Source organism: Mustela nivalis (assembly GCF_964662115.1).
Source record: "Mustela nivalis genome assembly, chromosome: 4".
NCBI classification, from domain to species: domain Eukaryota; kingdom Metazoa; phylum Chordata; class Mammalia; order Carnivora; family Mustelidae; genus Mustela; species Mustela nivalis.
In genome coordinates this window covers 13146967-13291145 of record NC_139023.1, presented here as the reverse complement: position 1 = coordinate 13291145, position 144179 = coordinate 13146967, and the positions used below count along the sequence as shown (strand labels likewise).

Here is a 144179-nt window from a genome sequence, read left to right as displayed (position 1 = left end):
ACTAGATCAGGAATAAGGCAAAAATGTCTACTCTCACTACTCTTTTTCAACACCATACTGGAAGTTCTAACTAATGTAATAAAACAATAAAAGGAAATTAAAGATATACAAATTGGCAAGGAAGAAATAAAACTGTCTTTGCAGAGGATGTGATCATATACATGTAAAAGATAAAGGAATCACAAGAAAACCATTGAAACTAATCAGTGATTTAGCAAGAATTAAGGAAACAAGTTATACACACACACACAAAAAAATCACTTCCCATTTACCAGCAATGTCAAATGAAATTTGAAATTGAAAACACAGTACCAAAGTAAGAGGCAAGATGGCAGAGGAGTTGCAGAATGAAATGAAACCAGATCCCAGGAGTTAAGCTAGATAGGTATCAAGCCATTCCAAACACCTACAAAATCAACAGGAGATAGAAGAGATGAAAAGCAGCAATTATAGGAACAGAAAACCTTTCTGAAAGGTAGGATGTGTGAGAATTATTGTAGACAATTTCCTTACTAAGGCAAAAGGAACAAGCATCAAAATCCAGGAGACAAAGAGAAACCCCCTCAAAATCAGTAAGGTCCACACCCTGTCATTTAATAGTAAAATTATAAGTCTTAGCGACAAAGAGAAAATCCTGAAAGCAGCCCAGGACAAGTCTATAACATACAATGATAAAAATATTAGATTAGAAGCAGACTTATCCACAGAGACCTGGCAGGCCAGAAAGAACTAGCATGATATATTCAGAGCACTAACTGAGAAAAACATGCAGCCAAGAATAATATTTCCAGCTAGGCCATCATTGAAAATAGAAGGAGAGACAAAAAGCTTCCAGAACAAACAAACACTAAAATATTTATAAACACCAAACCAGCTCTACAGGAAATACTGAAAGGGGTCCTCTAAGCAAAGAGAGAGCCTAAAAGTAGTAGACCAGAAAGGAACAGAGACAATATACAGTAACAGTCACCTTACAGGCAATACAATGGCACTAAATTCATACCTCTCAATAGTTACCCTGAATGTAAATGGGCTAAATGTCCCAATCAAAAGATACAGGGTATCAGAATTGATAAAAAAAAAAAAAAAATCATTATGCTGTCTACAAGAAACTCATTTTAGACCCAAAGACACCTCCAGATTTAAAGTGAGGGAGTGGAAAACAACTCACCATACTAATGGACATCAAAAGAAAGCTGAGGTCGCAATCCTTATAACAGATGAATAAGATTTTAAGCCAAAGACTATAGTAAGAGATGAGGAAGGACACTATATCATACTTAAACAGTCTGTCCAACAAGAAGATCTAATAATTTTAAATATCTATGCCCCTAACATGGGAGCAGCCAACTACATAAACCAATTAATAACAAAATCAAAGAAACACAAAGACAATAATACAATCATAGTAGGGGCCTTTAACACTCCCCTCACTGAAACGGACAGATCATCCAAGCAAAAGATCAACTAGGAAATAAAGCCCTTAAATGACACACGGGACAGATGGACATCACAGATATATTTAGAATATTCCATCCCAAAGCAATAGAATACACATTCTTCTCTAGTTAGTGTACATGGAACATTCTCCAGAATAGATCACGTTCTGGGTCACAAATCAGGTCTCAACCAATAAAAACAGACTGGGATCATTCCCTGCATATTTTCAGACCACAATGCTCTGAAGCTAGAACTCAATCACAAGAGGACATTTGGAAAGAATCCAAATACATAGAGACTATAAGGCATCCTTCTAAAGAATGAATGGGTCAACCAGGAAATTAAAGAAGAATTGAAAAAATTCATGGAAAGAAATGAAAATAAAAACACAACTGTTCAAAATCTTTCTGACACAGCAAAGGCAGTTCTGAAAGGAAAATATATAGCGATACAAGCATTTCTCAAGAAACAAGAAAGGTCTCAAGAACACAACCTAACCCTACACTTAAAGGAGCTGGAGAAAGAACAGCAAAGAAAGTCTAAACCCAGCAGAAGAAGAGAAATCATAAAGATCAGAGCAGAAATCAATGAAATAGAAACAAAAAAAAAAAAAAAAAAAAAAAAAAACACCAGTAGAACAGATCAATAAAACTAGGACTTGGTTCTTTAAGAGAATTAATAAGATGGATAAACTCCTGGCCAGACTTATCAAAAAGGAAAGAGAAAGGACCCAAATAAATAAAATCATGAATGAAAGAGGAGAGATCACAACCAACGCCAAAGAAATAAAAAAATTATATGAACTTATTATGAGCAATTAAATGCCAGCAAATTTGACAATCTGGAAGAAATGGATGCATTCCTAGAGACATATAAACTACCACAGCTGTACCAGGAAGAAATAGAAAACCTGAACAGAACCATAACCAGTAAGGAGATTGAAGCAGCCATCAAAAATCTCCCAACAAACAAGAGCCCAAGACCAGATGGCTTCCCAGGGGAATTCTATCAAACATTTAAAGAAGAATTAATACCTATTCTCCTGCAACTGTTCCAAAACGTAGAAATGAAAGGAAAACGTGCAAACTCATTTTACAAGGCCAAACTCATTTTACAAATACCCTGATCCCAAAACTAAAGACCCCATCAAAGAAGAGAATTACAGACCAATATCCTTGATGAACACAGATGCAAAAATTCTCACCAAAACACTAGCCCATAGGATCCAACAGTACATTAAAAGGATTATTCACCACAGCCAAGTGGAATTTATTCCTGGGCTGCAAGGTTGGTTCAGCACCTGCAAATCAATCAATGTGATACAATACATTAGTAAAAGAAAGAACAAGAACCATATGATACTCCTAATAGATGCTGAAAAAGCATTCGACAGAGTACAGCAACCCTTCCTGATCAATACTCTTCAAAGTGTCAGGATAGAGGGTACATACCTCAATATCATCAAAGCCATCTATAAAAAACCCACTAGAAATATCATTCCCAGTGGAGAAAAACTGAGATCTTTTCCGCTAAGGTCAGGAACATGGCAGGGCTGTCCATTATCACCACTGCTATTCAACATAGTACTAGAAATCCTAGCCTCAGCCATCAGACAACAAAAGGAAATTAAAGGCATCCAAATCGGCAAAGAAGAAGTCAAACTATCACTCTTTGCAGATGATATGATACTATATGTGGAAAACCCAAAGGACTCCACTCCAAATCTGCTAGAACTTGTACAGGAATTCGGTAAAGTGTCAGGATATGAAATCAATGCACAGAAATTAGTTGCATTTCTTTGCACCAAAACAAGACAGAGGAAAGAGAAATTAAGGAGTCAATCCTGTTTATAATTGCACCCAAAACCATAAGATACCTAGAATAGATCTAACCGGAGAGGCAAAGAATCTGTACTCAGAAAATTATAAAGTACCTGATAAATTGAGGAAGACACAAAGAAATGGAAAAAAAAAATTTCCATGTTCATGGATTGGAAGAATAAATACTGTGAAAATGTCTATGCTACCTAAAGCAATCTACACACTTAATACAATCCTTATCAAAATACCATCAATTTTCTTCAAAGAATTGGAACAAATAACTATGGAAAGAACCTAGATGTCTATCAACAAACAAATGGATAAAGAAGATGTGGTGTGTGTGTGTGTGCACATGCATGCGTGTAAAGGAATACTATGCGGCCATCAAAAACACTGAAATCTTGCCATTTGCAATGGATGGAACTAGAGGGTATTATGCTAAGCAAAATAAGTCAGTCAGATAAAGAGAATTATCATATGATCTCTCTGACATGAGAAATTTGAGAGGCAGGGCAGGGGATCATGGGGAATAGGGAGGGAAAAAATGAAATAAGATGGGATCAGGAGGGAGACAAACCATAAGGATTCTTAATCTCATGAAAAAAACTGAGGGTTGCTGGGGAGTGAGGGAGTAGGGATAGGTGGCTGGGTTATGGACACTGGGAAGGGTATGGGCTATGGTGAGTGCTATGAAATGTGTCAGCCCAATGATTCACAGACCTGTACCCCTGGGGAAAATAATACATTATATGTTAATAATAAATAAACAAACAAATGAAAGACACTGTAAAAAAAAAAATGAAAAGAAAAGCCAGGGACAAGCAGAAAATATTTACAAAAGACACATACAAAGAACTCATAAAACTCAATAAGCAAACAAATAACCCAATTAAATATGAGCCAAAGACCTTAATAGACATCTCACTAAAGAAGATATACAGATGATGGAGTATATGAAAAGACCCTCCATATCATATGTCATCATAGAAACCTAAATTAAAACAAGATACCACTGGGGCACCTGGGTGGCTCAGTGGGTTAAAGGCTCTGCCTTCGGCTCAGGTCATGATCTCAGGGTTCTGGGATTGAGCCCCGCATCGGGCTCTCTGTGAGGCAGGGAGCCTGCTTCCTCCTCTCTCTCTGCCTGCCTCTCTGCCTAGTTGTGATCTCTCTGTCTCTGTCAAGTAAATAAATAAAATTAAAAAACAAAGAAAAAAAAAAAAAAGCTACCACTACACACCCATTAGAATGGCCAAAATCTGGAATACTGACAACACCAAATGTTGGTGAGAATATGGGATGACAAAAATTCTCATTCATTGCTGGTGGAAATACAAAATGATATGGCTTTTTGGAAGGCAGGCTGTTTCTAAGAAAACTGAATATCCTTTTACTGTGATATGGCAATTTTGCTTCTTATATTCACGCAAAAAAGTTGAAAATTTATGTCTACACAAAAACATGCTCATGCATGCCTGTAGCAACTTATTAATATTTGCTAACACTTAGAAGCAACCAAGATGTCCTTCAGTAGGTGAATGGATAAATTAATTGTGGTACATCCAAAAAATGGAATATTACTTGGCACTAAAGGGAAAAGAGCTACCATTTGGGGGAACACATGGAGGAATCAATAAAAGACTATGTGAACAGACTACATACTATATGATTCCAGTTTCTAGAAAAGGCAAAACTATGGACAGAGTAAAAACATTATTATTTGCCAAGAGTGAAGTGTGGAAGGGAAGAACAGGCAAGCCATAGAGAATTTTCAGGGTAGTGAAAACATTCTTTATTATACCACAGTGATGGATACATGCCATTGCAAATTATCCACACCCACAGAAGGTACAACACTGAAAGTGTACCCTAATATAAACTATGGACCTTAGGTGATAATGATGTATCAACGCAGGTACATTAACTCTAACAAACATTCCACAGTAGTGACTCCTGGAACCCCAATTCTACAAATGCCAAGATCCAAGGCTGCTGAAACCTAAATGTGCAGTTCCATTCTCAAATCATTAAATAAGGTGTGTCCAGCCAGCAGAGAACCCAAATGAGAGCTGACCTGAAAATACCAAGGGCTATCAACTTCCCCCACCTTCCAAGATTAGTCACCAGCCATTTTCCTCTTTCTTCTCTTCCTGCAGACCTGAGTATGGCCTCCTCCAAGTTCCCCTTGTTCTATATCCACACAAACCACAGACAATGGAAGGAGGTTGGGCTGGAGCCCTGGTCCTGATGAGTGGAGTATGAAGTTTCCCAGGAAAGCAAACAGAATGCAGTTGGGAGCCTACAAGGTGCGCTTTGTGGCTCTGGTTGTGTGAGGGAGAGTAAATACGATTCCAGATAGAGGGACAGGAAGAGGATAAACTAGGATGAGCTGAACAACGGATCCAGCTGAGCCAACGGCAGGAGTAGACCCCAGTCACTGCTGCTGAGACAACTCTTCCCAGAGGAAGCCCAGTCTCCCGAGATCTCAGATCTATGGGAACTGGCAAGGGAGTCCTGAATAAGAAACAGTTGAGTGCCACAAGTGGCCTCTCCTCAAAAACTTAGGGTTGAGGAGTCTGGCATATGCCACCAATCAAGCAATCCCCAATCCTCACAGACGCCTCCGTCAATGCCCTAGTGAGAGTCACAATGTAGTGCTGTCTCGCTCCAGGGTCCCAACCAAATATAGGAGACCAAATTCTAGCCCCAAAGGCAGTGCAGGGGCAGGACCTTATGAAGTCTCAGTGCTGGAGTGAGCTGTGTACACTTACAGCACAGTCTCTCACCTTCAGAGACCAAAGACACGGAAGAAATAACTCATGTCTCTGGCAAGGAAACTTGGGGCCCCAGTCCCATGTCTGTGAGGGTCCGAGGCCACAGAAACCTGAATGCACAGTTCAATATGAAATCAGGGATGTCAGGCCAGCAGATGACCTGAATGAGAGCTCACTTGCTAATACCCGAGCTGTCACTGCTTCAACCACCTTCTGCCCTCAGTCTCCAAAGATCCTCCTCTTTCTTCCTGAGAATTGTGCCCTCCAAATAGCATTGTCCCTATGCCCAAACCATAGACTGTGTCACCCTCACTTGCTAATGCCTCCAAGAGCTGCCACAGTATAAAACAATTAGAAATCAAAGGGACAGCATGAGAGGAAGGAAGAGAGGAAAGGAAGGATGGAGGGAGGAGGAAGGGAGAGGAAGAAAAGAGCCACATAACGGAAAACTCATTATCCCACGTCCCAGAATCAATGGGTCCAAGAGTAAATAGCTCACATGATAAAATACTTAACAGTTGAAACAGCATGAAAGCACTGCACGCCACAATTTTGAAAGCAAAGTTATATATATAAATTCAAGTTTACAGATGTAAAAAAAAATGTCTAAAGATAGTTGAGCATTCAACTCAAAAATTAGAAACTGCGATGGAATATTTTTTGCAGAAACACGTTTTAAAGCTATGTGAGAAGCCAATAATGAAGAGCAACAATCAATGAAACAGAAAAGGAAGAGGAAGGATTAACAAAACTAAAGTTATTTTTAAAAGACAATTCATATAGGCAATTCTTTAGTAAGATTCATGAAAACACTGATAAATAAGATTCAGAATGAAAGGGGGAAACCCACTACTTATAAAGCAGAGATTTTTTTTTTTTAATTATGAGTTGAAGATTGGCCAGAAAATATTTCCTAAGAAAAAGGACTGGACTATCTCAAAAACCATTAAAAGTGATCGGATGATGGATGAAAACATGTTTCTAAAAGTCACCACCCAGATAGTTTTTCCAGGCAGATTTTACTAACCATCCATATTAACGTGTAATAACCTACAGCTCCTACAATTTTTTCTAGAATACAGAAATAAGGCAAAGCGGCCTATAATTTTTATAAGACCAATATAACAGATATGACAAAATTAGATAGACATTAAAAAATTAACATTCTAGATCATCTGCATTTGTGAACATATTCACAAAAATTCTATGTAAGGATTACCAAAAAGAATCCAACAATATTTTATAGAAACACACCATAAGATCTGTTGTTTTTACAAATTACACTGATTTTACAAATTGAAAGATTCTTCAAAATTAGATAATTTATTAAATTAACTACATTAAGTGATTAAAGGGGAATATGTAATTTCAAATCATGTAAAAATAAAAACATTCAATAAAATATAACTTTTACTTATTTTTAAAAAACCTTAGCAAAGCAGACAGAGACATAATCTTATTTAACTGTGTAACAGGTGACAAGCAAAAACATACTGCAAACATCATGCCTACTTCATAGAGGTCCTGGCCAATACAATTAGACAAGATAAAAAGATAAATATTTTTAAAAAGAATCAAAATATCATTTGAAAATGATATGATCATGAATATAGAGAAAAAGGAGAGTCAAAAAACAAACTTTTATAATTAATGACTATGTAACAATGAGATACATGAACATTTCAAAAAACAAAAGTAATTTTTCTATACCAATAATTATTTAAAGAGTAATATGCCAGTCATAATAACAATAAAACTTTAAGAGGAGGATTTAAGGACACCTGGGTGGCTCAGTCATTAAGCATCTGCCTTCAGCTCAGGTCATGGGATCAAGTCCTGAGAATGAGTCCCACATCAGGCTCCTGCTCAGAAGGGAGCCTGCCTCTCCTTCTCCTCTCTCCCCTGTTTGTGTGCATTCTCTCCCCCTCTCTCTCTCAAATAAATAAATAACATGTTTTTTAAAAGAGTAGGATTTAACCTGACAAAAGCTTTACAAAACCATTCTGAAAAACAGGTAAACAGCATTAAATGGCATTTAATAGACATCCAAATATACCACAATAGGTGGAGAAATATCTCAGACACATGAATGAATGAATGAATGAACGAGTGAAGAGATAGGTAGAAAACTTTATTCATTCAGCTATTATTTTTAGAGTTCTTGCTATATCAGACTCTCATCCAGGTTGGAGCAGTAAAAAAGAACACAAAGAAATTTGTATCCATTTAGAGTATCTATAAGTATATAACTACATGAAGCCTATAATGAAATAAATATATTTCTGCCAAATTAGCGTGCACATTCAGTGGCAAAAGCAGTCAGAATATTTAAAGGGTTGCTGGGGGCAGGGGTTTGGGAGAGGGGGTGGGGTTATGGACATTGGGGAGGGTATGTGCTATGGTGAGTGCTGTGAAGTGTGTAAACTTGGCGACTCACAGACCTGTACCCCTGGGGCTAAAAATACGTTATATGTTTATAAAAATTAAAAAATAAATAAATAATTATTTTAAAAAAATATTTAAAGAGTTTAAAAGAATTTACCACAGGACCATATTGTTGCAGTTTGTATTCTCTATGAATGGTGACATTTGGAAGTTGTGCAATGTGGCAGTCATAATTCGCAAATTTTAAAATTAATAAAAAATAAAATTCTAAAATAACTAATTTCAAAAAACAAAACAAATAGCAGAGCTTAAATCAACAAGTTATTAAGATTTTCATAAGGCCATAGTAATCAAGGCAGTGTTATAATAATTGAAAAGAAAGCCAGATCTAGAAACATATCCATGGATGTGCAGAGCTCCATGTGTATATCCACTTCATACTAATGTGACTAACAAATATAATAATTCATACAGCATGAAATGCTAGAAAAGGCTGTGGATTATGAATTATTAGAATCCTTTTAGGGTACAATTTGGTAGACTAGTGAAACCAAGAATATACATACCTTGTGCCATACTCCACTCTTGGCTGTAAGCCACCAGAGAAATTTTATACATGAATACAGAAAGAGGTATAAACACACTCTTTATTGTTTATAATAGCAAAATATTAGAAGCATCTCTTTTTAAGTTTTTACTTAAATTCTAGTTCATTAATATACAGTGTAAAATTAGTTTTAAGTGTACAGGGCTGTGATTCACACTTCCCTCCAACACCCGGTGCTCACCACAGGAGCACTCCTTAGTCCATCACCTTTTCAACCCATCTCCCCTGACTTGCCTTTGGTAGCCATCAGTTTGTTGTCTGTCATTCAGAGTCTGTTTCTTAGTTTGCCTCTCCTTCTTTTTTTCCCTTTGCTTGTCTCTTTTGTTTCTTAAATGGAAGCATCTTTAAATATTGAAATTAAAAGATAAAGTGTTATATTAGGTATGACTGCTAAAATTATATCTATATCAACATAGATCTTAGAAACTAAAGTTTTGTGAAAGGCATCAGAAGTAGAATAAGAAATACAGCAAAACGCCACTGTATAAATGTTTTAAATACAAAATATATATATTAAATGTATTACGAACATAAAACATAATACATATTACTATACCTTTACCTAGAAAGTAGATGTGAGTGGAGAATTTCATTGGAAAAGAGTGTTTTAATTTAAAGAAGAAATACAAATAAAGTCTATTAAATTCATGAATGCTTGCTTGAGTGATATTTTGGCACTGAAAATCAATTAAAAAGCTAGATTTCAGGGGCGTCTGGGTGGTTCAGTGGGTTAAGCCACTGCCTTTGGCTCAGGTCATGATCTCAGGGTCCTGGGATCGAGTCCCGCATCGGACTCTCTGGTCAGCAGAGAGCCTGCTTCCCTTCCTCTCTCTCGGCCTGCCTCTCTGCCTACTTGTGATCTCTCTCTGTCAAATAAATAAATAAAATCATTAAAAAAAAAAAAAAGGTAGATTTCACCTTGGAGTGATATACCACAGAACAAAAACAATATAAGGGGGGGAATTAAAGAATTCTGGCCTACCTAAATTTTCCATTACCCTCCTACACAAAGAATAAACAGAAATATTGACAGAGGCTCTGGAGTTCTACAGACCATCAAGTGAAGATTTTAAGTGGCCATTCTCATTTAGATAACACAAAGCTGACTCCCAAGTGTCATCTCACATTTATAACAATCAACCTTTTATTGAGGGCAGGGTCTGTGTGTTAATTTAGTTCATCTCATCATCATATGTTTCTTATGCATAAGATACTGTGTTAGAAGTTGATAGAAAAGACAGAAAAGATGTCTTTTTAATTGAATCTGTAATTTGTAGAATGTTCAGAATCACCTCACATGCTAGGTATCCACCACACTCAGAGAAGTTAAATGATTTGCCCAATATCCTACAGTTAATAAAGGGAATGAAAATGAGAAGCTGAAATACCCAAAGTTCTGGGCAATTCAGATAAATATTAAGGATAGGATAGGAAGAATCAATTCACAGTCTACTAAAACAACAAGAACAAAATACATGGTAGTTATGGAAGTGGATATATTGAATGATGTGAAAACTGGAAAAATATGCTATTGTATGAGGGAAAAATATGGACCACTCTAAAATTTACCAAAAAAGACTAAAAATATGGTGTAACATAGCTACCCTGGGGGACCTTTTTTTTTTTTTTTCCTATCTCTAATGTAAATGGTTTGACTTCACTGGGATGTCCAGCTCATACTCAGCCTGTCGTCAGGCTAAATATGATATATCACAGAACATTCTACAAATTACAGATTCAATTAAAAAGACATCTTTTCTATCTTTTCTGAGCACTTTTTCTGCACAGGGCCTGGATCAGTGGCATCTTTTCTAAGTCAGAGAATGCCACAATTCTTGTATCATGATCACAGTTGTGAGGTCACTGTGGTGACTTCACTGGGGCAATAATAATTACATTATCAGCGCCAGCAATAATTACTCAATTAATCATCTAATTGTTAAGTGAGCCAAACTTGGGATAGACAGTAAGATGTAACATTATCTCTCAACGTTCCACCAGGAGTGTGGAAACTATGGATTTATCGGTGAGGAAGTGAGCATCATTGGAGAATGAATAGTAGTTTCAGCTTTCAGCATGGGCAGACTCTGGGGCAGTATTTTCATCCTTTGGATGGGAAAGAGAAAATTTTATTCTCATTTCTAGCTCTGCCCAGGGCCACAAGCAGAAATGTGAAGATTATTGTTCTCCAAAAAGAGACATGAATATAACCACAGGCCAACAACATCATTAGCCACCCATTCGATACTCCAGTAATGATTGATGGGGAAAGGGAAGCTTTAGTCTTCTGGGATGGCCCAGAGTGGCTCAGGACAGTAACAGTGTTAGGGCAACCAGCCATAAATCACCAGTGTTACCACACTTCTCTCCATAGCCATGGTCTCAAGGGTTTGCACAGTGAGTCTGCCTTGCATATTTCACATTGGCATTTTTTATTCAAAATCTCTGCAAAATAGAATACATAGGAACTACTCTGCAAAGATTCAAAATCTCTACAAAATAGAAATACGTAGCAACTGAATTAGAGTACCAGGTACTTTTCTTAACTGAAGTAACTTTTTTTAAATGTCCAAAAAAAGAAGCAAATAACAAATCTTATATAACATCAGAGGTGAAAAGTATAATCTGTGAACAGTAAACACATTTTTTTTTCTCACTAAGATGCTACAAAAAAAGTGATACGAAAATTGATCGCCTCATGGATGGTAATTTTGGGGTTGTTCTGAAAAACAAGAAAAATATGATGGCTTGGTGGAGCCCCTTAAGTTGGCAATTAACTAAATGGGGGAGGGACCATGTAAGAAAGAAAGACATCTAGTTCAAGAAGGAGGAAAGAATAAATGTGCTCACTTCTTTTCCTTCCAAAAATCCCATTGAAATGACATTAATTCATATGGTCTTTCAAAAATAATTACCCAGGCAAGAAATTGTGAGTACTTTCTGGAAGCGAGAGAGCATCTAGCATCAACTAGATGGAGAAATAGAAGCCCAGAAAAACTGTAGGCCAAAGACAGAAAAGATCTAAAAAACCTAAGGACCATTCTTTCCAACAAAATTCTGGATTAACTTCTCACAGAGTCAGCAAGTACAGAAGCTGGTAACAAATTGCGGATAATTAATAATAGTACCAGTGGAAATTTTGATCTAGTAATCCCACTTCTAATGTGTGGGGGAGATGTGAATTGCAGTTTGGCCCTGAACAAATACAAAAGAAAAGGTCTATAAAGAAAGAAAGTTCATGGAGCGATTATATCTCAGTATGAATGGATGTTAACACACAAAAACATGTATACTCACACACCTGTAAAAGAGAGTTTGTCGTTCTCTGTTTTATCAAATGGAACAATATTGTGCAAAATTTTCTCAAGCACTGAAATAAAAATTGGTTTTATTTTAGGACATATAGGACCCATAAGATGTCTGTCCAGCACCAAACTCAGAAAATGTGGAAGAATTTCTAGTGAAAACAAGATTTGACTGTGATTAGTTCACATGAAATGAAGAACCATTACTCTAACCATTAACTAACTGAGCCACCCAGGCGCCCCCATTACTTCTATTTAACAAGACTCACTGGTTGATTTTTAAGAGAACTATTTTAACTGTGGCATGCAATTCAATTAAGAAAAAATTAAAACTACAAGTTTAACCAAATAAAAAACCTTGAGATTACTAAATGTGAACATTATACAATTTTAAGCAAGTTAGAGGATCAAGATTGTAATTTTGAGCTAAATAAAAAACTCTAGGTCCCCATGAGGGCATAACTGTGAATGGATCAGTCTTTCATTGCAATGGTTGAATATACAGCTGAAATTATATGGCTAAATCCATGATGTATCATTTAGTCTTCAACTAGGTCCAAGTGTAGGCTAAGTGATAAAGACATTTAATTATGTCACACAAGGTGTCTTCAAGTAGGCAGTTCAAGGGTAAATGCAGAAGCTCAATGACTTTAAATGACAACATTTTATACAACTTTAAGTGACAACTTTTTATGACACTATTACAAAAAAGTAGCAGAGGCGATAATCAAATCAATAACTACAACACACAGCCAAGGTCTACATCAACTTGGATGTATATCATAACTTACTCTTCTGACTCCTGTTTAGCCATTTATGAGGTTCTGTTAATGATTAAATTTTACATGCCAATTTCTGGAATTTTAAAATCTGAACAAATTTGATCTTATGTATTAAAAAAGAAAAAGCAGTGGATATAGTACCTCTATATCTTAGTTCAAAATACTATTTTCAGATATTCAAGGATCCAGAACGTTTACCATCCATATCCTCTTTCTAAAAAAGTTTATCACTGGACAAACTCCAGTAAAATAAAAACTCAATCCAAAAAACAAACATGGGATCCAAGATACAGTGAAATCACCTCATGTATCAGTCAGCTTCAACTGCCATAACAAAATACTACAGACTGGGTGGTTTAAACAACAGAATTTTATTTTCTCCCAGTTCTGGAGGCTGGAAATCTGAGATCAGGGTGCCAGTATGGTCAGTTTCTGGTGAGAACTCTTTTCCTAACTTGCAGATGGCCACATCTCCCTGTGTGTTCCCATAACTTCTCTGAATGTGAAGAGAAGGAGCTTTCTATGGTTGCTTCTTGTAATGACACTAATACTATCTGATTAGAGCCCCACCCTTAAGACCTCATTTAGCCCTAATTACCTCCTAAGGTTCTATATCAAATACAGTCCTGTTGGGAATTAGTGTTTCTTTTTCTTTCTTTTTTTTTTTTTTTACTATTTTTTTTAAGATTTTTATTTATTTATTTGACAGACAGACATCACAAGTAGGCAGAGAGAGAGAGAGAGAGGAGGAAGCAGCCTCCCTGCTGAGCAGAGAGCCCAATGTGGGATTCGATCCCAGGACTCTGAGATCATGACCTGAGCTGAAGGCAGAGGCTTTAACCCACTGAGCCAACCAGGCGCCCCGGGAATTAGTGTTTCACATATGAATGTGGAGGGGGACAAAATTCATCCCTTAGCACCTAACATATGTGATTTTTTTAAAAAATCTCTGTATGAACACTGTGTCAATGCAAAAAATGGTTCAGATCAGAGCAGGAAGTCTGGAACATTGAGAAACCACCTTCAAAATCAGACTAGATACTATGCACAAATTTTTTAGTAAAAAATGTATAAATTAAAACATGCTCTTAATGAGAAAGTATTCTCCTTCTTCATCAAGAAAAGAAGTTTTTAATTATAAACAAATAAACAATATGATCCAGACAAAGTAAGATGTGCTATGATTTTGAGCAGCTGAGAAGACTATTAGAAATAATACTTTCTGAAATAATGAAGCCAAAACACCTAGTCATGTACTCAGAAAGACTAACAGAACTAAACGAGTCCTCTGAATTTATAGTTCCTTGTGTTTCCTAAAAGCTATTTGTCATTTTACCATACATTCTGCTTACAGATCACTCTTTTCTCTTAAAGAGTGATCCTAAAAGCAGTGGCTTAATTTTAAAAACTTGTATTTAAATTAATGAAAGGTGAACTGATTTTTATTAATGACTGAGAGTACATTAAGTTTTATTATCTGGAAACTTCAGTCCATGCTAAGGAATGTGTAGTTTCAAGTTACAATAATCACCACCACCACAATAATAATTAATTATCTAAAATCTTTTAATTTTTTTTCTTAATCTTTTATTTTAACTTTGGTGAAACTTCTGGCAACTGAAAATACATATATTTTCAAGTACTTAAAGTTTAATAGTATCTTTTTTCTTCTGTCAAATTTAAGTAAAGTTAAACTTACTGTTTTTGTTTTAAAATGTCAGCTATCATTCTTTACATAGAATATGAATGATTTCAACTTTGTACTTTTTTCTTTTCTTTATTAATGAAGAAGAGTTGGAAGAAAGCCAGGCAGAGAAAAGGGGCCCCACCCTTAAAGGAAACCATACTTAAAGGGATTTTACACCACTCTGGAAGGAGCCCTCTACTCTCTCCCACTTGATAGGTGACAAAAACCTGGTTGGGTGATAGTTTCTAGGAGGGTTAATCAGATTAAAACAGCCTGCCAACAAGCCCATAAAAATCCCTAGGCTCAGAAATTCCCTCGGTAACCCTCTTGGGTCTCCTCCTTCTTGGGGAACTTTGTACTATCACTCAATAACCTTACTGTCCCTCCACAAACTTTGCTTTGCTGCCCACCACTCAACGTCTGGTCTACCTCTTCATTCTTCAAAGCAGAGTGACCAAGAACCGTAGACACAGACGGAAAAATCCTGTAACATTATTTTCCAAAATTCCCACTATAAACATATTACTCTTTAAATCAGAATGTCTGAGACATGCAGTTTTTACTTCATGTGTCAAAAAATACTTCTTAAAAATGGAGTATCTGAGGGGGGCTATGATGTGGTCATCGGTCTAAATTATCTCTGGAGTCAAGAAAAACAGAATTAAAAGAAACAAGAAAGGGAGCTTGCTAGACTAAATGTTTTTCACTAGTCTAGTAGACTAGAATGTAGACAAAATGTGTGAATGTTGGTCATTTTGGTAAATAAAACATATCTGCCTTAGATGCTTTCATACTTTGGAAGATATCTGGACCATTTCCTCATCAAGTTTATCTTTTTTGTTGTTGTTTTCTTTGGTATTTCCTAAAAAACAATTTGGATTATTTATAGCAAAAGTATAAGTAAAGAGAATGGCCAAAGTCAGTTCCTGAGGTTTATCCTAATAAAGGAATAATAGTAACAGTCACAATTGACATTTGCTGAGCACTAACTAGGTGATGGGGACTATTCTCAGCACTTAAAATTCTTTAGCTAATTTAATCCTCCCAGGTCGGTCCTAAGGTCAATAAGACTACCTTCACTTTACAGATGAGAGAACTGAGATGTAAAAATTTGTCACTTGCCCCAGGTCACTCAGATCAAGTGGGAGTTCAACACTTTTCCAGACAGTCTGACTCCTGAGGCCAGCTCTAAACAACTACATTAAACTGTCGCTTTTAGGACAAAGAACACTGATCAATACTTGTTCCAAGATGAATGGAGAACCACCTGAGAGTAAAAAGGAGGCTCAGTTTTCAATTTCCAACTTGGTTTATTAGAAAGGCACAAAGTTTCTCTGTGTGAATAAACTTGCTACAAGGAAAATGAAATTGGTTAACATTGGAAAAGCATTTTACAGTTTACAAAGAAGTATTACATGTTAGAACTCACTTAATGGGACTCAAAATTGGGAAGCTTCAGGAGGATCGTTATTTTATAGCTGAGGAATAGGAGCATCCAAAATCAGAGATGACTCTAGTGATTATAACAGAGCCAGAACAAAAGCATGCTTTCTAACCTGGATCTTATACTCCCTCCATCATTATTTCCAAGATGAATGCCAGTTTTTAAAAAAATGAAACAATTCAAAGTCCATTTTTGTTTGAGAAATGGCAGGAAGAAGCATGAAATTCTTCTTACTCATTATTGTGACATGTTTTCCCCTTCATCCTTGCTCTCCATTCCAGTCCCTACCACCCACAGCCTCACCCTTCAGACACCCATTGTACTGTGTTCAATATTAGTCCTTAAACTAGCATGTTTCCTTACAAAATAATGTATGGAAAACACTCCCATATTTCTCTTCTACTACTCACAACACTTCTGACCACCAAATCTGTGGGGGTTCGCCCCACCCCATCTAACTCTGACACCAGATGAGTGCCCTACGATTCAGTTAAGTTCTGACACTTTATCTACCTGGACTTGACATCAGATCCCACAAGGATCCTACAAGGCCACTTCCACTTCAGATGCCAGTCACAAGTCACAGGTTGTCACCTGTACTTCTGACCAACTGGCAATAAATTGGAGTTCGCAACACCTCCTCTTCCAATAATTTGCTAGGATGTCTCACAGAACTCATTTATGTTTGCTAGTTTGTTAAGTAATAAAGGATGTCATTAAGATACAGATGAACAACCAGATGAAGTGATACATCCTGCAAGAGCCAGTAGGTTTCTGAGCAGAAGAGCTTCTTCTGTTCCTGTGGAGTTGGGGTACACTGCCCTCCCAGCATGTAGGGTTCACCAATCCAGAAGCTCTCCAAACCCCATAGTTCAGGGATGTTTTCAAATTATTTATTTTGGAGAGAGAGAGCACTATCAGGTGGGACAAAGGGAAAGGGAGAGTGAGACTCTCAAGCAGACTTCATACCGAGCAAGGAGCTAGATGCAGGGCTCAATCTCATGACCCTAAGATCATGACCTGAGCCGAAACCAAGAGCCAGATGCTTACCTGACTGAGACACCCATGCACTGCCTGCCTCCCGCCATAGTTTAGGAGTTTTTATGGAGGCTTCATCACATAGGCCTAGGCATGACTAATTCTTAACTCAATATCCGGCCCTTCTTTTCTCTTTTCCCTTTAGAGGATGAGGGGTGGGGTTCCTCATAGAAGTTCCAAGCTTCTAATCATGACTTGGTCTTCCTGATGATCAGCCCCAACCCTGAAGCTATCCAGGAGTCCACCAAGTGTAGCTTCACAGAAAAAAAGACATCCCCAATATCTATGAAATTCCAAGAGATTTAGAAACTTTGCCTTAGGAACCAGGGCAAAAACCAAATATTAGAACAAAAGTTGCTCCCAGCATTTTTATCACTTAGCAAACTACAAAGGTTTTACAAACTCTGGCCAGGAGTCAAAAACAAAGATCAAATATATATTTCTTATTATAAATCACGATATCATGAATGGGTTTGTATGCCATACATTGATTTTCTTAATTTTTATTTACATTCCAATTAGTTAATATACAGTGTAATATTAGTTTCAGGTGTACAGTTTAGTCATCGAACACTTACATAAAATACCCAGTGCTTATCACAAGTCATGTATTAATTTATAAAAATGTACTATGCTGTGACTCTTATTTGCTTCCTTATCTTTGCTTTGTCCGTATCATATCTGAGATTTGTATTCACATCTAGTTCATTGTTTCCGACTATGTGATTTTTTCCTTACTGTGCAGCCAACACAATTTGCTTATTTACTCTCCTAGTAATAGACACCTACTCTGCCTTTATCGCCTCACTACCACAAACAATAGCCAAATAAAAACCCCTAAAGATGTTTTTTTAAATGACCTCTGAAAAAAAATTTCAGGGGGGTGCAAGTAGTGCCTGGGTGGCTCAGTGGGTTAAGCATCCAACTCATGATTCAGCTCAAGTCATAATCTCAAAGTTGTGGGATCAAGCCCCACATCAGGCTCTATGCTGAGCAAGGAGCCTGCTTAAGATTCTCTCTCTTCCTCTTCCTCTGCTCCTTCCTCTGCCTTTCTGTGTTCACTCACACTCTCTCTCTCAAAAAAAAAAAAAAAAGAGGAAGAAGAAAAGAAAACCTTTCTGGCATTTATCCATTGGGGACAAAGGGATCATAAGGCATATATATTCTTTTTTTATTAGTATTAATAATTTATTAAGATTTATTTACTTTTTTTAAATGTTATTTAAATTCAATTTAGTTAATATAATGTGTTATTAGTTTAGAGGTAAAATTGAGGGATTCATCAGTTGCCTATAATATCCACCACTCATTTTATCATGCCCTCCAAATCTCATCACCCAATTATCCCATCCCCCCCCATGTATCTCCCCTCCAGCAACCCTCAGTTTGTTTCCTAGCATTAAGAGTCTCTTCAGATTTGCCTCTCTCTCTGTTTTCGTCTTATTTTATTTTTCCTTCCCTTTGCCTATGCCCATCTGTTTTGTTTCTTAAATTCCACATATCAATGAAATCAAATAGTATTTGTCTTTCTCTGACTGACCTATATTTTACATATCATAATACTTTATAATTTCAGCCATTTTTATCCTTTGGATAAAAACCTAGGTTATAAGGTAACTCTATTTTTAACTTTCTGAGGAACCTCCATACTGTTTTCCAGAGTGGTTGCACCAGCTTACATTCCCACCAACAGCTTGCATTCCCACCAAGAGAGAGTTCCCCTTTCTCTGCATCCTCACAAACATGTCATTTTCTTACTTGTTAATTTTAGCCATTCTGACTGGAATGAGGTGGTATTTCATTGTGGTTTTGATTTGTATTTCCCTAAGGTTGCGTGGTATTGAGCATTTTTTCAAGGGTCTATTGGCCATTGGATGTCTTCTTTGGAGAAATGTCTGTTCATGTATTCTATCCATTTCTTGACTAGATTTTTTTTTTTGGATGTTGAGTTTGATAATTTTTTATAGATTTTGGATACTAGCCCTTTATCTGATAAGACATTTGCAAATATCTTCTCCCATTCTGTCAGTTGCCTTTTGGTTTTATCAACTGTTTCCTTTCCTGTGCAAAAGATTTTTATCTTTATGAAGTCCCACTAGTTCATTTTTGTTTTGTTTCTCTTGCCTTTGGAGATGTGTCTGGCAAGAAGTCACTGCAGCTGAGGTTGAAGAGGTTGCTGCCTGTGTTCTCTACTAGGATTTTGATGGATCCCTGTCTTACACTGAAGTGTTTCATCCATTTTGAGTTTATTTTCATGCATGGCGTAAGAAGGTAGTCCAATTTCATTCCTCTGATGTGGTTGTCCAATTTTCCTCACACATTTTGTTGAAGAGACTGTCTTTTTTTCCATTGAATATTCTTTCCTGCTTTGTCGAAGATTAGTTGACCATACAGTTAAGGGTCCATTTCTGGGTTCTCTGCTCTGTTCCATTGATCTATGTGACTGTTTTTGTGCCAGTACCATACTGTCTTGATGATGACAGCTTTGTAATATACTGTGAAGTCCAGAATTCTGATGCCACAGCTTTGGTTTTCTTTTTCAATATTCCTTTGGTTATTGCGGGTCTTTTTCTGGTTCCATATAAATTTTACAATTATTTTTTCCAGCTCTGTGGTATTTTGGTAGGGATTGCATTGAATGTGTAGATTGCTTTGGGTAGCATAGACATTTAACAATATTTTTTCTTCTAATCCATGAGCATGGAATGTTTTTCCATTTCTTTGTCTTCCTCAATTTTTTTCATAAGTGTTCTAGAGTTTTCAGAGTACAGTTCCTTTACCTTTTTGGTGAGGCTTATTCCTAGATATCTTATTGTTTGGGGTGCAGTTGTAAATGGGATCAATTCCTTGATCTTTCTTCTGCTTCATTGTTAGTATATAGAAATCCAACTGACTTCTGTGCATTGAATTTATATCCTACAACTTAATGCATACATTTTCTTAATCTCACCAAGGACTGGAACTCTGCTTCCAGGAAAAAAGAAATGAACCACTTACATTCTCAAACACAGCATAAAAATAATAGACTTCCACATCCTCTCCAACCTTGGTAGAATGCTTCTTTCTAATTGCAAATAAACTGATATATGTAAAATTATATCTCAGTGTGTTAATTTCCATTTGTTGGATTACTACTTTATATACTCATTGGCAAATCAGGCTTTTTCTTATCTATATTGCCATCTCCTACCTTTTGCCTATTTTTCCATTTAATTCCCTGCCTTTTTCTCATTGCTTTTTAAAGAATTCATTTCACATTCTAGAAACTGAGCCCTTCCTGATCTTACAAAATTCAGATGTTGTCTCCTGAGGAGTCATTCATCACTTTATTTAGTCAATGGCATCCTTTATTGAGCAAAAATCTTTCATTGCAATGTAACTAAAGCTGACCATTTCCTATCTTAGAATTTAAGTTTTGAGAGTCTCATTTAAAGGTCTTTCTCCTTCCCTAAATTACGATATATTCATTATGTTTTCTCCTATGAGTGAAATTTATGCGTTCATAATAGTATTTAACCCATCTAATCTATTGTTGAATTAGTAAAATGGGGATCAGCTTTATTTTTTTTCCATATGGGAAGTCAGAGTTATCTAATACCACATACAAATTGTCCCTTCTCCTTGCTTTCTGATAATTTTTTTATTTTTCATCATGTTCCCAAAATATAAACAGGTTTCACAGCAGAGGGGAGAGGTAGCAGCTCATGCTGGTAGAAGGTTTTTGCCAAGACACTAGCCATGGTTATTGAATCATAGGTAAAGGAAATTAATTATCCAATGTTCTGCTTTCATTGTTTGGGACCCAACCTTCATTTAAATCAAGAACTAAATTTTATCCTGTGGTGTTCGTTTCATAGCTACCTGCTCCGCTTCTCAAATTCACTCATCTTTTCAAATCTCCTAATGTCTTCTTTGTAACTTTAGAAAACACTGGTCTGCCCAGCCTCTACTTCAGGCCTTCCTAAAATCCTATGGATTTCTTGGCCAGAGCTTACCACTAATGTGCTCTGCCTGTGCAAAATATTGGTCTTCTACAGCTAAATTGTTGAGAGTCTTTTTTTTTAAGAAGAGCTGAATGAAGTGACAGTCGAAAACATTACACAGCATGCATAATAATAATAAGTGGGTAATCAAATCTCATGCTTCAAGAAATAAAGTAATTACTGCAGGATTTAGGAACCAAAGCCTACCTCTTCCATAAATAGCACTGTGCAAATCACTGGCAGCTTTGTGTATAAATGTGTGTGTGTCTGTGTTTAAATATGAGTGTTAATGTGTGTTTATGTGAAGAAGACAGACAAGTCATGAGTGAGACTTTCCCCCTTCTTCCTCCTAAACTTCTGGTATTAGCCAGTAGAAGAAATCAGAGTCTAGAACATGTAAGGTTATATTTCACATGACTGTAATAAATCTCAGATTTTCACTGTTCATCCCTGCTGCATTGCTCACTAGAGAATAATCTCTCCTGAGACAGTGCCCAGGTATGAAATACCAACCAGCATTCACAAAAGAGATTGCTTCTAGAATTCCTTTTGCAAAACAGTTATTTCTCCCTCTTGTGGTTTGGGTACCTTTGACAGGTTGGGAGCAAAGCTAACTTTTTCAACTGTATCACCCCTGCATAAAATATTGTAAAAAGCAAACAAAAGCCCCTTTGCCGCTATTTTTCCCATAATGCAAACCTACTTCATTTTTTTTTAAGATTTTATTTATTTATTTGACAGAGAGAGATGACAAGCAGGCAGAGAGGCAGGTAGAGAGAGAGGCAGGCAGAAAGGCAGGCAGAGAGAGAGAGGAGGAAGCAGACTCCCTGCTGAGCAGAGAGCCCGATGCGGGGCTCGATCCCAGGACCCTGAGATCATGACCTGAGCTGAAGGCAGCGGCTTAACCCACTGAGCCACCCAGGCGCCCCAAACCTACTTCATTTAAGGCTAAATCAGCTATACACAAGAACCACTTCAATGACAAAAGCCCTTTCTGGTAGTCCCTATTCTGAATTATAATCCTAACACTGTCAGCCTCTTTCACCATCATAACTTGGCTAGGAATAACCCATCCAAAAACAGATAAGAAAAGCTTTGACCTCATTTCAAAAAATTTAATGAAAATCAAATTTATCTAATAAAAGGTTATAGAACAGCTTAAAACAAATTAGTTTGCTTTGGGATTATAAGAACTCAGTCTCCATTGATATAAATGTTTCCCACTAGTTTATAAACTCCTTGAAGGAAGGAATATGCTTTTTTCACCTCCACATATTCAGTGCCTGACATGTTACAGAAAAATAATAAACTTTTATTCAATCTGGCTATTAATATTGGTAAGAAGCTCTGATTGGCAGTTGGCTATTTTATTAATGATAAAAATATGGGACTACAAGTTAACCACTATTTTATAAAGACAGTCTATCTGAGAAATAGAGACCACATAAGGGGAGGTTTTTCTCTATTTTTTTAATTGGAAATCATGCAATTATACTAATAACCGCACCACCCCAACTTTGGATTTCTCCAGTGTGAGAGTGAATGTTGAATAGCACCAGAACATCAAATTGATTTAAGAATAAGACTATCATAAACATGGCTTAGAATATAGTCCAATATATAGGTGGGCTTATATTCTTGGTAATTCATCTCTAATATAGTTATGAGGATGTGGGTAGAAATTGTGAGGTTACAATACAATAAAAATATAATATGCAATCCTGTGCAGAACTAATTGCACCCAGAAATACTTCACCAAGAATTAAGTCTCTTTTCTACCATCACCAATTATGCTGCTAGACTTTTTAATTGCTATCAAAAAGCCAGAAATACTCAGGGAAATGTGAATGCACATGGCAACCCAGGTGAGATAGAAATTACAGAGAATATGCTAGGATCGATTTCATAAATAATTCAGGAAGGAGGGGCACCTGGGTGGTTCAGTCGTTAAGCGTCTGCCTTCAGCTCAGGTCATGATCCCAGGGTCCTGGGATCGAGCCCCACATTGGGCTCTCTGCTTAGTGGGAAACCTGCTTCTCCTTCTCCTACTCCCCCTGCTTGTGTTTCCTCTCTCGCTGTGTCTCTCTGTGTCAAACAATAAATTTAAAAAAAAAAAAAAAAAAACTTAAAAAAAGGAAGAAAGAATTCAGGAAGGAATGTGGCATAATATATAGAAAAATCACTCCATTTCATGGAAAACAATCTCATAGATACGAATCCAGGCTAATTTAATTAGCTAGCATTCTCAGATGATAATAGGTGATAGATAGATGATAGATAGATAGATAGATAGATAGACAAATATAGATAGATAATCATGTCCTTAAAGATATTATATTCTTGAATATTTTTCCTCATTCCTGTTCTAAAGTTCCAGTTCAGTCAAGATTAGGAGAATAGTATCTATGTGGGAAAAAACAATATTAATTTACCAGTCTATTTCCAGGCACTAAAAAATGTCAAAAGCAGTAACCAAATGGCGAGAACATGATTATTTTGGAAGATTTCTTCACAAATTCTCCAAAAAAGGAACACAATAATTGGCATATGGTGGGGCGTCTGCTTTTGGCTTGGGTCGTGGTCCCAGGGTCCTGGGATCAAGCCCTACATGGGGCCCCTGCTCAGCAGAGTCTGCTTCTCCCTCTCCCTCTGCTGCTCCCCCTGCTTGTGCTCGCTCACCCTCTCTGTCAAATAAATAAATAAACTTTTTTTTAAGATTTTATTTATTTACTTGACAGACAGATCACAAGTAGGCAGAGAGGCACACAGAGAGAGAGGAGGAAGCAGGCTCCCCGCTGACCAGAGAGCCTGATGCGGGGCTCGATCCCAGGACCCTGGGATCATGACCTGAGCCGAAGGCAGAGGCTTTAACCCACTGAGCCACCCAGGTGCCCCAATAAAATTTTTTTTTTTGAATAAGCTCAAAGTAGGGCACCTGGGTGGCTCAGTGGGTTAAGCCTCTGCCTTCGGCTCAGGTCATGATCCCAGGGTCCTGGGATCGAGCCCCGCATCGGACTCTGTGCTCCGCGGGGAGCCTGCTTCCTCCTCTCTCTCTGTGTGCCTCTCTGACTACTTGTGATCTCTCTCTGTCAAATAAATAAATAAAATCTTTAAAAAAGTAAAAATAAAAATAAAAATAAATAAATAAGCTCAAAGTTGGTGAAAGCTCTTATGTGTTATCGGTGTGTCCTCCCTTTACCTGGACTTCTAAAACTTACAGCTTGTTTGCCAAATAGAAAACAAAGCCAGGCGGGGGCACACGTAAGAGGATGGGGACCCCTGTCCCCAAACCATCACTACTTTCTACCTTTTCCTACCTTCTCTCAGCAAATTCCATCTTGAAAGAGTTTCCTCCAGGCTCAGACTTTCTGATACTTAGACTTCATCAGGTACATGATGGCATTTACTCTCCTTCAAGTTTTTCTTACCTGTATTTTTAGGGGAAAAGAGTCATCTTTGAGATGACTATTTTAAGACAAAGACCATTCAGTCCACATCTTGTTCTCTTTATTCTAGGAACTCAGAACTGAATCTGTGGCCAAGAAAGGAAAGAGAACCTGCCCTGAAGGCCTAACTGAAGACAGGGCTATACAAACAGATTCTTATGTTGGTGAATTAGTGAAGCATCCACAACCATTGAGTGGGCGGATCCACTTAAGTTTTCAAACTCGTGCCCTACAAGGGGACAGAGACTGTATTTTCCTCATAAGTGGAACCAGAACACTCCTGACTCGGGAATTTTGTACAGTTTCCTGATGGGATAGGCAGTATAGCCAACATTATTTGGATGCTCAAGACATTGCAGTGATTTGTGAAACTGCAGGGAGAAATTGGGACAGTTTTTGAAATTCTGGGATATATGATCTTTATAACTACGGAAAATTGCAAAGTTAGAGTCTGTGGCAGGGAGAAGCAAAAGGAAAAAGGAAATTCAAGAGTCAGACAAACTGACTGGGAAAATGATATTATTTTAATTCAAAAGTTTTGGAATATCGGTATTTAGATACAGAAAGTCTTCTAAGGTACTGAAAACGTGTTACCTTGGGAAACCTGCAATTAACCAAATCAATTACTGAAATATCTCATGTGCCACGAATGGGCAGAGGGATTTTTATCGAGGCACACGAACATAATTTTATGAACGAAGCATTTGTCTAACTAATCCACTAAAGCAAGGCTGTGTCACCTAGAGAAGAAAAAAAAAATTGGCTAATGACAGAAAATGTAAACTAGCTAAGACAAGGCTTAAAACGGAGTTTGCTCGTTCTCAAACCAAATACACCTTTTCTCCCTGCCCTTTCACCCTTGCAAAAAAATGAACAGATAGAAAAAATAGATTCTTTAAGAAGGCACGCTAGCAGGCTTGCTTGTGTGTGCGCGGCCAGAGAGCTACTGGTCGTCAATGTCATTTCAGTCATGCCACCAATACGTGCTTCCTCTACCTTGCACTGATTGGAAGGGTTTTCTAATTTCAGTCACCACTTAGTCTGCTCATTCAGGCATCCTCATTCCATACGCGAATTCTTCCTTATTACAAGGTCACTTTCACCTTACATTTCTGCCTTCTCTTTGGATGTGAAATATCCAGGTGTTCTGGATTATTAAAACATACATACTGCTTACCCTGCTTCGGAAAGATTAGATTCATTTTTCATGGAGTTTAACATCTCATAATAAGCTACTTGTGTGATGATCCATTTTCGTTTTTAATTAGGATGTCCTCTGAATTCCCTTTTTGCTTCTGCAGACAAAAAAAAAAAAAATTAATCAAGAAATATCTGTGAGCTCAGAAACAATTCAAATGCAATTCTTGTAGGGAAGTTATCAAATCAAAAGCATCTGGAATTAGTTGTTTGGTGTTATCATAATCAAAGCCAAACTTTCACTCTAAATGTAAAACATGTCTAGATAAGCCTTATTACATAGTTAAAATAGTGTTGTTAAAAAAGAAAATGGATCTCTGAATCTGGTTATAGGTATCCAGTATCAACATAACAGTGTGTCTATTATCAATGAGTGATTATGATAAGTGCTGTCTTGGAAGGGAGCAAATCCTGAAAAGTAATTGGATTTGCTAAATCCAGACTTGCTTTGGCTTTGGTTCTTGCACCTGCAACAAAAGAGGACAGCTGTTCTGGACACCCACCAAGTAAATACTATTAAGCTCATTAACACAAACCTTTTGGCTATGATCAAGCGAAGTATCAGTTTAATCCATAATATGTCTTCTGTCAAGGGACTCACTCGGGCTTGCCCTGCTACTCTGAGAGGTTGCAGGGTGGGACCTGGCAAGCCAACAAAATCTTTCCAGTCTTCATCAGCTATGGGTTTTATTTATGAACGAAGGGAAATAACATGATAATGATAATGATAATAATACCTCGGATGGATAAACACCTCAATCCTAAGGAGCTCAGAAGGCTCTGCTGATATTCATCTAATTAATCCTCACCACATGCTTGTAAATCGGCATGCAGCATTATCCCTGGTTTACAAATAAGGAAAAGAGGGTAAAAATGACTAGCCTGGCCTCACTAAGTGAACTACGTTAGAGAAAATAATATAGCTGGGACTTCTTATCACTCAATGCAATCCCGTGATTAAAACAGTGATTGTTAAAATTTTTAGATTTCTGGTAATAACTATATTTGTAACTGTGAAATATTACTACTCGGTAATTGCATGAGATTGCTCAGGGAGCATTAATCAGTTAGAATCAACTAATAGACAAGATAATGGGGAATGTGGATATATTATAGCCTCCGATGATCTATAAATCCCTCTTTATCCACATAGGTTGCCCATTGTTTCTCCATGAAATTCCAACTGAATTCAAAGGGGAAAAAAATGCAGCAATAAGCTAAGAAGGCTTTTGAGGATTATTCTAAAAGATTTGAGAGACAACAAATAAACCAATACAAGTAACCCCCGTGCTTTTCAAAAGTTCACATTATGCCCTTCACTTTTATGAAAGACCTAATATTAGTACATTTTCTCTGACTGAAAGATATCCAAAGAGGATTTTCACTTTTAGGAAAAAAGGTAGAAAGCAAGATAGCATTATTTGTTTTGGAGAAACCCTTTACAGAGGCAGTGCACACTCCCTGAGCTCCTTCCCTGGGAACTACACTCAGGATCTCAACATCCAGCTACCACTACTTTGAACTGTGTCTCTAAGCATCTGGTCTTTCTCTTGTTTTATTCCGTGCATCCACTAGCAAGATGTGTCGTAAAGTATCAGAAAAGCCTAAAAGAAGTTTTTATTTTGGGGAGAGGGGTCTGAGAAGGCTCAAAAGAATTGCCGTGTAAATTAATGTTAATTCTTTCCTCCCTTTATGTCACATTAACTTATAAAATTCTTCAAATAAATTCTATGTTCAGATAGCAGGGGAAACCTGTATATTCTATGATCTGTTTTATGTTTATTGCTTAAGCCTCAGAAATTTACCACTTTATGTAAAGTAAAATAATGATTTTGTCCTCATTACCAAAACATCATCATAAATAATCTGGCATGTGCTGAGTCTGAGATTTTTTCAAATCTCAACTTAAAGAAAAGTGACCATATAGACTGAGCTCTGAAAATCAGATACAAAGAGATTCAGATCCTCTCTTCTAGGAACCAACCTTTCCTCTTCTTTATAGGGTTAACCAGGATTCAGTAACAGCCCCCGGAGCTCATCATCTGGATGGTCAACATGATACTGACAGCCCATTAAACAACTGAAATTTGACCAACTGCAAACTATACGAAACCTATGCATAACTTTCTGAAGCTATTTTTCCTCTTTTTGTAGCAATGAGGAGATTTCAGTTTTTACCCTCTTGCAGCCAGCATCTCTGTCTAACAATACCATAAATAAGCAGAAAGAGCAGAATTGGGTTGAACTTCAGAAAGAGGATTTTCTTCACAGTGGTCTACAACCATATGGTCTACAACTTAACTTTATTGGAGGCCTCTGTTCCTGAAAGAGATAGTGAATAAAATACAGTATGAACAGAAAGTAGACATATTTTTGTAACGGAAGATGTCATGTCTACCAAAGTTCTAGTAGCTGTTAGAAGAGTATTTTTTAGTTTTGGTACTCAGAACTCTGGGAGTCCAAACTATCTGCTCCAGGTGTCTTTTAATAACAGAATAAGACTCTAAAAAATACAATTATTAGTTAAATGTTGGTCCTTTTTCAATTCTAATACTATGAAAATTTGTATCACTTTTCATATGCAAGGCATTACATTAGGCACTTACACAATTATGCGATTGTCTCCCCAAACAGGCAACTCCTTTTTAAAAACTACCTTTACTTCAGGGAATCTGGGGATGCTACCTGAGTTTCATTCATGAGCCCTAATGACTATAAATGGGAGACAAGTGACATGCAATCTCATAAAGTCATAACTAAGTTCCAGAAAAGGGGTTCAAATAATAGCTTAATTCCTGTCTCCTTTATTCCTTTTAAAATAGAACTTTTGTTCAATAAGTCTGGGGTTAGCTTAACTATAGGGAACAAATTGAGGGTTGCCAGAGGGGAGGTGGGTGGGGGGGATGGGGTAAATGGGTGACGGGCATTAAGGAGGGCACTTGATGGAGTGAGCACAGGGTGTTATATGCAACTAATGAATCACTAAATTCTACCCCTGAGACTAATAATACACTATATGTTAACTAATTTGAATTTAAATAAAATCTAAAAAAATAAGTAAGTGTGGCATTAGGAGAACAAAGATAATGACATTTATCCCCAGATCCAGCTCCATGGCCATTAGAATACCACTGAAGCTCCTTGCTGCCTCCTGTCCCTAGTAAGTATCCAGAAAATGTAACTGCTTCCTACATAGGACCTCCAGGGGAGGCTGGCAAATTGGAAAACCAAAAAAAAAAAAAAAAAAGGTCACTACAATAAAAGAAAAGAGCTACAAATGAAGGAAGGAAAAAGAAGACCAGAGAAAGCAGTGAGCAATGTTGATGTTCTGCTTCATTTTAAACCACCATTAATGGACAACCCTTTCAGAAACTGTCTTTGAAAAACCCAAGGCAAAAATGTTTGAATGGCAGAAAATTGAAGTTCTATATTTAAATTCAACACACAATGTTCAAAGTTTTGTGTACATGCTTATATTATTAATACACAAGCAATACAAGCAAATTCAAATGTAAACTTTGAAACATTTTACATTCTACTAATGAAATACTTGAAAAACATATGGATCTCACAATCACATTGAACTTAAAAAGATAAACGTGGCATTTAATTAGAACTATGATGATCTGCTTTTATATAATTATGAAACTACTATATAGAACTACTATAAATATTGCCATTATAATTCACACAGAAATATTAACAACTGAACAAATTCTGCGTTTAAAATCAAATTTATGCTCTAAAATCATTTTATGTCTTGATCTATTTTGGGGAGATTCACAGCTGACATTATAGGATTTTATGTGGCATTTAAAATCTCTACAAACTAACTAATTGTGCAGCCCTAGAGCATAGTCAACCCTCCATAGCATGTCTAATGTAAAACCCTAAGGTAAAAAAGGCTTCAGTTTTAATAGATACCAAAGTGCTAATAATGGTCCCAACAGAAATATTAGAACTAATATAAGATTTTTTAATGTGACCTTGATAATAGATTATCAGTCTATGCATTTTTTAAACATCATCCAAACAATATGCCAACAAAATACCACAGACTACATAATTTAAACAACAGAAATTCATTTTCTCATAATTTGGAGGCGAGATACCCAATTAGAGTACAAACATGGTCATTTTCTGGTGAGAACCCTCTTCCTAACTTCTGGAAGTCCACCTTCTTACTGTGTCCTAATACAGTAAGGAGAGAGAGAGAGAGAAAGAGAGAGAGCAAGCTCTCTGGTATTTCTTCCTATAAGGGCACTAATCCTATCATATGGGTCTACCTTCATGACTTCGTCTAAACCTACTTACCTTCCAAAAGTCCCATCTCTATATACCACCACACTGAGGATTAGAGCTTTAACATCTGAATTTGAAGGGGACACAATTCAGTCCATAGTTGAGACTTAAATGATAGCAATGAGTGAAACTCAGGTGGAGCAAAAATATTGCAGGTAGAAGGTACAGTAAGTGCTTATGCTATAAAGCAAGAACCAACTTAGAGTGTTTGGGGAATGAGAAGGCCAGTATGGCCAAAACAGAAAGAAGCAGTGAGAGAGGGTAGAAATGAGATTGGAAAGACAGATAGGAGCCAGATCATATAAGACATTATTAGAGCAATAAGGAATTTAGAGAACATTCTGAATATAATGTTAAGACATAGAAGGGCTTTGAGAGACAATTACCTGATCTAATTTATGTTTAAAAGAAAAATCACTCTGTCTGCTCTGTGGAGACTGCACTGAAGGGACTAAAACAAAAACATCCTGGATTGGAGGCTCTTGGAGAAAGTCTAAATGGGAATTAATGGTTTTAGTGTAAAGAGTGGTGGAAATGTGAAAAGATGGCTGGCAGTCAGCATGAAGCCTGAAGGTAGAGCCAACAGGACTTGCTGACTACATATCTGAAGTAAAATGGAAAAAAAAAAAAGGCAGGGGGATGAAAGTCTTCTAAGTTTTGACTTCAGCAACAATGGGGACGGTGGTAACATTTACCAAGATTCAAGCAAACATTAGATATAGAGAAAGCCAAAGGAAAAGCTGAAGATGGACATGTACTTTGGAACTCTTGAGCAGAGACACAGTATTTAAAGCTACAGAACTGAATGAGATGACCTAGGAGAGAGTCTAGGAAAAGCCCTATATCTGAATTCTGGCACTGCACATTTAGGGACTGGTGACAGGGGGAGAAATCACCAAGGAAGCTGAGAAAAGACTGGCAGAACTGTAAAAAGAAAATATGGAGAGTGTGGTTCCATGCCTTCCATAGAAGAACTGTCTTTGACCGTGTCATATTATGCAGAAGGCTTAAGTAGTAGAGGACAGAGAATAGGTCACTGGACTTGACAAGATGGAGGTCAATAGTTATGTCTGGTTTTAGTGGACTTTTAGTGAAGACAAAAGACTAACTGGAAGGGGGTAGAGAGATGACTAGAAATTGGGAAGTGAAGGAAGCAAGTATAGACAATTCCATCAGGACTTTTGCTTGAAAAGAGATCAGAGACATGTAGCAGCCACTGAAGAACACTGGGTCAAGGAAGGATTTCCTTAATGGAGATAGCAGCCAGTGTATGTACTGATGAGAATTACTCAGGAAAGGAGACATTGATTAAGGCAGGAAAGGAAAAGGAAGAATAACTACCGAAGCAGAGGCCTTAATTAGACAAGGGTGATGAAATCCTGTAACTAAGAAGAGAGGTGGGCCCATCCAATAAGAAAGAGAATTCATTGACTTTGATATGAGGAAACTCAAGGTGTGGGTTCATAACCAGGTATATTTTGGAAATTTTTTGGAGAAAATATCGGGTAGTTCTGAGTAAAGAGAGAGGGGATTGGAGGTTTGAAGAGAGAACAAGTATGAGGTAATTATCACAGTGAATGAGAAAGTAAATTTTTATTTTATGATACAATAAAAGTGAGTTTCTCTTGGAACCAATTCTCATCTGCAACATTGTTTGCATGGATAATTATTTCAAATAATGTCATTTATAATAAAGCCTAAAATTTCCAGGAAATATAACCCTAGTATTACTCAAGTAAGTGGAGTATTCCCTTATCACAAAACTAATAATACTATGCTAATGAAACTTTGCTAACAAAGGCCAAGTTGCTCATTACATCCTATTAAGAAAGACATTTTTATATCTAATACTCTCTCTTTTTGTTGAGGAACTAAAACTAAAACCCTTTTAAGCCATGGTAACTTTTTATTTTGGATGATGATATTTCTGATTTTTCAAGCAAGAGGCAATTCCATAGAAAATAAGATTCGTAATGAAAGATCTCAAAAAGTTGAAAACAACTTTTCACTGTATCCTAATATGATCACATGAAAGATCTTGTATGGAAAGTGACAGATGCCACCTTTATCTGAGGACAAGCATTTTTTTTATTAATCTTTTATTTTTTATAAACATATATTTTTATCCCCAGGGGTACAGGTCTGTGAATCACCAGGTTTACACACTTCATAGCACTCACCAAAGCACATACCCTCCCCAATGTCCATAATCCCACCCCCTTCTCCCAAACCCCCTCCCCCCAGCAACCCTCAGTTTGTTTTGTGAGATTAAGAGTCACTTATGGTTTGTCTCCCTCCCAATCCCATCTTGTTTCATTGATTCTTCTCCTACCCACTTAAGCCTGCATGTTGCATCACCACTTCCTCATATCAGGGAGATCATATGATAGTTGTCTTTCTCTGCTTGACTTATTTCGCTAAGCATGATACGCTCTAGTTCCATCCATGTTGTCGCAAATGGCAAGATTTCATTTCTTTTGATGGCTGCATAGTATTCCATTGTGTATATATACCACATCTTCTTGATCCATTCATCTGTTGATGGACATCGAGGACAAGCATTTAAAGATCAGCACAGGGCATCAACTAAAAGTTTGAGGATGACCAGGCCACCACCTCTGCTGTACCCAGTAAGAATCACTAACCTGGTGCTTTTCCTTTCCCTACAAACAGAAAACACTGGGGATTATCAGAGTAGCACTCCTCTGAGTATCTAGAGAATGTGACTCTAATAGTACTAGTGATGGTAACAGTAGCAGTAACAGTAATTGTAGTAGCAGGTAGCAAAACCATTTACCAAATAATAAATACTTTCTATGTGCCAAACATTGTATTAGGGACCTTGTCTGGATTATAAAAATACAATCACTTCCAAGCGTCCCACTAATAAAGAGCAAGATCTAGATTTGGATACCCATCAACCTCCAAAATATTCTTTGGACTACGTAAATAATGGTCTAGAGAAAATGTTACAATTTCACATATTTAAGAAAGTCACAGAAATAATAGTAAGTGTGACAGACTGCACTTAATTTGTAATTTATGTATTATATGAGTAATGGAAGCTCTGATAAATCAAAGGGGGTGGTTATTACTCAATTCCGCTCAGTTATCATTTGAAGATGTGAACCCAATGTGGTCAAACATACCAATTTTTCAAGAAAAAAAAATTCATAGTATTATGGAATTTGTCTAATGTCTGTAGTGTTGGATTAATTTTTTAATGAATACATAATGCCTGTGAGTCAAACAAAACATGTCTGGAACAAGATTCTTCTGAATCAAAAGACTTTGTTCTTCTAACTGTGAGTCTATTCTTGATTAGCTTGATAGAATTATAAGCCTAAAGCAAGAACCTTGCAAATCTACTTGTATGCACACCAATGGAATAAAAGTAAGAGGGAGCGGGGACAGGCAGGAAGCATCTGTGTTAAACCTGAAGTAAAAGCAAAATCACCAATTAGACCTCAGCAGGTGGCCAACATTATAGTCAACCAGCATCAGCATCGACAAACTTAGCTGAAAAACAGACAGTATCAGTTCAGCCCTAATGCGACTGGGGCCTAGTGAACCCTGGAACAGTAATTTTGGGAGTTGGAAGACTTTTAATATCTATCATTAAAGGATATTGCTCATGAGAAGGGAAAAAGTTTCAAGAGTAGATCAGATCACATGAGGATTTGGCAACTTTGAATATGGCCCCAGAAATTAGTAGTAAGAACTGACAGCTGGGTTGTTGCCTTTTGAGTTAAAACAATCAGGCGAAGATCCTGGAGCAGCTGCCATTTGGAAACTTCATTAAGCGACCCTAACATAGGCAGAAAGCCTGGGCTTTGAAAATATCAGCTGATCAGAGCTAACTTAGAGGGTTAGGAACAAATGTGTGTAAAACTTCTTGAGCGGAGCTTGAACGGGTTAGCACTCGGCCAGAATTCAGTAAGTGGTGTAAGACGGGGCACACACAAAAAAGAAAGGAGACCACCCTGAGAAAGAAGAGAGATAAAATTATTTCTTCTGACTCACAGCTCAAGACCTGAAATGATAAAGTCCTAATTATAATCATTAAAAAAGTCTAAGCATTATTATAAGGGAAAGCAACAAATTAGCTGATTAAAATATTAACAGAAGTTAATACAAATTGCCTGTTAACTACCCTCAACTACAAAATGTTGGGCACTTCCAGAAAAAAAAAAAAAGAAGAAGAAGACAAGAGAGGAGATGCATTTTAAGTGGGCAAGATGGTCAAGAGGCAAGTTTTTCCCTCCAAGAGTAGAAGATCTTAACCATTCTAGTTACACTGTGACAACATTGGAATTTGGGCTCAGTAAAAGGATAGAGAGAGGTTGTAAAAATGAAAGAAAACTCATGGCCAATTTTTCATATGGATAATATTGTGCAAGGATAGTCCAACTAATGGCTTTCAATAGCCATAGTTGGTAGATCAAAGAGTATAGGAATTACCCAGAAATATTTCATTGTTTTTAAGACTCTACGTCTAACAGACATACTGACACAAAATGGAGATAGCCCTAGACTAAATATTAGGATACCTGGTTCTTGTCCTTAGTGACCACTCTCTGGTCATGTCCTCAGGCAACAGGCTTTTTTTTTTTTTTTTTTTTTTTTTCTTAAAAACGGAGTATTCTCAGTATTTTTTCTTAAAAACGGAGATAATTATACCTGCTAACCTTTCTCATTCAGTTATTAATGAGGATTTTGTTAAATAATCAATTCAATAATTCAGAAAACATAAAATCCTATACCACCAGTACAAATTCTGTTATATTCCTTTACAATCAATTTTCCTTGATACGATCACTCACACTTCATACATTCAAGGATTGCTCACAGTCTAGAGAAAAAGTATCTTGAACAGACCTATTCACATTTTCAGCTCCAACTATTCACTTCTGAATTCTTCCTGCCAGCAAATAAAGTGTTTTGACTAGTGCTTTTGCTTACCCCGACTTCAGAGAAAAAAAAACAAATCCTTTAAGAGTCAACTCAGGTTTGTCTGCCTTTTCAGATCAAGCCAGCCCATAATGATGTCCTTTCCTGTGAACTCCAACATCCTTTACTTTTTGATATCAACTTAGTCATTAATGGTATTCAGGCTTTTTACCATTGTTTTAATGCTGTTGCGCACTTTCATCTCATATGAAACTAAAATCTTGCCCTGCTTGTGTATGATCTCCCCAACTCTACCCATAAACGGAGGCTAGCAGGAACTATGGCTTTGGCATATTAGCATTTCCCTCATCACTGGGTGGTAAAAGACTCTGTTAAACAACTGAATCGATTTTCCGGCTGCTGCTGTGATCACTACACCGCGTAAATCTGCCCCGCACTGCAAGGCTCCCAGCTTTACAGTCACAACCCACAGCAGCTCAGCTTGGCCTTCTGAGTGCAAAAAAAAATCGGTCACAGTAATATTGTGGCTTACTCCAGGACTCACTTCACTCTTCATGGCCCTACCTGTGTTATGGCCACAGTTCATAAGGTAGGGTTATCTGTGATCACTGAGCTTGCTTGCACTACTAACGCCCCTAGTTCCACCCTCCAGGGAGGAGCTCTCAAGGCAGAAAGTCTGCCCTTAGCAACAAATACTGCCATGAAATTCAACTTTTCTTGCCATCTCTCCCAATATCTGGTTGACACAGATGGTTGTCAAGAAGGAATCATTTAGGGCTCCTGGGTGGCTCAGTTGTTGCGTGTCTGCCTTCTGCTTGGGTCATGACCCCAGAGTCCTGGGATCAAGCCCTGCATCGGGCTCCTTGCTCTGCGGGAGGCCTGCTTCTCCCTCTCCCACTCTCCCTGTTTGTGTTCCCTCTCTCATTGTGTGTGTCTCTGTCAAATAAATACATAAAATCTTTAAAAAAAAAAAAAAAAAGAAGAAGAAGAAGAAGGAATCACTTATTGTCTTCTCTTTTCTGCTCCATGAGTAGGAAAAGTAGAGCAGAGACAAGTGTGAAGCTAAGATATTTAATGAGATTAGGCAGGTAAAGGCTACTAAAGTCCACAGACTCTGGCCACTTACTTCCTAGCCCTGAGATTTCCAATACCATTACCCACCAGTCACATGGAGCTATTAAGCACTGGAAACTTTAGTGGCTAGTGCAACCAAAAACAACTTTCAATTTTAATTCACTTAAATGTATAAACTGAAGCAGAGTAAAACAGTTTTTCAGAAAGCATGACTTTATTATTTTGCCAGGACTGCTTTTCACTCTGTTGAAAATTTAGCATTCAGATTGAGATGTGCAACACATATGGGACCTTAAAGATGGTAATGGGGGGGCAAAACATAAGATAGCACTTTAATAAGTCCCTTATCAATTCCATGTTAACATCATATTTGGACATAGTGGAATACATAAAATATATAACTAAAATTAATTTCATCTTTTTCTTTTTCACTTTTTCAATGTGGTGACTGGAAAATTTAAAATGTGTGCCTTGCATTCCATTTCTATTGGACACAGCTGTTCTAGCCCGTCACCTAGTATTTTATAAACATTATTTCATTTCATGTTCACCACAGATTCTTGAGGTATCATCCCTATTTTATAGATGAGGAAACTGAGGTATAGCAAGAGTGAATGGCTTGTCCAATACCTAGTAAGTGATAGAGCTGAGATTCATACTCAGATCAGACTCCCACCACAGCCCACACTGAACTGATTGGGATACTTACCTTCCTTGAATTACAAAAATATTGATTAAATATGGTCATAAATTTATTTTTTGAATACAGTCTCAATCATCTAGCCAACTATAAGTATTGAAAAAACTCAGGGAGAAGAGAAGCAAAATCCAGTCTCATTTGTTTCCAAAACAGAATCCAAACTGGGCCAGCCACGTAATAAAAGAGCAAAATGGTGAGAAATGGCTGTTAGGGTCACAGAGGAACCAAAACTCAAATGAGGCTTAGGTTTAAATATTCCCGGGGTACCTGGGTGACTCAGTTGGTTAAAAATCTGCCTTTGGCTCAGGTCATGATCCCAGGGTCGTGGGATCGAGCCCTGTCAGGCTCCTTACTCCATGGGGAGCCCGCTTCTCCCTCTCCCTCTACCTGCGGCTCCCCCTGCTTGTGTACTCTCTCTCTCTCTCTCCCCCTCTCTGGCAAACCAACAAACAAATAAATAACTATTTCCCAAAGTACTATGTCATGAACAAGTACCAAAACAATGACTACAAATTACTCATTTCTCACAGTCTCTTCATTTCATTCCTGAAGGAATTCTTCCAAGTAATTCAAAGTCTTGGTCAATTGGCCTTCATCAAAATAACAGGCAGAATACAGGGATACTTTTTGAAGGTGAAGAATTGCTCCACAGGAGGCTAATTATTTGAAGCTTGAATTTACACTCGCTGCACATTAATTTCTGCACCTTATCAGACTCTCAAATTGCCTTTAGAAAATAATAGTGACAGTGACATCCAACCAGATTCCCTGATGCTGCTCTAGAGACCCGTTAACATCACGAAGGGGAATATGATTCTGTCACCCATTTTGTGAATCTAAATATTTTCTACAACTATTAAAAGGTAAGAGTAAGACTAACAGATGAGACTGGCTGTATAAGTCATCATGTTATTAGAGGTGCTGATTCTCTAGGTTTATTTCCTGAGTAAATAATATGCTTTATTAGTATAATAGTATCTGACACTCTATACCTGGGCTCTATGAATTATTGGTCAGACTAATAAACTCAAAGAAACCCCATCTGAACTTTTTTCCCCAACTACACACACACACACACACACACACACACACACACGTTCATTTTCTGTATATCTTTGCATATATGTGTGTGTTTGCTTGTATAGGTTGCACTTTGCGTTAGGACAAAAATACCTTTAGGGAATGAATGAGATGTACTGTTTGAAATCAGGTTAGATGTCACTTTAGAGAGTGACAGCAGGTGAGACCAGAACTTTCTTGTCTGTGCAAGCTCTATCCAGATTGTAAAACAGAAGAAGCTGCTCTCTTTCGAGTAGATAGAAATGAGCTCTCCTCTTGAAATCGGAAGTATACCTACCCAGATGCCTGGTCTGTGTCCCTTCACCAAACCGGCCCTGCAGCTGATGAGCCGTCAGTTAAAGTGTAAGTCAAACATATAGTAAAGGTGCATTCTCTCACAAGAGTTATTTGCATTTTTATAAGAAACCCTTCAAGTCTGAAAAGATTTATGCCACTCAGGAATAAATAGGTTACAGGGTAAGTTTCCCAGGCAGGTATTGCGGAGAAAATAAAAAGCAGTCCACGTCCTCCGATGTTGCCATTTTGCCCGCACTACACCAATCTCGGTCTTACAAGTACTTCTTTGCTGGAAATTCACATCTAAGTTCGACCCTTCAACCAGCTTTCCCTCCTGTTTTCCTTCTTTCGCTCCTTCAACAAATATTTATGGAGAATGCCAAATATTTAGTACCTACACCAGGCCCATGTAAATACGGATCTTTTAGATATGGGCTTAGATGGGGGATGTAAGCATAAGGAATAGTCAGTCGGCAAACGTGAAGCCCTTCAGAAATAATGGCAGAGACAGAAAACCGGATGCCCGCACAAGTCCTGTCGGAGAAGGGACGTAACAGTAGAATCTTTCAGCTCTCTTTGAAGCCGCTGCTGCTTGTTTTGCTCCTAGAGCTTTCTCCAGCTGCTGTCACATCTGTCTGAGCTCACAGCAAGCTTGGCTGGTATCTGCTATGTCAACTCCTGCTGGAACCTGGCACCTCTACTCTTCTATCAGCCCAGATCATCATCATGACCACCCAGGCTGACCTCGGTCCCAGCCAGCGGCTCTCATTGTAGACTCCCTGTGAGAGGCACACCTCGCGCGACAGACAGTCACAAACGACTCCCCGCGGCTCTGGGAAGAGCTGCTAAGCGCAGTCATATTTTATCAAAGCCTTTGATCTCGGGTTTGATCTTTGCCGAGATCTGTGACACAAACAGATCTCGACTCACATAGCAACTGGTGCTTACTAACTCAGTTCCCCCTTTTTATTTTGAGCACCCTACCGCCTATATATGAATGTTGTCTAACAGGATCCAGGGTTAAAGGAAGTAAGGTAAAAATAGGCGCTCTGTAATAAAGAACATTTTTTTCATTCACCGTATTGGCTCATTTCAGAGCCCCATGCTTGTGCAAGGCTTTTTATTTGTTCTTGCCTGGAGGGCATCAGAAGGTCATTTTCTGTCTGTTTCTTTTTTGGCTAGAAATAGGTGAGTTCTAGAAGAGCCATGAGGTTAAAATCTTTCTAACTGCTCTGCATATTAATTCTATTATGTAAATGCGTAACATGTTAAACATGGATCATGAGTAACTGAATTACACTTCAGCAAGAAATGGCAAAAAATAGTCCTGTTTTTCTTGTAATTTCAACAGCTCTTTTAAAAAAAAAAAAAAGTCATGATTTGGGGCTCAGTGGGTTAAAGCTTCTGCCTTGGGCTCAGGTCATGATCTCAGGGTCCTGGGATCAAGCCCCGCATTGGGCTCTCTGCTCAGCAGGGAGCCTGCTTCCTCCTCTCTCTCTGCCTGCCTCTCTGCCTCCTTGTGATCTCTCTCTGTCAAATAAATAAAATCTTTTAAAAAATAAATAAATGAGGCATGATTAAAGGAAAATTTGAACTAATTGTAGACAAAAGAATTCTGAAAACCCAGGAAAAGTGAAAGAAGTCAGGCATATTGAACGGGATGACAAAAAGGAAATCATTTAGAGCTTGAACACCTGACAGGGCAAGGACTGTGAACTGGATTCTTTAGGGAACAGGAAGCCCCTGTGGGATTTAAGAGTAAGAATGGAAATGCCAGACCCTCAGAAAGAATCATTGGAACAGTGGCAGCGGTCAGAAACAGTACAGATGCACTGCTTACAAGTGAAGCGGTTCTGGGAAGAAAGTCATTCAGGTAAAGGCTAGGGCAGCAGTGGAGGGAGAGAGAAAAAAGCTACAAATAAAAAGTGAAGCGGCGAGATTTGGCAATCGATGCAACAAGGAAAGGGCAAAGACGTATAAAGCTATCGCTGAGGTTGGGGGTTTGGATGTCAGAAAGACTAAAACTCGAAGCTGCTGCCGCCTGTGAAATACTATTAAGGAGATAATGACAGGGGGAAAGACAAGAACAAGGAAAAAAAAAAAAATAACATCTTATCCTCGCTCCTTCCCGACATCACCAGATTGACCATCCCCAGGACTTCAGAGGCACATCAAAAACAGACCAGAAAGCATTCTGAATTCAAGAAATGTAGTTTCAGATACATGAGAAAAATGCCACCCCACCATGATGAGAACAAAAACAAGCACATTGCCCAATGAGCCGGGGCAGGAGATCGTAAGTTAAAGATTTAGCCACCGATGGACTCAGCGTATCCGTTTTTTTATTTTGCAGTAAAATATGAGCCATAAAGAAGAATTAGGAAGAGGAGGAACATGGCGTTAAAGACAGCTCTGGTCTAAAAATTCGGTAACTTGGGATTTAATGTCCACCTGTGGATCCCCTTGACAATACCTCCCCTGGTTTTCTTCCTGCCTCTGTGTCTGTTCCTACTCAGTCTTTATTCCTGGCTGTTCTCTCTGCCCCAAATCCGAATTTTGGAGGGGCCCAGAACCTAGCTTGCAGTTCTCTTTTCTATCTGTTCTCCTTCCCTGAGAGACTCTACCTTGTTCCAGGGCTTCCAATACCCTCAGTACATAGACGATTCCCAAATTTCTCTCTATAGTCCTGACCTCCTCATTCAGCTCCAGACATATAAGCTAACAGCACGACAGCCCACTGAAAATCCCTATGGAGATATGCCACACGCATCGTTTCAATTTCTTTCCCAATCCATGTGTTCCTTCCCCAGTGTACCCATCTCAGCATACCAGCATCCCCAGCAGCCCAGACAACCAAGCAAAAAACTGAGCGACAACCTCATTCTTCTCTTTGCCTCACGTTGATATTCAAAATAAATCACAACCCTGCTCTTCTTTCAAACCCACATCTTCCACTCTTATCACCACCATTCACTTGACCATAGACTTGAGCAACACAGGGGCGAGAGGCACCAGCCCCCACCCCCACAGCTGGAAATTCACGTATAATTTTCAACTCCACCCCAAAATGTAACTCCTAATAGCCTACTACTGACTGGAAGCCTTACTGAGAACATAAACAGTTGACCGACACATATTTAGTTTGTCATTGTACTCTTACAGTAAACTAAGCTAGAGTAAAGAACATGTTAAGAAAATCATAAGAAAAAATACATTTGCAGTATTGTAGTGTATTTATTTTTTTTTAAATCTGTCCATCAGTAGACTCATGGGGTTCAAACCCATGTTGTTCAAAGGTCAATTGTGATAACCTACTAGGTGATCCTCCCTCTGCCGGGATGGTATTTCAGAAATATATGTCAGCTCTTACTCTCATGCCTTGTGTATGTGTACACAGACTTGCTCTGTGTAACAGGCAATAAATATAAGTATAAATATAAATATATTCCCACAGTGAAAAACAAACCAGTCATCAAAACCTGAAAAGCCTCAGTGATCTGGCCCTTGCCACCACTCCTACTTCACCTGGTTACTCACTACCCTCCAGAGACACAGGCTTTATCTCTGTTTCTCCTGCTTGGCCAACCTCAGTCTTTACACTGGCGGTTCCTCTGTTTAAACAGTGTTCTCCCTTACATATCTTGGTAAGCCTGGCTTCTCCTTTTCATTCAGATCTCAATTTGTCACCACCTCAAGTAGAATTCCTTGAACACCAACTCTCAAGGGGCCCACAGTCACTCTGTCAGATTCTACTGTTTCCTCATCTTTTTGGCTCTCACAACTCTGAAATCTTGCTCTTTTTTTTTCCTCTCTTAACTCTTAAACGTGCTCCCGTGAGAAGATGGTTCTTTTTGTGTTTCATGTGTTCACCAGTCCATCCCCAGCTCCTAAAAAAGTGCTGAGAACATAGTAGATACCCAATAAATATTTGTTACTTAATCAGTCTGGGCCTGTTTCTTCATTGGTAATATAAAAGGGCTTTATTGGATGACCTTCGAATTTCTTTCCAGCGCCATCATTTATTTTAAATTCAAAGGAGGATGTAATAGGAAAAGTTTAATAGATAGACTCTGAGATTAATACAATGTAGATATTTAATAGGTGTTTGCTAAACAAATAAAATTATTCCCAAGCTGTTCCTTTATATGTATGCAAAGATAAAATTGCCAGAGACTCTGACATACTGCTTCTCTGTGTGCAAAGGGACGGTTTGATTTGCTTCCCATTAATCTAATCTCTTCTAATTCTCCTGAGTAAATGCCACCATGGGCAAAACCTCACAAACACCAGACGATGGGCGCTGACCCCCAGCTGGTACGCAACAGCGTTGCTACGTTCCTGTTCTGATTGGTCCTTATCCATGCCATATGGCTATGGAATATATTGACTCTTCTCCAGTCCAAGGCTTTATGTAAGCATGTCAATGCCCAGCACTTTCAAACAAGGGTCTTGGTTAAGGACTCCCAGTTAATATTGTAGGCAACAATGAACTCTAAGCCAATTTGCTATTCTAAACCAAGGACCAGAAAGAGTGCACGCAGAATGTTGGTCATATTTGTTTACAGCATACTCAACAGTAGAATCAATAAAGAGCCTTCCCAAAAGTTTTTGTGTGATTCCTCATAGATTGTTTTGGAGTTTGTGTGCTTTGTTTTATTTTTTTGTTTTGTTTTGTTTTGCATTCTTCTGAATTGAATTTTGATGAGTCTTTTTTTTTTCTCCTAGAAATACTTTTCCCAGTTATTACACATTCAGTGTTGTAACGTGTATTTGTCAGAGCCGCAGTGGAGAAGCACTTGAGAAAGTGATTTAAAGATGTTATTGCTGCCATTTGTTTATGAGTTTCCTGAGGAAAGCCTGTGCGTCATATGGATTTCTGCCATATCAAGAATTACTTTGTCTTTAAAAAGTTCAAATGCTGTAGCTGCATCATGGACCACTTTTTGTGATCTGTTCTCAGTCTCCTTGAAAGATATTGGAAATAAATAAAATCTAATTAGAACAACAAAAAAAAAAAACAGAGCAATACTTAGGCTCAGCTTTTTCAGTACAGCAATGAATCAGCTTTATAATTATTTTAAAGTGTCAGAACAATTTGTCTTCATTTTATTACAATAACTTCACAATTAGTGCTCATTGGCCACTCTTCACCTCTTTAAAATTTCATCATAAGTAAAAACTCTGTTTCATAATGAAATTTCTACTTAAATATCTGGATTTATTAAAGTTAAATAGAAAATGGATATTTAAAATAATAGAAGCTGTTCAATTTTTTTTAAGGAAGCTTAACATTTTTAAGTTTTCAATATTCTCTTTCTTTTCAACCCTGAAAAATACTGAAAATATTTTCAAAATCACTTATAATTCATAAGGTTGGTTTTTTTTTTAATGTTATTTCCTGATGAACACAAATGACACAATAAAGACTAAACCATAATACAATAACAGGTTGTGAGTTTTTTGGAAAAAGAACTTGTGGTCTGTATTCCCCAGAGTACAGGGTAACTTACAAAGGATAGGCACTCAATTTAAATGAAAGTATGAAATTCACAATACTCTTTATTTTTGCGTGGGCAAGCAAAAATCAATGAGACTGTTTTGATTAGCTTTTTCCAGCCATGACCATTCAAGAGACATTGGCCAGACAAATCTACTTCCCTAATGGGTATTCATATTCAAGTCGCTAGAAATGTTTCTGTTTCTAGGCAGCAACAACTTCAGAAACATCAGAAACAAATCATGGTGAGACCAAAAACTCAGAGGCAGATGAGATTCATTGATTCACAGTTCGATCTTAAAAAAAAAAAAAAAAAAAACTTTCCTTAGTTTAGAAAAGTAACCTATCAGGGGCACCTGGGTAGCTCAGACAGTTAAGCAACCACCTTCGCACAAGTCATGATGTCCAGGTCCTGGGATCAAGCCCCGTATCCAGCTTCAGCAGGAAGTCTGCTTCTCTCTCTCTCTCTCTCTTTCTCTCTCTCTTTCTCTCAAATAAATAAAAACCTAAACAAAAATTAAAAAGTAACTTATCAGGAACCCCCTGAATTGGCCAGTTTCCCCAGGATCTTCTGTAGTTTAAGTTAGCATCAAACTAGACTTCTCAGACCTCTTCAGACAAATATTGACTCCCTGCCCAATAATGGCTCCTCTGTCATGAAACATCAGCAAAAGCTATACAAAGTTCTTGTTTTCTGCTTCAAATTAAAAAACAAAAAAACAAAAACAAAAACAAAAACAAAAAAACACATGTCTCTGATGATAATGAAGTGTTGTTTGTTTTGGTTTGGTTTTTTACTAGTTTTGCTATTGCTTCCTCATATAAAGTCTGTTTCGAGCAAATGAAAAAGTACTTTGTCACCCTTGAATCATTTTTATTAAGCTCACCAATCAAATAGGCATCTCTAAAGCACATAAAAAGAAATCTTTGGTCTCATGTTTTATTATTTTTTTGTCTCATATTTTAATGTTATTAAGGTGATAAAGATAGGAGATATTAATTGTTCCCAACAAGAACGTTCTGGAATACTCTTTGTTCAATTTCAAGCACCTCATTACTAGATATTTGCAGACTTCTATAAATAGAAGTCAGAAGGGCTGAAGGCTAACGTGATTTATGCACATGAAAAGGTCAAAAGAACATCAGGGAAGGCATACAATTAATCCTCATTAATCTGGCCACAGATTATTCAAAATCAGGGCTTTGTGGAAATCAGGTAAAACCTGGATTTTTACATAGTCTAGGCATGAATGATTATACATTAAATGATGATCAAGGGTTACTGAGTATGGTTAAGATGGATAATTTTTAAAAGGCGAGATAGTCTATTCTGGATAATTTGGGGACAGAATAATAAATTAGTTGTGTCTTGGAACATTTATTCCTCAATTTTGCACACACAAAAACAAAACAAACAAACAAACAAATAAACCCAAGAACCTATATTGTAATCACTTTACTCAGGGATGATCTGATGTCTGAAAAATTGATTAATGCTAAGCACATTCAAAATTGGCCAATGCAAAAAACATAACACTAAGGTTTACGCTTACAATTAAGAAGATTTTCAAAATAATTGAAATAGATCATACGCACACACATAATAACAGGTTAATATCCAAAATACATAAAGAATTCACACAACTCAATAGCAAAAAAAAAAAAAAAAAAAAAAAAAAAACTAACAAACCACAAATAATATAAAAAAAGGCAAAGGACCTGAATAGACATTTCTCCAAAGACATGCAAATAGTCAATAGGACTATGAAAAGGTGCTCAAAGTCACTAATCATCAGAGAAATGCAAATCAAAACCACAATGAAATATCATCTCACATCTGTTAAGAAAACTTTAAAAAACAAAGGTTAGCAAATGTTACAAGGATATGGAGAAAAGGAAACCTTTGTATACTATTGGTGGGAATGTAAATCAGTGGAGCTACTATAAAAAACGGTATGGAAGTTCCTTAAAAACTTAAAAATTGAATTACCAGTATATATCCTGAATTGAAATCAAAATCTCAAATAAATATATGCACTTCCATGTTCACTGAAGCATTATTCACAATAGTGAAAATGTAGAAACAACCTAAATGTCCGTGAACAGACACATGAAGAAAGAAAGTGCTATATACATAAAATGAAACACCATTCGGTCTCAAAAAAAGAAGGAAATCCTACCACTGGCAACAACAGGCATGGACATTGTGCAACAGTGAAGTAAGCCAGACACAGAAGACAAATACTGCATGAATTTACTTACATGTAGAATCTAAAATAGTCAAACACATAGAAGTAGAAAGTAGAACGTTGGCTGCCAGTGTCTGAGAGGAAGGGGAATTAGGGAGATGTTGATCCAAGTGTATAAATTTCCAGATATGCAAAATAAATAAGTTTTAAAGTTCTACTGGACAACATAGAGCATATTACTAATAATATTGTATTACAAAATTAAAAATTTGCTAAGAGGGTAGATAGATCTTATGTTCAGTCCTCTTACCACCAATGAAAACAAAAAAACCAAGGGGTATGAAAGGAAACACTGGACTTGACAGATAAGTTCATGACCTTGATAGTGATGAGAGTTTCATAGGTGTAGACTTATCTCCAAACATATCAAGTTGTGTACACTCAATATCTACAAACTTTTGTATGTCAATCCTATTTTAATAGAGTACTTAAAAATAAAATAAATAAAATAAGAAGAAGAAATTGGAGTCATAATCAGATGACTGCTTGGGGAAAATATGGTTAGAATAAAGGCAAGGCTGTGTTTCCTTTAAGTAGGATAATTTGACCCAAATTGTAGAGAAAGGTTACAATTAGTTCCATCTATTAGGCGTTGATTCTGGTTAACATTAGTAAGGGCATTTTCTTGCCTTGGCCCTAGATATTAAGATGCATAGTTTACTTACAGATCATATCATCACATATTCAAATCACACAACCAGCAATAGTATGTTTTTTTTTTGTTTTTTTTTTGTTTTCTTTGTGTGTTTTTTTTTGTTGTTGTTTTTTATTTATTTGACAGAGAGAAATCACAAGTAGATGGAGAGGCAGGCAGAGAGGGGGGGGAGCAGGCTCCCTGCCGAGCAGAGAGCCCGACGAGGGACTCGATCCCAGGACCCTGAGATCATGACCCGAGCCAAAGACAGCAGCTTAACCCACTGAGCCACCCAGGCGCCCCACCAGCAATGGTATGTTTTAAGCAATAAAGTTCTCCCTCTTTAAGCATGATCAATGATTTCAGTGGCATAATATATGGTTTCCTACCACACAGCTATAAATAGGTTTAAATAAGACTTTAAAGTAGTGATTACTTAAGTTTTAAGAAGGAAGAATAAAAATGGATATATTTTGGTTTTCATGATGCAATATCTTTGTACCCTGATACTGAGTAATTAAATAATTTACTCTTTCGATTCTACTACATGCTAAGTACTGTGCTAGGCACTGGGAATTTTATGGTAAACCTGCAGGGACTTTGCCTTCATAGAGCATTCTGCACTTCATAGTGGAATAACATAGACTGCATTTTTAAAAACAGTATCTCTTTGAGTTTCCTCCAATTAGTGAATTTCTCGGACTATCTGGTATAGCTCATGTGGTTAGTTACACATGCAAGTCTCATAAAGTCAGTGAGAACTCCCAAGGAAATGGAAATTGTATAATGTGATTCAGTATGTGGGTGCTTAAAGAACATGTAAATTAATTGTCTACTTGATTATTTTCCTGCTATATGGGAGAAAAATTGCCCACTGATTACATATTGCCAATAGCAGAAAGTTATTTGAAATGGACATTTGTTGTTTTTCACCATGCTTTTGAGCCCAAATACTGATGAGACTACTGCTATGAAATTATAATAAAAGTCAATAGGAAAATAAAAATTTATATTTAATTTCTACTTCACAAATCTCTCAAATATATACCTAATACAAAAACACATTGCAAAAGTAGTCTTAATGGTTAAAAAAAGAAAAAAGAAAGAAAGGGTAGCAAAAAACTAATTTAAAAAGGAAAAAACCAAAATAATGGAAGAATCAAGAAAAGGCAAACTCGGTTATAAGTCACTAGGACAAGAAGACCTGATCTCAATTCACTTTCACCAACATTTGCTGGGCTCCCCCAGGTGCACGGCAGTGTGCTAGTTTGGAAGAAAATACCAAGATAAGTAAGAAATAGCTGTGCTCCCCACAGTTGCACAATTTTGTGGGGATTTATTTTCTTCTCGTTCTAATTTCTCTAACTCAGGATGCATAAAGGGTATGATTCTAAATGAATATCCGGCCCTCCCCGTATATTACTGGATTGTCTGAGAGTTAATGAGAGGTTTAAGAGGAGAAATTAAAACACTCACAAGAGCCCTCCATTGGTCAGACCCCCTTGCACAGTGATTGAGCTTTTCTGTTGCATTTTCATGGCAATATCTCTCTGGGTTGTTTGTGAGTTTGTCTCATCAGTAAGAAGAATCTCATTGTGCCACCCACCAAGCACGCACTTGCTAATCACTGTTAATTGCCTACAATTGAGATCAGCAGACTGTTCACTGAGTACAGTGATGGGCACTTAACTTATCGGCACAGAGGTTTCCTGTGTGCCCATTTCCACTAATGGATCGTTTGTCCTCAGAATTGGAAGTCTCAGCATCAATCACATAAACCAGACTCAGTAGGCAGAAGTGCTCACCTTCCTCTTCACCTCCAGGAGGAGGGCAAGACAGAGAGGTGCTTACATCTGGCCAGAAGGTACACAGCTTTTGTGGAGAGCCAAATCCGTTTGCTCCACTGGTAGAGCTCAAAATAAGGAACTCCTAGAGAGGCAAAATATTCTGAAACAGAGATGATGATGATGATAAGAGGCAGAAAATTTCGCTGTCATCTCTGTTTTCAGACTCCCTGCCAACACGCCACAGCACTACACGAAAAGTTAAAGAATGCCTCCAGAGATTACCGAAGTGGCGATCTTCTTCCTAACTTCCTCAAAAGCTGCTTCCTTCTAAGGGGCTACCATCCACTGTCCATATGGAGACAAAGTCACAGTGATCGGAGACTAACCTCTGACAGCATATGAATCTGATGCACAAGGAATTAGGAAACAATGCTTTCCATCACCAATCATTGGGCCCATATGTCTTCCTCCACAGGTCAGAAGGGATACAATTAAACCTATGTTTGATGTGATTTACATTTCCTTCTAGTTGTAGCATATATGTCTCAATACTGAGGATTAATGCTCCTTAAAGAGGGGCATTTCCCTGGAGTTTGTTAGATCTCCAGCATACAGTAAGCAGGATAACCTTACCCCTTACATTCCCAAGCCATTCTTCCTTCACCTCCCAAGAGCACTATTTATCGTTAAAGCTTCTCGTTTTAGGTTATTAAGAAAAAATTGCTCTGACCCTTGTTAAAATGGAAAGGAAGATTTTATTCAACACTATTGTGATAGATCTCAAGATTCTTATAGTTGAGGAGAGACATCAGGCTTAATTCTGAATACACCAAAACAGCTGAAGATTTACGACCAATGGGGGTGTCAGTCGATAGAAAATGACTAAGGGGAGACATGGAGAGTAGGTAGACTCTTACTAAACTGACCTAATGGGATAATTGATGAAGGCAGGCCAGGATAACCAGGGATCAAGGGAGGGCAGGTTCTCACTAAACTGACTTAATAGGATTCATCCTAAAAGTGGATTCAGCAGAGCGAAGGGAGGGCCCAAGGATGAGGTCTAGTCTAAGGAAGGAAGGAAAGAAGGAATGCTCACAGGAACCTGCCAAATGTTTGGTCAAGGAGAAAACCTTCATCAAGTGGAGGCAGTGACCCTAATAATAGGCTACCCTCTGTTTAGAGGTTACAAGGGTTAAAAACAGATTTCTTAAAATAAGTATTTTATTGGAGCTTCCAAAATCAACCAGCCAGCTAGGAAAAAAAGAAGCCCCGCTCAAATCGACTTGAGTTTCGGTTTACAAAAGATAATTTAGATTTGTAGGTTATGTATTTTTAATAATGCTTCTCCCTTCCATCCCCAACTCAACCTGCTTTGACCTCCACAGGTATTTCCCTCGACTTTCAAGTCTTCCAACTATCCCCTGTGCCTCCTTGTCCCTTCCTTGATTTTCACCATCTTTGTTTCACCTCCTAAACTCTTCCATCTGCACCTACCTTACCTCAAGCATTTAGGTTTGATTTTATATCAGCTTATAGAAATTCCTGGATTCAGTCTAGTTATTATATTGTGGGTCTGATTATCATTGTCCCTTCCGAATTTTATCCCTTGTCCTTAGGTAAGCGAATAAGGAGATTTTCTAAACCTTCCATCTATTTTCATCGAGATCAAGTGCACCGATATCATCGTTAGGATGTGAGTCTTCCGTTTCCTTGATTGGAAACAGCTGTGAGCTTTGAAACCATGGGTACTCTCGCATGGTCATGGAGACTGTGGAAAAGAACAAGAAATCCTTTATAAAATGAGGGTGTAGGATCTAGGATCTACGAAATTCTTGTAGAGAGCAGGCCTTATGAGAGTTTTTGCATTGTTCTCTCTGGCCTCAGATTCATAAAATACCAATTTGTGTCAGGTAATTTTAATAATCAATTAATGCCTTTTTTAATGTCTTCATTGCTTTCATCTCCACAGCCACAATATCCCATCTGATTCTTTTCCACACTCTAAGCACCTGAACTTGAGTATGAAACGTACCAAAATGGTATTGTAGTATACATCTATTATAATATTAACCAGTGACATTCTCGTCCTGGAAATTATCCACTCAAACTCTTTGTGAACTTTTATCTTGTGTTGCCTGATACTTTCTTCTTGATTTGCAGGTTCTTTATACTTTAAGCTATTAATCCTTTTTCATTCACATACTTTAAAAATATATTCTTCAATTGTTTCTTAATGTTTATATTCAATACCTATTGTTAAACAGAAGAAATCTTTAATGTTACTGTAATCAAACCTATTACTCTTCCTCTATTTGTGATTAATCCATTTGTTTCTTATTTAAAAAAATAATCTCTCCCACCAAAAAATAAATAAAGAATAATAATTTAAAATTTAAAAATCTCTCCTAGACTCAAGGTCATAATGATATCCTGAATTTTGTTCTATTGGTTATATAACATTTCCTTTTACATATAGGTTTTTAGTCAACTTTGACATTAATGATGCAAGGATGCAAGGATGAAGTCTATTTCCCAATAGCATTTGTTAAATAATCATTTTTCTATTAGTTATGAATCCACCTCTACTGTATATGTAAATATATATATATATAAGTATTTGATATATACGTGTATACACATACACACACACACAAACACATACACGATCTATCTATCTGGTAAAATAATACCTTATTATTTGGTCAGGTAAGTCCTCTCTTTACTTTTGTGGGTATGAAGGGTATTGCCTATTGACTGATATTTAGCTCTCCATGAATTTTAGTATTACTTTGTTCAATTCTCAAAAATATCACATTGGAATTTCTAATAGAGTTTCAATATGCTTATAGATTAGGTAGGGAAGAATTAACATCTTTACAATGTTAAGCTTTCTCATTCACATTTCTCATTCTATTGTCTTCAAATAGCAGAAATAGGAGACAATACCCCATATGCACCCCCAAAAATCTTTAGATAATGACAAAATGATCTAGTTAGCTTTTATGTAAATGCTAGATACTTGAATAAAGACTTATTTGGAGGAAATTAGGATTTATTCCAATTAGTTTTTCATTTATAAGGCAAAAAGTAGTGAGTTGCTCAGGCCTAGTCAAAGTAGTTTGTCGTGACTTGTTTCCAATACACTGGGAGACAAGGAAGCTGCATCATAAAGTTCTTACTTCATCAATCAATATAACTATTGGAGATGATTTCTGGATTGCCTTTTAACTCTAAATGTGACAATTTTGTAGTCTGTAAAGTTTTCTAATTTTGTAAAATTTCTAAATGTCAGAAGTTTTGCTATAATTTACACAGTCTTCCTTATTGCATAAAAGTTACTTCTATTATTTTTTTTTCAAATTTCTTAAAAGTGCTTTGATTCTTTATGGGTTATTTTATTTTTTTTAAGATTTTATTTTATTTTATTTGACAGAGAGAGAGAGATCACAAGTCACTGTTCCTCTCTGCTTCTGGGCCAGCTCTATATTCACTCACATCACTCATCAAAGTGCTCAAGAGGAGCAAAACTCAGATGGAGCTCAGGGCACTGACCACACGGATTGTCCTCCAGACAGTGACATGGGTTAATTGGTTGAACAGCGCTGATTATTTCTTTTGAGTATATTTCTTCTAATAGCAGTTAATCTCTTGAGTTGTACAAGGTTCCAGTCCACATTTCTAAACTATTTCCAAATCAGCATAGTAAGAACTTTCCAAACATTCTCGGCCAAATATTCTAAACTTACCATATTATCCTGATAACTTTTTCCATGAAAAAAATAAATGAGGGCCTAACTTGGCCCCACTAATCTTTTGACGGTTTTTAGTAAATGCCATTTTCCACTCATAGTGCCCCAAATTATCCCTTTAATAATCTCTCTCAGAGTCTTACCCAAATTTAATGATAAAAACCTACCCCTGTCAACATCAGGCATGTATACATAGGCTCTCCCCCTGATTCTTAGTTTCTTCTCATCATATTTTATTGTAATTTTCCATGTATCTGTGACTGAAGGCAAGCGTTGTATCCAAGGGACAGTGCCTGACACACGAAGTACTTGTTGAATGAGAAAGTGAAAACAAAACAAAACAAAACAAAACCCCTCACTCATTTATAGCAATTAAAATTGAAGGCATTCACAAGATTTTAGATAACCAGTGTGGTGGAAAGACTAGTCTAACGTAGTACCCATGATTTCTACCTTCTGGTATTTATACCTTAAGGTAAGTGGAATCTGTGATTATGTCTAACCAAGTGAATACATCAAAGGCAATGGGGTATATTTGTTTACAAGCGTACAACTATATTACATAATATTGTAATGCCCATCTTGTGAGGAGACTCCCCCCTTCCTTAACAGTTCTAAGGAACTAAGAAATCATGCAGGGTAGACCTACATGCCAAGAAACTGAGGGTAGCTCCTTATCAACAGTCAACAAGAAACTGAGGCCCCCAAGCCAATAACCACTAAATATTGAACATTACCAATACCGTGTGAGCTTGGAAGCAAATCCTTCCCCAATCAAACCTCAAATGAAATCTCACCAGTTGACCCCTTGACTTAAGTTTTAGAAGGGACTCAGATAAGCTGTGTTTTGACTTTTAAGTCACAGAAACTATATATCCAAATCATCCAGGAAGCTTTGTAATTACATACATGTACCAACCTCAACCCTCAGAGTACTTTGAAAGAAGCCCCCAGGGGATTCTGATGTTTACCACTTGGGGAAAACTCCTGACCTAAACTAACAGCCAGTTTTATTATAAAAATTAAAAATGAAACTATGTACGAGTAGTACATTTCTCATTATCACAGTGCTAATGACTACCAGTCAGGACACTTTTCCCCTTTCACACTAATACCTTTATACATACCCTGTGTACTGACTACTCTGTTCACAAATACATGAAGGGTCTCACACCTTTCAATTTAAATAAATAAATAAATAAATAAAGTGGGGGAATACTTTGTTACACCTTCTCTGTATTTCTATTCTGCTCACTCTTTTCAAAGTTCTAGCCCTGTAACTGCCTTTTTACCACTCACTCCCATGTTCTATGACTTTTGATCTTAGTAAATCCATTCACTAAAATACCTATAACCTCTTAGGATCCACAAGATAGCATACTCACCTTGTTCTTTTTCTTCTATTATGGTGGCACAGCCCTAAGTGATAATAAAGGACGGATGCAAAGATAAAGAACAAAGATTACTGCCCTAATTGGGAGGGAGACAAACCATAAGTGACTCTTAATCTCACAAAACAAACTGAGGGTTGCTGAGGGGAGGAGGGTTGGGAGAGGGTGGTGGGGTTATGGACATTGGGGAGGGTATGTGCTATGGTGAGTGCTGCGAAGTGTATAAACCTGGCGATTCACAGACCTGTACCCCTGGGGATAAAAATATATGTTTATAAAAAATAAAAAATTAAAAAAATAAAAATAAAAATAAAAATAATAAAAAAATACATTATATGTTTATAAAAAAATTTTTACATCTAAAAAAAAAAAAGATTACTGCCTTAGACCTCCCTTGGTTTTGGATGGTTTATGCAACAGAATACCACTGAAGGGGGCAGGAACTACCATCAACCCCAGGGTCCCAACTTAATAGTTGACTTTACTACCCAGTCCCCTTTTCTCCTAGTAAATAGAGAAAACTCTGTTTTACATTCTCAGACTCACCGAAGAGGAAGTGGGCCAGAAGCTATTTCTTAAGAAACTATAAATACTATAGAAATAAAACTTTGGAAAGCTTGAGCTAAGGACAAGGATTTGGAAAGTCTCTTTCCCAACAAGCCAAGCTTCTTATTTTCCTATCTTGAAGCATCTTTGTGGTCTGAGGCCTGTAGCAAGGAGAGGGAAGAATAGTTCGGTCATACCTGGCAGCCTACAGAACCCACGTAAAGACAGTATTCCTGTTGATACAACATCTTCCTTTGGCTAAAAAGGTAGTCTCTTATTTAAGTGGTAAGAAGTTGTTGATTTTGGTTTGGTAATATTATATTAATTAGAAGGGAGGGAGTCAATCAATTAGAATTGATTCATTCTAATTAATTAATTAATTAGAAGGGAGGGAGTCAATCAAATCTAAGACGGTAACCAGACCCTCTTAGAGCCAGGCAGGAACCAAGAGCAAAAGCATCGCCTAATGAATAAGGTGATCTGAACGAATATAAAGGGCAGAAAAGATTCTCGTTCTAGTACTGTCAAAGCAGAGTATTCAAGGTATGCTTTATTCTTAACCAGCTGTGCATTCAGTCTTTGCTTTTCCCTGAAGACTGCAAGTGGTGTTGAAGTATGCCTATCAGTATTCCACTAACGGACACATGTCTCCATATTTTTGCTATTTTGTTCACATTTATCATAAGAATCTTGGTCTCCTAGCCCCATCTGCGACCTCTTGGTCTTGATTCCAGAACCACCGTTCTTATCAGAGATTATAGATTTTGAGTGCATCTAGGTCAGCCCTGCTTATCATATAATATCCTTGCCTCTGGCATGCACCTGCCTTTCTTGTAAAACAATCTTTTCTCTACCTTCCTTAGGTCCCTTTTACATGGCTCCATTTTTAAACAATTCATGCTTTGCATGTTAAATCCAACTTACCAATGCAACTCATACCCTTCAGTGAACACTCTGTAAAAAGCCTCTTTCTTATCCTGAAGCAAGAGGCTCAGAAGTTACACTGACAAAAGTTTCTGGTCCGTCGGTGTCTGTGGCTGCAGTGATGCATTCTTCACCGAACCTATCTGATATCTGTTCTTTCAGCTATTCTGAAAGAGAGAAGCTATTCTATCAACAAACAGGGCAGTCTGTGTCCTCCTGGCTATCCCCAGACTGAACTATATTTCCACTAATTAAATTGTGCTCCTTCATTTGCAGAACCAGAGCTTGAACTTGAGAGGGTTCCTTCTAAACTTATAATCACCCTTTCCCTATAAATCCACTCAAAGCTGACCTCAAAACTATAATTTCCCTCTTGGGTCTCTGAATTCTTTCTTCCCTGAATTCATTTTGGTTTCTCTCTTTGTCCCAAGGTTTATATGTACTGCAAAGTTTTGATGGGACCCAAGTTTGTCTCTAAAAGGATCCCTCCAGGAATGCCTGGGTGGCTTAGTGGGTTAAGCATCTGCCTATGGCTCAGGTCAGGATCCCAGGGTTCTGGGATCGAGTCCCACATAGGGGCTCCTTTCTTGGTTGGGAGCTTGCTTCTCTCTCTGTCTGCCACTCCCTCTGCTTGTACGTTCACACGTGCTCTCTCTCTCTCCCTCTCTCTCTCTGACAAATAAGTAAGATCTTAAAAATAAATTTAAAAATTTTTAAATTAAGTAAAAGGATCCCTCCAATATAACATCAACTTTCTCAAGATATTTCTGATTTTTCTTTCATATGATCGCTTGGAAAGATTTCCAACTCCCCTCTGTCTTTCCATTTTTGCTGGGAAAAGAGAACTGCTTTCTACCACTGGTAGCTTAAAAAATAATAATTTCTTTTTTAAACCGCCATGTATAACAATTTACAACATACTTTTAGAACAGCGTAACAGAGTAAATATATTTTCTTTCAGATTAAATAATTAAAATAATCTTCTTCCAATAAATGAAAAGTAAGTAATATACAATTTCCATTTCAAATTAGGTCATTTAACAAGTCAAAGCCTGCTGATCCAAGACCATGGGTACCGTAAAGAATAAACTACCTACTGATGAAGCCAGCACAATAGTGGTGAGCACTGCCCACTGACCCAGCATCTGCTGAAAAAAACACAGGAGAATGTGAGAGAACAGAAGAGTTTGCATCCCCTGATTCCCCTTCTCTGCCCTTCAGGGGATCCCAGGAGTCACATCATTGATAGCATTTCCATCAAGTTGAGATTCTCCTGTTCGTGAATGTGGCGTACAGGGGGAAAGTTAGAGAGCTGCACCTAATAGCAAAACAAATCCAATTACGTTCCAGTGATTTTAATGCCTTTCCAAGATTGAAGTGGCTCACTAAACCTCAGACTGTAAAGATCCAGGAAGCATGTTTATTTATTTATACCATGCCTCCCTCCAAATAGGATTTGAGGCAGCTCAGTGAGCATGTTAATAATGCTTATTCTCAAGGCCCCATTTACCGTGTTGTGCTGAAGTAGATACCATTACCTCTGTTTGCTCTTAGAAAATCTGACTTTTGGGAGGGGTTTTTTTGTAGAACTTTCTGAAATTCAGAAGAGACCTTGAGGACTGTTTCCTCTACTCTTGCCGGATTGTGAGCATGGGAATGAAAGCACCCAAACACTGGGGATAGCCCCTCAGGAGGCAGGGCAAAGATGAACATACGGGGTTTGAGGATCCCCAGCTAAGTACTGATACAAAGAGGTCTGTGCCCACAGGAGGCCCCCCCCTGAAAATGGAACGTTGAGAATTTCTGAATGTGTTCCTGACACCAGAGAATGATGCTTGTTATGGTTATTAAAAATATTCTTCTTGGGGCGCCTGGGTGGCTCAGTGGGTTAAAGCCTCTGCCTTCAGCTCAGGTCATGATCCCAGGGTCCTGGGATCGAGCCCCACGTTGGGCTCTCTGCTCCGCGGGGAGCCTCTTCCTTCCTTCTCTCTCTCTGCCTGCCTCTCTGCCTACTTGTGATCTCTCTCTCTCTCTGTCAAATAAATAAAATCTTTAAAAAAAAATTCTTCTTAATCCAGTGATGAGGACCCTATATGGTTTGGAAGGCTCTACTGTTTAGAAATGAATTATTGGATCAAGAAGATGTGGTATATATACACAATGGAATACTATGCAGCCATCAAAAGAAATGAAATCTTGCCATTTGCGACAACATGGATGGAACTAGAGCGTATCATGCTTAGCGAAATAAGTCAAGCAGAGAAAGACAACTATCATATGATCTCCCTGATATGAGGAAGTGGTGATGCAACATGGAGGCTTAAGTGGGTAGGAGAAGAATAAATGAAACAAGATGGGATTGGGAGGGAGACAAACCATAAGTGACTCTTAATCTCACAAAACAAACTGAGGGTTGCTGGGGGGAGGGGGTTTGGGAGAAGGGGGTGGGATTATGGACATTGGGGAGGGTATGTGCTTTGGTGAGTGCTGTGAAGTGTGTAAACCTGGTGATTCACAGACCTGTACCCCTGGGGATAAAAATATATGTTTATAAAAAATAAAAAGTTAAAAAAAAAAAAAAAACAAAGTATTTCCTACTATAAGATTGTTATAATATGCCTTCATTTTATCCTACTGGTGTATTTCTTTTATACTTTTGTAAAGATGTCATGCAAACTTTAAAAAAAAAAAAAAAAAAAAAGAAATGAATTATTTCTCATGTTCCTGGATAGGAAAACCAGTCAAGAGAGAAAAGGCATTGACTGAGAGCTCAGTGGGTATCTGGTACTGTGCTTGGCATCTTTCACATGAAGTTCCAATTGATCCCCATAAAATAATCTGCTGACTGGAGCCATTGCTACTCTTCTGTGGTGGAGTTGCAGAGAGGGGGAGCTACTTTGTCAGAGCGGCAGCCCATAAGTGATGATGCTAGACATCAGGCTTCCATCTATTTGCCACCTGTAGGTGTCTTACCTTTGTGTTAAACTGATCGATAGGCAATCCAGCGCTTAGCATGCAGTAGGCACAAGACTTACATTGGCTCGCAAGAATGACACAAAATGATCAAAACAACTCATTCCATCAATACTGACTGAGGGCCTACTACGTGCCAAGTACAATGAGTCAATGTAGAATAAATTCAACCCTGGAATTGCAATTGAAATGTAAATCAGCTTTAATCTATGAAAATGAAATTCGGCCAGCAAGGAGGCCATAAATGAGCCTATTATAATCCATCGCAGAAGAGGAAGAGCGGCCAGGAAAAAGAAGGTGAAGGCATGATGAGACAATGTAATTTTTAAATTGGCTTCTGTTCTCCTGAAATACTTTTAAGGTTTTGCTACAAAATTACACAGTCATCAGGAATATGCCATTTTTAAAAGACTTCCTCACTTGGGTCAGTGCATAAATAATAATACATGTTTAAAAATGCATGACTATTCATTAAACCATCGACCACTTCCAGCCTATTGAGTACATAAGTATTTTAAAAATTACTTTAATACATATTTACCCAATAGACCAGAAAAGTTCCTTTGGAACATCATGTGCATTTTAAAAGCTGCCTGCATAAGGAGTTATCAGATCTAAACCAGAGTCTGCTGCCAGCTACATAATATGCATTTTAAAGAACAACCTAATTATGTGCTTACCCAAGAGAACAAAGTTAATACTGAGGGTCAATAATTATTACCTTCCTTTACTACCTTTTATTCTTTTCTGTCAAATAAAATAGAGAAAAAGAAGTTTATATCTATCTCTTGTCCATTTAATCTTGACAACTGTCTCAATGTCTCTCTCACCTCCACCTTCAAAAAAAACAGAGAGAGAGAAGAGAACAGAAGGAAAGAAGGGAGAAGAAAAGGTTTTGTTTGGGGGTTTTTTTGGTTTTTTGTTGTTTTTTTGTTTTTTATATTTGTTTTTTGTTTTTTTTTAAGAAAACGATGTGTAATTAAAAGTAAGTGCCTGGTTGATAGCGAATACAGAAAATCAAAAATCCATCTTTTTTTTTTAAAGATTTTATTTATTTATTTGACAGAAGAGATCTCAAGTAGGCAGAGAGGCAGACAGAGAGAGAGGAGGAAGCAGGCTCCCCGCTGAGCAGAGAGCCCGATTCAGGGCTCGATCCCAGGACCCTGGGATCATGACCTGAGCCGAAGGCAGAGGCTTAACCCACTGAGCCACCCAGGTGCCCCAAAAATCCATCTTTTAATGTGTATTATTTTCTCCATTTCTGTAATAATAGGTTAAACTATTAACCAAAATTTTCTAAACTCCCCTGCTGTCTTTTACAGAAACACAATTGCTTTTCCTCTGCCTCTTTGGTAAGACACAGTGATATAGATTTCTCTCTCACCTTGCACAAAAAGATAAAGGTCTTCTGTTATTCAGTTATGGAATCTAAAATTTCTCAGTAGAAAATCTATTCCTGTTCACAAAAAATATAGAATTAAAAGGCATATTTTTGACAAATCTACTAATTCCCTAGTTTCTCTGCTCACTATTCCTTATTGTACTACACTGTTATTAGTGACATCACCCCACCAGTGAGAGGTGCTGATGGACAAGATAGCCACCTTCACACCCTCTTTCGAGAAATGACTTTCCCCCTGAATTTCTAGGAATGTATAATCGTCCACTTAGCTTTAAAGAACACACCCAGTAGGGAAACACTACTTAGTACTTAGGTATTGGATGTCAACTGATTGTAGAACAGTGGGTCATATGTCTGTAAGTACAGATGGTTTCTATATATTACTAGTCCTAAGAGTTATTCTCTACCACTCTGGTATTTTATTTTTAAAAATCTGTTTTGAACAGAGGCTTACTTCCCCTCTTTACTACTACTCCTTCATTGCTAAATCAATTACATTCTATCTACTAAAATTAATTTGTAGAAATTTTTCACAAATTCTCTTTGAGTCTTAAGAATTGTCTACCTTCTAGATGTACTTATTTCAATCTAGAGGGATGAAATCAGGTTTACTAAAGAAGGATAAAAAGACTAAAGTCAAAGTTATTTTTTAAAATTTGTCCCAATAATTCATTATTTATTTTTCCTTCTTTTCATTTTTTAATCATTAATTCATACCTGAAGAATACCTCAGAGATTTAAAAGCTGGTGAGAGTTACCTAAATATGCTTGGTAATTTTATAGAGGAGGGGAGAACTCTTAGAAGCAGCTAAATGGACTATAAACTGAAGTAAATATATTTGCTATTTAAAGAAACAATTCTAATACCAAAAATATATATCTAAACTCCCAGACAACTGTATTAATGAACTGAGTGATTCAACTTCATAGAACTATGTTTCTTACTCTTCCATTGACAAGAATAACAAATATAATTGGAAACATTTTGTAAATATAAAGTCCTTACTGAATTGTGGGTATGGATATAGACATATAGCAAAAAAACTAAATAAAATTCGGAATCATAAAGCTACACCGTCAATGTTCTGATATAACCACCTCTTGTTACTTAGATTGGTTTTTTTCAGACATATCACTCTCTATGAGCAGTAAACTCTACTCAAGGGTCAGGTACATTTTCTCATTTTATAACAGCTGTAAAATACAGACTGAAAATTAGAAAAAAATAGAAGGAGACTTTAAAGCCTCTAGGCTGTTTGATGTGTGTATTATTTGTATAAGCCTCTGAGAAATACATCAATACTTGTTTGTTTGAGAGCATGCTCTCCTTTTATTCTAATAATTTTTTAGGTAAATTTTGCGTTTTTACCAAATTAATTTTGGCCATAATTGGATTCACTTTGACAAAACAAAACAAACCTGAGTCCAATGGAGTGAATTTTCTCTGTCACCTTCTGGGTTGAATTGTGGTATTGGGGAAATCAGTTTTAATTCACTTTACACAATCTTTTTCCATGTTCTTTCTCCTGCAGTTTTCTTCCCAAAGTTGCACTTTCTGCAGCATTTTCTCCCTCAGGCAGGAGAGTTGAAGGAGATATGGTTTCTCTCTTTGCAGAGCTAGAAAAGCATGACTGAAAAAAGCAACTAGACTTATTTTAAAAGGTGAGGCTCCACCAAACTAGTGAGCTAGTGAGTGAGTAGAGAAGTGAGAAGGACAGGAAAGAGAAAGAACATGGATGCTCAAGAGAGTCTTTAAGAGTTTCCCTTTTTATTTCAACTTGGATTGCCAGATTTAGAAAATAAAAATATAAGACTACCAATTAAGTTTGAATCTCAGATAAATAATGGAGATTTTTGTGTATGTCCCATGCAGTATTCAGATATACTTTATACACACACACATGAAAATTGTTTTTTGTTTACCTAAAATTCAAATTTAAGTGGGTTATCTGTATTTTATCTGGCAATCCTATCTCCAAGGCTCTCCTAAGCATAATATTCAACTGATTTTCATTTTCATTTACAAAAATCTGTATTTCATTTAGATTTCATTTGCAAAAAGTGTATCTTGGGGGTGAGCTCAAGCTAAATACTCCCTTTAATTTGGCTCATATTTAGCAACTTTTTTTCCTTCAACTGGAAAAAAAATTTAAACAATAAATACAATCTAAAGATGCAAAATTAATATCAGATGCAGAAACATAATCACAATGAATGCCATCGGTGGGGGGGTAATATTCAAAACATCTTTTAGGTATCCAAGTTCTATCTCCTTTTCTAGTATATTGGCCCAAAAGAAAGGTCTTTGGGCCTTTCTTTTTCCTTCTTTTCTTGTGGGTGACTTTTACCTTTTCCAGAATCCTGTTCTGATTTACTTACAGTGTTTTTTAGTATATCCCTCTGTATAGATTTTTTAGTGGTTGCTCTGTGCATTTTATTATATAAGCATAACATCATTACTTACAGGGGCCAACATTTTACCAGTGCCAGCTTACCTCCCATTAAGCCCCTTTACTCTCCCCCATTTCCAATAAAATTGGCTTAAATAGTGCTTCTACATATTTGCAGAATCATATGAGATGCATGATTTTTGCTTCAATTGTCAAACAAAATTTAGAACACTCGAGAAAGAAAGCTGAGTACATTTACCCATATTTTTTCTCTTTTCATTATTCTTTCTTCCTTCCTAATGTTCCAAGATTCCATTTTCTTATAATTTCCTTTCCTTCCAACTTTCCTTAGCCATTCTTTCAGGGTAGGTAAGGGTAGAACAAAAGATTCTTTTTGTTTCCCTTTATCTGAGAATATTTTCATTCCCCTACATTCCTGAGGATCCTGTCAATGAACATAGAATCCTGGGTTAACAGTACTTGGCTTGCAGTACGTGTGTACTACTTCCTTCTGGCCTCCATGATTTCTTAAGAGAAATCTACTGTCATTCAGATTCTTTTTCCCTTATAGGTTTGATAACATCATTTCTCTCTCACCATCTTCAAGATATTTTCTATGTCTTTAGCTTTCAGGACTTTATGATGTATCTTACCTATATTTCTTTGGATTTATCCTGTCTGAGATTTGCTCACCTTCTTAAATCTGTAAGTTTATTGCCAAATATGAAAAATTTTTAGCCATTATTTCTTCAAATAACTTTTAAGCCCCATACTCATTATCTTCTCCCTTTAGGACTCCAAGGACACAAATGTTAAATCTTTAGAGTTATAGCTCTCCACATCCCTGAGGTTCTGTGCATTTTTTTTCTGAACTTTCTGATGCTCAGAATGGATCATTCTATTGTTCTGTCTTCAAATTTACTGATTCTCATTACCAGCTCACAGGAGTGAAAGACCCAGCCCCCTTCAGCCTCATCTAAGACAACTCTGGAGGAAACCAAGGGTACCCATTACAATCCAGCAAGAACAGAAGTCTAGGCTCTCTACTTGTCTTTTGCTCAGTAGCCAAGTGGGACCACAGATTTTTTAAGTGGTGTTTGCTAAAGTAGAGAAATTATTATCTAAAAGTCTTCTATCTTGCTAGGATGACTTATTTTGTACTTTGGCAAGAAATCACAGGCTTTGTGGGGAATTTTTTTGTCTGCTTTCATTGACATTTCTGGGTTGTGGGCTTCCCCAACTCCAAGTTTAGAGTCTATGAGGTGAAAAGAAAACCTAGAAGAGTCACCATTCTATTGTTCCTTAGATCATGAGATCCTAGCCAGTCAGCCCTCTCTACAGCATTCATAGTTTCCTTATTAGAGAGTGAGACAGAGAGAGACAATGAGAGAGAAATTATTATATCCAGGATTCTTAACTGCATTTAGTAGGAACAATAGAGAAAAGTGCACCCAGTTCCATCTAGTACCCAAACCAAGAGCTGGCAAAACATTATTAAAGGGTGTTTACTTCTTAGTTCTTCCCTTTCTGTAGTCTAGATGGCAGCTTTTCCAAACTTTAGCATTCTCATTAAGCCCTTAAGGATACCCAAGAGCTCATTATTTTCTCAGAGTAAATTTTGTCTATTTCAGTAAGAAAATTAAGAGAATGAGACATTAACCCATTCAGTTCCTCATCCTCCACCTACAAATTATCTATATTTACACCTATTCTTATGCACTTCTTTCAGTTTCAGAAGCATCTCTCTTTCTATGTGTCATTTGGGTCTTATCTTAACCCACCACTTTTGATGTTATATCAGATGTTCCTCCCTTCCTTCAAACTTTGACTTTCATCAACTTCTAGCCTCCTTCTACTCCTTCTCATCTCACATTCAGACCTGCATCTCCACTAACTGCATCTTCATTAATCACCATCTTTTCACAGCCAAGAGTAGGCAACAGTGTTGACTTCCTTTCTTCTTCTTATCACTCCTCATTAAGCACTGAACCAGGGAAATGGAAGAGAGCCTACACACCCTTCATATGCTGAAACAACACTCCTAAATTTCACCATGATGTTCCAACATAAGCACCAAATTACTATATTTTAATTTTCAGAAACAAGACAAAACTTCAAAAAGGCATGAAATTTACTATATGAAATTATGATATTTATGTATATTCTATATAACATTATATATCATGTATTCTATATAACACCTCTTCATCACCATCTAATGGAAAAATCTACAATTATTACATCCAACTTTTCTGAGCTTCATCTTACAAATTCCTTTTTCATACGTGTCTATCCTTCAACTCATTTCCACCTCACCACCCCATTGAAGATACTCTCAGTTAAGACCATCAATCTCTTCTTGTTCTTATATGAAAGGAAGCTTCCAGCCCTTATTTTATTGTCTCTGATATGATTGAACACTGTATTTCCCAATTCATGAAATCCCCTTCTCCAGTGTTATATTATAACGACACCTCTTCCTCTTCATCCTCCTATCTATTCAACACTTCTTTATAGTCCTGAATGCCCACTCCTTAAATATGTGTGCTCCTTCATACTCTATATATTTTCCTGGACAAGCCCTAAATACTGTGGTTTCAGTTACCACTTACATGCTGATGACTTCCAAATGTTTATCTCAAATCCAAAGCTCACTCTTAAGTTCCTTCTTGATATGTCCACCCAGGTATCTCCCAAAATCAAACAAATTCAAAAGTGAATTCATCCTCTTTAAACCTAAATCTACTTTTCCTCCTTTACTTAATCTTTCAGAAATGACATTTATTTAGTCACAAAACTCAGGAACACCTAACAGAGTGCCATAACAGATGAAGGACCTCTTGCTTGTAATGATGTTTGTGTTATTATGCTTTGTAGGCTAATTTTTATTCCTCATGTGATATAGTAAGTTTATCACTGATTTCCTAAAAATAGCATCCAATAAAGGTTTGGTTAATTAATCGTGAAAAATTTAATTTATCTAGAAAAACACTGATGACCAGATGTTATCAGTTGGGATTACATAGATCATGCCTCTGCAGGGATTTACATCTGTGTCCACTGGTACATCTCACCATTCAAAACTGCATTACACATAATAGGTGCTCAATAAATATTTGTTGAAGAACAAAAATGTGTTTTGATAGAGATTGTACTTTCCACATTTTTCATAAGTCTATGACTATAGGAATGTCCTAATCACCGTGTGCTTTAGTTATCTATTTCTAGATAATACATTAACCCAAAAATGTAGTGGCTCAAAACAACGTTTATTACCTCACAGATCCTATGATTCAAGAATCTGGGTGACAGCTGAGTTGTCTGGCTCTGAGTTTTTCCATGAGGCTGTAGCCATCTCAGGCTCAACTGAGAAGAGCCTTCCTCCTCACTCTCTCACATGGTTGTTAGCAAGATTTGTTTCTTTCATCTTCTTTGACTGAGACCTTTTTTTTTTTAAGACTTTATTTATTTGACAGAGAGAGAAGCAGCAAAGGAAGAGGGAGAAGCAGGCTCTTTACTGAGAGAGCAGGACCCTGGGATCATGACCCGAGCTGAAGGCAAACGCTTAACCAATTGAGCCACTCAGGTGTCCCAAGACCTAACTTTTAAGTGAGCTCCTGGCCAAAGACCTTCATCATTGTTATTTTGCCCATGGTCAACATGGCAATTTGCTTCATCGAACCAAGTGAGAGCACAAGAAAGTGCCAGCAGGATTAAAGTCACAACCTGTTGTAATCTAATCACATGTATGGCAGGCATCGCTTTTGCAACATTCTTTTCATTAGAAGCAAGTCATGAGGGACCAATCACATACTCAAAGGGAGGGGTTTCATAAAGGCATGACCCCTAGGGAGATAGAGTGGGAGAGTGTTCATTGAGAGCAATGTCACAAGCTGTCACAAGCGATGTCACCACATCATACAGAAATACTTTTCTAGGAAATAGGAAATCACTGTGAACAGAAACACCAGGGCTTATGGCCACAACTCGAACTACACTTATATAACTATCTCAGCCACATGAAGAAACAGACACCCCTTTCTACCATTAGTAAAAAAACATAATTTTTCCCTAGAGACAAAGAAGAAAACTTTCTACTCTCTTCTCAACACTTAAGAATGTCTTCAATAGTAAGATTAGTTTAAGTTACAAGTATATTTTTAAACCTTGCAGTCCACATCCACACTTTACCCTTCCTTCTCTGCGCAGATCAACCACCTATTCAAAATGGCAATGTGGGACGCCAGGGTGGCTCAATTGGTTAAGCAGCTGCCTTCGGCTCAGGTCATGAACCGGCGTCCTGGGATCGAGTCCCACATCGGGCTCCTTTCTCCGCAGGGAGCCTGCTTCTCCCTCTGACTCCGCCTTCCACTCTGTCTGCCTATGCTTGCTCTTGCTCGCTCGCTCTCTGGCAAATAAATAAATAAATAAATCTTTTTTAAAATAAATAAATAAATAATAAAAATGGCAATGAGATGCTAGACTCTCTTATCAACTTGGTCAATCTGACTTGAGCTGGAATCAAAGTTGAGGACCAAAGGAAGAAACAAAGCAGTATCTGTCTGGCAGATACTGACTAACTGATAGGTAAATTCCCATCAGTAGGTTCAAATTCCACATAATCTCAAATCTATTCATTTCTGTGTTGGTTCATATCCACAGTAGACGAAGAAGGATTTAGAAATGATTAGATGAACGGTGGTTCCTTGTAGGAGTCAGTTCTATTATTTGTCTGGTGGAAGTTGAACAACACATTAAGTTTCGAAGTTAACAGAATTATCTGTGGGAATTTAGAGTGTTTGGGGGAATTCTTTTGGACATGGGTGATTAAAACTGCCTGGTTAAAAATTTCATAGGCTTCCTTGAATAGCTTCTAAAGCAAAAGCAGTTTTTCTATATATTTAGATAGTAGCACCTACTGCTGTCTATTCATTTTCCATTCATACTCTAAAATCAAAACCTTGTGAGAAATTGAGAACAAAGATTTTGAGTTTTTATTGGAAGACAATGAATTTGAGATGACTGATGGTGAGTTCATTGCCTCTGAGCATTTCTGGAATTGCTGCTTGTGCATTTTCTTACTGCTGACAGGATCCTTAATACCGACAGTGGGAACTGATTCAAGGAAGATCAGGCAATTTAGTTTTGCATCCTTTGTTCTAGACCTGTATGTGTGGCAGTAATTGTCTTTTGCACAGTTGTTGGGGTAACATTTATATATTAATGGCCCTGGATTTGGGGACACACAGAGGTGGGAGGAATTCAGAACTAAAGAGCAGCTCACTGCTTTTTATGTCCACAACACCTTGAAGTAAATGAGGAAAGAGAAGTACATGGCTCAGACTCCAACAGAGGGAAGGAGGGTGAGCACATTAAGATTCAAAGGCTATAACTTGACAACAACCTAGTATGGCAGCCTTCTAATGTGAAGAACTCTGATGTGTGATTGTAATCCTACCTCTACCTCCATTCCTGCTGGGTGATCTTGGGGCTAGGCTTTGTAATCTACAAAATAAAAGTACTGAAGTGCTTGATCTGTAAGAACCATTCAAGCTGTAAATTTCTCTACTGTGACCTGATGGAGGAAACTCAATCAATTTCTGGCCTACAACCTCCCTATCAGTTTATATTTCTTTCCTCTTGGCACAGTTCCTCCAGCATTCTCTCCAGCCTCCAGATCTTACCCTGGGTGAATATTTTTACTCTTCAGCAGTCAAACTCTCTGGTAATTAATGCTGCATAGTTGACTAGTAATAAAGATGTTCGTTGATAATGGCTGAATGAATGACCCGCAAGTAATAGCATTTTAAACATAAATGGACTTTCAAAGACTAACACATCATGAACCAAAAGACTGAAATTATAATGATGAACTAAGAGGAGGTAGAGTTAATTTTTTGAGCTTAAGCAATCATCTACCTTGATTACTCATAAAGCCGTCCTGGCTGATTCATCTAGAGTGAGTAGTTCAAGGTAGAAGAGTTGAAAGAATACCATATCAGCACAGACTTTGAAAGCAAATAGACTTGGAGTTAAGTCCCTGCTCTATAATTTCTATTTTTTTTACTTTGAGCAATTTATTCATCTGTCTGATCTTAAGTTTTCTCCTGTAAAATAGTATTAAGAGTGTCCATGTCCCTGAATTATTTTAAAGAATAAAAATGATAATATATCTGGGACACAGTACCCATGTAACAACTCCTAACTATCATTATTACTACTGCTTCTCTGGGAACCTAATGATAACCCTTATTTTAAAAATCAAATGATGTTATTTTTACTCTCAAGTGGAGACTACAAAAAGCTTTCCTGTTTTATAAAATGAATATACAATATAATATCTCTGTCTATAAAACTATGACACTGGCTCAGCATAAGAAAGCAGTTTGATCATTTTATAGTCACTTGTAAATAATTAATTGAATACTGCTTTACCTCATGAAATCAAGCCTTTTTTTTTTCAATGAATAACCTGAAGTCCCTCATCAATGATGGATATTTTCCCAAACTTTTCAAAATCCTTTGTCGTGCTTAGATAATGTTTAAATGATGGAAATCAACCGAACTGAAATGGAAAAGGACTGACCCCATGCGACGGATCAAATAGGTACAAAGGAGAAACTAATCCAAAACAGAAGCTCCCTGGATCTGCATACTTCATTAGCCCTTGGGCTGACTACTCAGTAATAGTATCGTAGCATTACTTCACTGCTTAAATCCCTTTATGTTTCATTCAGGTCTAAAGCTTTTGCCTTTAAAACCAACTATTGAGGAATTACGGCACAAGAGGCTAAGAGACAGATTCCTCCACCAACAGGGCCTAAGAGGAAGACTCACACAGACAGGCCTGCGCGTTCAAAGGAAGATCATACTCTGGCCTACCCCAGCTTTTTACCTGAAGGGTCCAGAAGGATTCCCCCAAGTGCTAACAGGAAGCCTAACACCCTTGGTCCTTCACACCCTCACTGCCTAGCATCAGGTGAAAACACCGAACTTCACATCTACAGGTAAGACTGTCAGATTTTTGTCCTGCCTCAACACTGATGCTCCAATCTAGCCTTGGGTCCATTGGGATTAATTTCAAAATGCCTTTTTATTAATATTGATGTCTTCATCACAGGAAGCCAAGTTCTCTCTGCTCACTTGTTTTCCCTGTACTTTCTTCTTATTTTCCCTGAGGAAAAGGAAATAATCAGATGAGTTTCACTCAAGCTTTACTACTCTACCTACCTCTCTCTCTCTTCCTTGTCTCTCATCACTATGAGCTAACTGCCCATGTCCCTAGCTAAGCTTAATTCTTCTATTTTGCAAATAACATCATCAGATCTTGCCTGCTTGAGAATATTGGTCTGTCTGGTTTCTTCTCTCTCTTGCATTATGGAGGTTTCTGGTGTTTCTCTTCTATCACCACACGGGCATGGCATTATTTCTTCCATGAAAACAAAAACTGTCCCTAGATTTCACCTCCCCTGCCAACTACAGACCACGTTTTCTCCTTTCCATTACAGTAAACACAAATACAGAAGTCCCTGTGCCTACTTGTGTTCTGTCTCTCCCTATTTTTATTCTAATAAAGTTTTTGACTCCACAACTCCATGGAAATTCCTCTTACTCTTATTCATGTTGTCTGCATGATTTTATCATTACTAAATCCAAGAGTCAATTTTCAATCCTCATCATATTTGAGCAATCAGCAGCATTTAACATATTTGATCATTTGTCATGGCTTCCAAAACTCCACAGTTCCCTGACTTCCCCTCACTCACCAGGTACTTCTTTCAGTCTCTGTGCGAGTTTCTCCTCAGCTCACCAACTTCTTAATAATGGAGTAACCCAGCACTTGATCCTTGAACCTTGCCTATTTTTTTCTCTACACTCACTCCTTGGTAATTCCATCCAAGCTCTTGAATACTGCTTTGACGCTGATGGCTCCAAATTTAATCTCCGGCCAACAGCCCCTCACCTCTCCACTTCAAACGGCTACTCAGTGCTTCTGCATGCATGTCTAATAAGCATTTCCAGCATAAAGTACCACAACTGAATTCCCTAACTGGTCCATCTCCCCAGAACTCCTATGATAAGCTTTCTTTTTTTTTTTTAAGATTTTATTTATTTATTTGACAGAGGGAGATCACAAGTAGACAGACAGGCAGGCAGAGAGAGAGAAAGAGGGAAGCAGGCCCTCTGCCGAGCAGAGAGCCCGATGCAGGACTCGATCCCAGGACTCCGAGATCATGACCTGAGCCGAAGGCAGCGGCTTAACCCACTGAGCCACCCAGGCGCCCAATGACAAGCTTTCTTAATGAAAAGCAGTTCCTTTCTTCCAGTTGCTCAGGACAAAAACCTTGGAGTCACTCTTGACTCTTCTTTCTCATACACACACCACTTACATTTTATCTCATCCAACACCAAATCCTACCAACTCTGATTCAAAATATATCCAGAGTACTACCTCTTTTCACTACTTCTGCTGCTATTAATCTGGCCCAAACCACCATTCCATCTTGCCTACATTCCAGTAAGGGCATTCTAACCGGATTCCCTGCTTCTTTCTATAAATTCTCAAGACTGTGGCCACAGAGATTCCAGGAAAACGTGTATAAATTGAGCAGATAATTTCACTTTTCTGTTCAAAAGTCTCTGATATTGCACTCAAATTAAGAACCCATGTTTCTACAATGGTATCCATGGCCCTACTGGATCTTCTCCCTGCTCGTTCTCATCTCCTGCAGTCTCTCACTCCTGGGAACCTTGCTCTCCCTCCGATCAGCCCGTGTGCTTTCACACCAGACTGTTTGCACTTGCCAATGTCATATCCTGGAATGCTCTTCCCCCAGATGGCCATATGACTCCATCCCTCACCTCCTTACGTGTATTCTTTGTTCAGGTCTTCTCTTCTCAGAGAGATTTCCCCTGAGCACCATATTTAAAAATTTAAAAATTAAAAAAAAAAAAAAAAACTTCCCCTGTTTGGTTTTACTCTTTTGCACCTTCCGCATACAACAATACTACGATTTTACTTATATTCCTTATTAACTGTCCATCTCGATTAGGATGGAAGCTTCTTAAGAACAAGAATTTGTAGTTTCATTTTATTCTCTGTTATCTGAGGTGCAAAGCAATGGTTAAAAATGAAAACGTTTTACATGTTCAGGAAGTAGATAACACAGTCTACTATAGTGTTGTGTACAATGCTTGTTATGTCTCAAGCACTGTATTAAGGGCTTTATGTATGTCTGTCTATTCATATAACTAATTCATTTCATCTCTATAATGAATCTACAAGTAGATAATACTTTTTTCTATATTTTAGAGATGAAGAAATTATGGCCCAAAGAGGTTAAGAAACCCTCTCAAGTTTTTACCATAAGTTTGTGGGAAATCAGAATTTGAACCTGAAATTTATACTTAACTTCTCTAGGTTCTGTTTCCTTTATTAAAATCAGGAAAATAAAATCTTCCTTGTGAGAATTATAGATAATATATACAGAATATAAAGACAATAGCACAGTGTCTAACTCTGGCAAGTCAGTACATGGAAGCAATAATTATGCTGCCACTGTTCATACAGAGTAAATTTTAGTACAAGGAATCTGAAAATATCTTTCTAAATGAAAAAGTGCTATGTTATTCAATCTCCCAATTTGTGTTTTGATTGGCAGCACCATACTTAAGACAATCCTTCCAAATCACACAAATGAAAATTGGTCTTTTCTATCTATGGAAAAAATAAATTGGGGTTTCATTTTTGTTTTTGTTTTCTTAGCTTACCAGCTGTAATAGGTAAGCCTGTATCAATGTACACACAGTCTAACAATGCAAGCATATTTGTTTTTCAAGTCAAAGGGGGAAGACTTTATAAGCCACTCACTAGTCATTTTATTTGTCGAAGACTCTAATCTGCTCTTTATTTAAGCTTACAGAGCTCCAGTATGAAGAAATCTTTAAACCCCAGGCCAACTGATTAGCACAAGCTCTGTTCTAGTACCACAGAGGAGCCGCAAATAAGGCTTCATACAGGGGCTCTGAAAGGAAGTGGGTAGATTGATGTCCCCACTTGTGTTTCAGTGCCCCCAAAATACCTTCACAGAATGTGCAACAGTATGGGGGCTCTACTGAATTTGTATTCTGGAAAACAAACTAAAAGGTCAACATGAATGTATATTTATAATGGAATTGGTGTCCATTAATCAATGAGGGGAAACGTTTCTTCTTTTGTAGCAACTTCTCAAACTTTTTCTGGGGAAAGCCTGCAGTTAGCCTTAGAAAGCTCTTACAAATTACACGTCAATATTTTCTAAGATACTTGGGACAAAGGGTTGTTAAACTAATAGACTATTGACTTTAAAATTTCAATACCAAGACTAAGATGTAATATTAAAGCAGTATGTGTTTTATGTTCTTTAAAGGGAGAAAATATACTAAGGTAGAATTGGAGTAAAAAAAATTCAAAAAGCAGAATACTTATTTTGAAACTATAATATAGCATAAATTCCTTAGATTAGCAAATATTCTTTAGTTGGAAACTATGGGCAAAGTATGCCAATTTCACAGGCAACAATAACTGTCAACCATCCCTTATCAAGATAGAGATCATACCTTCATACAAATCTTGTGGTAAGAATGGGTAAAGCAGGGGTGCTTGGGTGGCTCAGTCAGTCACCTCCCTTTGGCTCAGGTCATGGTCCCAAGGTCCTAGGATGGAGCCCCACATTGGGCTCCCAGCTTAGCAGGGGGCCTTCTTCTCCCTCTCCCTTGGTCACTCCCCCCTGTACTCTCTTGCTCTCTCTGTCAAATCAAATAAAGACTTTAAAAAAAAATGGGTAAAGTGGTATTCTACTCCTAACTCCCAATTTTATAGACTTACATTGACTAGTCATTGTATCCCAGGTTAATTAGTTCTGAAAGCGTTTGTTTGCATGACTCAGAGAGATATCTAGAAAAAATAATTAATAATGAACGTATCACTTTGGTAATATAAAATGAGAGTTTCTCACTATACCTCCCTTTGGTTTATCAGATCAAGTTGTCTGATAAGACCATTTTTCCCAAATCCATATTCTTCATATCGGGTGACTCCTGTTGCAGAACATAGCACCAGCACCAGACAGCATGCTGGGAATGCCGGACCACCGGCTTTCCACCTCTGTTCCCTCTGTCAACGTTTGCTGCGATCATTACATCATCTCTGTTTTTCAGCCAATGCACTCTCACCATCCTTTACAATATCACCTTTGGACATTACCCTGCCTACTTGTAGTTTTAATTTTCTGAGTCTTATCAACATAGGAGAGAATCCCTTGTGATCATTAGTCACATAATCCAAGCCACACTCCCACTTCTAGAAACATCTGGTCACCTTCGTGATTTATGGCTTCTTGTAAAGCTTAATCAGGAAGTCAGCACTTCCTCACCGAACCTCAGCCCCCTGCTCAATTATTTATTCCTTCTCAGGCTGTTCTTAGCACCCACTACTTTACACATGATGCTCAATAAATATCAATCAGATTAAATTGAGATTTATCCTTTTCTTTATTATTGTTCCAGTAACTTTGTATTGTAAGAGAACTGAGTTGTAAAGGCGTTTAGTTTCAGACATGAGCAGCTTGGAAACTAGTTGACAGAGTAATGGAGCAGCAAATTTGGGTTAGTGGAGAAGAACTAGAGTAGGGGAATAGGAAGTAAGCATTAAAAGGTGATAGGAAAAATACCAGAGAAGACAAAGCTGATTCTGAGGTAAGTCTGAGAGAAGCTTTATGACTCATGCGAGTGTAATAATAATAAATTTTAAAATTTAGCTTGCAAATATTATGTGTAAATGTGAACTATGGTGATGAAGGTTGAGGAGCAGGGTGACATGATACTGTGAAGAGACTATGGGTAACAGAGAACTTGGAAAGGGGACTGTTATGAGGTTATAGTTGCAGTGAACATGTGTTATCCAGGCACAGTGATCTTCGGTTATGAGGGAGACATATGTTTAAAAGTTTCTTCCCAATAAGAGGTTTTTGTTTATTAATAAAGTATGATTGTTTTGTTATTCCAAATAAGGAGTTAACTTTCATAGCATGGAAGCTAATATAATTATTCGATAACATATCAATAGATGTTGACTGCCTTTACCCTATAACGTCTATCAACTTACTTTTGGGGGAAATGGAAGAACTAGTCTTCCCAGCTCTTAGATTGATAAATAATACCAAAAAAATGTGCAAACAAAATTTAAATGAAAGATAGTTGATTTGTTTAAATTATTATAATAATTTATTAGCTGCGTACTTTGGGGAGATTCAAGGCACCTCTCTGGGGCTCCAATTTTGTCATCTGTAAAATGAGGATAAATCCCTATGCCACAGGGTTCCTTTGGAAATTAAGTGGTTTGACTCATGTAAGGTAACAGCTACATAAGTTGAACTTTTTACGACAATAACAACGATGGTGACAATATCATATTTTGAGTATCAGAGGGGAGACATCAGCATCAAGGCAACAGGAATCATTCCTGTTTGAGGCACAACTTATCCAACATGTATAACTGAAAAAAGAAAAGTGCCTCTACCCAGCATACCAGGATACCGCCAAGATCCATTCAACTGTGTACCACGAGTGGACGGACTGGACTGCAGAGAAGGTGGTGCCAGAGGTGGCGATGGCAAAGGAGGCTGCAGCCCAGTAAGCATGTAAGTAAGCATGACCTTTCTGGCAAAGAAGGCAGTGAGTGGGGATCTGCTCTACAGCTGGAGAGACCAGTTGTTATCTCTAAGAAGATGCTAACGAGATGCGGGGAGGGGGGAAAAAGGAAAATAGGCAAAGAAAACTGAAAGGGAAAAAAAAGTCTCCCCCTTCTGGAGGCAAGGGCTGCCCCTAGATCTCTGGGACCTCCCCCACTTCAGGATGCCCATAGCAGACAATGAGCCGCCTAGACCGTAAATACTAAGTACATGGCTCCTTTCGCACCTTCCTTTCAACTGTGCCACCACCATTTGCCCCTTGGTGGTGTGTGTGTATGTGTGTGCACTCACGTGTGAGTGTGCTTGTGTGTGTGTTAATTGCTGCCTTCCAACCTTAGCCGGCACACCTGCAAAGAAACCAAAGACTTGTGCTATATCACCACCTTCTGGAGAACAAAAGTAAGGCTTTTAATTACCAACCCAGTAAACAGATTCTGAATCGAAGTAAAGAAAAATCTTGCCTAAATGATAAAGGTGTTTGTTACTTCAAATTCAGCGGCAGAGGCACTTTTCATCAACCTCATTCAAAATGACAGAATATGGTATCACAAAAACAAAATGATAATTTTCCCCTAACTGAATCCAAAGACGTGGAATACGACAATCTAACTGATAAAGAATTGAAAATAGCTGTTATGAAAAGATTTAGGGAGCACAGGGAAACTCAGAAAAGCAATACAATGCTCACAGGCATAAAATTAATTAACAGGAAGAGTATTTTACCAAACAGATTTAAATTCTGAAAAAGAACCAAACAAATATTGGAGTGGAAGAACTCACTAAATGAGATGAAGAATGCACTAGATGCATTGGAAATAGAGAAGATAACATGAAAGAGAGGATTAGTGAGCTTGAAGGTAGAAATACAGAAATAATCCAGGTGGGAGAGGAGAATCAAGATTTTTAGGAAGTGAAGAAATCCTACAAGATCTGACTTCATTTAGAAAGCCAACACAAGAATAATGGGTATTCCAGAAGAAGCAGCAAGGGAGAGGGAAGAGTTACTTTAAAAAGAATAGGTAAGAACTTTCCAAACCTGGGCAAGGAACTAGATTACAAGTCCATAAAACTAATAGAATATCTTATTACCCCAACACAAAAAGACCTTCTCTAAGACACGTTATATTAAAAGTGTCAGAAGTCAACAGTAAAGAAAAAAATTTAAAGACAGCCAAAAAAAAAAAAAAAAAAAAAGAAAAGAAAGTAACCTATAAAGGAACCACTATTAAACATCTTAATAGCAATTTCTCACTAGAAACTCGACAGGAGAGAGTAGAATGACATACTCAAAAGATTTAAAAATTAAAAACTGCCAGTCAAGAATACTTTTTTGAGGGGCACCTGGGTGGCTCAGTCTTTAAGCGTCTGCTTTCAGCTCAGGTCAGGATCCCAGGGTCCTGGGGTCAAGCCCTGTGTCTAGCTCCCTGCTCAGCAGGAAGCCTGCTTCTCCCCCTCCCACTCCCCTTGCTTGTGTTCCCTCTCTCACTGTCTCTCTCTCTGTGTCAAATAAATAAATAAAATCTTTTAAAAAGAGAACACTCTATTGAGCATAATTAATCTTCAGATATGAAGGGTGAATAAAGGCTTTCTCAGACAGAAGCCGAGGGAGTTCACCACCAACAGAACTGCCTTATAAGAAATGTTGAAAGGAGTTCTTCATGCTGAAAGAAATTTTTAAAAAAGTACACAAAATGCTGATTAATGTGATAAATAGTCAAAATTAGAATACTGTAAATGTTTTAGAATAGTATATTAAACTCGTACCTACAGCACAAAGTCTAAAGGAAAAGAGCATTAAAAATAACTATATCTACTACAATTCACTAACACAATCACAGCACAAAGAGAATTTGTAAAATCAAAAATATAAAAGTGGAATATATATATATATATATATATATATATATATGTATACACAAAAAGGTGGAAGTAAAAGTATGAAAACTTTATAGGCAAATGAAGACAACTTACTATCAGCAGAAAAATAACTGCTTTATCTATGAGATGTTTTATGTAAACCCCATGGTAACCACAAATCAAAAATCTAGAGCAGACACACGAAACATAAAAAGATAGGGGAGGCTGAACAAATCGCCACTGACAACCATCAACTTAAAAAGGTAGACAGAAACAGAAGAAAAAGGAAACAAGGGAGAGATGAAATAACCAGAAAGCAAAGATAAAATGGCCATAATAAAACATTACATATCTATACTGACCCTGAATGTAAATGGATTTTATTCACCAACCAAAAGGCAGAGTGGCTAGATGGATTAAAAAAACCAAAACCAAAACAAACAAACAAACAAACAAATTAAAAAATATCTAACTAGATGCTGCTGCCAAGAGGATGCTCATTTCAGCTCCAAAGACACACAAAGTTCAAGATGAAAGGATGGAAGCTGGTGTTCCCAGTATTCCAAGCAAACAAAAATGAAAAGTAGGTGGACTTAGCCATACTCATATCAGAGAAAACAGACTTCAAGGCAGAAAGGGTAATAAGACACAAAGAAGGGCATTATATAAGGATAAGGGGTCACTACATCAAGAAGATAACGGCAATCCTAAATATATGCACTCCCAACGCTCAAGCATCAAAATATATTAAGCAATTAATAAAAGATCTTGGCAGAGAAATAGACAATAATACAATAATCATAAGGAACTTCAATACCCCACTAACAGCAATGGATAGATTGTCCAGACAGAAAATCAAAAAGAAAACAATGGAACTGAACCACACTTTGGAACAAATGGACTTAATGGACATATGGAGGACATTCGATCAGCAGAATACATCAGTAGAATACATATTCTCCTCAATTGCACATGGAACATTCTCCAGAATATATCATATGATGGGGGGTGGGGGGGGGACTTAGCAAATTTAAGATTAAAATCATATCAACTATCTTCTCTGACCACAATGTCAGGAAACTAGAAATTAACAAGAGGAAAGTGAGACGATCTACAAAAACAAAAACTAAAACACCCTTCTAAGCAACTACTGGGTCAAAGGTAAATAGAAAGGAAAGTAGAAGATTTTCTCAAAACAAAAATGGAAACACAACATATCAGGTACTGTGGCATACAGCAAAAGCAATCCGTGGAGGAAAGTTTTTTCTTTTTTTTAATATAATTTTTTATTTTTTATAAACATATATTTTTAATGAAAGTTTTTAAAAATAAATGCATAGGGGTGCCTGGGAGGCTCAGTGGGTTAAAGCCTCTGCCTTCGGCTCAGGTCATGATCCCCGGGTCCTGAGATGGAGCACCGAATGGGGCTCCCTGCTCAGCAGGGAGCCTGCTTCCTTCTCTCTCTGCCTGCCTCTCTGCCTACTGTCAAAATAAATAAATAAATAAAATATTTTTAGATTTTTAAATAAATAAATAAATGCATAGATTAAGAAGTTAGAATTAAATTTAAAACCTAATTTTATACTTTAAGGAATAGAAAAGAGCAAACTAAGCCCATAGTTAGTAGAAGAAAGGAAATAATAAGAATCAGAGTGGAAATAAATGAAACAGAGACTAGATACTTTACAAAGGATTATCAAAACTAAGTTGTTCTTTGAAAAGATAAGCAAAATTGACAGACCTTTAGCTAGACTAAGAAAAAAAAGACAGAAAACTCCAATAAATACAATTAGAAAAAAAGGGGATATATTACAACTGATACTATAAGAAATAACATAATATCATGAGACTACTATAAATAATTATATGACAACAAATTACATTACCTCAAAGAAATGGATACATTTCTAGAAAAACACAAATTATCAAGACTGAATCAGGAAAAATGAAAATCTGAACAGACCAATAATTAGTAAAGAGACTGAATTAGTATTCAAAAATGTCCCAACACAGAAGTCTCCACGGCCATATGGCTTCTCTGGAGAATTCTGCCAAACAGTTAAAGAGGAATTAATACCAATCTTCCTCAGACTATTCCAAAATATTGAGAAGGTAACACTTTCAAACTCATTCTGTGAGGCCAAGCATTACTTTGATATGAAAACCAGATAAGGCTACTACAAGGGGAAAAAAAATACTATATACCAATATCCCTGATGACTATAGATGTAAAAAATCTCAACAAACCAACTCAAAAACATATTAAAAGAATTATACACCTTCACTTAGTGGGATTTATCCCTGGGATGCAAGTCTAATTCAACATATGCAAATCAATGTATATAATACACCACATCAATAAAATGAAAAATAGAAATCATACAATCGGGCACCTGGGTGGCTCAGTTGGTTAAGCAACTGCCTTCAGCTCAGGTCATGATCCCAGAGTCCTGGGATTGAGTCCCACATCAGGCTCCCTGCTCCATGGAGAGTCTGCTTCTCCCTATGTCCTTCTCCTCTCTCATGCTCTCTCTTGCTGTCTCTCTCTCAAATAAATAAATAAAATCTTTTTTAAAAAAATCATACAATCATCTGAATATATGCAGAAAAGCATTTGACAAAATAAAACAGTCTTTCATGATAAAAATCTTTAACGGATTGGGTATAGAAGAACATATCTCAACTTCATAAAGGCCATAGATGATAAACACACTGTTAACATTATACTCAAGGGAGAAAAATTTTAAAGGGTTTCCTCTAAGATTAGGAACAAGACAAGGATGTCCGTCCACCTTCGCTACTCCTGTTCAGTACAGTACTGGGAGTCCATGCTGGAAATTAGGCAAGATGAAGAAATGAGAGGCATCCTAAACAGAAAGGAAGAAGTAAAATTGTCGTCATTTGGTTATGATACAATCCTATATATTGTGGGAACTCACAGCGCCTGGACAGATAAAATCTGACTTGTACATGCCTCCCTGGATGAGACTAAGTGAAGAGCAAAGAAGGAGTGCCTGGAACGCTGGGCCTCCGTTGAAGTTTCTTGGCTGAAAGTGGCCAGATTCTTACTGAGGCTCAAGACTCTCATCTAAGGAGTAAATGCCTAAATTTGAAGAAAAACAGACATCTATAGTGGTCAGGTACTTCACAAACTCCTTGCCTCCTTGCCTTGCATACACATCTCAAGGACTACTTGCCCTTATCACAGACTACACCATATATTATTGTTCTGATCTTTAAGGTTGCATTTTCCTTCTTGTTCTGTGCTTGTGCTTGGTCTATTAATAAGACCCCAATAAAAGTGGAGACAAAGCTTGGCTTGAAGCCTTTCTCCATTGAAGCATCTGGTCCCCAGGCCTCTCCTTTCTCCTACTAAGGTGTTTGGACTAATCTTTCATTTGCCACATCAGGGTTTCCTGGCCAAACCTGACAATATATAGAAAATCCTGTGTATTTATAATTTACAAATAAAATATAAAGAAAGAATCACCAAAGAAACTGTTGACTCAATCAACGATTTCAGTAAAATGGCAGAATATAAAATCAACATATAGAAATGAATTGCATTCTTTTATGCTAATGATATAGGATCTGGGGGGGGGGGGGTTCCATTACAATAGTATCAAAAACAATAGAATATTTAGGAATAAATTTAACCAAGAAAATGAAAGATCTGTACAATGAAAACTACAAAACTTTGCAAAAAAAAAAAAATTGAAGAAGACACAAATGGAAAAACATCCTGTGCTCATGGGTCAGAAAAATAGATATTGTTAAAGTGTCCAGACTACCTAAAGCCACCCACGGCTTCAATGCAATCCCATCAAACAATACTACAAAGCCACAGTGATTAAAAAAAAAAAAAAAAAAACAAACAAAAAAAACAGTATGGTAGAAACACAAAAATAAACACATCACTCAATGAAACAAAATAGAGAGGCTAGAATTAAACCTCAGCTTAAATGGTCTGTTAATATTGGATACCCAATGGAGAAAATATAGTCTCTTCAACAAATGGTACTGGGAAAAGTGGAGAAACACACGCAGAAAATGATACTGGATCCCTATCTCATACCAATCACAAAAATTAATTCAAAATGGATCAAAGACTTAAACATAACCCCTAATACCAAAAAGCTCCTAAAAGAAAGCCCAGGGGGAAAGCTCTTCAATATTGGTCTTGTTAATAATTTTTTGGGCATGACACCAAACCATAAACCACAAAAGAAAAAATCAACAATTGTGACTACATCAAATTCAAAGCTTCTCCACAGCAAAAGAAAAAAGTAACTAAATGAAAAGAGAACTTAAAGAAAAGCAGAAAATTTTTGTAAACTATATATCAGATAAGGGATTAACATCCAAAATATATTGAGAACTCAGACAAATTAGTAACAAAAAAAGATCTAATTTTAAAACGGACAGAAGAACTAAATAAACGTTCTCCAAAGAGGAATCAAAATGGGCAACTGACACATGAAAAGATACTCAGCATCACTAGTCATCATGGAAACGCAAATTAAAACCACACCTATTAGAATAGCTATCATCAAGAGATAACAGGTGCTAGTGAGGCTACAGTGAAAAGGGACCCCTTGTACACTGTTGGTGAAAATGTAAATTTGTCCAACCATTACAGAAAACAATATAGAGAAAATTTTCTCAAAAAATGAAAAACAGATCTACCATACAATCCAACAATTCTACTTCTGAGATACTCAAAGAAAATGAAAACAAGAATTCAATGAGATCTATGCATTCCCATATCTATCTCATTACTATTTATAAAAATCAAGGTACATTGACTTTGTATCCTGCCATATTGCTGAATTGCTGTATGAGTTCTAGTAGTTTGGGGGTGGAGTCTTTTGGGTTTCCCATATAAAGAATCATGTCATCTGCGAAGAAGAGAGAGTTTGACTTCTTCATTGCCAATTTGGATACCTTTTTTTTCTCTTTGTTGTCTGATTGCTGTTGCCAGGACTTCTAATACTATGCTGAACAAGAGTGATGAAAATGGGCATCCTTGTCGTGTTCCTGATCTCAACGGGAAGGACATAAGCTTTTTCCCATTGAGGATGATATTTGCTGTGGGTCTTCCATAGATAGATTTTATGAAGTTCAGGAATGTTCCCTCTATCCCTATACTTTGAAGTGTTTTAATCAGGAACAAATGCTGGATTTTGTCAAATGCTTTTTCTGCATCAATTGAGAGGACCATGTGGTTCTTCTCTCTTCTCTTATTAATTTGTTCTATCATGATTGATTTGCAAATGTTGAACCATCCTTGTAGCCCAGGAATGAATCTCACTGGTCATGGAGGATAATCTTTTTGATGTGCTGTTGGATCCTGTTTGCTAGGATCTTGTTGAGAATCTTAGCATCCATATTCCTCAGTGATATTGGTCTGAAATTCTCCTTTCTGGTAGGGTCTTTGCCTGGTTTGGGGATCAGGGTAATGCTGGCTTCACAGAAAGAGTCTGGAGGTTTTCCTTCTGCTTCAATTTTTTGAAGCAGCTTCAGGAGAATAGGTGTTACTTCTTCTTTGAAAGTTTGGTAGATTTCCCCAGGGAATCCATCAGGTCCTGGCTCTTGTTTTTTGGGAAGTCAATGTACAGAAATCAGTGGCTTTCTTATACCCTAACAATGAAAATACAGAAAGGGAAATTAGAGAATCAATTCCATTTACTATAGCAGCAAGAACCATAGATACCTTGGAATAAACCTAACCAAAGAGGTAAAGGAACTGTACTCGAGGAACTATAGAACACTCATGAAAGAAATTGAAGAAGACTTAAAAAGATGGAAGACCATTCCATGCTCTTGGATTGGAAGAACAAACATTGTTAAAATGTCTATACTGCCTAGAGCGATCTATACTTTTAATGCCATTCCAATCAAAATTCTACCAGTACTTTTCAAAGAGCTAGAGCAAATAATCCTAAAATTTGTATGGAATCAGAAGAGACCCTGAATTGCTAAGGAAATGTTGAAAAACAAAAATAAAATTGGGGGCATCATGTTACCTGATTTCAAGCTTTACTACAAAGCTGTGATCACCAAGACAGCATGATACTGGCATAAAAACAGATACATAGACCAGTGGAACAGAGTAGAGAGCCCAGATATGGACTCTCAACTCTATAGGCAAATAATCTTCAACAAAACAGGAAAAAATATACAGTGGAAAAAAAAAACAGTCTCTTCAATAAATGGTGCTGGGAAAACTGGACAGCTATATGTAGAAGAATGAAACTCGACCATTCTCTTACACCGTACACAAAGATAAACTCAAAATGGATAAAAGACCTCAACATGAGACAGGAATCCATCAGAATCCTAGAGGAGAACATAGGCAGTAACCTCTTCGATATCATCCACAGCAACTTCTTTCAAGATATGTCTCCAAAGGCAAAGGAAACAAAAATGAAAATGAACTTTTGGGACTCATCAAGATCAAAAGCTTCTGCACAGCAAAGGAAAGAGTTAACAAAACAAAGAGGCAACCCACAGAATAGGAGAAGAAATTTGCAAATGACAGTAAAGACAAAAGGTTGATATCCAGGATCTATAAAGAACTCCTCAAACCCAACACACACAAAACAGACAATCATATAAAAAAAATGGGCAGAAGATATGAACAGACACTTCTCCACTGAAGACATACAAATGGCTATCAGACACATGAAAAAATGTTCATCATCACTAGCCATCAGGGAGATTCAAATTAAAACCACATTGAGATACCACCTTACACCAGTTAGAATGGCCAAAATTAGCAAAACGGGACACAACATGTGTTGGAGAGGATATGGAGAAAGGGGAACCCTCTTACACTGTTAGTGGGAATGCAAATTGGTGCAACTACTTTGGAAAACAATGTGGAGATTCCTCAAGAAATTAAAAGTAGAATTTCCCTATGACCCTGCAATTGCACTACTGGGTAAATACCCAGTAGTAAATACTCCCAAAATACAGATGTAGTGAAAAGAAGGGCCATCTGTACCCCAGTGTTTATAGCAGCAATAGCCACGGTCGCCAAACTGTGGAAAGAACCAAGATGTCCTTCAGCGGACGAATGGATAAGGAAGATGTGGTCTATATACACTATGGAGTATTATGCCTCCATCAGAAAGGATGAATACCCAACTTTTGTAGCAACATGGACAGGAATGGAAGAGATTATGCTGAGTGAAATAAGTCAAGCAGAGAGAGTCAATTATCATATGGTTTCACTTATTTGTGGAGCATAACAAATAGCATGGAGGAGAAGGGGAGATGGAGAGGAGAAGGGAGTTGAGGGAAATTTGAAGGGGAGGTGAACCATGAGAGACTATGGACTCTGAAAAACAATCTGAGGGGTTTGAAGGGGAGGTGGGTGGGAGGTTGGGGGAACCAGGTGGTGGGTATTAGAGAGGGCACAGATTGCATGGAGCACTGGGTGTGGTGCAAAAACAATGAATATTGTTACACTGAAAAGAAATAAAAAATTTAAAAAAAAAATCAAGATATGGAAACACCCCCAAAACCCCATAACAGATTTTTTTCCTAAGATTTTATTTATTTATTTGACAGAGAGAGACCAAGCAGGCAGAGAGGCAGGCAAAGAGAGAGAGAGAAGGAAGCAGGCTCCCTGCCAAGCAGAGAGCCCGATGTGGGACTCGATCCCAGGACCCTGAGATCATGACCTGAGCCGAAGGAAGAGGCTTAACCCACTGAGCCACCCAGGCACCACAACAGATTATTTTTTTAAAAGATGTGGTACATACACCCTATGAAATACTATTCAGCCATGAAAAAGGAGAATATCTCCCCATATGTGACCACATGGATGGTCCTTGAGCACATTTTGCTAAGTGATATAAGTCAAAGACAAGAACTGCATGACATCACTGTTTGGAATCTTCAAAAGCTAAGCCCTGTAAAAAAAACTAAGAGGAAAATGGTGGTTACCAGGGATTAAGGGGATGTGAGGGAGAATAAAATTGATGATGTTTAAGGTTGTAAATTCTAAGTGAGTAGTAAATAAAACATAGAGATCTAATGCATAATATTATGAATATAGACAATAACATTGGACTATAATTATGTAATGTGATAAATATTGCTACATCAGCAATCATATTTCAATGTATAAGTTTATCAAAGTAACACATTGTGCACCTTCATTGTTTTTTAAGATTTTATTTATTTATTTGACAGAGAGGTTGAGAGAGAGAATAAGCAAGGGGAGCTGCAGAGAGAGGGAGAAGCCAGGTCCTCACTGAGCAGGAAGACTGATGCAAGATTCAAACCCTGGGATCATGACCTGAGCCAACCAAAGGCAGATACTTAACCGACTGAGTCATCCAAGCACCCCTACGATGTACACCTTAAACTGACACAATATTACATGTCGAATTTACTCAGTAAATAAATTCAGATTATAATAATCAAATAAAAAAATTTTAAAGATTTAACACATATTTTAAGAATGAAAATATCTAAATACACAGACCCAAAAAAGAATGTTTATGTATTTATTTATAAATTATACACTTGTAATACGGATGTCATGAATATTATATAATGATATAAAAATAGAAAACTTTAAAGGATAAAATTAAAAAATAAGTTACAAAATAAAAGGAGTATCTGAAATTTAAGCATATTTAACCCCCAGCCCACAGACTTTGTCCTCTAGACTACACATAGGGAAAGTTCATAAGGGGATGCAGTGCAGGGCTTGGCATGTTGGCATTCAGGTAGTACACAAATCTACGGTATTGCTTCCCTACATTTTAGACTTTTGCTAACTTACATGAGTGTGGAAGAACAAGAATAGAGATCCTGAAGCTTCCAAATGAGACTTGGAAAGAGAAAAAGAAATCCTCCTACAGAAGCACTGGCCCTAAAGTTTGCAATACGATCTCACACACATGGTCAAACACACACACATGCACACGTGACATGGCTAAGCCCTGGCCAGTCCTCATGACCTCAGGTCTTAGAACCCAACTCTCGACCTCCAAAGGAGGCTGGAAAGTGGTTAGCAGAGCAGGTGTTAAGAATGGGCACAGCTTCTCTATATATAAAATAAATAAATCTTTTTTTACAAGAAAATGGGGGACGGGGGTGCACTAGGGTGGCTCAGTTGGTTGAGCAACAAACTCTTGGTTTTGACTCAAGTCATGATCTCAGGGTCAGAAGATCGAGCCCAGCATGGGGCTCTGCATTCAGTGGGAGTCTGCTTAAGATCTCTTGCTCTCACTCTCCTTCCGCCTCTCCCCACTCGTGTTTGCCCTCTCTCTAAGAAAAATCAATAAATCTTTAAAAAAAAGAATGTGTGCAATGCTAGTGGCATGTACACAAGGAAATTACAAAGATAGGAGTGGCCAAGAGAGTGAGTGTGTGTACACAGTCAGCACTACTGCCACATAGGGCTCTGCAGAGTCTATAATGACATAAACAAATTTGACTTAAAGAAAGGAATCTCTTTTCATTCAAACAAAGGTGTTAAATGAGTGAGTAGGGGTCCCAACCCTGAGGACAGACCCAGAAATGGAGCACAACACAAGAAGGAAGGAGCAGGAAACATGACAAAAGAGGCAGGCAAATCAGACACCAGCTCACAACAAACCAGCAGGACAATGGAAGGCAGGAGATAAAAAGTGGTATCAACATCAGGATCATGTTTATTATTTACAAAGGGTTTGTTGGCCAGTTCTCAAAGGTATCAATTGCCTTATACCCAATCCAGTCCTTCTGCCTGGCTCATGTCCATGCCATGAGAAATCAGTAAGCCTCAAAGGGTATATCATCCAAACTTGCATGTCCTAAGTAATCTTCAGGCAAGACCAGAGAACAATAGAGACAGACATGCCCTGACAAGACACTGGAGCCCAAAAGGAAGCTCTCTTCTGTTTTTCATCTCCATTTTCCAAGTCAGCAGGCAATGAACAATTTCCAAAACCATGAACCCACTCACCTAGGAGCTTGGCCAAGTACCCAAAAGTGAGCTCATGACATGCAATTAATCATGCACGGTTTTACAGAGTTGAATATGGTACTATGAACTGCCAATTAAGTATTTAATACCATAACATATTAAAGGAATGGTCCCAAAGACGCCAACATTTTTGTTAAGATACTGCAAAACATGGTCTCCAAATTCTGCTTCTGGAGCAAAACACTTTCCAGGGGTATCATGGTAAGAAAAACTTAAAAGCCTTTGTTACTGAGCAAATCGGGTAACATCAATACATCTCATGCCAAGTGAAAAATAATGTTTCCTGTTTAGGAGATCTGGATCAACCATAAATAACACAAGAAGCTTCTAGAACGCCTCCAAGTCATAATGAACCTAAAGGAGAAACACAAGATTATGAGTAATAAATAAGCTTACCAGGGCAGATGTGATACACATCAGAGCATCACCCCCCCCACACACACATCAAAATAATGATGAAGTACCACCTACATGGGCAGGGTACTTCAGCAGCTGTCAGAGCAGCATGGTGTATAGATATGAGGCCCGGAGTAATTGTGTTTCAGTCTAGTCACCGGGCACGCTATGCACCTAGGAATTGTGGCAGGCACCTCAGATCGCTTCTTTAATGACTATTCAAATGAAGACAAGATGATTAATGATGTACTTTCTTGGTTTTTTTCAGTACCAAATATGAAGCCAACCCAACATAAATTCCCCTACCTTGCAGACTGAGCAACAATCTCTCATCATAACACACTCCCATAAATCACACAGGATCGCATGGTAGGAAGAGCATAGCTCTGCCTTTAATTCTGTTTCTCGTGTGTTTGTGTGAGTGTGCACTCACACACGCCAACAGGGAAAAGAGAAAGAGAAATGAGGCCGCCATTTACCTTGCAAAGTCCCTTCAACTAAAAGTGACTAGTGTTCAGTGTTTGTGTTTTTCTTCAGAAATAAACACAGCATTTCTAGGCTGGCATGATGCCTACCACAGGTTATTCTTTCCACAAATATTTGCCTAAGAAAAAGACAGAGAATAAAAGGATAAGGAAGGGGGAAATGAGGAAGAAAGAAAGGGTGGAGAAAAGGAAGGAATTAATGACCAGAAAGGTTTTCCAATCATCCTGACCAGCAGAAAGACCAGCTCTGTGTGCATTTCACATGGATGGAGCTCAGAGTGTTGGTGAAAAAACTGTAGCTATTATCCCACAGTTCCCTCATGAATTACATGAACTATGTGAAGATCCAAAAGGTCGCCTAACTGGTCAGTTGCCGAGCTAGAACTAAATTCCAATATCCTAGCTCCTAAATGCTTTGAGAGACTTAGGGCACAGTTTATGTATTACACACTATATATCCCTTTCCAAGAGCCTCCCACCAATCCGATCTGTCATCAGAGGACAAGACATCAAACATCAGTTCTAATTGTTTCCATTAGGCAGTCACATTGAGGTGGTTTCAAAGGTTAAAAAAAAAAAACAAAAAACTGAACTATTTCTGTCTCCTCGATTGATTTCCACCATTTTTTCTGCTGTAATTTAGGAAACTTTCTGAACTCACAGACTTCAGTTCTCCTGGGTGGGAAACAGTTCTGTACCTCCGAGTTAGGTACTTCACGAGTCAGCCTTGCCACACACTTTCAGCTTCATTGTTTACGGCTAACCATAGTGTTCTCCCCCAGCAGCAAGTTTTTGTAATGTGTCAAACCATTAGGGTGACTGCTATGGGTTACAGAGTGGTGAACTAAAGTGGATATAGAAAAAAAATGAGTGTCACAAGTCATTTGCATCCATTATTTTAATGGATTTTAAAACAATGACATTATTTTTTACCAAAGCATACTGAACATGTGTACAGTTTAGAAGCCATTTGATTTTCACATACTCTATATTTTAACATTTAACAATGTGACAGTCTAAAAATGGCACATTGTCACAGTTGAAAATTACTACAGAAATCCTGAGGTACCGAATTAAGTATGGGGTAGGCCACATACAATTATCTTTGGAATTGTAGAGCATTGTTGGTTCTCAAGGACTTCGATGACAATATCATGAACATATGACCCAGCTAACTGTTCTTTTCTCATGTTACTTTCCTTCAAGTGTAAATTTCTCAATCCAAAAGCCTATAATTGAGGCCAGATTGATTAATGAGACTGAAATCCTAGATTCTAATTCTCTAGTGTTTAGCCAACCTACAGTTTTCAAGTTTTTTATTTCATATGTCTGTTTATCCCCTCAGAGTGAGACTTGCAAGAAATGCTACGCTCTATATGAATCAAGAAATTTCTCCAGGGTCACTGAGAAGGGGAGGAAATAAGTTCTTCTAGAAAGCAGAATCCAAATGATGAAAGGAAACTCAATAAAGAAAAGATTAAAACAGAGAATGATAGAAATTAAAGAAAAAAATGATGAAAGTGAAAGACTTAATTTGAAAATAGTAAATTAAAATAAGTAAACATTAGTGTGTTCTGTATAGATATAAAGAAATGAATTAGAAAATACAGAATAGAAAAAAAATCTGGAGGGGATCATGAGAACAAACCACTGCTGAGCTACCAGTTGTATCACTCCTGTGAATCACACTGAAAACTTCCCATCTCACCCCTATGCATTACATTTTTGATGGATCTGTCCATCCCTTGAAGCCCCTGATACCAGGCTCAGTGCACAAAGTTGAGGAACCAGAACATCTGCTCCTTGACAAACTAATGACCAGCTGATCCTTCCTTGCTTACAAATGACTGTATTTCTAAGACAAAACCCAAATATAAGCACCCCCCCCCCGGCATTTATATTTACCATACACTCATCCTAATTCTGAGAGGCACTTATCTTCTATAACAGCCTTTCACTACTTTTCTCCAATCCCATCTACTGTGCACACCAGAACTTGCATTCTGTGATTAACAAACTTTCCAAAATCTCTCACCTCTTTAATAAATTTTCCCTTTATTAGATGGTTGTAACTGAAATATCTGCCTACCATTTAAGGTAGACATTACTAACGTTCATCAACGTGTCTTATTTTCTTCTCGTCCCTGAAGGTATGTATGGGTATCTGGGTATCCCCTTGATACCATGTAACTTTCACGTCCCAACGAAATGTGAGAGGAAGGGACACTGTATTACTTTGGAGAATATAAAAGCCAGTACATAACTCTCTCTATTTTCTCCCTTTAGTGTGGGATTCGTGGAAGTTTATTTTGCTGTGCAGGTGATATAATATGAAAAAATGCAGGAATACTGAGCCACCCCATGGAAGACAGAGGTCCTAAAGAGTCACTCAACCTGATAGCAAATTTTCTGTGCTAAACTTCTATTATCTAAACCCTAAGACATAGATGCTGTGTGTTTCAGCAGGTTAACTTAGCTTATCCTAACTAATACACTTCTGAATAACAACATATCCTATTGAGCTCTCTCATGTGCAGTGTGTTCATTTATGCATTCATTTATACCTCAGAATCTTGATCCCAAATCTATCATCTCCTCTTTCCTCCTTATAGACCATTATTCATTTGAGAATCATGCCATTTGATGATACAACCCCTGGAAGTTCATGTCTTACATGGCCTGTATTCAACTGGATGCTTTCAGAGTTCATATGTCTCAGAAATTCACCAGCCTATCCAACTGGTTATTTCACAGTCCCACCTCAGTGATCTCAACACCATTTTGGCCCCACATTCTATAAGTGTACATGGATATTTTTAATACCTGGATAGTGTCTCCTCTAAAATAATGGATTCACTCATCTCACTTTCTAAACATATCCTCTTATCCTCCAAGTTCATTCATTTAAGCATTTCGTATATCAATTCTTCAACCTCATAAGGAGCCCTAGGATACTGACCCTTCTACTTTATCTCTTTTTATCATACTGACTATTGACCCTATGGAGTTTTTTTCTTAAGTAATTCTAATCTTTATGATTTTGCACATATTCTCAGAGTCCTTTCTTCATTTTCCTTTCTTTCTCAACACCCCCCCCCCAAATAAAACACCTTACTTTGAATTAACAAAAATGTCTGATTCTTCTGTACCTTCATCTTACAAAATATCTATAACTAGACAGACTGCTTCAACTATAAATTTGTGCTCATGAACATCAGATGGATTCTTCTATACTCCCTGGAAATACTATTAGTTCTTTTGAACTCACTCTCTCATTCTTCACAAGAGTTCACCATTCTCCTGAAATCTCAATTTGACTCATTCTTGCTTTTTATCACAGAAATGATAAGAAGGGAACCCCATTATATTCCCAACCAAAAGCCTACAAAGATATAGCATTAATAACCTGTCATCCTTTTCTTTGTCATTCACTCCATTGCTTTTCTCCACTCCTCTCTATATCTCCAAATTCTTCCTTTTCTAACTCCTCATTAGCATTTAACTATGATCACAATTTCTTTCTATTTTATAATTATCTAACCACTAAAATTATCTCTTATAATTCTACCTAAAATACTTTCATCCATGTCTTGAGTGCTGCTAAATGCAACAAACTTCATCATTTAACAGTACTTTTATACAGGTGGCTACTTTCCGTCTTGGCTTCAGTTACTCCAAACACTTTCTTGCTTTCCTCTTAGTATTTCTGCCTGTGTAATCTCAGGCCAATTCACAGAATCTTATTCTACTTCCAGTTCTTTAATTGTCAGTATACATTTACCTTTCATTCTAAATGCACAATCTCTTAATCTATACACTCTTTCTGGGTAATCATATTATGTAATCATAATCTCTACTATCTACATAAATTATATTAATGGTTAACAAGTACTTACCTAGAGAACAGACCTCACTTCTAAGGTCCCTCTAACTTCTTACTACACATCTCCATGTAGGTGTCTCATAGGAACGTCATATACAATCTAAATAGACTAAACTTTTACAAGAAACCAAAATGATCCAAGAAACAAGAAATAGAGCACATAAGGCACAAGGAATTTCCAGATTGATGGTTAAGAAAGTGCATAGGATGCATCTGTGTAAGAAGCATAGAAGTCAGTCTTTCCAACTAAAATGGGAAGACAGAAGCAGAAGGAGATACCTCCAAGATGAAAATGAAACTGGTAAAATATTAACTGAGTTTAAAGAACTTTAGAAGAGTTCTCTATAAATAAAGTGGAGATTAATTATCAAAGGATACATAGGAAATGCGACAAATTCCAACATTAGTCAGTCAATAACTCCAGGAAAAGCAAAAAATTAACAAGAAACATAACCATAGAACACTTTTTGAGTCATCTGTGAAAAACAGTTCTATTATAAAAATGTACATATTAACAAAGGCAGTCCTGAGAGGAAAATATATAGCGGTACAAGCCTTTCTCAAGAAACAAGAAAGGTCTCAGGTACACAACCTAACCCTACACCTAAAGGAGCTGGAGAAAGAACAAGAAAGAAACCCTAAGCCCAGCAGGAGAAGAGAAATCATAAAGATCAGAGCAGAAATCAATGAAATAGAAACCAAAAAAACAATAGAGCAAATCAACGAAAGTAGGAGCTGGTTCTTTGAAAGAATTAATAAAATTGATAAACCCCTGGCCCGACTTATCAAAAAGAAAAGAGAAAGGACCCAAATAAATAAAATCATGAATGAAAGAGGAGAGATCACAACTAACACCAAAGAAATACAAACTATTATAAGAACATACTATGAGCAACTCTACGGCAACAAATTTGACAATCTGGAAGAAATGGATGCATTCCTAGAAACATATAAACTACCACAACTGAACCAGGAAGAAATAGAAAGCCTGAACAGACCCATAACCAGTAAGGAGATTGAAACAGTCATTAAAAATCTCCAAACAAACAAAAGCCCAGGGCCAGACGGCTTCCCGGGGGAATTCTACCAAACATTTAAAGAAGAACTAATTCCTATTCTCCTGAAACTGTTCCAAAAAATAGAAATGGAAGGAAAACTTCCAAACTCATTTTATAAGGCCAGCATCACCTTGATCCCAAAACCAGACAAGGATCCCACCAAAAAAGAGAGCTATAGACCAATATCCTTGATGAACACAGATGCGAAAATACTCAACAAAATACTAGCCAATAGGATTCAACAGTACATTAAAAAGATTATTCACCACGACCAAGTGGGATTTATTCCAGGACTGCAAGGTTGGTTCAACATCCGCAAATCAGTCAATGTGATACAACACATCAATAAAAGAAAGAACAAGAACCATATGATACTCTCAATAGATGCTGAAAAAGCATTTGACAAAGTACAGCATCCCTTCCTGATCAAAACTCTTCAAAGTGTAGGGATAGAGGGCACATACCTCAATATCATCAAAGCCATCTATGAAAAACCCACCGCAAATATCATTCTCAATGGAGAAAAACTGAAAGCTTTTCCGCTAAGGTCAGGAACACGGCAGGGATGTCCATTATCACCACTGCTATTCAACATAGTACTAGAGGTCCTAGCCTCAGCAATCAGACAACAAAAGGCAATTAAAGGCATCCAAATTGGCAAAGAAGAAGTCAAATTATCACTCTTCGCAGATGATATGATACTATATGTGGAAAACCCAAAAGACTCCACTCCAAAACTGCTAGAACTTATACAGGAATTCAGTAAAGTGTCAGGATATAAAATCAATGCACAGAAATCAGTTGCATTTCTCTACACCAACAGCAAGACAGAAGAAACGAAAATTAAGGAGTCAATCCCATTTACAATTGCACCCAAAACCATAAGATACCTAGGAATAAACCTAACCAAAGAGACACAGTATCTATACTCAGAAAACTATAAAGTACTCATGAAAGAAATTGAGGAAGACACAAAGAAATGGAAAAATGTTCCATGCTCCTGGATTGGAAGAATAAATATTGTGAAAATGTCTATGCTACCTAAAGCAATCTACACATTTAATGCAATTCCTATCAAAGTACCATCCATCTTTTTCAAAGAAATGGAACAAATAATTCTAAAATTTATATGGAACCAGAAAAGACCTCAAATAGCCAAAGGGATATTGAAAAAGAAAGCCAACGTTGGTGGCATCACAATTCCGGACTTCAAACTCTATTACAAAGCTGTCATCATCAAGACAGCATGGTACTGGCACAAAAACAGACACATAGATCAATGGAACAGAATAGAGAGCCCAGAAATAGACCCTCAACTCTATGGTCAACTAATCTTCGACAAAGCAGGAAAGAATGTCCAATGGAAAAAAGACAGCCTCTTCAATAAATGGTGCTGGGAAAATTGGACAGACACATGCAGAAAAATGAAATTGGACCATTTCCTTACACCACACACAAAAATAGACTCAAAATGGATGAAGGACCTCAATGTGTGAAAGGAATCCATCAAAATCCTTGAGGAGACCACAGGCAGCAACCTCTTCGACCTCAGCCGCAGCAACATCTTCCTAGGAACAACGCCAAAGGCAAGGGAAGCAAGGGAAAAAATGAACTATTGGGATTTCATCAAGATCAAAAGCTTTTGCACAGCAAAGGAAACAGTTAACAAAATCAAAAGACAACTGACAGAATGGGAGAAGATATTTGCAAACGACATATCAGATAAAGGACTAGTGTCCAGAATCTATAAAGAACTTAGCAAACTCAACACCCAAAGAACAAATAATCCAATCAAGAAATGGGCAGAGGACATGAACAGACATTTCTGCAAAGACGACATCCAGATGGCCAACAGACACATGAAAAAGTGCTCCATATCACTCAGCATCAGGGAAATACAAATCAAAACCACAATGCGATATCACCTCACACCAGTCAGAATGGCTAAAATCAACAAGTCAGGAAATGACAGATGCTGGCGAGGATGCGGAGAAAGGGGAACCCTCCTACACTGTTGGTGGGAATGCAAGCTGGTGCAGCCACTCTGGAAAACAGCATGGAGGTTCCTCAAAATGTTGAAAATAGAACTGCCCTATGACCCAGCAATTGCACTATTGGGTATTTACCCTAAAGATACAAACGTAGTGATCCAAAGGGGCACGTGCACCCGAATGTTTATAGCAGCAATGTCCACAATAGCCAAACTATGGAAAGAACCTAGATGTCCATCAACAGATGAATGGATCAAGAAGATGTGGTATATATACACAATGGAATACTATGCAGCCATCAAAAGAAATGAAATCTTGCCATTTGCGACAACACGGATGGAACTAGAGCATATCATGCTTAGCGAAATAAGTCAAGCAGAGAAAGACAACTATCATATGATCTCCCTGATATGAGGAAGTGGTGATGCAACATGGGGGCTTAAGTGGGTACGAGAAGAATAAATGAAACAAGATGGGATTGGGAGGGAGACAAACCATAAGTGACTCTTAATCTCACAAAACAAACTGAGGGTTGCTGGGGGGAGGGGGTTTGGGAGAAGGGGGTGGGATTATAGACATTGGGGAGGGTATGTGCTTTGGTGAGTGTGTAAACCTGGTGAATCACAGACCTGTACCCCTGGGGATAAAAATATATGTTTATAAAAAATAAAAAGTTAAAAAAAAAAAAAGAAAAAAAAAATGAATGGATAAGGAAAATGTGGCATATATACACAAAGGAATATTATACAGTCATAAGAAAGGATGATATCTTGCCATTTCAGACAACATGAATTGGACCTAAAGGCTCTTATGCTAAGTACAATAAGTCAGACTGAGAGAGCCAAATACCACATGATTCTACTCATAAATGAAATCTAAAAAAAAAAAAATCTAAACATGGGGTACCTGGCTGGCTTTAATTGGTAGAGCACATGACTCTTGATCTCAGAGTTGTAAGTTCAAGCCCTACCTTGGATGTTGAGATTACTTAAAAAATTAAAATTAAAATTAAAATGTTTTAAAATGAATAAACAAATGAAAAGTAGAATGAAAGGTATAAATACATAGAATGGATGGTTGCCAGAGAGAAGAGCAGAGGGGGATGGGCAAAACAGGTGGAAAAGGGAGATACAGGCTTCTGGTTACGGAATAGATAAGTCATCGGAATAAAAAACACAGCGTAACGAATACAGTCAAAGATATTGTAATAATAATGTAATGGGACAGATGGCAGGATACTTGAGAACATAGCACAATATATAAACTTGTCAAATCATTAAGTGTCACATCGGATAGTAATGTAACCCTGTGCCTTAACTATACTCAAAAATGAATAATCTTAAAATGCTCCCCAAAAGTATTTTTTATCTAAAATTAAAATTTAACTGAGAATCCTATATTTTTATTTGCTAAATGTAGCAATCCAGGTATAAACCAATTGTTGAAGACCTGAAAAATAAATACAAATCAAATATCTGGTCAAAAGTAAGAAATTATAATGAAGTTTTTGAATTCATTTAAGAACCTAAAAATGAAGAGCAGGGAAACATTTTAAAGGAATATCCCTGACAGAAAAGTCCCCCTTACTCTTGGTGAACACCAAAAGAGTGTTTGTTTTTATACAGTGAAGTTAGTTTCCCAACAAACATCATCATGAGACCATGCTCCTGCCCCCTAGTCAAAGGAAACAACCCTCCCACTAATAAACACATCTGAGTTTCTAGCAAAGAGCATTTTAAAACAGGGAGTAATTCACGAATTCCAAGCAAATTAAAGTCTAAAGCAGGCTGGCAATCTATGGTCCACTGGCCTGTTTTTGTAAATATGCTTTAATTAGAACACAGCCATTGCCCCTTCATTATACACTACCTACGGCTGTTTCTACACTACAAGACTTGAGTAGTTGTCACAAAGCTAAAAAACTTTTCTACTTGATCCTTTATAATAAGATAAAAATTTTCCCAACTGTTACTCTAAAGGCTACCTTAACCAGCAGAACACAGCAGAACCAGGAAATAAGAAGCTCTGAACAAGCCTAAAACGAACGTCCTTTCAATATCCAAAATTTCGGTGTGAGTTCTCATCATATTAAGAAGACATCAGAGTCAGAATGAGTTAAGTGGTGGTTATTAAAAACAGTTGCAGACTGAAGACAGTTTATCTCTGGTCATCCTTCTTCAAGAGATATTTTCTCTTATTTTTAATATCTTCTAATGTAATTACTTGATTTTATTAAAATGTAATCCACTAGGTCATATACATTTTTTTTCAATTCTCCTCTTGGCAAAGAACCTGCTCTTCAGTTCATAGTCAAGACACTTTTACTTGGCAGCAAATGCTGACACAAAAATGTAGGTAGTTTGGTCTTGGAATGAAAATGACAGATAAGATTTACAGAAATTAACTTTATGTATAAAGTCAACATATTTCAATAATAGCAAGAGTTAGTCAGAATTATTTTATATTTTCATCTTTAACTGCTGTCAAATTGAGTTTTTATGAAAGCATAACCATGGTACTAAAAATTATAATGCTGTGGGGCATCTGGGTGGCTCAATCTTTAAGTGCCTACCTTCAGCTCAGGTCATGATCCCAGAGTCCTGGGATCCAGCCTCCTGTCTGGAGCTCTGCTCAGCAGAAGTCTGCTTCTCCCTCTCCTTCTGCCCCTCCCCCCAATCACGCTCACACTCTATCACTCTCAAATAAATAAAATCTTTAAAAAAATTATAAAGATGTTTATAGGATGAAATTTTCTCATTTGCTCAAAAAAAAAAAGTCTTTAAAAAGAATTTAAAGTAGTCTGTCCACTGAAATGTCACAGGGAAAAAATATGTTTTCTATTAAGTTGCACAGATGTAGACAGATGCATCTTTCAAAAATTCCTATACAATAAAAAATGGGTTTTGTTTCTTCTGCATATTTACTATGAACTTACTCCCTCATTAAAATATGAAATACAACAAAGGAGAGAGCCTGTAAGGTTTTAATGAACTTCTTTAAGTTAAATAGTGTAATCACTTAGAATAATTTTATGGAAGCAAAAGATTGTTTTTGAAAGAAAAATGGCTTTGCCTTTTCTCCTTATAAGATAAACATAATTATCAAAAAGTACATCAATATTAAAAGCTTAAGTGTTTTTACATAAGTGTTTTTTTAAATGCCACCCTTTTTACTTATTTGAAAAGCTTTCTTGAGATGTAATTAACAAACATATAATTTGTCCATTTAAAGTGTACAATTCAATTATTTTTTTTACCATAGTATTCACAGGGTTATGCAACCATCATCACAATCTAATTTTAGATCATTTTGTCTTCTCAAAAAAACAAAAAACAAAACAAACAAAAAAGCCCCACCTTGATTTGCCTCCGCCCTACTCCTCCCCCAGCCTTAGCAACCACTTACCTATTTCCAACCTGTACAGATTTGCCTATTGTGGACATTTTATATAAATAGGATCATATAACATGAGGTCTTTTGTGACTGACTTTTTTCACTTAGCATGTTTTCAAGTTTTGTTTATTTTGCAGCATGTATCAGTACCTCATTTCTTTTTATCACTGAATGATATTCCATTGGATGGTTATACACATTTCATTTCTCCATTCATCAGTGAACACACAGCTTATTTCTACTTTTTGGCTACTATGAGTAATTTTGTTCTGAACTTTTGTATGCAAGGTTTTTGTGTAGATACGTACTTTCGTTTATCTTTGGTAGATACTTAAAAGTAGATCTGCTGGGTCATATGGGAACTCTGTCCTTAATTTGAGAAAATGCCAAAATGTTCTCCAAAAAGTTATACCATTTTCACATTCCTACCAGCAACATAAAAGAGTTCTAGTTTCTCCACATTCTCATTAATATTTGCAACTGTTTGACTTTTTTTTATTATATCCATCTGTTGAACATGATGATGTATTATCTCACTGGAGTTTTGATTTGAAGTTCTCTAATGACTAATGCATCAAGCATCATTTCCACGAATCCTCTTTGAAGAAATGACTACTCAGATCCTTTATTCTTTTTCTAAATTTATTTATTAAGTATCTTATTATTGAATTATAATATAGATAGATAATACATTAAATACAAGTGCCTTATCAGATATATGACTTGCAAAAATCTCTCATTCTGTGGATTGTCTTTTCACTTTCTTGATGATATTGTTTTCAGCACAAAATTTTTAAATTTTAATAGAGCCAATTTATCTGTTTTTTTTCTTTTGGAGCTCACACTCTTGGTATTCTACTTAAGAAAACATTATCCAAATCAAGATCATGAAGAATTTTTCTTCTAAGAGGTTTATAGCTTTACTTCTTACATTTAGGTTTATAATCCATTTTGTGTTATTTTCGTATATAGGATGAGGTAGGGATCTAACTTTATTATTCTGCTTGTGAATATTCAGTTTCCCAGCACTACTCACTGAAATATTATTCTTTCCTTGACTGAGTTGTCTTTGTTGAAAATTGAGTGATTTTAAGTGTGAGTTTCTTCCTGGACTCTGAATTCTATCCCATTGATCTATATGTCTCTCCATCTACCAGGACCGCACTATCTTGATTACTATAGGTTTATGGTAAGTTTTGAAATCAACAACTGTGAATACTCCCATACTCCTTTTCAAAACTGTTTGACTGTTGAGCTTCTCGCACATTTTCATAAGGACATTAGGAGCAGGTGGAAGTAGAGCTCTTTCCCTCCGAGCAGTGGTAGAAGAGGAGAGATCCAGTTCTCTCCATACCCCAACACGGTGCTGTGAGGGATGAGAATTGGCAACCTGTGTCTCCAGAAATGAAACTTTAACCCTAGATCGGGAGCTGGAGGGAGAAGGAACCAGTCTTCTTGGGTATATATACCTGGAATACAGCTTCCCTAGCACAGAACAGGGATGCTGATAGGGGCAGTGTAAGGAAGCAAATCATGACTCTCATGTCACTACTCTTTCTGTTATTTAGTAGATTCTCCTGAATTCATTTTTTTCCATTCTCTGTATTCTTTAGAACAGTTTTAAAATCTTAATTTTTTTTTATCATTTTCATCAGTAAATTGTTTGTTAAGGAGAGAGTCTACCAAGCTCCAAACTCTGCTACTCTTTTTTTCGTGTTTTTTTTAAATTCAATTAGCCAACATCATTAGTTTTGATATAATGTGAAATGACTCATTAGTTGCATCTAACACCTAGTGCTCATCGCATCACATGCCCTGCTTAATGCCTATCACCCAGATACCTTTCCCCTACCCACCTCCTTTCCCGCAACCTGCTTGTTTCCAGAAGTCAAGAGTCTCTCGTGGTTTGTCTCCCTCTCTGATTTCTTCCCATTCAGTCTTCCATCCCTTCCTCTATGGTCCTCTGCACTATTACTTCTATTCCACGTACGAGTGAAACCATATGTTGGTGGGAATGCAAGCTGGTGCAGCCACTATGGAAAACAGTGTGGAGGTTCCTTAAGAACTTAAAAATAGAGCTATCCTACAACCCAGCAATACACTATTGAGTATTTACCCCAAAGATACAGAAGTAGTGAAAAGAAGGGACAGGTGTACCCCAATGTTCATACCAGCAATGCCTACAATGGACAAACTGTGGAAGGAGCCAAGATGTTCTTCGAGATGAATGAATTTTTTAAAAAATGTGTTTCATACATATAATGGAATATTTCTCAGCAATCAGAAGGAATGAATACCTACCATTGACATCGACATGAATAGAACTGGAGAGTTTCATGCTAAGTGAAATAAGCAATCAGACAAATTCTGCCATTCTAAAAGTCCCTGTCCCCTTTGCATAAACTTTTAAAAATCTACTTGATTATAGCACTGCTTTGAGCTGGGGAATAGCTGATATTATTTCCATTTTTCAAATAAGGTTAAGACAGGCTAAATGTAGGAATGGAAATTATACACCAAGAAATAGAACACATGTCTTACAACCTATTGGTCTCATCAGTTCAAGCTGCCTCTGTGGTAGAGAAAGTCTAGAGAAAAGCTCAATGAATTTAATTTACTTGGCAAAATACATGTGATTCTGTGATCCTGTGTTTTTATTTTGCCATGAAAATGTTGAAGAACTTTGTAAAGATAGCCAGAACTAGCCAGGTAGCAATTTTGTCAAATATTAACAAGGTGTAACACTTTACATGTTTAGAAAGACTCCTGCTTAATAGAAAACATGTCAGAAACAGATAAATCAGTGGTAATCAAATCAATTGAAAATGTAGGCAAGTTTTCTAATCTTTTTTTCTGTTGGTTACATGTTACACAAGAAAGCCATGACAGAAAATTACAGATGCATATAGACAGACAGCTAAACTTAAAGGGCATCCTACTACTTGGAGAAAAATTATGGGGTCAATCCAAGACAAAATTGTGATGTAGGCAACTTTTTCTTCCTTAGTGCCCTTTTTCCTCTGCTCTGATAACAATTCCATTTTCTCTAGCTGCAAGTATTTTATGAGTTTGTATTCTTCTCCAATTATCTCAAAACTTGCATCATGGTGATTTGATCTTAACATGTCACCCATTTAAGTCATCTGCATCCTTACTTAGGCTTGAATTAAAGATTATAGTTTCTTCTGGGTAATTCTGGACATCCTCAAGGGAGTGCGAGAGAGATTTTGAAAAGCACTAAAGCTGTCTTCCTTTACAGCTGAAACCACTCACATGTGGGTGGTTTCCACTCTACTTACGCATAAGGATTGCTCTACAAGAAAGACACCATTTCTGCTTGTATAAAAGAATCATTCCCCTGAATTTACAGCTTCAATCCCCCTATCAGTCATTGTGACAGCACTTCACAGCAATACAAGAAGAGAGATTGAAGAAAAAGACAACTGGTCTGCCTACCAGTCAGATGTGATTACAGCTCTGTACATCAATGTTTAGAGTACAAGACAGTGTGTATCATCTTTATCACAATGTAAGATCAGATAAACTATTTGCTGTTCTTCATTATCTGGGGAAAGCCAGGAAGAGAACACAGAGTGCCAGTCGTATGATGTGTCACCTTTCTTCCACTGAAAAGTAAAATTGGAAGACAGAAATAAAAATGGACCAATTCAGGATGGAACTAGAGCGTATCATGCTTAGCGAAATAAGTCAAGCAGAGAAAGACAACTATCATATGATCTCCCTGATATGAGGAAGTGGTGATGCAACATGGAGGCTTAAGTGGGTAGGAGAAGAATCAATGAAACAAGATGGGATGGGAGGGAGACAAACCATAAGTGACTCTTAATCTCACAAAACAAACTGAGGGTTGCTGGGGGGAGGGGGGTTGGGAGAAGGGGGTGGGATTATGGACATTGGGGAGGGTATGTGCTTTGGTGAGTGCTGTAAAGTGTGTAAACCTGGTGATTCACAGACCTGTACCCCTGGGGATAAAAATATATGTTTATAAAAAATAAAAAGTTAGAAAAAAAAAAATGGACCAATTCAGTACTGGTATTTTGCACTTCATTCTGCAATTAAACATCAGAGGCCTACGAGGTTCTATTTTAGTTCTTTGGATACAAAACTATCTAAGAATATGGGGGAAAGGATACTTACGTTGCCTCTAAATTTGTTTCCATCGCTGGTCAAGTTCAGTATCAGATAGGAAATATCGAAATGCATTAGGAAGTTGTTTTCACTTAGCATTTTATTGTTCTTTCTGAAAGATTCAACCCAAACAGGATCCTGTTTAAAACCTACCTGGCCTAATTATGTAAGAATCCCACAAAGAAGAATATAAAACTAATGGAGGATAGAAATGGAGTCCATAATGTCCTTTGAGTGGATCCTATTACCCATCTACCCAGGAGTCTACCATAACCAGGTTACAAACAGAAGTGTTATAAGAAAGCCTGGAGGTGTTTTACCATTTAATCATTTTATCTTCAAATTCAAAGTCTATGCAGGATAATTAGTTGACCATACATTACACACCTCTCTGGCTTTTAAAAGTAATAATATTGAATGAAGAATGTGATTTTTAAATGTTTTAAGAATTTTAAATGAATTAAATTTTTAGTCTAGATTTATAACTGATAATTAATATCACATTCCATGTATTTGCTCAAGCTCAAAACCTAGGAGTCATCTTGTTTGTCCTCATACCTATGCACCCTACCTCTAATCCATCAGTAAGTCCTGACAGTTCCACCTTTAAAGATATCCTCAATCCAGCACGTCTCCCCACACGGCCACCTGCACAACCAGGCTATTCCAGGAGCCTCCTATTGCTTCTCCTTCCTTCTGCTTTTGTTCTACTTTAGGCAATTTTCTACACAGTAGCCAAAGTAAACATTTTAAAATAAAAATCAGATAATTTGGTGCCTGGGTGGCTCAGTGGGTTAAGCCTCTGCCTTCAGCTCAGGTCATGATCCCAGGGTCTTGGGATGGAGCCCCACATCAGGCTGTCTGCTCAGCAGGGAGCCTGCTTCCCCCTCCCCCACAACCTCCCCCTCCCTGGCCTGCCTCTCTGCCTACTTGCGATCTCTCTCTGTGTCAAATAAGTAAATAAAAATAAGTAAATAAAATACACTAGAATATTATTCAGCCACAGAAAAGAATGGAATCTTGCCATTTGTGACAACACGGATACACGATGAAGGCATTATGGGACATTATGCTAAGTGAAATAAGTCAGAGAAAGCACATACCCTATGATCTTACTTATATGTGGAATCTAAAACAAAAACAAAAACAAACAAGTGGGGGGGGGGGGGGGACACCAAGCTGATAGATTCAGAGAATTTGGAAGTTGCTAAGAGAATAGATCTTAAAAGTTCTCATCACAAGAAAAAAATTCTGTAACCATATATGGTGATAAATATTAACTAGACTTATTTGTGGTAATCATTTTGCATTATATACAAATATTGAATCATTATGGCTTTTGATTGTTTGTTTTTAGATTTTTATTTATTTGACAGACAGAGATCACAAGTAGGCAGAGAGGCAGGCAGAGAGAGAGGAGGAAGCAGGCTCCCCATTGAGCAGAGAGCCCGATGCGGGGCTCGATCCCAGGACCCTGACATCATGACCTGAGCTGAAGGCAGAGGCTTAACCCACTGAACCACCCAGGTGCCCCATGTTTGTTTATTTTTGAAGTAGAGAAATTTTTATTATCATAAGGGACACCTCATGAGAATTATCAGAAGGAAGTCTAATCAGAGGAGAGCATTCCCAAATCTGCCTCCCTGAAGGTGGAAAGAACAAGTTTTTATACTCAGAGAGCTTGAGATTGCACACAAATTGGTGGAAAGGGCAGGGTACTAGGACTATTCATGAGTTCACAAGGGAAGATGGAGAATGCACATTGAGCAAAGATATATATGGGGCGCCTGGGTGGCTCAGTGGGTTAAGCCACTGCCTTTGGCTCAGGTCATGATCACAGGGTCCTGGGATCGAGTCCCACATCAGGCTCCCTGCTCCACGGGGAGCCTGCTTCTCTCTCCTCTCTCTGTCTGCCTCTCTGCCTACTTGTGTGTGCTCTCTCGCTCTCTGACAAATAAATAAATAAAATCTTTTTTAAAAAAAAGATATATGTAACATACACCCCATGTTCACTTTGGGTTGGAGACTTAACATCAAAACAAAGCAAAATTCAGGTTATCTTGTGACAAGGAGAAGGGGCTATGGGCATAAACTAAATGGGGTTTCGGGCTCCTATCTTGGGTTAGCAGAATGCAGGGCCTTGCTTGTTTATATGCTGGAACATGTCAGTTGACCTTGGGTACAGGCTTTTGCAGAGACAGCTAGTGTGTTTGTTAGCAGTGTCAAGGAGGTGACTGTGGCCTTGCTTGGAAAACCAGTGGCACACTCCCTATAAATGGTGTGAGCGAGTGCTGGAGGGGTTGCCATCTTCCGTCTGAGGGAAGTGCCACAAAAAATTTCTCCAGGATCCCCACCTGAATCTCATACTGAAAACGGGAAAATGCACTTCACTTCCAGCGGTGGAAGGGACAAGTAACTAATTTGGAAATAGACCCAAGGCAATCTGTTCTTCTTAATGAGGCCTGCCCACAAGAGAAACTATTTTTACCAAACTCACAAATGATCATGTTGCATACCTGAAACTAACGTAATGTTGTATATCAATTATACCTCAATTTTAAAAATGTTTTCTTTTAAATTTTTTTAAAATTTTTATTTAAAATTTTTTCTCTTTTTAAAAGAAAGAAACTAATACTAGTATTAAAATCCCTTAAAAAAGAAAATGTAAACATTCACCTTACTCTTATGTCAGAGAAAGAAATTAGGCCTTATAAATATACTTTTATCACACATCATCAACTGGGGTAAATACAACAGGATTTCCATATATAGGGAAAAGATTTCCGTACAAGTATTAAATAGAAGTCGCTTAAAGTCTACTTCATATTACTTCAGATACAACGTTTAGCACATAGTCTACTCCTTACGCATGCGCAGTTTTTAATCTGTGGACTTTACTACCATCACAGTATACCCACTCTGTGCATATTTGTAAAATGTTACCTAATTATTATAGCTCTATCCCCCACTCTAATTTTTTTTTTAATTTATTTGACAGAGAGAGATCACAAGTAGGCAGAGAGGCAGGCAGAGAGAGAAGGAAGCAGGCTCCCCGCCGAGCAGAGAGCCCGATGTGGGACTCGATCCCAGAACCCTGAGATCACGACCCCAGCCGAAGGCAGAGGCTTAACCCACTGAGCCACCCAGGCGTCCCCTGACTAATGTTTTAAGAGTAAAATGGTTACAACTCAAAAGTTAAACTTAAAAAGAAAACCTAAATACATAATATTTCTTAGAAGAACAATAATCCTCGAGCTGATAGGAATTGGGGAGATTTAGTGATACTCAGTCCAGCTTAAAATAAAGTTGCTGTCCTGTCCTTTCCTACGGCTTATGTCTCTGACAGCAAACATAATTAAAGCTATAGAGAGAGAAATCACCAGTTGTTCTGAATCAGTGAAATGTGACAACCAAGAAAATAATGCTGGAGCTGTTTTTTTTTAAATCCCAAGTACTGATTCCACCCACAGTCCCCTCTTCCTCTGTGTCATTCTTAACAGCAGATATAAATACAGAACAAACATGAATCAATAGAAAAGACTGGCGAGAGAGAGAACAATTTAGGGAATTTTTTGATGTATTATGGCTCACACACATGCAATCATCCAGCAAACGTGGATTTCTTCTCAGCTCTGATCTGCTGGCACCTGCTCCCTCTTTTAGCCGGCCCCACGATTTCTCTATCTCACTTGCCTCCCATAAACCGAATGTCAGCGCAGGTGCCAGAAAAAGTAGGGTTAATACTTCAACATCAGTTTCCTACTAAAGTCACAGAAGTCTTTTGTCCGTTGCTGACTCCTTGGCCTTGCTAGTAAAAAGCAGACACAAGGAGGAAGACCGGCACAATGAAAAGAGGCTATTTTAAATTTCTGTCATCATGATTAAATATGATTTTCTCCAAAATGCCCTACAGGCTCATTTTGAACGAAATCTACTCCCGTGAGCGTGTTTCTGATTGACTGGCATGACCCTCCTGTGCGCCAGGGATATGCCATCTTTAAAGGAATTAAAGAGAGTTATCACCATGAATTCAGACCGTGCTCTATTCAACTTATATATAAATGTATATTTGAAACCACTATGAAGAGTGTGGTTTTCCTGAAACTGGTTTTAGCAATGCATGGCGTTTGGGCGGAGTCTTAGAAGCTACAAGGAAGCCATCAGCACGATTCCACCACTGGCTCTTAAACTCAGAAGTGGGCAGTTGGACAGCACTTATTTTGGAAATCCTGGCAGGTGCACTGAGTTCTCTTGCAACTGTACACCTCTTACAAGTTTCACGCCAGTGAGTTCAACTATTATTAAAAGCCCTAAATATAGTTAATCCACAACATCATGCCACCTCATCACCTTTTGCACTAATCATTCCTCCCAGACTACAGAAAGCCTAAATACTCCACGATATTGCTATTACACTTAAGAACTGAAATTATGTCAATTATTTTTATGTTCATATCTTAATAATACGCAAGGTTACAGACATTTTTCCCTATTAGCAGATGATATAAATCCAAAATTCCAAGAATGATTTATTTCATTCCCTTTGATTTGTTTTGTTATATGTGTGTCTGTGGTGAATAAAAGTGAAGATTAGATTTCTGGACTCGGGTCTCTCACTTCCTTACCGTGTAACCCCAAATAAGTCACCTTAGTGTCATTTCTTCTTCTGTAAGATGGAAATAACCAAACATATCCTGCCTATCACACAGCATATAAAATCATGCTAGATAAATGTAAGGGTTTTGCACTGCATTAGAATGTGAATAAACTTATGTTTATAAAATATCCATTTTTACTGAAAACATATATATTAGTAAAAGGAGTGTTTAGTCAAGAAAGCTGGCTGGCAACCAACGACTCGGGCTGCAAATTGCCAATTCCAAGTGGTTTGGCAGAGAATCCAGACAGAAATCACATACCTCCCTATGATGATTAATTTTATGTGTCAGTCTGTCTGGGCCCTGGTGCCTAGATACTTGGTCAAACATTTTTTCTGGATGTTTCTGGGGAGGTGTTTTTTGGATGAGGTTAATATCTGTGTCAGTGGACTTGGAGTAAATCAGATTGCCCTGCACAGTGTGGGTGGGCCTCATCCAAACAAATGAAGTACCGAATAGAACAAAGACTGATCTCAGAACTCGAAGGAATGCTGCCCGCAGAGGTCCTGCAGACTTCAACTTCGATGTCCTCCCTGGGCGACCTGCCTGTTAGACCCGATCCTGCAGATTTTGGACCTGCCAGCCTCTATTATCATGTGAGCCAATTCCTTAAAATAAAGTCCTCCCTCTCTCTCTCAATCTCTCTCTACACACAGACACCCTCAGTTCTGTTTTGCTTCTCTAGAGAATCCTGACTAGCAGACCCTCTAAAATCTATGTGGAATGATTGGCTACTCTTGGACAAAGGAACATAAGAAAAGTGAAGTGTGTCACTTCTACAGTGAGGTATTTAATGACCTGGTGTGCTTTCTCCACTTTCTTCTCCCCTCCTGCGGCATCGTTGGCAGCCACACGTGGGGATGGCTACATGTGGTACACGAGATGGGTGAGGCCTGAAGACTGGCCCAGGAAGGGAGGTCTGTAGAGGATTTTGTGTGCATGAGAAAAGCATTGTGTTAGGCAACTGAGATTTAGGCATTATCTGCTACAGCAGCTGGAATTAGTTAGCCTGACTGATTCAGGTATATTTTATTGTGTATAAACCTAACAAAAAAGAAAAAAAAATCTGCTTTTTTCTTTTCTTTTCTTTTCTTTTGTTTTGGTTTGGTTTGGTTTTTTGTTTTTTGTTTTTTTGTTGTTGTTGTTGTTGTTGTTGTTTTTAGTGCAAAAGGGAAAAGCAGCTCCTGACACCTGGAAACTACCCTGAACACTTTCTCACAGAACACCAACATCAGAGAAAGCACCGACTATGTTATCAAGACAGAAACAAAACTGGAGCGAATACGTCACAGGAATCAAAGGCACAGCATAGAGAACATAGTTAATGGTACTAGAACAGTGCTGTTCAGTGACAGATGGTGGCTACACTTGCAGTGAGCAGAGCATAACCTGCAGAGACGCTGAATCACTATGTTGTAGACCTGAAACTAAAGTAACATTGTGTCAGCTACACTCAAATGAAAAAAAGAAAAAAAGACGAAAACAAGACCACTCTAGAGTAAGACCACTTGAGTAATATGAATGAATGCTACCTCGTTTTGCTTCCTCTAGTCTCCCCTCCCTCTAAGTAAGATACACTAAATACCCAATTAGAATCAGCCTGCTTCCTGACAGCATCCAATCCAGAACAAGGCCTCAGAACAAAAATTTAAGATTCCTAATATTTCCCCCCCAAATCACCTAAGCATCATTGAAATCCTATTTAAAAACTCCTGTCCACCACTCCTACTGAGATGCCCTGCGATTTCCCATGACCGGTTGCGTGGTCTCCCTCAATGGTTCATTACAGTAAGTCTGAATCCAAATTGTCTAACCACAGGTGTGTTCTTCATGGTCTTTAGCTGGAGAGCACCGATGTGGGCAATAATTGTACCCTCAAGAAATACAGAAATTGAACAAAATTATTTCTAAGACTATTTATTTGATTCTAACTGCCTGTGCTCATGCTGATTTTCAGAGTGGGTAGATGAAAACAACTTGAGACTATAATCAGCAACAATGTTACATTTGGGTTAAATTGTTTTTTGGGGTTTTTTTTAAACTTGTCTTTTTCTGAATTTTTAGCTTGGATCATGTCCAGATACTTATTAAATGCTTGTTACTTTATATTTGATCTTCATTTATTGAAAAGTCTTCAATGGAAGACTTAATATTAGAGAATTAATATTTATATTTTGACAAACCAATTTTTAACTTTATTTTTCTTTAATAAGACTTAGAGAATATTACTCTCCAAAAACTCTAAATTGTCAAACTTGGAATTAAAACTATGGGATGAAGTTAAAAAGACAAACCAATTTTTAACTTTATTTTTCTTTAATAAGACTTAGAGAATATTACTCTCCAAAAACTCTAAATTGTCAAACTTGGAATTAAAACTATGGGATGAAGTTAAAAAGACTTGAAAGATAATTAATTTGAGATCCAGCTTAAGTATGTGTTAACATTTATTTCAAAACCATCATTCCTGAGTTTTTTTTTTAATTTTTGTAGGCAAATTTATTTTCCACATCAGGAAACTTTATGTGTGTGTGTGTGTGTGTGTGTGTGTGTGTGTGTGTGTGTGTAAAACAAAGTGTTTTACTTCTCTTCTAAAAAAACTGAAACTTAAAATCTATATTCTCAAATTCTGCTGTGAATGGAAACTACCAGACAAACGTTTTAATAACTGGCTTCAGAACAACTGGAAAGCCTTTTGGTAAAGGCAAAATTAGATCTGTATCTCACACCATGCACTAAGATGAACTCCAAAAAGATCATATATTTAAAGTAAAATAATAATAATAATAATTAAAATTTTATGGGGCACCTGGTTGGCTCAGTTGGTAGAGTATGCAACTCTTGATCTCGGGATCATGAGTTTGAGCCTCAAGTTGGGTTTACAAATTACTGAAAAATAATAATTAAAATTTTGTATGAATTAGAAGAAGATATAAATGAATACCTTTTCAACCTGAGATCAGGGAAATCTTCCTAACTATCTCAATACCCAATAACAATTCAAGAAAGAAGAATGAATAATTAACTAATAATTTAAAAGTATCCTGCAGGGATGGCTCAGTCGGTTAAGTGTCTGACTTTGGATCAGATCATATTCCCAGGGTCCTGGGATCAAGCTCCACATTAGGCTCCCTGCTCAGCGGGGAGTCTGCTTCTCCCTCTGCCTTTTATCCCAGTAACGCGCGCTCTCTCGCGCTCTCTCCCCCCTCTTAAATAAATAAATAAATCTTTAAAAAAATAAAAGTAAGGGGCACTTGGGTGGTTCAGTCATTACGCCTCTGCCATCAGCTTGGGTCATGATTCTTGGGTCTTGGGATCGAGCCCTGCATTGGGCTCCCTGCTCAGCAGGAAGCCTGCTTCTCCCTCTCCCACTCCCCTTGCTTGTATTCCCTCTCTCGCTGTTTCTCTCTCTCTGTCAAGTAAACAAACAAAATCTTTTAAATAAATTGATAAGTAATTAAATGAATAAAAATAAAAAATAAAAGTGTCTGTAGATCAGAGTACAGTGTTTCTTAAAATGTACATAAAAACTTGGAGAAATTGTCTGTAACTGATGAGGGGGTGGGACGAGAATCCAGCATAAATGATGTAACAAGAGCTCCCCAACTCCTCAGATAAAAAGAGCAACAATCCAGTGGAAGAATGATGAAAGGGTTGGATGGGTAGTTCACAGAACAAGAACACAGAAACGACCCTTAAAGAAAAAAAATGGCCAACCTCACTTAATACGAGAAATTCTAAATACCTCTATAGTGAGGAAACATTGCTCACCTATCAGACTGGCAAAATCTAAAAGTTTGACAATAAATCTGTTAGGGAAAATGTTAGGAATAGGAATGTTTATCAATTTCAAATGGAAATGCAAACTGCGACAGCCACTAAGATAACAGCTCGGCGATAATATAGAAAAAATATAAAATTAATAAGTGATTATAGCAAGGTTTCAGGATAGAAAGTTAAAAAGTCAATCAATCAACTATGAACAAGTTGAATTTGATATTACAAACACATTACCATTTACATTACATTAGCACCTCCCAAAACCAAAATACTTGGGTATAAATCTAACAAAATACATGCAAGATCTATATTAGAAAAACTGCAAAGCTCTGATGAGGGAAATCAAAGAAAAACTAAATAAATGGAAACTATATTCCATGTTCATGAATAGAAAGACTCAAATATTGTCAAAATGTCAGTTCTTCCCAACTTGATCTACACATTTAGTACAATCCTAATCAATATCCCAGTTATTTTGTGGATATCAACAAACTGATTCTAAAGTTTAAGTGCAGAGGCAAAAGATTCAAAACAGCCAACACAATATTTAAGGCAAAGAACAAGGTCTAAGGATTGACACTATGCGACTTCATGATACTATAAAACTATGTGGTATTAGTGAATGTGTGAGCTAGTGAAGATCAATGGAACAGAATAGAGAGCTGAGAAACAGACCCACATAAATATAGTCAACTGATCTTTGACAAAAGAGCAAAGGCAATACAATGAAGAAAAGAATGCCTTTTAAATAAACGGTACTGAAATAAATGAACATTCGAACCAAAAAAAATTAAATTAAAAAAAAACAAATAGGGTGGGGTTGTGGACATTGGGGAGGGTGTGTGCTTTGGTGAGTGCCATGAAGTGTGTAAACCTGGCGATTCACAGACCTGTACCCCTGGGGATAAAAATATATGTTTATAAAAAATTAAAAATTAAAAAAATATATATTATATGTTTATAAAAAATAAAAAATTTAAAAAAAATAAATGAAGCTACATGCAGACTTTGCACCCTTACAGTAAGAAATTAACTCAAAAAGGATGACGGAGGTAAATGAAAACTGCAAACCTATAAAATTCCTAAAAGACCACATAGGAGAAAGTCTAGATGAACTTGGGTTTGGAAATCACTTTTTTTTTTTTAAAGATTTTATTTATTTATTTGACAGAGAGAAAGAGAGAACACAAGTAGGCAAGAGGCAGGCAGAGAGAGAGGGGGAAACAGGCTCCCTGCTGAGCAGAGAGCCCGATGTAGGGCTCAATGTGGGGCTTCATCCCAGGACTCCAGGATCATGACCTGAGCCAAAGGCAGAGGCTGAACCCACTGAGCCACTCAGGCGCCCCTCTCTTTTTATTTTTATTTGCATTTATTCTACGCAGAATATACACCTGAGCCGTAAGTTTTTGTTTCTTCAATTTCTTCTTTGATGTCTTTTCCTTCTGGGCAAACTCCTCTTCTCGTTTAGGAACAATCTGCTCTTTTTCAGGAAGGATCATCTCAGTGTGGCAGGGAGAACTCATGTATGGGTTAATCCAACCATAAGCCCTAAATTCTATTCCACATCCGGGGAGTTTTGTTCCCCTGGATGTACTCAATGACTAGAAAATCAACATCCAAACCCTCACGTTCAGCATTACTCTCTGCATTTTTTTTCTCTCTCTGCATTTTTAAGCATGTGCAGTAAAAATTCTGCACTCTTCTTGGGCCACTGACCCCATGTCCAGCCCACTGTTTGGCTGGGCACACCTACCAACTCCACCATTATAGTGACAGAAGGGCACATACTGCTCTTGCAAAGTGACATCTTTCAGATACTGGGTGGCTTTTCAGATATACATACCCTTGATGGCCTGGGCAGTTTCAAGTGTTTTCTTAAAGTAAACACATACATTTGAACCTCTTGAGTTGCATGATTTTGTAGAGTTTTCTGGGTCAAGCAAATGGTGAACCATTTTCAATGGTGACCTCAGGCCACTGAGGGGTGGAAATTACTTTTTAAATACAACAGCAAAGGCATGATCCATGAAAAAAATAAATGATAAGCAGGACTTCACTAAAATTAAAGCTTTCTGCCTGCAAAATATACTATCAAGAGAATGAAAAGACAAGATACAGATGGAGAAAAATATTTGCAAAAAGTACATAATAAAGACTGTTACCCAAAATATACAAAGAACATTTAAAACTCAATATGAAACAAACAACCCAATTAAAGAGTGGGCCAAAACTTTAACTGGCGCCTCACCAAGTAAGATACACAGATGGCAAATGAGCACATGAAAACCAGCTTCATATCATGTATCATCAGGGAAATGCAAACCAAAACAATTAGAAACCACTATATACTCATTAGAAGGATCGGAATCCAAAACTGACAACAGCAAATGTTGACAAGGATGAGGAGCAACAGAAACTCTCATTCTTTGCTGGTGGGAATGCAACGTGGTACTACCACTTTGGAAGACACTTGGGCAATTTCTTACAAAAGTTAATACTCTTACCATACTATTCAGCAATCTCACTCTTTAGTATTTACTCAAAGAAGTTGAAAAAAAAGTATGTTTACACAAAAAATCCACATTAAAAAAAGTTTGTAAAAGCTTTATTAATAATTGCCAAAACTCTGAAGCAATCAAGACATTCTTCAGTAGATAAATAGATAAACTGAGATACATCCAGACAGTGAATTACTGTTCAGCACTTAAAAAAAAAAAAAAAAAAAAAAAAAAAAAAAGATCTGTTTAAGCCAGGGAAAAAAATGAAAGAAATTTAAATGTATATTACTGGGTAAAAGAAGCCAATCTAAAAAGGTTACATACTATATGATTCCAATCATATACGACATATCACCTGTAACATTCTGGGAAAAGGCAAAACCATGGAGACAATGAAAAGACCAGTGCTTGCCAAGGATTTGGGGGGCATGGGATGAACAGACAGAGCACAGAAGATTATTAGGGCAGGGAAAACGTTCTGTATACTATAATGATGGATACAGGTCATTATACATTTGGCCAAACGCACAGAATGCACAATGCCATTTAAACTGTACCCTAATATAAACTAGGGACTTTGCATCACACAATGATGTGTCAATGTAGGTTCATCACTGGCAACAAATGTACCACTCTGGTGGGGGATTCTGATAATAGGGGAGGTTGTAGATGTGTGGGGCAGGGAGTATATGGGAAATCTCTGTACCTTCTCTTTTCTTTGCAAGATATTTAGCTAGTTAGTTAATTAGCTATTTTAGAGAAAAAGGGTGTGTGAGAGTCGGGGGTAAGGGCAGAGGGAGAGAGATTCTCAATCTCAAGCAGATTCCCTACACAGGACTCAATCTCACGACCCTCAGTCTCAAAACCCTGAGATCATGACCTGAGCTGAAATCAAGAATGCTACACTTACCCAACTGAGCCACGCATGTGCCCTCGGACCTTCTGCTCAATACTGTTGTGAACATAAAACTACTCTAAATATTAAAGTCTGTTAAAATAGTTACCAAAAAACGTGATTTTGCCCTTTGGTGTCCACCTCTAAGAATTTATCCCAAATATACACTGGAAAAGTATGAAATTGCTTATAAACATTATTTATTGTGAACTTATTTGTAAAATCAATTACTAGAAACAACCAAAATATCATCAACAATTTTGCTAAAGTAGCGGGATACAAAATCAACATACAGAAATCAATTATTCTTTTACACTAATGATAAAGAATTTGAAAATAAATAAAACCATCCCATTCACAATAATATCAAAAAATAAATTAACTTCTTAGGAATAAACTGAACACAAGGAAGTAAAGATCTCTACAATAAAAACTATAGAATTTAGCCAGAACGATGGAAAGATACCCTGCGTGCTTGGATCAGAATAATATATTGTTAAAATGGCCATACTGCCCAAAGCCTTCTACACATTCAACACAATCCCAATTCAAAATACCAATAACATTCTTCATAGAATTAGAAGAAAGAACACCAAAATTCGTGTGGAACCACAAAGGGCCCAGAAGAGGCAAAATAATCTTGAAAAAAAAAAAAAAAAAAAAAAAAAAAAAAAAAAAAACAAGAAGAAGAAGAACAAAGCCAGAGGTACCATGCTTCTGAATTTCAAACTATACTACAAAGCCATGCTAATAAAAATAGCACTGGCCCAAAAACAGACATGCCGACCAGTGGAAAAGAGTAGAAAGCCCTGAGTCAAATTCCAGTATATACAATCCACTAATACTTGCCGAGGAAGCCAAAACGGCCAATAAGGAAAAGACTGGCTGTCCAATAATTAGTGCTGGGCGAACTAGAGAAACACGCACAGACCCAAGAAATTGGATCCCTATCTCGCATCACTCACAAACATTAACTGAAAATGGAGTTCCAGCGGTAGCAGAGAGCGGCCCCCAAACAGCCTGGGCAGCCCCGCCGCCCGCACACGTTGGGTTACCAGCAACCCCCACCCACCGGAGGAGCCCAGCCTCCGCAGGCACCAGGCACCAGGCACCATCGCCGCGGCCCTAAGCACAAAGGCTGAGACCCAGCAGCCACCCACCACCTGCCCTCAGTGCGGCCTCCGCCAGGCCCCACACCACGGGCAGCAGCCCTGCAGCCTCGCATGGGGGACACCTGCCAGCAGGGACAGAAAGATCATCACAAGGGAAGGCTTTGGGAGCAGTGACCGGTTCACTCTAAGAAGCGTAAATGGTTTCATCGACAGGAACCGCAGGGAAGGAGAGGGATTTGTACCCCAGACTGCCGTAAAGACCCACCCCAGGAAGTACCTTCCCAGTACAGGAGATGGAGAGACTGAAGTTGGCTCTTGTTGAAGGAGAAAAGGGTGCAGAGGCAGCACATGGGACAAGCCCCGTGGAGTTCCAGGGCAAGGCCGTAAGCAGGCAGCGGACTCTAACCATTACAGGCACTGTGCACGCGCCAGGGGTCCTCCGCGGAATTACCCAGAGAATGACCAGAATACTGAGAATGGGAAAAGCAGAAGGGATTGGAGAGTGCCCCTCTACCCCCAAGGCCCGGCCCAACAGCGCAGGCCTTACTTACAGGCGGGGGCTCAAACCTTAGGACTTGCAGAGACCCTGTGGGCGTGGACCAGTCTTCCAACCCTCCCGTGCAGGGAGAAGGGATGGAAGCTGCTGGTGACCAGCGTGCAGGAGAACCAGGCAGACCAGTGAGACACAGTGTGTTCGGGCGTTACAGGCCGTGATTGCGCAGCGTGCCTCCTCGCCAAGAACAGCCTGGAGAGATGCACTGAAGATAAGGAAAATTCAGGAGATGAGACCCAAAGTCAATACCCACGTCACCGTAGTTACCGCCGCAACTTCAGTTACTGAAGCAGATACCCAGAAAAGCCTCAACCAAAAGATGGCAAAGAGAAGCCGTGCATCCACCCGCTGAGAATTCCTCGGCTCCCAAGGCAGAGCAGCGCGGGGCGGAGTAGTGCCGGCTTACATCTCTCCCACCTGCCTGGTTTAGTCACCCAACAAGAAGCAAATACAAAATTCCAGCAATAAGAAATGAACAAAAGATTGGAGCTGAAGACCTTAAGTGCTTGCTTTTTTTTCCATTGAGCAGAGGTTTGAACTATCTGCATTATCTATGCAGCATGGAGTTTTTATTATTTTTACCTAAAGACGTCTCTCTCTGGTAATGACAAACGTGTTTTTTAAAAATCCTCATTTTTCTCAATACATTTGTAAAGATTTTTAAATTGTTTTATATCTGGTCAAGTTGAGATTTTTGAGAACCTCATTTTTAATTTGTATAACAGAACACAGCTTGATATTAAAAAAAAAAAAAGTCAATGAATGGCAAGCACCTGTTAGTAAAGGTCTTAAATAATTGTCAAAAAAGGTAACTCAAAATAGATGAAAATAGATCAAAGACTTAAACATGGACCTGATACCGTAAAACTTGAAGGAGAAAATGTAGGGAAAAAGCTCTTTGATACTGGTCTTGACAGTGATTTTTTAGACATGAAACTAGAAGGACAGACAACAGAAGCAAACAAATGGGACTAAATGAAACTCAAAAACTTTTGTACAATTAACAATTAACAAAATTAAAAGAGAACCTATAGAATGGGAGTAAGTTTTTGCAAACCATATATTGGATAAAGGGTTAATATCCAAAATATATAAAGAATAGATAAAGACTATATAAAATCCAAAATATATAAAGATCTTAATAACAAAAAATATTCTGATTAAAAAATGGGCAGAATAACTAAATAGAGATTTTTCCAAAGAGGACATCCAAATGGCCAGACACACAAAAAGAGCTCCCAACTAATCACCAGGGAAATACAAATCAGAACCATAAAGAGATGTGGTTAGAATGTTAGCCTCACACCTGTTCGGATGACTACCATCAAGAAGATATAACAGGTGCTGGTGAGGATGTAGTGAAAAGGGACCCCTAATACACAGTTGGTGGGAATGTAAATTGGTCTATAACTATGGGAAACAATATAGAGACCCCTCAAAAAATTTAAAATAGATCTCTCATACAGTTGAGCAGTTTCACTCGTGTGTGTGTGTGTGTGTGTGTGTGTGTGTGTGTGTATTTCACCTCTGGGTATATATATACACGTTTCATATACATATATATTTGTATTTGCATAAACTCAAAACTGATCTTTAGTGTTTGGAGTGAGGGTTGATAGGAGAACTGAAGACACATAAGAAATAAATGCAATGTTTGGTCTCTGGATCTTAATTTTACCAAACCAGCAAAAAAGACATTTTTTAGACAAAGAAAAACTTATATATGAGCTATTAAATGAATTATTAGTTTTGTGAGACGTAATGTCATGGGTGATGTAAGAAGTTGACCTTTTTTAGGAATTCATATTGTTGCACGTTATGATAAAGTAATGTAACACTGAGCATTTATTTTAAAATGCTTTTGCTTTTGAAAACATGTTTGAAATTTTTTCAGCAAAATAAAAGGAGATATAGATAAAGCTGGGTTGACAAAATATTGGTCATTCTAACTCTTAATGGCATATATGAAAGTTTATTATAATATTCTACTTTAGTGTATGTTTGAAATGTTTCCTAATTTAAAAAATTCTAAAAAAATTAATTGAACATAATATGGGATACTCACAAATAAACCTAATCGAAAGAACAAGAGAAAAGGGGGAAGAGGAAGAGACGGAGGGAGAGGAAAGAAATCTCCTACGGGGAGTTTGAGGTTCCGGTGCAACAGGTCAGAAGTCAGGCAGAGGTGTTTGCATTTTTAGTGAACATGTACAGGTGCTTCTGATGCAGGAGGTCCCTGGACCTCATATTTTTGAGAAACACTAGCCAAGGCTTAAGTATAGTGTGGATTGACTGAATTATCCATGGCATGATGGAAAGAGAGCAGGCTATCTATAGAAATAAGAGGCTTCAGTTCAAATCTATGCTCAGTCACTTACTGGCTTTAAACATTGGTCAAGGTGCTTCATCTTTACCCCTAAAATAGAGAGAACAATATATATGCCAGATTACTATGAGGTTTATATGAGATAGATATACAGAGCTTCTAGAACCTAATAGTTATCCAAAAATGAGAGTAGAAGCACACACTAATACATTCCCCAGGACCCAGGTGCAAAATTAAATCAGTTTGCAAACTGAAGGATAGCAGTTGCCCATAACAGGGAAATTCTTTATTCAGAGAGATACAGAAACAAAATAAATTAGGGAAACAAAATACTTCTCTATTATCAACAAATTCCAAAGTAAAACTTTTGATACTGCTGATGTTTTATTTTGGTTACATTCTTTTAAGCTTAGAATTCCATATGACCAAATAAATTACAACTCAAGACACTTTCCTTTGTAAACCTAGTATGTATAATACAGCTAATGTTCAGTAGGTTTGCATAAAACTAAGTCATGCCTGATAATATGAGGGGTGTGTGTGTGTGTATCATCTACTCAGCATAGTTGAAGTGGCCACCAGTTTAATTCACCAGTTCAAATACTGGTCTGATCTCCCTTCCCAGACAAACACTGTACTCACAGTGGAATCTTGAGAGACATAGTAAGGCCAGAATGGTCTCAGTTCTGCAGAGTATGGAGACAAAGATGATCCAAAGACAATGGCCAGGGGATAAAGCAAAGCCAATGTAGTCCATGAAACTGGGTCATCCATCTCTAGAAGTTGGGCAAAGTAGAATTCTTGTACAAGGCCAGGAACATAAAACAGAACAAATGGCTTAAACTGAAAGAGTCCCAGAGTCTGGAGTTGAACATGTGCATAAAACCTGTGATTCTGGTTATGATTAGGGAAGAATCCTTCAAAGGTGTGCCCAAACTGGCTCAAAAAGACCAAGAAACAGAAAAATGCATTTTTAGTTCAACAGAATATTCAGTATTCAAATTAACTAGTTCTTTATCCAAGATCAGAATTAAGTCTGTATCTGAATATTCAGTTTGTTGTTGTTATTGTTGTTGTTTAATGAATTCCTGCTACTTCCATTGTACAGTTTTAGTGACTGAGGCTACCCAAACGAGTTCCAAGGATAACCTCCACTTGAGAGAAACGGCAATTTCATCCAGGAGATGACCAATGAATAAAATCAATATGAGGCAAGTATGAGATTATCACTCCACAAAAGTCAGATGTAAGGAACATCATAGTTCTTCACTTTTTCTAAATCACATAAATCTATTCTAAGTCCACATCTGCCTATATGACAAGAAATGATAATATTAATCATGTAAGAAGAAACCACCCCTTCAGATAGTCACAAAAAATTGAGAGCCTTGTGCAAGCAGAAATATTCAAGAGAGGGTACTCAGGTCTTCAGGTTATGCTGGTCACCGTTGGTAGGTATACTGAACAGTCCTGAAGAGGCCTTAACGCATGTGGCTCCACTGGTTCTGGGCAAAATGTGGCCAAGGAGACTATCCCTAGGTGTGCAACATTAACATTCTCTCCCGAGGTCCAGCCTGTGTCCCAGGGAGCCCCAGAGGAGGAAAACACTGTCCTCACTATTAATGGAGCATGGAAGATTCCTTGTACTAGCTAACTTTACCCATCTCTGTCTCTGGTATTTGGACGTGGTTTCCTCTGACACAGTCCTGCTGCAGAGCTTCTGTGCCTTCTGAAAACTTACATGAAGGGGTGCCTGGGTGGCTTAGTCATCAGGCATCTGCCTTCAGCTCAGGTCATGATCCCAGGGTCCTGGGATCAGGCTCCCCGCTCAGTAGGAGGAGGCCTGCTTCTCCCTCTCCCACTCCCCCTGCTTATGTTCCCTCTCTTGCTGTGTCTCTCTCTGTCAAATAAATAAATAAAATCTTTAAAAAAAGAAAAAAAAGTTCTATCTTCTGGGGACCTGACACACTTTCCTTCCAAAGCTGAAACACCGTTACTATTAAAATTTTTTCTTCCAAACCTAAAATACCAATGCTAGTAGGAGAACCCTAAGAAAAAAAGAACTTAAAAGACTACATCCTTGGGATAGAAAAGGGAAAATATCTACAGCAACAAGCAAGAAGCCCAAATCAATACTCTGATAGACTTCATTTATCTAAGTGACGTAGCACTAAGTGCTTTGGAGAAAGCAGCACTGTGTTAGTGGCAAGAACACTCAGTATGGAATCATCATCTACATATTTGAACCCCAGCTCTAGTACATGCCAATTTTGCGACCTGAAGCAAGTCACTCATTCTGTCCTGCCCTCGGGCTTCTCTACTGTAAAGCAGGAATGATGACGTTTATTTTCACCAAATTATGGAGCGGTTTTGAGGATCTGCTCAGAGAAGATATGTGAAGACAGTTTGTTCATTGGAAAGCAACTAAACAAAGGTAGGTGTTTGGATACTATAGAAATACAATGAGGTAAGAAATCAGTGTGTGCTAGACCTGCCACCGAAAACTTCACGGTGGAAACAGAGCTAGTTCAATGTTTTTGGAGAGGTGGAATTTAGACAGAAAGAAAAGAGAGTATTTGGGGAAGAGACGGGCGAGAGTAAAGGGCAGGCCAGCTGCCAACCTATTAAGGGCTTTTGTACTTACCACCACTAACTGGCCAGAGGACAAGGGCTTCGTATAGGGACAGGCCAAGAATTAGGCGAGAAAGGATTCTTTTCTTAGGCAGGAAAATCTCTGCAGTTGTGAGTCATGAGCCTCCAGGAACTAGGGGATCTCAGCAGCCCAGTGTTGCACCAACTCAGGCTTATTTTTCTAGCGAGAGGCATCATTGGCCTTAGAACTCTGGTACCCGGAATGCTAGAAGATGTTCTGTTTTCAGTTCTGTGTGAGCGTGTGCGTGTTCACATGCACGTGTTTTAAGGCACTGACTCAATATCAACAATCAGTAACAATAAATACTTTTTTCTCCATTAAAAAAAGAAAAAGATTAAAAAAAGAAATTCTGTATTATCAAGAAACAAAATAAGCACTCCTTTAAATTTTGTTACTGACGTATACTTAAGCCATATTAAAAAGTAATAGAAGTGGGGGCACCTGGGTGGCTCAGTGGGTTAAGCCTCTGCCTTCAGCTCAGGTCATGATCTCAAGGTCCTGGGATTGAGCCCCATGTCAGGCTCTCTGCTTGGCAGGGAGCCTGCTTCTCTCTCTCTCTCTCTCTCTCTCTCTCTCTCTCTGCCTACTTGTGACCTGTCTGTCAAATAAATAAATAAAATCTTTTTTTAAAAAGTAATAGGAATGATATCGATAATATAAAAACAGAAGAAAGCATTTTGAAGGGTACAGTTCAAGATAAAAAAAGCATAGGGGAATCCTGAACCTCTTTCCATGGAAGCAACAAATCTACAACTACATATGCAACAATTCCATCTGAAAAAAAAACTTTTTTAACTAGCTGAACATGTCTTCACAACAAAAAATTAAAGGGCCATATCCAGACAGGTGGAAGACACAGAGACTTTCTCACCAAAAACCTGACCCCCAGCACAGCAACTTAGAATTTGAAGAAATCAGGAAGAATCTGACAAATGTGGAGCTTCTCCCTGGGGTGAAGGGGGTTTGTGCCCCACTTAAGGCACCTCAACCCTGCACCAAAGAAATAAGCCACCACAACATCTGGTTTTGACAACCAATGGAGCTTATTTCCAGAAAAAACATAGGGCTATAGGAAATAGAGATTTTGCTAGTAGAGGGCTCAAGCACAGACTCATTCACTCAAGGACAGGCCACCAAAGCAACATACTGAAAAATGCCTAGACCATATGTAAAGGTCCCACTAAAATTTCAGAGAAGAAACTATTGTCAAAGTCACCGTTTCGACGTTTGCGAAGATATCCATAGTCGATAGAATTTGAACAACAGATTTGTTCCAAGCCATATCTGTATTATTCTCTGTAAGGTTGCCTTATCTGAGATGGTTTAATAAGTGAGAAAGTAAGCCAACAGTCTAAGTTAAGGAGAAAGCTCTGATTTGTAGGCTTAGAACATTGGAACATCATCAGGGATTAGCTAAAATATCCCACAGACATTTACCTACCATTGTATTTCACTATATAAAGTACTTAAGGTCTTATTTTAGTCTCTGACATACATCAAAATTACTACACATTAAACGTTACACTACTGTATTGTATGAGCTTCGATGTATGTATGTTACCACAGGCATTATCTATTAGTCCCTTCTAAAAATGATCCTTCCTGAATCTGGGGAGAAAAAAAAAATGAGTTTAATAAGCAAAGGGAGAAAACCATGTTGACATTTTTAAGACATTTTTCATTTCCTTCTGAAGATTATTTTTTGAACTTAGCAATTTGACAGCCTGCCCCTATGCACATATACATGTGAAGAACATACTTAGATGTACACGCATCTTGAATCTGCTCCCTTTGGATTAACAGCTAAGCAAACTTGCTCCACGGGGTAAGCAAATCAGCAAATGACTTAAGGTCTATTGAGATTCTTAACAGGAAAGCCAAAAAAAGCAGGCATTAATAAATGATTTAGGGGGCGCCTGGGTGACTCAGTTGGTTAAGTGTCCAACTCTTGATCTCAGCTCAGGTCTTGATCTCGGGGTCATGAATTCAAGGGAGCCCATGCTGGATGTGAAGCAGGCAGGAAGAAAGAAAAAGGAAAAAAAGAAAGACAGACAGACAGACGGCGGGGGGGTGGCGAAGGGATGGAGAAAGGAAGGAAAGTTGGAAGGAAGGAAGGAAGAAGGAAAGAGAAAAGAGAGAGAAAAAGAGAGAAAGAAAAGAAATGAGGAACATTAGACTTAAGATACAGAAACTGCACTGGCAAGTTTATCACAGATTATCTCTTAGAGGTAATCATTATGCAGGTAAGGAAATGAGACCAAATGAAATTAAGTTATTTGTTTTGGGCCATTTGCCTATGTAATTGCTACATCAGCACAAGAACACAGCTCTTCTGAATCCCTATCACACTAAAACCATCTACCTATGAATCAGGCAAGCCGTGGTCATAAGGCTGTGGCTTTACTCCAGGATAGAAACAGTTCATCCTCCCCCATGCCCCACCCAATGGGAAAGACCTAACTGAGTCCCTAAAGTTAAACAGGTAAAATATTTTAGATGGTTGGTTATACAGCACCAGTTCTAGAAAATGATATATTGGGACGCCTGAGTGGCTCAGTCGGTTAAGTGGCTGCCTTTGGCTCGGGTCGTGATCCCAGGGTCCTGGGATCGAGTCCCGCATCGGGGTCCTGGCTCGGCTGGGAGCCTGCTTCTCCCTCTCCCTCTGCCTGCCTCTCTCCCTGCTTCTGCTCTCTCTCAGTCAAGTAAATAAATAAAATCTTTTTTAAAAAATGATATATTTTACCAGGGTACAGAAAACAACAATTATAAATAAGATGCTTCCTCCTGCCAATAACAATAATGCTGCCACAATATATATCAAAATATATTAATATTTTTAAGGTCCCTGATTTTTTTTATATTTTTTAAATACTTTATTTATTGACAGAGGGAGATCACAAGTAGGCAGAGAGGCAGGCAGAGAGAGAGAAGAGGGGAAAGCAGGCTCCCTGGGGCTTGATCCCAGGACCCTGAGATCATGAGCTGGACTGAAGGCAGAGACTTAACCCACTGAGCCACCCAGGTGCCCCAGGTCCCTGACGTTTTAAAAATTATCTGATTACAAGACAAGTAATAAAGCATAATCTCTACACAGTGCTTCACAATTTGTAAGTTATTTCATATACATTGTCTTATGAAGCCATCCAATGCGGGATTTAATTCCTACTCATCCTTCAGTTATTAGTTGAGAAACTGCTTCAACTGGGAAGCTGTCCCCAACCTCTACAGACCGAATCAGTAGGCCTGCCATGTGCTTCTCTAGCAATCCACTTCCTGGTCTCCTATGTCATCTCTCCATTCGAGTTCTCTGGACACGGAAACTGTTTCTGTCTCATTCACCACTGTTCACTGAACACCTAGCAGCATCCCTGGCACACACTAAATATTAAATGACTGTTTGCTGATAAAGAAATAAATGAGCAAAACAAATATCTAACAACTTGGGAGTAAAGAGAAAAAAAGAAGTTCAAAATGTCAAGAGTTCACTATAGAAGACAGCTGTGGACGCTGAGAGTCAGGTCCTTTAAGTAGGTATCTCCCCCATCCCTGACATTATCTAAAACCTCCAGACATTATCATAATGGCTTCAGCAGCTGCAGCTCGAATAGAGCAATGAGGATGAAGCAGGAATACTGATGTCTTTAGTGCATGTGTGTGTGTGTGTGTGTGTGTGTATTTTTTTTCCCATCTTCAAAATGTTTTTAAGTCACAAACTGCCTGAAAGCTTCCTTTCTAGCAAATCGTACTACTGCTATTCAGTAGAAACAATTTGCTTTGGGTACATTTTGTACCATAGTTGTATACATTAGCTCCCTTTTATCAAACATACAGAACACACTAGAAGAAAGATGGTAGGGATTATCTCCTCCCTATGACTTTGTAAACCTCACAGAAGGGCTCGCAGGTCTGGGAAGTGACAGATAGGGGATTTTATCTTCAACAAAATAATCACAAATGTAGTTAAACCAACTACACGCTAGGGGCCCATACTGATTTGTAATGGGAAGTAAAAGTCACACGGCCCCGGTCAGAATGTGGCTTTTTCAATCCCAGGATAGCTGATCAATAAAATAATTTTGGCACCACTTAGGCTAGAATAAAATGGCTAAGAGAAATGTAGACTATAACTAACAACCAAATTTCTGCATCAAATAAATGATACTCTTTTCCTCGCTTTCTCCCCTCCTCTACTCCGTCCCTCTCCCTTTTAAGCCCTCCCAGGAATCATCTGTCACCCCTGCAAACCCAAATGGCTGACTTTAAAAATACATGTTTATAAAATACTCATACTACGTTCTGCCTCTTAGACTCCCTTGAAATAAAGCAGCCGTAATCTCTGTGACAGTTGCCACCATTAATGCCGATCATAAAAGCTGGTAAAGAGGCAGAAATGCTGATTTACCATTCATCGCTATGCTCATATATCCTCTTTCTAATAAAAATCAGTGAAATTATTACTTTCTGAGAGCTTAGCGCTGCAGCATTTGTATTTCGAACCTCCTCTACTGTAAGATTTCCACGTTCCCCGTGCTATTTTTTTCTTCCCGAGGAGCTGCCAGTGTAAATGTGCCACACTTGGGCTCTACAGCATACTGAGCTGAAAGAGCATATGTCCCACATCCACAGTGGAAAATTTGGTGTTTAGGGAGCAATGAAGACAGCTAGAACTCAGACTTAAAGATAAATGCTGTTTGAGACTCCAATTCTGTTTATAGATATAATTTGAAAAGCTTAGATATCTTTCTTTTAAAAAAAAAAAAAAGATTTTATGTATTTATTTGACACAGAGAGATCACAAGTAGGCAGAGAGGCAGGCAGAGAGAGAAGAAGGGAAGCAGGCTCCCTGCCAAGCAGAGAGCCCGATGCGGGACTCGATCCCAGGACCCTGAGATCATGACCTGAGCCGAAGGCAGCAGCGTAACCCACTGAGCCACCCAGGCACCCTTAGATATCTTTCTTGTAAGAATTTTTACTCCCAAGATTTGGGTAAAAAGAGTGGTGCTACAATGTTTGATAGGAATAATAACTTATTCTTAATTTCTCCTTTATTTAAGTTTTATCTAACACATTAAAGTAAATGAAGTCAAACAGCACTAAAAGCAGATAGCAATAAGGTGTACCAAAAGCTGAAATCAGTGACGTAAGTATCTGGCTAAGATGTAGGACTCCAAAAACACATGATATAAATTTGATTTAGCTTAATGCTTTATGTAGTACTTTAATTTAACTCAGAATTACATTGTAGAGACACTGAGAGTTTTTAAATGAGCTTTGACCTAACCATATTAGCAATTGTAAAACTGTATCCCCTCCAGAAAATCAGAATCATTCAATGGGAAAGGAACATTTCCACCCCACCCTACCACACCACCCCGACACATGCCTTGAATCCTTGAATCGTGCCTACACACTCCTGCCTTAAAGAAACCCAAAAGACAAAAGTCCAAAATAGAACATTGTTTCATGTTACTTCAATACAATCATATCCCCCATCCAAAATACAAAGTCATAATGTCAATTTCGCAACTTATTTACTTCGTTTATTCTGTCCTTTAGCAAATGTATATTGAGTACTTACTAGGCAGAAGTCAATCTGCTTGATGTTAGAGATATAATGAAGAACAAAACAGATACAATGTATTTTATCTTTTTTTAAAATTTATTTATTTATTTATTTGACAGACAGAGATCACAAGTAGGCAGAGAGGCAGGCAGAGAGAGAGAGGAGGAAGCAGGCTCCCCGCTGAGCAAAGAGCCCAATGCCGGGGTTTGATCCCAGGACCCTGGGATCATGACCTGAGCTGAAGGCAGAGGTTTAACCCACTGAGCCACCCAGGCACCCCAGTGTATTTTATCTTTTAAGAGTAGAAATTTAGGGAAGATATAACTAAAAAGCAAAGTTACTTGAGATGGTCTTCAGGGTCATGAAAGCACATCGTAATATTCAGAGGTACCTCATCTCACATTATATTAATATCGTGTGTGCCATATGTCTCCCCAGTAAATTTAACGTCACTGCCCCTTCCTAGTGATTGAAATGTGATGAAGCTATTCTACTAAAGTTTTTACTCAATTCTGTCTGAAATACTCTGGGAGGGAGTTACAAAATTTAAACAGTTATTAAAATAGACTCGGAAGACAAGATGGTGAGCTTTTTGGAGGGAATGGGATTGAGGGACAGGCACATAGCCGATAATCTGAATGCATGGATGGATGCATGCATGGATGGATGCATGGATGGATGCATGGATGCATGGAGAAGACACTCATAAAAGGAAGTGTCCTTAATTTCAATACAAACAACAAATAATAACTAAGTGTCCACTGGGATACAGACATAGATTGAGAGCTCAAAACATATAATAATAATTAACTTTACTGAGTATTTACTAAAAGTGCCAAGCGCTGTACTAATAATTGTTATATGCATTTCCTGGACTGATATTCACAACAACCTCCTGTAGCACTTATTGTTATTCTCATGTTGCAGATGAAAAGCTATAAAGATTATTTTTTAATTTCCTTGTCTGAGGTCACAGAGTTGACAAGGGATTAATGTCGACACATTCACTCTATTCTTCTACATCTTATTTTGATAGATGTGCTATGTATATAGATCAGCTTCCAATCTATTGAGGGGGAAGGTTCCAGATAAATATGCTAATAAAATGTAAGCTAAATGCCATGAAACACTATAAATGAAGTAATTTTATATTGTCTCAAAGAAGTAAATATCACACCTAGCTGATCCTATAAAAATCGGTGGTCCAAGGACTCAGTGACCACATTCAGCAACACTATTCCAGGTCCTACCGAAGCATCTTCTGTGAAACAACTTACTCTACTATTTCAACTGAAATACACTATTTCTCTTTCTTCATTTCAAATTTAGCTGATCTTCCCTTTATCTGTTTATGGAATGTTTTGTACATACCTTCTATTATTATCATTTGTTTACAGATCTACTTTCCCCAATAGATAGTGTCCTGCAAGTAAAGACGCACTGCAGACTTTCTCCCTCGGTAACAGTCTGCAGCAAATAGCCAATACATGTACATTCAGTAAACAGTAAGGTGTCTTAGGAGCCAGACAGATGTAACACAATAGCACGGCCTCAATTTAAATGCCATAATTGTAACTCAACTCGACATTGAAAGACTTCTTAAGGCACAAAGACTTTTGAGATGACAGGCATTCAGGCATTATTGTACTACAGTTTCAAAGAGCCCACTACTGTACTATAATGAATGGGAGGCTAGAACACTTAAAACTAATATTTTCTCAAACATGATGCATATATCTACAAGGAGGCAGATTAAAAATGGCAAATACGTGCTACATGTGCTATGATATTCCTCTTCTACCCAAGACGAGACACTGCTCATCAATCATGACATTCATTTCTTCTGAGCTCCGGCTGATCCTTGGCAGCCTTTTCAGTGTGACATTCGAGCATTTCACGCCGATCGAGGGGCACTTCATTATCACTTAACACTCACTTGTCACGCTTGACCCGGATCAAGTCACATAACTTTCCTATCTGTAACATTTTAGCATTTAGGACTTCTCCTTCCAATGAGGAAAGAAAGCACTTGGGTATCTCAGGGAAATCTTAGATAACCAGGGCTCCAGATTTTATTTGAGCCAGCTGGGTCCCAAGGGCCAGTCTATAGACATTGCTGATCTGCAATTGATTTTTCACCACTTCACGGGGAAAAGAGTAGAAGAGAAAAACAGTGTACATACTAATCTGGCTGGCTGCATTAGAATCACCTGGGGAGCTTTTTAAATATATAGATCACAGTCTCGAGTCAACATCTCTAGGGATCACGTCCAGAAACTATATATGTATATTATGAAGTACAGTCAGAGTTAAGTACTGCTGAATATTTGTGTCTGTAGGCCTATTTTCAATTGCGTATTTTTGAAAACAAAAGACAGTTTTCTAATATGTCATTTTTATCATTATTAAATTTTATCTTCTATTTGTGAAATAATAGATAGTGAGGGTACTTTGGATTACTTTTTTAATGCCATCCTAAGCAAAACAGAGTTGGAACTGCTATACAAGTTCCTTTTTTCTAAAAATGTTGCTGATCTTTTAAACCCAACGCTCTGAAAAACCAAGATTCTAGCCATATCCACTTCTCAAATTAGATAAGTTTTCACCTTCAGAGTAAAACAGTAGATGGAATAAGCTTGCCAGAAATCTATTTTCATTCAAAACTGAAGAACTTCCTGGGAGATAACAGCACAATGGAAAAAAAAAGTGTCAAGAGGATAAGCCGAGCTCAACAGCAGATGCTTCTTCCAGGAAATGGGAGCGGGAGGGTTCTGGTGTGTGTCCCATGTCTGGCCCAGCCCGGCTTCAGGCGTGGCCTTTAAGTCTAGGTGTTGCGCAATACAGGTACGAAGTAAAGGGCAGGTCATATCTGAAAAAATAAGAAGAGCCAGCTTCTTATTAAACCTCTGTAAGAGGGGTGCCTGGATGGCTCTACGGGGAGGGCAGGAGACTCTTAATTGCAGCTTGGCTCACCATCTTGGGTGGTGAGATCCAGCGGCACATTGGGCTCCACATGCGGTGAGGGGTCTCCTCAGGATTCGTTCCCCACCCCTGCTCCCCACTCACACTCCCTTTCTCTCAAATAAATAGAGCTTTAAAACTTAAAAAAAAAAGAAAGAAAGAAAAGACAAGACAAGACAAGACAAGACTGGACTTACTTAAAAACAAAACAAAAAAACCTCTATAAGATACAGACATTTGGAAACGCAGAGGCATTCCACCCAGCTTCCACATTCCCCTGGTAAACTTCCTTATACCTGTGGCAGTGGCAGCTTGTCGAGAGACAAAAAAGGGGCTGCCTTGAGCAGGGAGAAACTACAGTGCTTCCCCAAGTAGGGCAGCAGAGCCCAGATCAGGGACCAGCAGTGTCTGAGCAACAGCAGTTTGGAGGGGAGACAGCAGTGACCAGCAGCAACGGTGATGCCCAGCGGATACTGTGAAGCCCAGCAGCTGTGTCCCCTGTGGGGCAGCACTCAGGGAATAACACATGGTTTTCTGTGAGCATTTATGAGAGAGCTCCTAAAAATACTTGGATAAGAGGGAGAGGTCCTTGGAGGGGGCTCAAGACTGACATTAGTCGTCTATGGCAAGGGCCCAAGAAATCTTGGTACATAATCTGCTACCCCATTCCAAATCCCAGTGTCATGCAGCCCACAGAGCAATAGCCTCCGGGAAAAGAGAATGTGAGACACCTTAGCAGATTCCACAGGAACATTCCCTCACAGTCCGCCGGGTTCTGAGTTTCCCTGTTGGTCACATACACACAGGGTCTAATGAGTCCAGGGAAATTAAAAATGACCCTAGTAAAGAGAACATCAAAACTAATTCAAACCATGACCCAAATGACCCCAGGGAAAGTATTTTTCACAACTACTAAATTTTTATACCAGAAATAAATAATGGTGACTGCCTTTCCCACAGTAATTCTCTGTCCACATACGTGTGTAATCCCAATTAGTCTAGCAGAAACAAGAGCTCACAACGTAATCAAAGCCATGGGCTGATAACACCTCCTTCCCTGGCTGTAGCAAGTGGTTTAAGAACCAAATTAGCATTCTTTCCTAGCTTTTTTTCAAACAGGAGCTAAGAAAGAGGACTCTGTTTTTATTGTTTTGTTTTTTCTAATGGAGCTCATATGCCACCAGAAAAAAAAAATATATATATATCATCTTCAGTGGGAACAAATGAGATTGATACAGGAAGAAGCAAAGAGGGGAAAAGAGAGAGGAAGTGTACAAGGGTGTGCAAGACCCTAGTTTCCATCTCTGAGGTCCTTAGAACTACCATGATTCTGATGGCAATCAATTTGGCTAAAGATTCCCCGAGTACGTTCCCTAGTTTAAGTTGAGTTTCTGTCACTTGCACCAAAAAAAAAAAAAAAAAAAAAAAAATATGGCTGAAGTACTAGTTAAGATGTTTTCATCTGCAAGTAAAGAAAATTTACTAATAGTATCTTAAACTTTGAGAATATTTGTTGGAGTTACCTGGGTGGCTCAGTCAGTTAAGCATCCCAACTCTTTTTTATTTAGTTATTTGACAGACAGAGATCACAAGTGGGCAGAGAGGCAGTCAGGGGATGGTAAGGGGAAGCAGGCTCCCCACTGAGCAGAGAGCCTGATGCAGGGCTCATTCCCAGGACCCTGGGATCATGACCTGAGCTGAAGGCAGAGGCTTAAACCACTGAGCCACCCAGGCGCCCCTCAAGCATCCCAACACTTGATTTCAGCTCAGGTCATGATCTCAGGGTCAAAGGATCCAGCTCCATGTCAGGCTTTGTACTGAGCATGGAGCCTACTTAAGATTCTCTCTCCCTCTCCCTCTGCCCCTTCTTGGAGAAGAGGAAGAAGAAGGAGGAGGAGAAGGAGAAGGAAGATGAGAAGATTTGTTGTTAACAGAGGCACCTTAGCTGGCTTAGTTGGTGGAGCATGCAATGCTTGATCTCGGGATTGTGAGTTTAAGCCCCATACCAGGTCTAGAGATTACTTAAAAATAAAATCTTAAAAAAAAAAAAAGAATATATATTGTTAACAAGTCTAAAGGTGATTCCATTTTCAAAAATGCCATCTTCTCCTACTCTTTTCTCTTTCCTACTCAGAGTCCAGGATTTTTGCCTCAAGTTTGTATCCTCATGGTTACAAGATGGCTGCCAAACCACCAGGCATCATGTTATCACAGCACCCAAAGCAGGAAAAAAGAGAAGTATACAAATAAGAAATTTTACTTAAAAAGGGAAAAATATTTTCCAGAAAATCCCCAGCAAATTTCTTCTTACCTTCATTGGCTGGAGTGCAAGAGCCATAAGTGGCTTAAGCCTCCAGATTTATACCAATGACTGGGTACTCTGTTAGCAGCATTCTGCTGGCAAGAAAGAAAGGGAAATTGATGTTGGAGGAATCACCCAACAGTACATATCTCAAATATATGGAAATTTGAGATTCAGGAGTATAATTATGGTCATATTTAAATCTAGATTCTTAAATGATGGTGGTGGTGATGATAATGATGGTGGTGATGATAATATTCCTAACTCTGGACCAGGACTTATTCTAATAAATTTACTTAATTACTAAAACAACTCACTGTAACCTTATAACATCCAATGAGATAGATGTTATTACTATTACCATCATGTAAGCTATAAGGAAAGAAATATCTTGAAACTAAGTGATTCATGCAAACTCACTTGACTATATGGTATGGTGTTGAGATTTGAACTCAGGAAGTCAAGTCCTGGAAATGAAGTTCTGTTACAGTATATTATACCAATCTCCGAAATTAAGTGTAATAACAATGAAGAGAAAAATATGAAATTTTGTGCACAGGAAAAGTACTAATGTTAAAGTATGATTTCTCCCTAGGCTGACCTTGAAATTATAGATACTGTATTTCCAAAAAGAATATATTAATTCAAAATGTAGATCATTTTCACTAACCTCCTTTTTCGTCCTTTCTATGCATACAAATAACAGGGTATAGGATCAGAAAATCCTTTGTACGGGGAAATACAGAACAATTCAATTAATAATTTCAATTTCTTTTGGCATTAAAGGTGTTTTAAAAATAGATATCTTTATCTCAATGAAAGCAAGACCATTAAATGAAAAGAAGTCCCTCTGAAGATTGAAAACTCAATGACACTAAATTAGTCAATGGATTTAAAATTACAAAGACTTAAAACTTAGAGAAGATTTTATTGGGTCTTTTATCCAATGACTTTGTTTAGTGGGCCTTGAGCAAAGACAAAATTCATTCTAAAGAGGCATGAGAAGCTAAAACTAAAAAAATAATAATAATAATAATAAAGAAGAAGAAGAAGAAGAAAAGAAAGAAAGAAAAAGTGCTCCTAACAACTGTAAAAAGACAGATGACATTGAACAGTGTAACATCATTTTCCAAGCAGAGTGCATTAAAAACAGAGGGGAACAAAATAAATTTAGATTAAGCCAATCTAAAAGTTAGGTAAACAGGATTTATTATAATTTAGAATCTTACTTTCTGTTCTTATTCTTAATGATTTCAACTGTTAGTCATACAGGCAAACTTTTTAAAAACGAGCATAATTCTTGTCTCAACAGTTTCCCTTTAATTAACTCTCTGGTATAATGTCAGCCAATTGTTTTCAAAGGGTGATTAACTTCTGCTCCACTGTGTGAACAGTGACCAAGCTGTGTCTCTACAGCAGCTGCCATTTCATACCTGAAGAGGCAAAGGAGGGGACTGCCTACTGGATTGGTATAATAACCAGGGAACATAAAAATGAAAATGACCTTGAAATCTTCAGTAGACAATACCTTAATAACTTCTACTTAGCCACATAGATTACTTTTTTCCCTTCCATCTGAAAGAAAATTATAAGAGAACAAGGCTATCAATATAATCCAACACATTAAATAAAATAAATCGGAAACCTAATGTTCAACCACCAAGGTTGCTCAAGCCACTGTTTCTACATACAACAAATAATTCAGTTTGGTTCCATTATTAGAGACTTAGGTGGAGAAAAGAAGTTTGCTTTAAGTATTCATTCATTCATTCATTCATATTAAGCACCCTCCTTTGTCTAAGCACTGAATGAGAACCGAGAACTGGGGGTAGAAGGAAGACAGACCCTGACCTTGACATCAAGTTAGTAGCCCTACAATCCAGAAACCAAGAAACCAGAAAGCCACCCGTCCCTTAAAACAGATACAAAATTTTACCCTAAATTCAAGAATCTGTGCATCCTATTGACCATGCACGATTTTTTCTTAACTTAACTTGGATATAAATAAAAGACATTTTCATACTCCCATGAAAGTTCAAAAAAAATTAATCACTGCAATCATCTCATAACATTCTCAACAAAAACCCCCAAAAAAGATCCCTTTACTGATTTTTCTGTTACCTGATTCTATTCAACACCAAGAGAAATGCAAATGTTTAATCTACCAACCCATCACCTGGATGTCAGTGTAACAGTCCACCTATTATCTAGTATTTTCTAAGTATCTAGAGATACCCAGATACTTGGCATCAGTTCACTGAAGTATTTGAACAACTCACCGATTCTTAATTGTCATTGCAAAATTTCAATTTAAAGTAGGAACTAAATATCAAGAAAATTTTTTGACTCAAATTCCTCATGTTTTAACTTGATCGCCTTCTTTTTGTTGTGATGCAAAGAGAATATGCTTATAATTTTCTATATCCTGGTCGTGAGAAAAGACAGTGGTTCTACTGATTGCCATTTACAATGTTTTTGAAATTCATGACAGATGGTAAATCTACCACATTATTGAGGTTAACATACATATTTATCCAACAACTTTTCAGAACCTCTATGGACTATGATACTATGTTTCATACTTGGGATGCAGTGGTGAAGCAGTCTTATTCTCTTGAAGCTTCTAGTCTCGTGGGAGAGAAAGAAACACAATCGCATAGACCCATGTAGAACTGTGACAAAGGATTTTAAACAGGAAGTCCCCAGCATTACAAAAGCCTAAAGTAACAGAATATGACCTTTTGGAGGAAATGAGAGAAAGCAAATAATCTTCAAGGTAAGAAATGAAGAAGAATTGATAGAGGAGAAAATCAGTATCCCACTCAGAGTTAATATATGCAAAGGCACTGTGTAAGAGAATGCATGCCGTAAGGTAGCAGTTCTCACAGTGTGGTATGGAACCCCTATGAAACTAGAAGTATTTTCAAAATAATATGTTATTTGCATGTTTCACTACAATTCTCTCACGGGTGTGCTATGAAACTTTTCAGCAGCAATGTGACATGTGATATGTGATATTGTGACAGATTAAATATAGGAACAGATAAGCAATTCCAGCTGTCTTTTATGAAGCCAGATTTATTAAAGAAGTTTACAGAAATGTAAAGCAAAGCTACTCTTCTTACCTGTTTTTTACTTGGAAAATTATAGTTAATTCTTATTTTAAAAGAGATGTGGACTAGCCAATTAACATTTGTAATGGATTAATAAACACTTTGTAGTTTTTTTGTTTTCATTTCAAATTATGATAAATATCAATAAATATAAGATACAAAGAAAAGCACACTGCCATCCTCAATGCAGTTTAAGATAGTATAGGAAAGGGTTCCAGAAATTTTAAAAAAAATTGAAATCTCCTGAGATGAAGAAATTAAGAAAAAAAAGACTTTCTTGGTGAACAGAGCGAGAAGGTCCCTCAACAAAGGGACCTACTCCTCTTGTCCTGCCTCCTCCAGCCAGTATCCCATCTACTTCCTTTCAATTTAGTGAAAAAAAACTCACCACAGGGGCGCCTGGGTGGCTCAGTGGGTTAAGCCACTGCCTTCGGCTCAGGTCGTGATCTCAGGGTCCTGGGATCGAGTCCCGCATCGGGCTCTCTGCTCAGCAGGGAGCCTGCTTCCTCCTCTCTCTCTCTCTCTCTCTGCCTGTCTCTCTGCCTACTTGTGATCTCTCTCTGTCAAATAAATAAATAAAATCTTTAAAAAAAAAAACAACTCATCACAAATACATAGATACGCATAAACACTTACATGCACGTATGTGTGGATGGCTATGGGCATGCTTATATGAAATACGGAAGATGAACAGTAGTTCTTTTGTTTCTGGAATCAGGGCTGGCCACATCCTTCACAGGGCCCCATGTGAAGTGAACATGTGGAGCCCCCATTCAGAAAGCAAGAAAGTGCTGCTGTAAAGGTATGAAAATACAATGTTTTTTCATTCTTCAGTGATCTCTCTCTCTCTCTCCTCTGGTATTTATTATTTGCTATTTAATGCCATTCTAAGAAAATTAAAATTATAACTATTAACATGACTTCTGCTGTACATTTTTCTATGGCACAGTGCCAGTTTTAAATGTGAACACAAGGGGCGTCTGGGTGGCTCAGTGGGTTAAAGCCTCTGCCTTCGACTCAGGTCATGATCCCAGGATCCTGGGATCAAGCCCCACATCAGGCTCTCTGCTCAGCAGGGAGCCTGCTTCCCCTTTCTCTCTGTCTGCCTCTCTGCCTACTTGTGATCTCTCTCTCTCTCTGTCAAATAAATAAATCTTTTAAAATAATAATAATAATAAATAAATAAATGTGAACACAAGAGCATTCACCTCATATGCAAAGCTGCCAAATTACACAATGTATTTCATAGCTCATACAGGCATAAGCCATTCCACCGGAACAGTGGAAATACTGCCACTATTTTTATTTCAATTCTTGATACACACTCTACCAACATGCCTACTCTTCATTTATTGATGAATAAGGAAGGATTGAAAATAAAAGAAACTGTGGGTACCCTCTTGCTTTTTCTTCTGCGGCATCATTTTGAGTGCAGTAGTTGGCTCATATAGGGAAGCGCCATGAACAAGAAATGACAGGGTTGCTTGGTCATCTGTGTTTCTAGAACCTCCATTGGCTTTTTTCTGCATTTGAAGTAAGTACTGGTTCAGACAGAAAGTGTGGTGCCCTCACTCACTGTGGTAGTTAAATAATTACCCCCAAAGATATTCATCTCCTAATTCCCAAAACCTGAGAGTATGTTACCTTCCATGACAGGAAGGACTTTGAAGATGGGATTCAGTTAAGCATGTTGGGACCAGGGATTGTTCTGGATTACCCAGGAGGGTCCACCATAATGCTTCAATTGGAAGGCCGGAGGACGGCCGAGTCAGAGGAGGCAACGTAACAAAAGAGGCAAAGAAAGAAATTGGAAAATGCTCTATTGCTGGTTTGAAAGTCGACAGAGGATGCAGCCATGAGGCAAAGAATGCAGGCAGTCTCTAGAAGCTAGAGAAGGCGAGAGAAGAGATTCTCCCCTACAGCTTCCAGAAAGAAGGCAGTCTTTGCTTTCAGCCACCTAACACACATTTCAGGCTTCTAACCTCACATTTAAGAAAATAAATTCGCCTGGCTTGAGCCACCAAGTTCATGGTAGTCTGTTAGAGCAGCAAAAGGAAATTAATAGCCTAATTCACAGAGGTGCTTGCTTTGAGTCTTTTTCAGAATCCCACCCAGGATTCTATGCTCGCGGAGCACCACAAAGGCCACACGCAAAAGGGGCTGCGAGGGACCGCAAGCACGCACACCCTCCGTGCTCCGTGGCCCCACCGGACTTCACGTACACAACACGAGTCCAAAGATAAAGTTAGGAGTTTCAGAGACAACAGAAAATTAAACCAAGCATGGGCCCTCCAAGTACAGGCTTCTGTGCCAATGCACGGGTTGCTCGCCTGTGAAGCTGGTGTTGCCAGAGGGCACGGTCTCCAGAAGTAAAGCAAATGGGTGGGAACTGAGAAGAATCTAGTACCAACTGCGGTATTTGCCAGTACACAAATCTGTTGTGGTTTTTTTTTTTTATTTGAATTTTAGATTCTTTTTAGAATAAAACAGGTTCTTCACTGTTTACAAGGTTATTTCTGAGTTGTAAAAATTCTCTCTCCATGTTTCTGTCTTTTTACCATGTTTTTCCCCTGCACCCCCTTCCCCATTCAGTCTTGGCTGCCGCAATCAGACAGACACGAAGCATGAGGACTCGGTTCCTAAATCTGTAGTGGAAAACTTTAGCCACAGACAGTGACTGATCAGGACTGTCAAATCCAATCTGGTTTTTGCAACACAGGTTCCCAAACCCTGTCCCATTATTCTTCTAAACACACACCTACATGCACGGAATGTCCAGGTATGAAGTCCAGAAATAGGTGCTTTTTAAAGCCCTAAGACGATCACTGCTGTTCAGAACCACTGAGAAACGCCATTCACTTAATGTTTCAGGGAACAAAGAATGAGAAGTAGAAAAGAGAGCAAGATCAGTGTCTTTAGAAGCATTTTCAACAGCCACCCCAATAGGTAGTGAAGCCAACAGAAGCCACGTACAAGTTGGCATGCTGAGGTCTTGATACTCCTTTCCTCAAAAGAATGGGAATGTTCATGGGGGAGTAAGTGAAGGTGGTTTTTAAAAAATTAACTAAATCTGGGGGAAAGGGAAAATTATCTTTGATGACTCAGAGAGTGAGCAAAGGCCTGAATCTGATTTAGTTGAAGCACCAAAAGAAAAGTTTCAGAAAACTTTAAGGAGCCTTCAAAAGAATGCAATAAAAGGTAGCTGGCGAGGCTGTCTCGGGAAGATAAACCAATGAAATGTGAGGAGAGGTAAATGAAGAAACACAAAGACAACGAAGTAAAATTTAAAGGAACATAAATAAAACCAAAGGATATTTCAAGAAAACCAAAATTATAGTTGCCAAACCAAAAAATCTGAATGATACTTTTTAAAGAGCATAACTGAGCATGAAGAAACAAAATGAAAATTATGTGAGAAAACATTACAGGTGGAGACAGAGAATTATAATCAACCTGACAATTACGGGTCTTATCGAGAGGCAGGATTAATCATAATCAAAATAACAACCAAGACAGTGAAAAAATAAAGTAAAACAAGAAAAATTATAAAAAGAGATGATTTTTTTAAGTGATTCTGGCAAACTTTTTAAAAGGAATACAATCAAGGAAAACTCTCTTATGTCATGTCAGAGAAAATTAAACAGATTAACCAATAAGGAATAAAAACCAGGTGGACTCTGACATCTCTTAAATTATATAACTGAAAAATAATAAAGCAATATACCTAAGATCTTCAGAGAAAAAAAATCTATGACCTAATAATTAGGCCCAACCAAACGTGATTCATTCATGAAAAAAACAGAAAGATTCCGAGAGGTGCAGGAGCTCAAAAATATAAACTCTCTGTGCCCTTCTCGAAAATTTCCTGAAGACACTGAAATTAAGAGTTCAAGAATAGGAAAGTTAGGATATAAAGACAAAGAGTGCACTTAAAAATAGTTTAATAAAGTTAAATTTAAATAACTGTTAAGTTGCAGTAAAAGGTTGAAGACCAATGTCAAAGTAATCATTGAATGGAGACATAAAAGGCAGCCTGTATTCAGGTAACGGCCAAGATTCAGATCATATCAACATAAATGAGGACTGGAGCTTTGTTACTACACAAGATAAAACTCGGGGAAACAGGCACAACTTGAAAGACTAACAAGAAAAAATGATGACTTACAAGAGGACTTAAGATAAAATATTTGAGTGTAGTACAAAAAGCATGTATTTCTCTACTACTATACAAAGATTCTCAAATTGAGTTGAGACATAATCCAAATATAAGTTGCTTCCAAGAGACACACCTAAAATAAAATGGCACATTTATTTTTAAAAGATGGGCAAAGATTTATCAAATGAAGAAGAATCTGCTATAACCACAAATTTAATAGGATCAAGAATTGACTTACCTGTATTAACATGACTTTACTATTCTGGTAAAGTCTTGTCAAGGAAAACCTAGTTTCAAATAACATTACTGTTTGCCTCCTGAACTCCTCAAAATCCAAACAGTAGACTGATCTACTCCTCCTCCTTGGGCATTAGGGTAATCATCTCCCTTTCCAGAAAGAGATTTCTTAGATAAGAATACTTTGTTATGAAACACCTGTTCACTCCTCAAGACTTCCTTCAAAACTTTCATCATGTTGTGTCCACCAATCCTAAGTTATCTCAAACACTGCACAATTCCATTAGGATCCCTCCTTGAAGACCTACCTTAAACCAAACCACAAAATTCCTTAAATATCTAGCCATCGGTGGTTTCCCTTCTTACTACAATGATAAGAAACTCATCTTCACTTGAACGATGTGTCATTCAAATGTTTTTTTTCTCCCCCGAGTTGGGGGTCAAGAAAGTGACTTCAAAAAAGTTAGCACCAGTTATCAGATGAACTCATTGAAATTGGATGGGACACCTACGTGGCTCAGTTGGTTAAGTGTCTGCCTCTGATCTCAAGGTCCTAGGACTGGGCCCTGTGCCCCTGCGGCCCCCTGCTCAGCAGGACGTCTGCTTGTCGTCTTGCACTGGCCCTCCCCACCCCTGCTCACGCTCTTTCTTCCTCGCTCTCAAATAAAATCTTTTTTTAAAAAAATGAAGCTGGATGTTATTTTGTGTTGATGAAAAGATACAGTCCACACCAAAGATTTTTTACATCCTAAACCTTTAAGGGCTAAATATCATACTGTCAAATAGAAATAAACTGCAAACTGTTAAAAGAAACTGACAGAAACAAAACTGTAGAACTTAACTTTTGACAGATCAAGTAATCAAAAAAGAAAAAAATGACAGAAAATGCAAAAAGGAAAGTCAAAATGGTAATAATTTCAGACAAAAATCTATTTTTAGGCAAAACCTAGTAAACTCTCAAGTACCATTTCTTACTGAGCATTAGAATAATTCAACTAATAATTTTAATTATGATTTAATCTTTAGCTATAATTTTTTATTTAATTTAATCTGTAACTATAAAGGAAACTGTCGCCTACAAAAGAAACTATCCTTCCAAATGTATCTGGAGCAAAGACTTTTTTTTTTAATGATATTATATCCCTCCATAATAGAGAAATCTCAAATTCCTAAAGCAAATACATTCAAACCATAGTCTGGCCAAAGTGCCACAGAGCAAGAAACTAATAATTTATTTTAACTAATCTAAATGAAAATGTGAAATATTACCTACATAGCTATACTCACTCACTTGACCACAAAACACTTGTCACAAATATCAGTCATTAGTATTCTACTGAGCACTTTGGGAAAGGCATACCATCAAACGAGGAAGCCAAACAAGGATGCCTATAATCATCACATTTAACAATATTCTAGATCTGTGGCTCATAAAATGAAAAAAAAAAAAAAAGGAAAGAAACACATCAGGTCACACACTAGAATATTCTTGTTAAACATGCATATAAAAATGACTGGGAAAAAATACACCAAAATGATAATAATAGTTATCTCTGTGTGATCGAATGACAGCTGGTCTGATTTTCTCCTTTGCATTTTCTCCAATATTCTGTACATTAAGCATGGATTATTTTATAATAAAAAGTATGACTTTACTAAAACAGCATATGGAGACTTTATTCGAATATAGACAGGAAGGTTCTCCAAACAAATCATGAAAACTAAAAATAGATTTTAGCCTATGAAATACTGACAAAACCAATGTTAATGAAGCTTTCACCTGAAACCAATTCAACTGGCCTCTTATTCCAAGTTCATTTTGTGTGTAAAAGTGAGGACAATAAACTATAAGAAACAAAAGTTAATTACAAGTAGAGAAAAACAGTCTGATGCAAATAATCAAGAAGCAACCCCAGTAGAAAAACAAAACAAGGGGTGCCTGGGTGGCTCAGTCGTTAAGCATCTGCCCTCAGCTCAGGTCATGATCCCAGGGTCCTGGGATGGAGCCCCACAAAGCCTCCCTGCTCAGTGGGAGGCCTGCTTCTCCCTCTCCCTCTCAGACTCTCCCTCGCTCCCTGTCTCTCCTTCTCTGTCAAATAAATGAATAATATCTTTAAAATATCTTAAAGAAAGAAAGAAAAAAGAAAAGAAAAAGCAAAGTCCACTTAAAGGGGCTGTATTTTCTCAAAGAACAAACCTACATTAGTCAAATGATGTGCAATTTCTCCAAAAAAGGAAAAAACAAAGATATAATAACCGAAAATACAAAACCAAAACATACCCCAAACTGTGTTTCTGTGCGGTATGTTTCTATCCTCATCCTCGCCTCTTCGTCTTTGCACTTTTATTTCCGTTGCCAAGTGGATCTTTGCTGGCACTGCAACTGTAGAAACACACACTGACCCCTTTGCCATCGGTCTCAAGGTAGATTCCGGCAGACAATCCCCTTTCCAGGTGTGGCCGGACTTCTTGTTCTCAGCAGCGCATCTCACCATCGACTCATGGTGAGAGTCAGGGCAGTGGCTCTCCCCTGACTCGTGTACTTCCCTGGCGTTGGGGGCCCTCCCCGGGCGCCCCCAGTCTTGCATATGGGGCAATGGGCCCTGCTGGTTGAACACTTCCATGTGTTAAAGTCCAGGACAATACTGTAGTCTACCCAGCCAAGGTGGTTTTACCTGGTCACAGTGAAATTTGCTGCTTTAAAAGTTCGTTTTCCTTTCTACCAGCCTTGCCACGTGTGGGCTACAGGGGAGATAGGAGTTCCATTTCATGTCACATTTTCTTGCCCAGTCTTGTATATCATGACCTTTGTTTGAAATGAGACCCCTCGTCACTTTACTGTACAAGGGTAACCACACCGGTACTCAGTTTTTCTAATACCCTAATGGTGGCAACCTGGTTTGCCCAAAGCCAAGGGAAAGCCGGGGTGAGGCCAGATGCGATATTGATACACACCAAGTGGGAGGCGGCTGATACAAAGTTTGCCAACCCCTCACCAGTTAGGAACTCTGATGGGTGGCCACGGACTCTTGGCGGTCACCTTGGGTGTGTTTTAGGGTTCACAAGACACATCGTTGCTTTATTAGCCAAGTCGCCATACTTCCAGAGCAATTCAGCATTCATGGCGATGCCGTTCTCCTTGGGCACTGCAGTGGCCACTCTTTCTACGCACTCAATCTGCTGTATCTACTGAAGGGTCGGTAGATGGGGCTCGTATCTGGGCTAGGGCACCAGCTTCCCGCTGGACAGAGGCCTGGCAGTTCCTTATGAGCCAGAACATGAAAAACAATGAGGCACCTCGGGCTCTTGGGAATGAACCCAAATGTCTTTCCATATACATTTAGACCCCACAAGGGCTTGTTTATAATCATCTACCCCTCATCTTCCCATTGTCTGAGCCACAGGATTAATCCCTTTAGAACAGCCTGACTGGCAGCTGGCAGGGTTAACAGCCAGGGCTCATGAGCAACCACTCACCAGACCACTCTGAGCTCAGCCCTCTAGCTGCTGTGTGAGAAGCTCTGCGGGGAGGAGCACTGTGTTCCCTGCTAGGAGCTTTGCTTTACAGGGCTTTCTTCCACCTTCCAGACCCGGGACCAACACCCCAGGGATATTGTCTCTGTCGCAGCGGCTGATGCATACTTTCCAGAGTCCCAGTCACATCTCACTCAAACGGGAGCCCTGCTTGGGAGATGCCCAGAACTTTCCTGCCTCGCCCGTGGTTTGCTTTCTCAAAGACGGCTTGCGGCTCTGATCCCCAGCACCACGTGTGCTTTCTTTACCAGCTGGTGATAAATGACAGGGGCACTGTGCCAGGTGGGGAATAACAGTCTTTCCAAACCCCCACATTTCTACAAAAACTGGTACCCCTTTCACATACCTAGGGACTGGAGAAGTTTGAACCTTATCAATAACAGATTTTGGAACATCAGTCTCACTAGACCAGACAACACCCAAACCTTCCTGTGGTGCCTGGGCCTTCGATTTTCTGTGAGTTCCTTGCTCTTCCTTTCCCTCACGGATGTTCAGCAAAGACTGCATCAGAGGCAAATCCTTGTGTGTTCATGTTACATCATCAACGTAGGGGGCCCGTTTTACTGCTGTGGGAGGGAAAGCAGAGACAGGTCCCCAGCTATCACCCCAGACATGGTGGGGCTGTGCAAATAGCCTTGGGGAAGCCCTTGAAACGTTTATTATTGTCCCTCCCCCATGAAGACAGATGCATCTCAGGCATCAGAAATCTGTCCCTCTTTTCCAGGAATTCTTAAAGATAACGCACTTTTGCAGGAACACCTTTTCATCAAATCATCAGAGTAAAACAATAACTGTCTGCAAATGACAATGCACTTAAAAATGGCCCCGGTTAAAGATCTGAAGAGGCTCATTATAATGCAACAGATAAGGGAACTTCTACAGCAGTCTGTATTTTAAAAAGCCTTTTCCCTTTATTTTTTTTCCCTTCAGTCTCTGTGGGCAATGTTTTGGTTATCTCCTGGGATGTTTACATTTCAAAGACCTAACATTTTCAACTTCAAGGGACAGAGAATGAAAGTTTTCTCTTTGGAGTTTTGGCCTAATCACTATTTAAAACTTTCCTTTGTACTAGAGGTCGGAAGGCATTGGGTATTTTGTCTATTTCCTTCATTAATTACCACATCTTCCTCTTCGTTTTCACCAGTTTCTCAAAGACTCCCTCTAAAGGGTCCTAATCAGGCTTTGTTGCAAGTGCCCGGATCTTAATCTGGGGCACCATATGCCATCCTAAACTTTGCAAAATAGCATGGTAAGGCCTCTAACGTTATCCTGTTAGCCCACCTTGTCCACCAGCCCCAAAGCCAGCTGAGTAATGGACACACACACATCCCTCTTTTTTGTTGTTGTTGTTTTTAAAGATTTTATGTATTTATTTGACAGGCAGAGATCACAAGTAGGCCGAGAGGCAGGCAGAGAGAGAGAGAGGAAAGCAGGTTCCCTGCTGAGCAGAGAGCCCGGTATGGGCTCAATCCCAGCATCCTGGGATCATGACCTGAGCCGAAGGCAGAGGCTTGACCAACTGAGCCACCCAGGCGCCCCCCCACATCCCTCTTTGACTTCAGCTCTCCTGACTTTCTGACCCAAGCTTCCCCCCTAGCAGGGCACTGGTGGCCAGCAGAACCGCCCATCGTAGAGGCCAGCCCTCCGCAGCACACATCTGTTTCCTTTCTGTGCCCCACTGTGTTCTGTGCATTTCCTCCAGTAAGCACATTCAGACTGGCTGGCGTTTTCAGGGCGTTGCCAAACTCACCAGGTGATCACGAGCATCTAACACCATGGCCCTCCCCTCCCCACACAGGTTGTTGGCCAGGTTGCTGGCCATCTTGAAATTTCCCTTTTGGATGCCTCAACCCCATGGCCCATTTCTAGGTTTCCTGGCTGGCTGGCCATTGGTTGGTTTGTAACCTGCTCAGGAGCTTTCTGGGTGTAATGTGAAATTGGCCTCTGTATTTGGAGGGCACGAGGAGAAGACAGAGGTCAGGCCATTCCAGGTTGGTAGGTGGCTGTTTTAACAACCCAATGGAACTTATATTTGAGACTCGTCTTGTGTGGCAGCAAGATGAATGGAGCCCTCCCTCCTGTCAAACTGTAAAAGTTCTTAAAGAGGCCTCACT

The 144179-nt window shown here is 38.0% G+C and overlaps 1 pseudogene across 1 annotated transcript; it reads right to left on the bottom strand.

Annotated features, from left to right (window-relative positions):
• Positions 1-48293: 48293 nt before the first annotated feature.
• Positions 48294-112117, bottom strand: LOC309863920 (large ribosomal subunit protein uL22 pseudogene; annotated as a pseudogene). Its single transcript has 3 exons — positions 111541-112117; positions 50062-50186; positions 48294-48560 (listed from the first exon to the last, which is right to left on the bottom strand). The product of its transcript is annotated as a large ribosomal subunit protein uL22 pseudogene (transcript).
• Positions 112118-144179: the final 32062 nt, after the last annotated feature.